The following is a 144,179-nucleotide window of genomic DNA, read 5'->3' as shown; positions in this document are numbered from 1 at the left end:
TATTTAGGCTTGTTGGCCTTGAGCATGTGCATGTGTAGCATGCCATCTTTGCATTGTTTTGGTGATTTGGGATCATTCTACATGCCATTTCAGTCCCATTTCCATGCTTGTTTGATTGCCTTGCATGCATCTTGAATGCCTCATAAGCTTGTGTAGTAATGCTCCATGTTTTGGTGTTTATGCATGCCTTTTTTTTTTGAGTCACTTAGATGCCATCTAAGTAGTCCTTTAGCTTTGTTTTAACATGCTAAACCTCTGATTTTGGTCCTTCTTTTCATGCCATGTTTGGTCATGTTAAGTGTAGTTCAATGCTCCTTTGATTTGCTTTGAACACTTGGACTATTTGGTGCATGCTTGGCTTGATTTGTTGCTTGGTTTGGCACCATGAATTAGCATGATTTCAAAGCTTATAATGCATGCTAATTATTCATGTTTGTCCCTTTCAAGTGTGCTCGAATGTTGCTTGATTTGTGCTTAAGTGTTGATCCTTATGTGCATGTGTGTGTGCATGCCATTTAGCCCTCACTTTTTAGCACATTGGCTACTGTTTTAGGCCTATTTTAGAGCTGCCTAATTCATGTATAAGACCACCTTTCCATCTATTTGCATTGCCATATGTATGCTTGTATGCTTGCATAAGTGCCTTGCCATGCCATGTTGCATCCTTAGCTTGTATGCCTAGGTTGCATTGCATCTTGCATGCATTCCTTGTCCCTTGACTTGGGTGATAGGGATTGGGAGTTTTGTTTGGTTGGTTTGCATACATTTGACATCAAAGTTGCATACTTGGTTCTTTGGGCCATCATGCATGGAAATGCGTGATTGGTGGTCCGAGAACCGAGGCACATGTCCCTTTGAGTCATTACAATGATAAGGGATATGGTTGATGCATACATGCCTTGAATTGTGCTGCCATGCCTTGTTTTGCCCTCTGTTGCTGTGAGTTGCAGGTCCAGCAGACTTTCTTTGCCGACCGGCAGTGTAAGGTGCCGGCCGGCAACCTTTTCTCTGCCGACAGATTCAATTTTGTGCCGATGGACATATACTAGTGTCGGTGGTGATTCCACTCAGCCGGTGGTACTCCCCAGTGCCTAGGGATGCAACCCTGAGGTTTTGACAGCCTCCAGAGGAGTGAAAGAAGGAAAACAGAGGCAGCTTGCGCATGGCGGCACGCTTCCCGAGGCGTTTTCCTGTTTTAATTAGTCTATTTAATTTGTTAATTAAATTAGGCAATTTGTAATATTAATTAGCTGGTGTAGTTAATTAATTTGTAATATTTATTCGGTCCTTCCGAGCAAGGGCAAATCTGTAATAAGTGTGTGTGGGTGGTGTGTATGTCTTCCAACCTCACTTCTTTCTTCCCTTTTACTTACCCGCTTTAATGGTTAGTATTAGGGCACGTTTAATTTAGCATACCCTATGCTATGCATGTGTGCATCCATGCATTTGTATTGCATGCATTAGGCTCGGTACATCACGCTAACTGCATCAATACTTCAATTCCCAAACTGAATACGTGATAATTGTGCATTTTCACATGACATGTTTAGGATAGCCGAGCCTATTCTAGCAACATTTTGTATGCGATGCATTAGGCACTTAACATGGACTTGGATCATGCATGTTTGCTAACAAGTTCATTGTTTTGGCATGGAGTACTATGTAAGTATTTCCGCTTTAGCATATCGCATGAGTGTGAATATTGCCATGACAGCATGCTTAACATATGGCTAGATGCTTATGTGTTAAACTGTTTGAAATGCCTGTGGGTGAAGGTTGGATTGTTTGAGTTGGAAAAACTCATTAAAATCCGTGTTTTAGCCTACTTGCGAGTAGCAAATTCCAAAGCATTTTCCAAAACAAACGGATATGCAATGTTTATTTCCAAATTAGGCAATCTAGTCTATACTTGTTTGCTGCGCGCATAACATAGTAATTCTAGGCTAATAATTGGTTTAAGAAGGCATAAAGTTTTCAAAAACGGATATCACGGTTAGTAGAGGCCGGTCTTCAGACCGGGCGAAAGGGGGTGCTCATAGCTGACCTTCCCCGATCGTACCCAAGCTCCCGAGCCGAGACAACTCCGGTGATGACGGACATGTGGCCTTCGGCACCGAGTCAGGGTTTCCTAAATTCTCCCATAAAAAATATTTAGGTGGCGACTCTGTATCTGGCAAAGCAGTCCATGTTTGGCACTACTTTTTCAAAAATCTGTTTCTCAAAACGATTTGCCGGATTTGGACTCTTTGGTTCAGATTAAGAACCGCGACACAAATCGAGAGTCCGAACTGTAGCGAGGTCCCCCCCGCGGGCTTGTTACAACACCCCTTATCATGTTTAAGGCTCAAAGGTGTGTAGTTCTCGACCCTTGGGTCACCAATCACGCATTTCGATGCATGATGGCCAAAAGAGTCAAGTGTGCAATTCAATATCGAATGACATGCACAAAACACATAAGGGACCTTAACCTCTATCATGTGTGTGGGAGCCAGAAAAATATAGGTACTAGCTTATTGGGCCTAACCCAAACAAAGCCCACAATGGGTCCAGCCCAAACAAATATCACACCCCCCCATCTATATAAAGGGGGGGCATCCCAAGTGAGAGGTATGTCTGTTCTCTCTACACAAAACACACACCCTTTCTAATAGATATATATACTACTTACTGATTCAAGGACTAACTTCATCATCGGAGTACTCCCGGCCGGCAACTCCGGTTGGATGGCACCGACTGTGTTCCTCATTGCAGATCTACAGGGGTGAAGCTCTTCTCTTCGTTGGATCTCCACACCATCCATGTGAGAGGATATTTCAAGGTCTCACAATTGGCGTTGTCTGTGGGAACGACTGAATGAGATCAACGAAGAACACAACAAACATGTTATTGTAAGTAAACACTCTACAACACTGTGTGTACTGACAAACTCCATGGAATCTCTTTTCTTTTTTCATGGTAAATCTTGATGACAAGTGTTATAATAAAATAGTGCTCTTGGATTTACTTTGGCATCTTCATTTTCTCTCTCTAAAAATGGGTTTCAGATTCTGTTATTATAAGAGCTTCTTTTCGACATTATCAAAAAGGTTGCTTAGCCAAATCCACCCCAGGATTGTTTATTTAGTTTTTGCCTCAAAGGAGTTTATTTTATGATTAATTCTTGAGATATACATATGTCTACATTAGCAATTGTTATGGAATCCACAGTTGGGTCTTTACTTTCTCTCTCTAAAAGTTTATTAATCAAGATATTCGGCACCACTATCTTCTCAGCGGGATCGAAATGAGATCGGAGTAAACTGTTAAAGCTGAAAGGCTCATTTAAATTTGGCACTTTATTTGGCTTGTCTATCAACCAACTCAGCAATAGTAACTCTTTATTGGGTTGTTTGTCAACTCTCTTGTTATTCTAAATCTCATTTTCTGAATTTATGCTTACAGAATTGGTCCACTATATATTGATGCTCATAGATTTGGTCCAAACATTTGTTTAATATCTATCTCGACATTCTGAGAAGAGTAGTCGGCACATATTATGTGGATCTGCTTTTACATTTTCAGTCACTAAAAATGGATTTCATATTTTTCTTGGTGACAACATCTTTTCGGCATTACAAATGGGACTGCACGGCCAAATTCATATGTAGTTTGCCATTTATCTATTTATTCTTTGTTTCTCAACACTTACCTTGCAGTTGATTGTTAACTTAGCTGTGTACCTATGTTAAAAACAAAATTGGTCTTCACTTTTTCACTTTTTCTTTCTCTAGACGAAACTAACATAAACAGGGTCATGAGTTATTATAAAACAATTTTTAAGGTTTTTACTTCATAATTTGTGCTAGTCTGAGGCAATCTCTCTCTCTCTCTCTCTCTCTCTCTCTCTATATATATATATATATATATTTACATAAGAATTCATTTGTCATGAACGACTCATTTTGATGCTGACCAAAATCTCGGCAAAACTAAACAAGTTGCATGCGTAAAGAAGTCTTGCCGACAGCCGGGTTGACACTAGAATCACAAGTATTCCAACAAAGGTTGTTTAGGAAACCATGTTCAGCAACTCTTCCACCTTTCTCGATATCACTACACTCCTCAAGCTGCCCATCATTGCGACACAACTCGGCATCTCTTCAACCCAGTCTAGCCGCGGCGAACCTTCATGATTACAGTGGGTCTTTATTTCATCTATTAGCAAGGTTTTTGGCCAAGTAAAGCACCAAGAAATTACCCATCAAGATCGTGCCCCTCCACTTCGTTGAATGCAACAAGTTCGGCGTTGACGGAATTATAAGGGCCGACTCATACTTCAAACCAAACCCAAATTTTCATCACCTCGACATCGAGTTTTCTAAAAATGATGGTATTATTTACTCGGTGCCACCATGGGTCCATCAACTTGCTAGTTCATCTCTGCCTTCAAAGTTCGGCGCTAGCACTCCAATTAAATTATTCGGCAACATCAAATAGCCAATCAACCACATTGCAAAAATAAAGAGACCAAAGTATTGCTAGGAATTTGTGTTGCTAGGAATTTTATTAAGCCGCCACCGTACATTCGTATGCTCTCTCTCTTTCTACTTGTATAAATTTTTACAGGTATAAAGAAATATTATTCGGCAAAGCTAAGAGGAATTACTGCTCAAGTTTTCGGCAAACCCAAATAATATTGTTGCTGACACCGAAGCGAAGAATGCCGACTAAATGTTCCAAAACATCCAAATGAACCAGCCCAGCTCAGCAACTTACTCGGCAAGAATTCAAAAGCATTACTCCGCAACATTGATTATTCGGCAACATTGCTTGTCAAACTCCGTAAATTCAGCAAATCATTCTGCTCCAAAATCTCGGCACTACTATCTCGGCATGAAACTAGCATCTCGGCTTGCCAAAATCCACATCTAACAATACCAGAGGATTCGCGTTGACTTAAGGAGCCCGAAGCCACTAACCAAAGGAGCAAAAAATTGACCGACACTTGCCGATAATTATGCAACAGCCCATAATTTCAACAAACTGCAATTTTCAGCATTCTCAAAACCTAATTTCGACCATACCAATGTGAAGTACTCTTTGAGACGAGTCCAACGCAAAAAACGGCGTCAAAATCGGACTTAAAACGAAGGAGATACAAGGCCTCAAAGTCACGAGCTCAAAACTGGAACTCTGCCTTCCACGACATGCAACATGAAGGTGATGAAATAAGAATTTATCATGCGCTTCTCGGCACAATGTGCTCTGTTGCATCTTATCGCATTCTAGTTAATCGGATGGTCCATTAATTTCGAGGACGCTTACCCTCTAGTTTTTTGCTGTGTAGAATCCATTTTTGAGGTCCAATTTTGTGAATTTTGAGTTTTAGCTTGGGATCAATCAACTGGCAAATCGGGGACGTTAAATGATAGTTCACCTGTCAAATCGTGTTCGATGAACGTGCAATTTTAATAGCAGGCTCCTCGAGTTGGTCCATGATCATCCATCTTCACCGATCACTCATCTTAACTTGAATTTCTTTTACATTTGGCTATCACAACTATGGATATACGGAAACCAACAAACCAACTTATATCCACAATTAATTCGGCAACTTACTAACTTAATTGGCTCATTACCTACTCTGCCACAAGACTACTCAGCCGCCCATACGTCACCGCATCGGACAATCCCGCCCTATTATCTACGTTATTCGGCTCACAACGTTATATGTCAACTTATTCGGCAATAGAATTTATCAGCATTATGAACGCTGCTTTCATATGATCAACTCGGCTCATAACTTATTCGGCAAAAATTACACTCATAACATTTATTATTCGGCACATTATTTTGGCGCTTGGTACGGACATGTTACTCGGCAATACTGAGAACTCATAGGCAATTGCTCGGCAAAGCTCCAAAGCTACTTTGGTGATTTATTTGGCTTATATATTCAACATCAACAACTGCAAATTCACAACTTCTTCGGCACAAACATCTCGAAAAATCGGCTAACATTATTCGGCTCATTGATTACTCGGCAAGACTACTTGGCCACATGCGGTAACATGCTCCATAGCATTGGACATCCTCGGCACAAAACTACAATTATTAACCGTTATTAACTTGCCTACCTTTTCAACAAAAATCCCATGCTTATTATCTCGGCATAGAACTAGCATCTCGGCTTGCCGAAATCAACATCTGAATATACAAAAGGATTCGCGTCAAATCAAGGAGTCCAAACCCACCAACCCAAGCAGCCAAGAAGTAACCAAAGTTCACTGAAAATTGCGATACGGCTCACATTTTCCGACAACTAAATTGTCAAAGCTATCAAACTCAAGTTTTGCCCATACTAACGTGAAGTACTCATTGAGACGAGTCCAACGCAACAAACCGCGTCAAAATCGGAGCTCAAACGAAGCCGTACGGGCCGCTCAAAGTTTGCCCAGAAAATGATTTCTTTCTCTGAGGAAGACGATCCAGCAAGATATAAAGAAATGATCATGTGCTTCGCGGTTGCATTACACCTTGTTAATTTGAGCCGTTAGATCCATTTTGGCTATAATTACGCCATCAGGAGTCTGATCACAGTGATCCAATAGTCCTTTCCAGCTATCTGACGCATTCTGGGTCCATCCGTACAATCAGAATTTGCAAATTCTGCTCAAAATAAATATGAATATATATATATTAAATAAATAAATAAATAAATAAAAATAAAAATAAATTGCAGATTTGATTCCGATATCACCAAGCACCCTACTTTGTCTCGGCTTCATAATGATTTTGCCACGGTACCGAACAGGGTCACGGCTTCATAATGTCTCGGCTTCTTGGCCCAAATCAATTTTATTCCTTCCGAATAACAAATCTTATTCAAAAGCAATGGGGCAAATATACCTTGGACAAGAAGCTCAACTTCATTAAGTTGGGAACCACTGCCAACCAAGTTCTTAGCAAACCTAACTCCGAAGGAATGCCAACACACCGCCGACCAAATGATACACCGATGTTTTGACACTAGTTACTCAGCAGTGCAACAACTTTACCCGGCAAGATTATTCGACCATTATTAATGCAACATTATGCATGATCATTATTCGGCCATGCATCAACTCTATTCGGCTAAGCAACATTATTTGTCAACCTTATGCATTGTCAAACTTTATGCAGCAACATTGCCCACAATATTCGGCAACTTTATTCGCCTAACAACATTATTTGGCAAAACATTTGCCCACTGGGACATCAGTCAATTTTCCGCTTTCCAATTGGGGCACATCAGCTTATCATCTTCTCGGCACCTTTGATATGCATGCATACTCGGCCAACTTCGTACAAACATTACAACGGCGTTTACTTGAGTTACAAACTTCCGCTCATTTTCACACAGCTTCAAGCAAGCGCCCGTTTTAGGGCAATACATCACACACTTGGCAGTCAGCAGTTTGTATATTTTTGCGTGCCGTCATTTTACCAAAGCCGAATCTTCCCTGCAACATAGGGCAATGGGAATCTACATTCCTTCCGACTAACACCTGGCATTCGAAAGCAATGGGGCAAGTCTACCTTGGACTAAACGCAAACTGAGCAACTCGGCAATTAAATAGTTGGCCCAATATCTACTTGGCAATTCCATACAAGCGGAGCAATATTATTGGTGATTAACACGTCCACCTTATTCGGTACAGGATACATTATTCAAAGTCCTTGCCATATTGGCACTTAGTTGCCACTTAAAATCAACAAAAGTCTCCGAGTACAGCGCAACTTTCGCACTCAGCACAAAGCGCCGTTAGCAAAGGCCTACACCCTTGACCAGGGTTATAATACCGCAGGTCTACACCTTCACCCGGGGGTAATAATACCGTGGTCCAATTTTTGACTGATATATCTACCTTATTTAATCTATCTTATTTGGTTCAGGTAATCATTTCCGTGTTCAACTTATAGAAATATTTCTAGCTCGGCATGAAAGTCCATATTTGGAAGCAATCTTTGCACTTGACAAAATACGACACCCATGCCCGGGGGTTAGAATACCGCGGCCTATCGTTATAATTTATTTGTATTCCTTTTTGGGTTTTAGCTCACCCCCCCTCATCTTATGATTGACTTACATACATTTATACATACATTCAAGACATACATACATTTATACATACATTCAAGACATACGTATATTTACACATACATTTAAGCATACATCCAGTGATTCATTCATACATTTTATTCATTTATCAAATGTATTCTTTGTCAAATGACCTAACATCTATTTGAACAGTATAACTCGGCAATAAAAACTCTCATTCCTTCTACCGAAGACAATGAAAGTTTTGGGGCAATTCTGGGAGCCAGAAAAATATAGGTACTAGCTTATTGGGCCTAACCCAAGCAAAGCCCACAAATGGGTCCAACCCAAGCAAATATCACACCCTCCGTCTATATAAAGGGGGGGGGGCATCCCAAGTGAGAGGTATGTCTGTTCTCTCTACACAAAACACACACCCCTTCTAATAGATATATATACTATTTATTGATTCAAGGACTAACTTCATCATCGGAGTACTCCCGGCCGGCAACCCCGTTTGGGTGGCACCGACTGTGTTCCTCATTGCAGATCTACAGGGGTGAAGCTCTTCTCTTCGTTGGATCTCCACACCATCCATGTGAGAGGATATTTCATGGTCTCACAATGTGTGATCAAGAGGCAAGGCAATGCACACACAATGCTATGCAAACTAAGCATGCAAGAAGCATGCAATGGAACTAATATGCAACAACATATAATGTACTAAATATGTAACAAGCATGCGACAACATGCAAAGCAAGACGGATGAGCATGCAACAACATGTCAATTAGCAAGCGTGTAAGCATGATGTGAAGTAGCAACTTTGAACAACATGGTAAATGGACTTAAACTAAAGATGGATAGACCTCAGCCATGCCCAAAATCAGTGGCAATTAACATCAAAACTAAGGCACCAAAAGGTAAGACATGCATGCACACATATTGGTCCATAAGCTAGGCAACAATGCATAACCCTTAGAGGCACTCAAAGGGTGAAAGAAGTGGGAGCTTGGCAAGTCTATATGCTCTGAAATGTCACGGTAAATGATGCCAAATCATGTACATGTCACAAATGAAACATGCTATGGTGCTCAAAACTCAAAGCTAGCAAGGCCAATTGCACTATAGCTATGCAATATAAGAACCATATGGCCAATACAACCCAAAACAGTCCTAGAGCATTCCAAAACAATGACAAAACATGCATGGAGCAAAGTCAAAACAAGCTAGTGCATGGAAATGAAACATGCTCTGAAATATCATTCCAAATGATGCTAAATCATGCAAATAGCCCAAGCAATGCATGCTAGTAGCTTGGAAACTCAAGGCTAGTGAGCTAAAATGCACTATGGCTATACAAAGCATGGCATGCATGACAAAAGCAACATAAATCAGACCTAGAGCATGATAAAAGATGACCAAAAGTTTCTCAGAGTTAAGCCAAAATCATGCTATAATGATGGTCTAAAGCATGATGCATGTTAGGCTAGTGTGCAAGTTTACACTACAAGTGTATGGAGCATGCAAGGGGTGATCAAACTAGCCCAAAACAGAGTTATGGCACGTCTAAGAAGTCACAAAAATGAGCCTAAACAAAGCCATAAAGAAGTAAAAACACATAGTCATTTGGTTCGCCATCAACACTAGCAAGCAAGACAAGAGGAGAGGGGATCACCCTCTCCTATTTGGGCCCTCAAAATAGGGTTTTTACCACTGAAAATCCTCTGCATTTTAGTGGTTTAAAGGCCACAAAAAGTTATTTTGAAAGGCCTTAGAAGATGGCTCAAAAGCTATGCAAGCTAAGGAACAAAAGGAAGAAACAACCCCCTAACACAAAATAGGCCTAAACCATCATTTTGAGGATTGAAAAATAGAGTTTTCTTCAGTTCAAAACCAAGCCAAAAATATTTTAAAATGGTGGCAAAACAAGCATGCAAAGTTGGCCAAGATAGTGTACAAAATGAGGTTAAAACAGAGAGAGGCTTACCCTTGAAGCACAGCTGCAAAACAGGTCCAAAATCTGAGCCAAAACCAGTTTTTGGAGCTCAAAATGATCCTTAAAGAACCTCAGCCCAATGGTGGTTGAGTTTGATCAAGGATGCCTGGGCAAAGGTGAGGTATATCTTCAAGTATACCTCTTACATGCACACAAGGTCAAGAGGGAGAGCAAGCTTGAGTGAAAAGCTGAACTTTTGCTCTAAAATTTCTAGAGAGAGAGAACTTTTCTAGAGAGAGAGGCTCCTAAAACTTGTTCAAGAAGTTCCCCATTGCAAAATGGGAGATATATCATCATATATAGCAAAAGCAAGACTCAAGGTCGAAAATATCTGATTTGGGACAACTGGAGCAAGTTGGAAACAGCTGGAGGAGAAATATCTGCAAAAAATCTAAGTTTTGGACATTTTTGGCCGACCGGCCAACATTTGTGGCCGATAAGGTTCACTTTTGGCCGACCTATGGCCAATGAGGTCCAATTGTGGCCGATGTAGTGCCATAGAGGCCGATGGAAAAAATCAGTCCTAGTCCCTGACTTGAAGCAAGCCTAATTCCTTCATCTGGACTCTTTTTCAGATCATTCTTGAGCCTAAAATGTAGCCCCGGAAGTCTTCTTTCCAAATTTGGTAGCCTCACCTCAAAATTCCATGTGTACTAAGAGATATACCTCTTTTAGTGAAGGTTGCTATGTTTCAGTCCAACCGGAATGATGCCCAACTTCAACCAGTCATATCTCCCCCATACGGACACGGCTTTAGGAGATTCTTAAGAGAAAAATGAAGCCCCGGAAGTAAGCTTTCCAACGGTGGTAGCCTCATAGTTGAAATCCATGTATTCAAAAGGATAGGTCTGATTTAGTGAGGGCTACTCAACTCTCTTTTAGCAATTCATACCCAACTTCTTCCTCAACTTGGTTTCTTCCCTCTTCTCCTATTTTCTTCAACTCCAAACCCCTAAGCAAGGTGTTTTGAAATATTTTTCATAGATTTCACCTCCCTTTCATTCATTTCCACTTTGTTCTTGCTCGGTTTACCAAAAAGCGCAACATTTAACAAAATGCGAGCGTCGGAACATCGTAGGAACTTTATTTCAAAAATATTTTGAAAGAGAGGGTTTTAAGGTCTAAAAACCATTCAGAATATCTTTGGTCCAAAATGGTGTGTGAGGTTAGGATTTGACTCTCCTCTTGCCGAAGAAATCGAACTTTCTTTCACTGCACATCTTTCACCACCAAGTAAACCATCAGTAATGCCCAAGTCTTAAGGGCGGTCAAAAATGGGGTGTCTACAACATGCAATGTTTTGTTCCAACTTAGGCAATCTAGTCTATACTTGTATGCTGCACGCATCACATAGTAATTCTAGGTTAATAACATGAGTAAGAACACGTATGTTTTCAAAAACAACATATCATGCTTAGTAAAGGCTGATCTTTTGATCGGGTGAGCGGGGGTGCTCATTGCATGACCTTTCCCTCTCGTACCCAAGTTCCCGAGCCGAGGCAACTTTGGTGATGACAGACACGTGGCCTTAGGCACGAGTTAGAGTTTCCTAAATTTCCCAAAAATAAAACATTTAGGTGGCGACTGTGTATCTGGCAAAGCAGCCCATATTTGACACTTCTATATTAAAATCAGTTTTCCAAAACGATTTGCCAGATTTTGAACTCTTTGATGATTTATCGGTCTCACATTGCACCTTGTGAGATTAAATTCAGAATCGTGACACAAGTTCGAACTGTAGTAGCTAAAAACAAAACGATTCGTGCCCTCGCGGCACGGAGAGCGAAGTTCTTCAGGCGGTCTACAGTTTCTGGCGACTCTGCTGGAGACTTAGAGAATTTGACTCAAACTCATGATATCTTGTTTTGTTTACACTTATGTGTTTCTTTGCATTGCATTTGCATTGGTGCACCTAGGACACCGTGTTCGCCGTCTATTATTCCTGAACGATTAGTCAGAGGCTGCGTGCCATAAGGTTGACTGCTTACGGGCTCTGCCACGATGGGAACACAAACCTCGGTTTTTGCCGAGGCACCATTTTTTACCATTCGACCTAGTGCATATCGGAATCCGTAGTGACCATTCCAAGCTAGGACAGGTTGCTTACCCGATTGTAGGTTGTTTAAAACTGCTGCATGCGTAGTGAAACCCTAGCTCCTGACAAAATAGGACAGGTAAACCCTACCCCAACATAGGGGTGTTTTGGCTCTCATTTACTTGCTATGTGCTTTTAGAGTGTGCCTCTACAGGGAATGCATGTATCAGTTTGCAAGTCTGGGTATCAGGCCTGAGGGCATCAGTGTTTGAAATCAGTTTTACCTGAGGGTATCAGATTTGGGGCAGCAATTTGGGCACAGTAAATAGTGTTTGAGAACAGTGTATTCAGCTTACAAGTGCCAACTGTGTGTTGTCATGTCAACTGCGTATTGTCTTTATTTAAGCCGTTATGTTGTCCGTTTTTCTGTTCATTGTTTCCTTATTATGCTTTATTTATCTTTTTGCAAGGTAGTTTAGCACAATTGCATCCGACCAGGCAGATATTCCCCGAGCACTCTGGGTTAGAGGTCGAAGACTTAATCGATCCGAGGATTTGATAGACGGACAAGCAGTGTTCCCTTTTTTTACCCCCGGTTACTAGACGGAGGTCAGTAAGACGCAGTGTATCAGTACAGCGGTTGCTAGATCAGTGGTCCTTGAGTAATCGGGCTGAGATTTCTGAGTCTACTGCAGAGATAGATATACCGGTTATTTAGTTAGATCAGCACAATATGGTAGGTATGGAAGAGATGATGCGTCAGCTCCAGGAAAGTATGCAAGCCATGCAGTGGGATGCTGCCCGCCAGGCAGAAGTGGCTACACATCAAGCAGAAGTAGTGGCCCAATAGGTAGAGTTAATTGTCAGGCTATAGCAGCAAACCGGAGCATCTGCTTCGCACCCACTTCCTCCCCCACCTAGAGTCCCAACACTAGGGGAGACAGCAAACATCCAGGAAAATACGGACGTTTCAACGGGGCCAGCTCCTTCCCCAATCCTACCCCAACTGTCAAAAGCGCCCACCAATCTAGTGGATTCACCGTTTGAGTTTGAGATGGATCCAACAGCGCTAAAAGTGAGCAAGCTAGAAAATCTATTCAAGAAGTCTCAAGGCGTGAAATCCATTCCGGATATAGAGGATGGATATAGCGATTCGGCCGTGACCCTGCCGGACCGATTTAAGATGCCACATATTGACCGCTTCGACGGTTCTGGAGATCCTATGGTGCACCTATGGCTGTTTTCGGATATCTTAAGGCCGATGGGCCTCTCCAGATTGCAGAAGCTTTCCTTGTTTGGCTGGACCCTGTCGGGTGTAGCAGCTATTTGGTATGCAAAACTGGAGGACTCTGTTAAGAGAAGCTGGGAGGAGATGGCCGAGGCCTTTATAGCTCAATACTCCTACAACATGCAGATCGAGGTCACAACTCGTTATCTCGAGACAACCAGGCAAATGCCAAAGGAGAGCTTCTCAGATTTTGTGACCCGTTGGAGGGCTAAGGCCTCGACGATGACCATCAGGCCGGTTGACAAAGATCAGATACCGATGGTTATGCGCAACCTCCAACCTAAGCTCATGCAAAAGATGATCGTCCTCCCCTTACCCACCTTTGCAAATTTACATGAGATCGGGGTGCAGATAGAGGACGCCATGAAACAGGGTCTGATTGACCATGAGAGAGCAGCCCAAGAGGGCATTCAACCGCAATATGAATGCAGGCACCAGTAATGCTACAGCTGCCAGAACTTCAGACGTGGGCATGGTCACCACCACCACTCAAAAAACCCTTGCAGCTACACCCTTTATCGGTGCATCCGGAAGTAGCTTGCAAACAGCCAGATATGCACCCCGAGGCCAAAGAACCTTCACCCTATTATACATGTCTTTGTCCAAGGCTTTGGGGGTTTTGATCAAGAAAGGGCACCTGAAGCCCCTAGAGCCGCGACCATTACCAGAAAGGCTTCCTCCCTCCCATAACCCGGCGAAGTACTGTGCCTATCACCAACAGCATGGTCATGAAACCGACCAGTGCTTTTGATTGTGTGATGAGATTCAAGATCTCATTGACAACAAGGTAATCGTGCCTCCGGAGAAGCCGAATGTCACCACCAACCCTCTCCCACCACATAACCAAGCTCCACCTCCCAAACGCATTAACCAAATCCAAACTGGGGTTGTGTCATATGACCCTAGCATATATATCACACCCTCCCACCTGCCTAAGCCAGAGGTGTTCATTCCTGACAGCACGGATTTGTGCATGTTGAGCACCTTCCAAATCCAACCTGAACCGGTGGTGGTGACTATCGAAGATATAACAGGGATCACTTTGGAGGCAGAGAGGAACGTGGATTCAGAGGCTGAGGGGTCTGTGAGACTTGTGTACAACCCGAGCGGTTAAATCACACCAACGGATCAGCCTAAGCCAAGGGTGGAATTGCCAGTGGGGGCAGAGATCAGTGTAGTACAGGAGGATGGACCTAATCAAGGGTTAGATGACCTAGCTGAGCTAGAAGAGGACATTGCCAACCTTCAATTTTTCAACGAACAGGATCTAGGGGACGTGACTATCAACTGGTTCGATTTGGAAGGGTCAGCAGAAGCTACTGGGTGGCTCAGCGACGAGCCAGATGTTGTTGAGCAGCCTCGGCCAGAACAGGGTTCGTCAGAGATAGGGACATCAGCAGTGGCCGAAATGACCGAGAATCAGAGTGGATCACCGGAAAGCACTGGTGTTACGAATGTTGCTCGGGAACTAGGCAGTTTAAGTACGAAAGATACCGAATAGCAGACTGTACTGAAGCAGTTTGAGCGGGAAAAGGTCGAAGATCTTGAGAGGGCCAGGAAGGCCAAAGCCCCTACAGGGACGGAACATGCTATGAGCATAGGAACGGAGTGTGCCGTGCATACAGAAACAGTTATAACAGAACCAGACAGGTGTCTGTCAGTTGTCGACGGTATGTGGTGGGAAGACGATGACCTATGTCTTGCCCCCACAAACAAAGATTGCGGACAGAACCAATCGGATGATACCTGGTATGTTGGGGAGGTTGACCACATGACCATGAGTGGGCGGTATTTCAAGCCTCCACACTTAGATCAACCAGAGGCGTCTAGGAAGGACAAGGAGGCGGAGAGGTAGAAAGAACAATTGCTCAAAGAGGAGGCTGTACTGAAATAGCTCAAGAAAATCCAAGTAGACATCTCCATCTGGGGACTGCTTATGGCCTCAAGAGTTCATAGACAAGTTGTCCTTTCTGCAATGGACAGGGCCAAACTTTCAATCGATACCACGCCCGAATAGCTGGTAGGGCTTATTTTTCCGGGAGGAGCTTTCTCGACGTTGACTGTCACTGACGAGGAGCTGTCGCCTGAGGGCTCAAACAACAACAAACCGCTCTAGATCTCTGTTGAGTGTAGAAAAAAATGGATACTAGTGGTCCTTGTTGACACAGGATTTGCTATTAACGTGTGTCCATCGAGGACAACATATGCTATCGGGTTGAAGCCAGCTGATTTTGTGCCAATCGCCCAGGTGATACGGGCGTATTACAATACTAGCAGAGAGGTGATGAGGAGTGTACAAATTCAAACTCAGGTCAGTCCAGGGCAACAAGATATTGACTTTCATGTCTTGGATGTTCCCACAACCTTCAATCTACTCCTAGGGCGGCTGTGGCTACACCAAGTGAAGGCAGTCTCTTCTACCCTGCACTAGATGTTGAAGTATCCCCACGGGAAAGGGGTGTCCATAGTTTTTGGGAATTCTTTAATCCATCCACCACTAGAGCTTTCTACGCTAGTTCTGGAGATTGAGCATGGCACGGAGGATGTGTTTCTGTCAAGGTTCACCGTAGCTGAGGCCCGGGTTGTACAAAGCATCTTAGCTGTTGATGAGGGGTTATATGTCAGCACACAGTCTGTCTACCTTATGAACAAGCTCTAGCACATCCCCGGGATGGGATTAGGGAGAAGTGGCCAGAAAGGCATTCCAACGTCGGCCGAAGTGCCGCATAACCCACATACCTTTGGCCTAGGTTATCTGCCTACCAAGGAGGATTGGGTGAGGAAAGGAAAAGAGATGGCCGGAAGGGCCAGAGCAAAGAAAATCGGGAAACCTTATGAGTTGGTGCATCGGCCCATCCAAGGCACCCTGAACGGATGCTTTCTCCGGGAGGGGAAGACTTTCCATTCTACGGCTTCCCAGAGCAATGGCTAAATGCAGAGAGGCGGCGGTTACCGGGGTTTGAAATTTTCTTTGACTTGCAATTGTCTGGGGATGATATTCCCGAAGAGCAGACAGACCCACCAGCTGAGGGTGAGCAGTTCAAGGAGGATTCCGAGAATACAAAGATTGAAATGGGGGTAGCACTGGCTTGTCTACTCTCAGATCCTCAGATCGTGCAGGAGTGCTTGGGGGATAACTTCTCAGTGTCTATGATCGGGAATGAAGAGGTTGTGCGCCCATCTTCAAACATTCTGGATGCGTCCATCGCACCCTCTCTGGTCTGGCAATACGAGAAAGGGCTTCTTATCGAGTAGCACTGGGTTAGGTAGTGAGCCGGAATCTGATTCCACTGAGTTTGTGGAGTCGGAATCAGGTTCCAGCTCGTCTGAGTCTGAGTCTGGTATTCTTGGGGGTGACAACCCGGATGCCACAGTCCTGTCTAGGTCGTCTTTTTCTTTTCCTTTGAGTCTGTTGTAATAGAGGAATCTGGCGATTTGGAAGTGATTAATGAGAATGGTACAGCTGTTGCTTCCGAGTACTTTTTCGTGCCCTTAATTTATTGCATTAATCAAGACTTTCAAAATTTTGATGAAAACGACGAGGAAGAAATTCCTCTTATTTTGAAATATTTGCTTGATCAAGAGCAGGAGAGGTTTGTAAAACCCTTGGTTGATGAAATCACCATAATTAATGTTAGTACTGAGAAGGACCCGCGGCTGGTCCAGATCGGGGCCACGTTGTCTTCAGAGAAGCGCGAGCGCTTAGTCGCTTTGTTAAAAAATTTTAAAGATATTTTCGCGTGGTCCTAAGAAGACATGCCTGGAATCGATCCTGAGATTGTACAGCACCAGATCCCTCTTGACCCAGAGGCTCGACCTGTTAAGCAGAAGCTCAGAAGGATCCGCCCGGATTGGGCTCTCAAGATCAAAGAAGAGGTCACCAAGCAAATTGACGCAGGGTTCCTGCTGGTATCTGAATACCCAACTTGGTTGGCCAATATAGTTCCGGTGCCGAAGAAGGATAACAGAATTCGGGTATGTGTGGACTTCAGGGATTTGAACAAAGCCAGTCCGAAGGACGACTTTCTTCTGTCGCATATTGACGAATTAGTGGACTTCACTGCTGGGCATGCGTTGCTCTCAATCATGGATTGGTTTTCTGGCTACAATCAATTTTTGATGGCACTCGAAGACCAGGAGAAGACTGTTTTAACCACCCCGTGGGGAACCTATTGTTATAGGGTGATGCCGTTTGGGTTGAAGAATACTGGGGCTACATGTCAACGGGCTACGACCATTATTTTGCACGACATGATCCATAAAGAGGTTGAGGTGTACGTGGACGACATGATTGTCAAGTCCAAGGAAAGAGAGGGCCACTACACCGCCTTGCAGAAATTCTTCCAACGAATCAGAGAGTTTCGGTTGCGGCTGAATCCTCAGAAGTGTACATTTGGTGTTATAGCAGGGAAAATGCTGGGGTTCTTGATCACACAAAGGGGCATCAAGGTCGACCCTTCCAAAATCAAGGCCATCTTAGAAATACCACCACCGAGGACTAAAAAGGAGGTGCGAGGCTTTTTGGGTAAAGTGCAATTCATAAGATGGTTTATTGCAAAATTAACCTTGACTTGTGAACCACTCTTTGGTCTCCTAAAGAAAGGAAAGAAGTTCCAATGGGACGGTCGATGCCAAGCTGTTTTCGAACAGATCAAACAATATTTACAAAACCCACCTGTATTGTCTTCGCTTGAGCCGGGAAAATCGTTGATTCTGTATCTTTCAGTGACTGAAAGTACAATGGGCTACATGCATGCACAGGAGTTTGAGGACAAAGTGGAAAGAGTTATCTTCTACCTGAGCAAGAAAATGCTGGATTACGAGACCGGCTACACTCCGTTGGAGAAGGCTTGTCTAGCCTTGGTATGGGTTACTAGGAAGCTGCGACACTACCTGTTAGCTCACTCTGTAATACTGGTTTCGAGATTAGATCCCATCAAATATCTCTTTGAGAAATTGGCACTTACGGGTAGGCTAGCCCTTTGGTCGCTTTTGCTTTCCGAATTTGATTTGAAGTATATGACGCGTAAGTCAGTGAAAGGGAGAGCGGTAGCGGAGTTCCTAGCTGATCACCCAGTTGAAGGGGATGAAGTAGTTGAGTATCTGTTTCCAGACGATGCCATTCTACATGTCGAAGAAGAGACTTGGATGATGTACTTTGACGGAGCGTCAAACCAGTACGAGTATGGGATAGGGCTATTGCTGATAGCGCCCGACAATTCCCGCATACCCTTAGCATTCAAACTCCGGTTCAAAGTATCGAACAATGAGGCAGAGTATGAGGCATGTATTGCTAGACTAGAAACTGCCCTAGAACTAGGGGCAAAACGATTGGATGTCATCGGGGACTCGAACCTTGTTGTATCTCAAGCTAAAGGAGATTGGAAAGTTAAAGAAAAAAAGATGAGAATCTATCACCAGACCATGGACGTGATGATTCCTCGATTTGAGAAACTGAATTTCGCTCATCTATTAAGAGAGAACAACAGGTTCATTGATTCATTAGCAACTCTATCTTCTATGATAGACATCCTTTTCGGAGTCCAGTTACGTCCAATCATCATCGAACAGAAATTCGTGCCGGCCTACGAGCTGATTGCTGCCATAGATGAGGTACAAGATGAGAATCCCTGGTATTACGACGTCTGGAACTTCTTGGAAAAGGAAGCGTATCCACCAGGGGCAAGTGCCAAAGATAAAAGGGCAATTCGAAGAATGGCTGCTCAGTTCATCGTCTGCGGGGGTAAACTGTACAAGAGGGGTCATCTCAGGATGCATAAACTGTGTGTTGATGCTGAAGAATCCAAGCACCTGATGGAGGCCATCCATGGAGGAGAGTGCGGAGCGCACATGAATGGGATGATGCTAACTCGGAAGATCCTTAGACAGTGTTATTACTAGTCCACCATGGATGAGGATTGTATTGGCTTTAGCCCTGTTTGGTAGGACTTATTTTCAGCTTATTTAAGCTTTTAGCTTAATTTTAAGCTATTTTGATATGTTTGGTTCAGCTTAACAATACAGCTTATAGCTTTTTGTAAGTAAAAAATCAACTTATTTTTTTAGTGGGGGAGGAGAAACTTAATTTATAAGTCAAAAATCAACTTATGTTCACAGTTATAAGCTATAAGCTGTTAAGTTATAAGTTATAATCACTTTCCCATAGTTCTACCAAACGGGCCATTTGTTCGGCGATGCCACAAGTGTCAAATCCATGCAAACCGCATGAATATTCCGCCGTCGAAGCTGTGCAACATGACTTCGCCATGGCCGTTTTCAGTCCGGGGGATTGATGTGATTGGGGCTGTCACTCCGAAGGGGTCCAACGGGCATGAGTACATTTTGGTAGCGATAGACTACTTCACGAAGTGGGTTGAGGCCCAATCTTACGCGGTGTTGAAGGCATCACATGTTGCTAAGTTCATCAGGAACAACATCATCTGTTGCTACGGGGTCCCGAATGAGATTATTTCGGATAATGGTTCCCACTTCAAAAAGGAGGTAATCTATTTGTTAGAGAAGTACAACGTAGCTTTTCATAAGTCATCTACATATCGGCCGCAAACCAACGGAGCAGTTGAAGCCGCCAACAAGAACATCAAGCACATCCTACAGAAGATGGTGGAAACCTACTGGGACTGGCTAGATAAGCTGCCATTTGCTCTGTGGGGCTGCTGGACTTCAATTCGAACTTCTACTGGAGCAACTCCGTATTCCTTGGTTTATGAGATGTAGGCTGTTCTGCCTATCGAAGTTGAGGTTTCGTCATTACGGGTATTGGCTGAGTGTCAGATAGCTGAGGCAGATTGGCAGCAAAGCAGGTTCGAAGAACTTATGCTCTTTAATGAAAGAAGGCTAAAAGCACTGTATCATGCCCAGGGTTATCAACGAAGAATTGCCAGGGCTTTCAACAAGAAGGTTAAGTACAAGAATTTGAAGGAAGGGGATCTTGTGCTCAAAGACAACCGAGCTCCCATCCACGACCCTAGGGGCAAGTTCAGACCCAATTGGACTAGCCTTTACCTCATCAAGTGTATCTGGTTGGGTGGAGCTGTCGTTCTGATAGACCTAGATGGCCTAGAGTTCTCCCAGCCGATCAACACGGACAAGTTGAAGAAATACTTTCCCTGAGTGGCTCGCTAGGCCGAAAACCCGAAAGGGCGACCTAGGTAAAAGTTAGAGCATGAAAAATTTGAAATAATAAAAACTGAGCTCGCAAGGTTAAAAACCCAGAAAGGGCGACCTTGGCAAAAGTTAGAACGCAAAAGGAGAGTGTAAATACCCAAGTGAACCAGAGCCGAACTATGTAAGGCTTGATTTCCATCTTCGGGATACCTAGGCAACTTCATTCTGAAGTCCAGCCATAAACACTTCCAAATCAACTTTGTCCATGTGATCATGTTGGGTCATCTTTGTCTATTTTGCATTCAAGAGCTCGGTTGTGATCTCCAATGTAGTGCTATTCAGACTAGGGGCAACTTTCCAGTTGTTGGGATCTGGGGTTGTACATCTTAGTGATAGATCTCGGGCGTGTCCAGTTTTGATCCATATCGAAAATGGTTTTGAAAAGTTTTAATAAAAGTTGATTTTTGCTCAAATTAATCTTTTTATGACTTAGAACATTTTTGAACCAAACGGAAAATTTTCAGTACCCACAACCTTCAATTACATGGATTTCAGCACAGAGTTCTCCTACTCTTGAATACAAATTGAAGTTGCTTTTTATGACATTCATAAAGAAAACTTGAAAGTACTGATCAAAGCAAATAAACTCGGGGCATAGTTAGGTGTTCCTGCCTCCCCTCCCAAAGCTTGTGGAAGCCTCTGATGCCGGAGAAGGCCTAATATGCGCCTCTTCATCAATCCAAGCTATGCACTCATCAGAGAGGGTGCAACTAAAGGTGGGAGCGGGGGCTAGAAGCTCTCTCGTCCTCCATGCTGTGGCATACCGAGCTAGCTGTGTGCCTCGAACTGGAAATGCAGCAGGGCACTCTATCCCCTCTGTTGGGCAAGTCTGATCATGTCCGAACTGGCGCCAGAATCAGAACGGGAAATAGAATACACAGTGAGTTAGTCCGATCTACTGAATCCTGGGCTGGCGAGACATGCTGTAACTCATCGCCGACGGATTGAGCCAAGGGCACCGCCAAGCAATGCTGGTAGCAGATAGACTGCACATCCATTCGCACCACTATTCCTCATGAGGGGCATCGACCAGACATCGCCGGAAGAAATGGCTGCGAGCTGAATACGTTGGGCATGAGTCCATAACCTTCAACTTATCCATTAACCATATCTGGGGGGGGATAAAAAATGAGAGATTAAAGAAAAGAGAGGTGTACGTTGAGAGAAAAGTGAGAAAAGGGTTTTGAGAGAAAAACCGAGCCTGAGGGCCGAGTGATGTGAGAAATTTATGTGAGATAGGGTGGGAAACATTACCTGCAGTAGTAGTGGACTCCCCGCGAATCTAGTTGTCTCTCGGCGATGGAAGGCATCCAAACCCATCAATGTCTCAACCAGTGTCAAGGCAATACAGCTCTTGCCCTTTTTTAAGCCTTGGGCAACCTCAATCAAATGGACACTAGATCGTCCGGAGCCTGAGGCAAGCAAGAAATGGGACAGCATGCACAAGCAAAGCGCATGTCGCCGAAAACCCTGCCAGTGATGGTCGCCGTGGTCACCGGCATTAGAAAACCGATAAACCAAGCTCGGGATGTCCAATTCTCTATCGCGGATCAAAGACCGAGCACCATGCATAGTGAGCCCGCACATCCGTCCTAAGGCTTAGATGTGGCCAAAGCGGAATTGCGGCAAAATCTCTTCCTCGCGCTCGGACTCCATCAAAGCTTGGAAGTCTTCGAAAGTGGGACATATCTCTTGTCCGCCAAAGCTAAAGACGTGTGTTACTGGATTCTAAAACCTTGCCGCGGCATGAAAGAACGAAAAACGCAGCGGGGTACAACCCAGCGTGAGTAGTGCATTTATGCCGAAGCCCCAGAAATACAACTTTTCCGAGCCATCCAAGGTAGCAAACCAATTTGTGAGATTTTTGACAAGAAATGTCTCCATTTTGGTGCAAAACTAAGTTAGAATGAGGGAACCATGAAGCTGGAACCTTTATGGAGGATAAGGCACTATTTAGAGGACAAGTGTCAGAAAACTGGAGGTCCCCAGGCAAAGTGGTCGGCCGACCATTTTTTCTGGTCGGCCAACCAATTTTTTTGGTTGACCAGCTACTTCTCCTGGTCTGCAGAACAAAAAACTGGTCGGCAAGCTCCTTTACTGGTCGGCCATGATCAAAAAGTGGTCTGCAGCCTTTTTCTTGTCTCCGGAAGAGAGTCTCTAGCTTTCCCGTGTGGTGAGATTGTTCAAGGTCTGAGTTTACCTTTATTTCAGATGTGTTCTGTCGCTTCGTTTGTCCAAAATGCATTTGCTTATTGAGTTGTTATGTTTTGGTTATCGAGTTGTTGCTCTTTGATTATCGAGTTGTTGTTCTTTGTTTATCGAGTTGTTGCTCGTTGCTTATCGAGTTGTAAACTTATTAAGGTTATGTTGTTTCTTAGTGAGTTAAGTTGTTTAGTTTGTTATGTTGGTTCACTACCTGACTTCGCAATACGCGATGTTCAATTTCCATTAAATCTCATTTTTATGCAAAATGATGCGATGCGATGCGATGCTTAGAATACAAATGCAGTACTTTTTGAACAAAAGTCATTTTCATTCCATCATAGCTTCTTTTTTACAACATTTTACAACAGGGTACAAGTTTTGAAGAAAATAAAACTGCCTAAAGCTGTACAATGTGCTACAACTACATGTAAAAAGAAAAATAAAGCAGGAACATCTGCATCAGTGCTATCAAGCTCAAGATCGAGAGGCCCTCTTCACGCTCTTCAGCTGAGCAGCCTCTGCACCACCACCGCCGGCAAATCATCTGAATCAGAGCCATCATCCTCGGAATCCTCCTCGGCGTCACCTCCGCCCTCAGAACCGGAATCGGAGTTGTCATCCCTATCTACATATGTCTCTGATTGTGGATGTGCTGACTCCTCTTCCTCGCTGGACTCCTCATCATGTCTGACAGGTGCTCTACGTCTCCCCCGGCTGCGGGTCGAGACCCCTCTCCCAGCTGATCGAGAGGGCCTGGATTGCCCGGCCTGCAGTAGTGCGACCTGAAAAGGCAGTTTTGAATACATTAGCTAGAGTATGTATATCAGATGCAGATGCAAGAATGCTACATAGAGTGTGTGCATGCAGATATAGTATGTGAGTGTGATGTGTCAGATGTGCTCTACACATGCAGTGAAACAATATAGTCAAATGTTCAGTTTCAATATGTCATCAGAAGTATGATAAATGCAAGGAAAATGAAAAGTACTGGAATGCCGGAGGCATACAAAAGCGTCTCCCTCCGCAAGACCATGCTCTCAAGTGAAGCCACCACTCCGAGCAACCCCTCAGCATACTCTCTGGGAGGCTGCAGATGCAAGTTCAAGTCATCAGTGAATGAATGAATGTCTAAATATCTGAGTGATAAATGAAAACTGTGGAGCATACTGGTGGTGAGCCAGGGTCACTGACGTACCGATGATCAGGTAATGGAGGCTCCAGTGGAATCGAGTAAGATGTGCCATACTGCCAGCTTGTCAGCTCGGTCGAAAGATCTAGCCACCCAACATACCGGCAAGTCGAGGGCATCCTTTTAGCCCCACCCCTCGATGTGCTAGCCCTGCTAGCAGAAGGGATGTCTACAGCTTGAGCGCAACTCAATGATGGCATATCAGCAGCTCTCCTCGTAGGAGTACGAACACCTGTCAGTGGAGTCATCATGTATGTATGGCGGCATGTCGCGTACTCCCCCTCCTCCAGGAAAAGAACTGTGTCGACACCTAGCATAAGGTCGTCAACCTCTCGGGGAGTGAGGCTCTCTGTGGACCGTATGTCCAGTGGAGGTGCTGAGGAGACTCTTGAGCAGGATTACCCATCGTCTGGCGTATGAAGCGATCCCCAAGAAACCAGGCTCTGCCAACTGGTCCCTCAAACAAAACCTTGAATCGGGAGGCACTCCATGCCCCAGCGAACTGGAATCGAGAATACCCCAGCATTGCCAGCTAAGGCTGCCAAGTGATCTGCGGATAGTAAGTGCATAACCTAATTAGATGTCACAAATATGCAAGATGAATCAAAACTAAAAGCATGAAGAACTGAGAGTTCTGGTTTACCTCGATCACCCACACAGTGTGGAAATACTACCGGAGATATGGCAGAGTCTCCCGGGGCCTGGGCTCGCACCGGCCCTCGAATCTGAGTGAGTACGGTATCTCAAGCAGTGCCTCGACCTCAAGCTCGGGGCAAGCGTCGGGAAGTAGGCATAAACTCACAACTGTGAAAGGCAAGACAGTGGTAATGAGAAAACAGAATGTACAGAAAATGCAGAACGTTGAGTGCAGAATGCAGGGTACAGAATGTAATGTGTGCAATGTGTGTAGTGTGCAATATACAGATAATGAAAAGCAGAAATGTAAATCAAGAGGGCAGAATGTACCTCCTAGGCCCGCCAGTAGCCACCTACTATGGTCCCCTGCTCCCGGGAGGTCACGCTCATGTAGTAGTAAAGGGTAGCGAGGCTAGCGCTGCCCCAATCATAGTGCCAGACCTGTGATAGGTCTACTAGAGCACTCAGCAGATATAGTCTAACTGTGTTCTCCCTGTCGGAGAACAGAGTGGTCCCGAGAAGGAACATCAAAAATCCCCGGGCATACTGCTCTATGGCCTCAAAAGTCTCGGGCGTAGTCCTCCTATATTGCTCTACAAACCAGGTGTACCTGACCATGCTCGGTGATCTGCAGGCCAGCGGATGAGCTCCAAGAAGATAGGTCTAGGCGGCCTTCCACTCACCCATATCGGTATTGTTTGGGATCGGCCGACCTGCCACGTCGAGGCCCGTCAGTATGGAAAAGTCATACGAGGTCATCGTCATGTCCCCGGTGGCAGAAAAATGGAAAGAGTTGGTGGTGTCCCACCATCTCTCCACAAGTGCGCCCAAAAGGGTCCTGCCCGCCGGATGACACGACAACCCCATACAAAATGGGCCAAACCCTACCTCATCCACAATATGTCAAACAGCATCTAGGAGCTCTATGCACCACTCCCTCGCAATGATCGATCCGAAACCCCGTGTGAAATAGGAAGATACCTGCAGGTAGAATGAATAGATGTATTCAGTTTCAAAATAAACAGTGTACTGTGCTATGAGCTGTGTGTTCAGAATGAGTAGTGTGCTATGTTATGAGCTGCATGCAAATAAACCAAATACTGTGTTATGAGCTGCGTGTTCAGATTGAGCAGTGTGCTATGTTATGAGATGTGTGCCAATTAAAGCGAATATTGTGTTATGAACTGTGTGTTCAGATCGAACAGTGTGCTATGTTATGAGCTGTGTGCAAATAAAGCGAATACTGTGTTATGAATTGTGTGTTCAAATTGAACAGTGTGCTATGTTATGAGCTGCGTACAAATAAACTGAATACTGCGTTATGAACTGTGTGTTCAAATTGAGCAAATACTGCGTTATGAACTGCGTGTTCAGATTGAGCAAATACTGCGTTATGAACTGTGTGTTCAGATTGAACAAAATACTGCGCTATGAACTGTGTGTTCAGATTGAGCAAAATATTGCGTTATGAACTCTGTGTTCAGATTGAGCAAATTCTACGTTATGAATTGTGTGTTCAAATTGAGCAAATACTGCGTTGTGAACTGTGTGTTCAGATTGAGCAAAATACTGCGCTATGAACTGCGTGTTCAGATTGAGCAAATACTACATTATGAACTGCGTGTTCAAATTGAACAAATACTGCATTATGAACCGCGTGTTCAGATTGAGCAAAATACTGCGTTATGAACTGTGTGTTCAGATTGAGCAAATAATGTATTATGAACTGCGTGTTCAGATTGAGCAAATACTGCGTTATGAACTATGTGTTCAGATTGAGCAAATACTACGTTATGAACTGTGTGTTTAGATTGAGCAAAATACTGCGCTATGAACTGGGTGTTCAGATTGTGCAAAATACTGCGTTATGAATTGTGTGTTCAGATTGAGCAAAATACTGTGTTATGAACTGTGTGTTCAGATTGAGCAAAATACTACATTATGAACTGTGTGTTCAGATTGAACAAAATACTGTGTTATGAGCTGCGTGTTTAGGTTGAGCAAAATACCGCGTTATGAACTCTGTGTTCAGATTGACCAAAATGCTACATTATGAACTATGCATTCAGATTGAGTAGAATACTGTGTTATGAACTGCGTGTTCAGATTGAACAGTGTGCTATGTTGTGAGCTGCGTGCCAAGTGAACAGACTACTGTGTTATGAGCTGTGTGTTTAGAATGAGCAAAATACTGTATTATGAGCTATGTGCCCGAATAGGTTGCGTGCCAAATGAACAAACGAGCTGTGTGCCCAGAATGAGTTGGGTGCCCAAAACATACTGTGTGCCCAGAATGTGCTATGTGCCCAAAACATGTTGTGTGCCCAAAATGAGCTGTGTTCCCAAACGAGCTGTGTGCCCAAATGAATAGAATACTGTGTATGAGCTGTGTGCCGAATGAGCAGAAATGATGTGTATGTGAATGTGTTCAGAACAAGCAGATATAATGCATAGCGAAACATGAAATTTGCAAGAAATGCAAAGTACTTCGCAGAAAATGTAAAAAGTGAAGTACGCACCTCGTGCGCATGATGAGATAGATGAAACTCCATCTCTTGTAGTAGCAGGTCTGCGGGCACCCGTCTTGCAAAGTCTGTAAAATGGTGGCAGGTGCTCAGAGGAAGGATGTGCTCCTGAGGATGGTATGTCGCAGGATCGAAAGGCCATATCCTTAGTGGCAACGGTATAATGTCGGGCTCATCCTCTACTCTCGAGGAACCTCCGCCATATGGAATATCGTTAGCCATTTGAAAAAGATGCAAAAATGAGCAAAATGGGCCAAAATTGCAAAAAGTCAACATAAGTCAACTCTCAAGAAGAGAAAAAGTCAACAAAAGTCAACGCCTGGGAAAAGGTGCTAAACTTCGAGACAAACATACCTCAATTGGTGCAAATGGAGAAAGAAGCTCCGAAAACAAATTCTAATCGGTTCAAAATGAAGAGAATCGAAAGTTTTCGCGAAACAACTTCGCGTGGGGCGTTGGAAAACGCGTACAAAGTGCAGATCTGAGAGAAAAAAGGGTCTAGGGAGGAAGAGAAATGTATTTTGGCCTTGGAGGTGTGATGAAAAGTGGTTTGGAATTGTCCACTTAAAGATCCGGCCTTAAAAAGACCAAGCTGCCCCTGTTTTGATAAACTGGTCGGCCAACCAGTTTTTCTAGTCGGCCGACCACTTAGGTGGTCAACAACTGGTCGGCCACTGATCTAACTGGTCGGCCACTGATCTAACTGGTCGGCCAGCCTCCTGGATGATCTTCAGGGCTCCATTGTTCTCCCTATGTGTTTGGGTGATGATTGGAGTCCTCGGCTCTCGAGAAAGTACAAGAAAAGTACACTTTTCGGCTCAAGTATGTCCTCGCGGGAACTTCAATTCAAGTCTTCGATGCGTAGTTCATCGTCACTCGTCAAGAGCAAGGTGTATCCTTTTTAAGTATGTTGTGACTCCTCTGAGAGGTAAATTGGAGGTTACGGTTTACTTCACCTCGTTAAGGCTTGTATCTCCTTTCTTAGTATTTTGCTGTAAGCATGCTGTTGAAGTCTCGCCTCATCCGCATTGTTATGCGCACACTTAGGTTGCATTGTCATGCACCCCTCCATCCGCATTGTTATGCGCACACTTTGGTTGCATTGTCATGCACCCCTTTATCCGCATTGTTATGCGCACACTTAGGTTGCATTGTCATGCACCCCTCCATCCGCATTGTTATGAACACACTTTGGTTGCATTGTCATGCACCCCTCCACCCGTGTTGTCGCATATACTTAGGTTGCATTGTCATGCACCTCTTCACCCGCGTTGTCATGCACCATTTCACTTGCATTGTTATGCACCTCTCCACTTGCATTGTTATGCACTCCACTTGCGTTGTTACGCACTTTTCACTTGCATTGCTATGCACTTTTCCATCGGCATCGTATGCATGAGTTTATCTCATATTGGAATTGTACCTTGATGTAACGCGGAGCATGTGTTTCTAACTATATTGTACCTGTTGAGTTTCTTTCTTTTGCAGGCACGATATTGTATGTACAGTTCATTTGAAGCTGGCGCGACCAGGCGATATTGTATGTACGGTTCATTCAAGAGAAGTTATGACGCAGTGAGCATTGTATAATTTTCTTGCATCCTTTTTGCATGAGATGTAGTTTGGTTCATATTCGTTTGCTTAAACTGTTGCATTTATTTGCATATTTTCTTCATTACAACTTTATTTGCATGATCATAAGTTATGTTTGGCATTGTGCATGTCATTTGCATTTTGTCCCTGCCTGCGGGCGCATCCCTTTGATATCTTGCCTGTTTGTCTAAGTCTTCGGCCTTGTCAAAAATGGGTCGTCTCTGGGCTTTGACATTCACTTCCGTCACTTCTTGACTTCCGAGTTCTGTCAAAGAGGGGCAACTGTAGACACCCCATTTTTTTACCAACCTTAAGACTCAGACATCATCGATTGAGTGCTCGGTGATTGTGCATGTTGTGCTCGTTTCGAGTTTCCGGAGTTTTCGGTTGAGTGCCTTGACTCCGGGCCTCTGAACTCTTTGCGCTTTGGCTCGATTTGTGGGCCAAGCCTTGTTTCCCTCCCCTGGAGGGAGGGAGAGGTCTTGTAGACCACTTTTCCTGCTTGGAGACTAGATTTCAATTTTTGGAGCCTTCGGTCGGGCGTCTTGTCTCGGGACCATTTAACATTCTCTGCTTGGCTTGGTTTTTGAACCATGCCTTGTTGCCTCTGCCTAGAGGGACACTGTGGTCCGAGAGACCACTTTTTGTGGTCGTAGACCACTTTTGATGCCCGTAGACCACTTTTCGAGGCTCCCGGCCGCGCGCCTTGCCTCCCGCACTTTCGTCTTGCATCCTTTTTGGTTTGTTTTTGGTACAAACCTTGTTTTCCTTGCTTGGAAGGTGGTATAAGGGTGAGAGACTAGTTCTTCCCCTTGGAGACCACTTTCCTTCCTGCCAGCCAGTTTTCTGGTCTTCCAACTGGTTTTCTTGGTCTTTGGACCACCAATAGTGGTCGGCCACCACACCATTGCCTTGCTTTCATGCTGCAGACCATCTCCCCCCCATGGCTGACCACTTTCTTCCCTGGCTGACCACTTCCACTGGTTAGTCGACCAGTGTAAGTAGCTGGCCGACCACTTCAAGTGGTCGGCAACTTTCCATTACCTTTTGGAGATATTTCCAACCAGCTGTAACAGCTGGAGGGCACAGAAGTGATCCTCCATGGCTTGAGGCCTAAGCTTGTCCAACAAGCTTACACTTTGGTTCTCTATATAATAGAAGTTCCCCCCTCCTCCTCCAGGTTTAGAATTTGGAGCTTGAGAGATATAGATACACATTTGTTTCTATCTTGCTCTTTGCTTCTCATTTGTGCTTCAAAAGTGTAGTTTTTCCATACTATTCCACACAAACACACACTCAAACACCATACTCTTGTTGCTGAGGCTCTTTGAGGTTGGTTTTGGAATCTTTGGATTGGTTCTGGTTCAAAAAGAGTGCTGGAGTTGCAGCTTTAAAGGTGTTCTTCAAGGGTAAGCTTCTAACCCTTTAAACCCTTGTTTTGGTTTAAGCTTTTGAACCTATTTGCATGCTGTTTTTGGCTTGACTTTCTAGTGAAAAAAGTTTTGATTTTCAAGGCTTAACATGTTTGTTTGAGGTCTCTTTTGTATTGGGGGTAGTCTACCCCCTCTTGTGCCTTGTTAGGCCTTGTTTTAAGCCTTCCTTTTAAGCTATTAGGACCACCTTGTTTTGGCCTTCTCAGCACTGAAAATCAGAGGAATTTTAGTGGTGGAAATGTTGTTTTGAGGTTCCAAATAAAAGAGGGTCATCCCCTCTCCTTGTGTCTTGTATGCTTGCTTTGAATGCCTCATGTTTGAGCATGTTTGTTAAGCTTATGTTGGCCATATCTTAGCATGTATTTGGGGTTATTTTGACATGGCATACCATTGTTTTGGCTTGGTTTTGTCATTCCTTGCATGCCTTATACACTTGTAGTGTAAATTTTACAAACTAGTCTGGCATGCCTCATGAAGTAGCATGTCTTTCTAGCTTGTTTTGGGGCCATCTCAGTAGGTTTTTGGTGTTGTTTTAACATGCCTTAGATCTGTTTTGGGTTGGTTTGATAGCCCCTTGCATGCTCCATGCACTTGTAGTGCAATTCCATGAACTAGCCTAATGTGTATCATGCTTTAGACTATCATTCTAACATGATTTTGGCTTAACTCTAAGAAGATTTTGACCATGTTTTAGCATGCTCTAGTTCTGATTTGTGTTGTTTTGGTCATGCATGCCATGCTTTGTATAGCTGTAATGCATTCTAGCTTGTTAGCTTTGTGTATCAAGTCCACTAGCATGCCTTGCTGGGACTATTTTCATGATTTGGCATCATTTTAAATATGATTTCAGTACATGTAATGTTTCCATACACTTGCATTTGCCACTCTTTCCATGCTTTGGAAGGGTTGGTCCTTTATGCCTTAAACATGAGCCATTGTGTATGCCTTCATGCCTAAGCTTGCGAGCTATCATTTCAATGTGTTTTAGGGGCTATTTTGCCATAATATAACTCTGATTTTTGTTGGTTAAGCCATCTCATGCTTGGTCTTGATAGGTGTAGTGTAATCCTTCCTTTTTTGCCTTGTATGCACCATGCCTTATGCCCTTCATGCTAGCTTGTTTTGGCTTCCTCACATGCATGTTTTAGACTCATTTTGACATGTTCTAGGACTTTTTTGGGTTTTGTCGACCTTATGCTTCATGTTTTGTATAGCTATAGTGCAAGTGCCTATGCTAGCTTTGAGTTTTGAGCACCATAGCATGCTTCATTTGCATCATGTATATGATTTGGCATCATTTATCATGATATTTCAGAGCTTATAGCATTTCTATGTTCCCACTTCTTTCATGCTTTGAATGCCTTTAAGGGTTATACTTTGTTGCCTAGCTTATGGCCTAGCTTGAATGCTTGCATGCCGAGACTTTTAAGCTCTCATCTTAGCATATTTTGGTCTGTGTTTAGACCTGTTTGAGCTCTGTCCATGCTTGGTTCATGCATTTGTGCCATGCATTGCATGTCTCTAGAGTAGTCCTCTTTGGTAGCTTTATGCTTTAAGGACCCTAGCATGCTATACTTGTATTGTTTGAATGATTTGGCATCATTTCATACCTTATTTCAATGCACTTCGTGTTGTTACACTTCCATGCTTGTCACTCTTCGAGCACTCTTGAGAGTTGTGCTCTTATGCCTAGTTGATGGGCTATTGTATTGAGCATATTTATCTTGATCTTCATGCCTTAGTTTCATCATTTTGGCCACTGTTTTGGGCATGACTGAGGTCTATCCATATTTGGTTTGATAGCCCCTTGCATGCTCCATGCACTTGTAGTGCAATTCCATGAACTAGCCTAATGTGTATCATGCTTTAGACTATCATTCTAACATGATTTTGGCTTAACTCTAAGAAGATTTTGACCATGTTTTAGCATGCTCTAGTTCTGATTTGTGTTGTTTTGATCATGCATGCCATGCTTTGTATAGCTGTAATGCATTCTAGCTTGTTAGCTTTGTGTATCAAGTCCACTAGCATGCCTTGCTGGGACTATTTTCATGATTTGGCATCATTTTAAATATGATTTCAGTACATGTAATGTTTCCATACACTTGCATTTGCCACTCTTTCCATGCTTTGGAAGGGTTGGTCCTTTATGCCTTAAACATGAGCCATTGTGTATGCCTTCATGCCTAAGCTTGCGAGCTATCATTTCAATGTGTTTTAGGGGCTATTTTGCCATAATATAACTCTGATTTTTGTTGGTTAAGCCATCTCATGCTTGGTCTTGATAGGTGTAGTGTAATCCTTCCTTTTTTGCCTTGTATGCACCATGCCTTATGTCCTTCATGCTAGCTTGTTTTGGCTTCCGCACATGCATGTTTTAGACTCATTTTGACATGTTCTAGGACTTTTTTGGGTTTTGTCGACCTTATGCTTCATGTTTTGTATAGCTATAGTGCAAGTGCCTATGCTAGCTTTGAGTTTTGAGCACCATAGCATGCTTCATTTGCATCATGTATATGATTTGGCATCATTTATCATGATATTTCAGAGCTTATAGCATTTCTATGTTCCCACTTCTTTCATGCTTTGAATGCCTTTAAGGGTTATACTTTGTTGCCTAGTTTATGGCCTAGCTTGAATGCTTGCATGCTGAGACTTTTAAGCTCTCATCTTAGCATATTTTGGTCTGTGTTTAGACCTGTTTGAGCTCTGTCCATGCTTGGTTCATGCATTTGTGCCATGCATTGCATGTCTCTAGAGTAGTCCTCTTTGGTAGCTTTATGCTTTAAGGACCCTAGCATGCTATACTTGTATTGTTTGAATGATTTGGCATCATTTCATACCTTATTTCAATGCACTTCGTGTTGTTACACTTCCATGCTTGTCACTCTTCGAGCACTCTTGAGAGTTGTGCTCTTATGCCTAGTTGATGGGCTATTGTATTGAGCATATTTATCTTGATCTTCATGCCTTAGTTTCATCATTTTGGCCACTGTTTTGGGCATGACTGAGGTCTATCCATATTCGGTTTAAGTCCATTGAGGATGTTTGTTTACATGTTATTTGCATTGTGCATGCTTATGTTATATTGCATTGTGTATGCTATGTTGTTGTTTGCATTGTGTATGCCATGTTACATTGCATTGAGTATGCCATGTTGGTGCATTGCATTGTGTAAGCATGCCTTACATTGTGTTTGCATGCTTGAGTTGCATTGCATTTGTTTGGATTAGGTGTTGGTCCAAACACGAGGAACGAGGGACGTTTCATACTTGAAGTGATGAAACGTGCTTCAATTCTCGGTCACCGACCCTCTTGATCAAGCATGATAGAGGTCAAGGGCTTATGTGTTTATTTGTGCATTCATTTTACATTGAAATGTGCAATCTTGCCTCTTTGGCCATCATGCATCGAGATGCATGGTTGGTGGTCCAAGGATCGAGAACTACACTCCCTTGAGGTCATGAAATGATAGGGAGAGTAGTTATGCACACATATCTTGAAAATACATTGCCATGCCCTGTCTTGCTCTCTGTTGTAGCAAACTGGAGAAATGCAGCAACAACTGGTCGGTCGACTAGAAAAACTAGCTGGCCGACTACTTTTTCTACTCTGCAGCAATGGAAAGTGGTCGGCCAGTGGCTGGCAACACCCCTAGGTGGTTGACAGCCCTCCCACAGGTCCCCAAGGTGAGTTAGAAGCTTTCTGGAGCTTGGTGCAAGGTTCTGAGAACAGTTGCAAACAGAGGCAAATCGGGGCATCGCGTTGGATTTTTGAACGAGGCAACTGGGCATGCATGCACTCCTCTTCCCGAGGACCTCTCTTTACGGCTTTCCTTAACTAGTTTATGCTTTGGTTCTGTACCTAATTAGTTAATGTGTTTAACTATTAATTTGTGTTGTAATAACTAGTTAGTTAACTTGTTAGTTAATTAGCTTTGTTTTGTACTTAATTAGATAACTTGTTAGTTAATTAGTTTTGCGATGTAATAATTAGCTTAATTAGCTTAGATTAGTTAGTTAGCTCATTATTTGGACCCTCCTATGAGAGGGCTAACTTTTGCAATAAGTGTGCGTGTGTGATGCATGTCTTCCAACCCCTATTTCTTTCTCCCTTTTACTTAACCGCTTACGATGGTTAGTTTTAGGGCATATTTCGATTAGCATCCTTATGCTTCACATGCGTGCATTCATTCATCTGTATTGCATGCACTGGGCTCGGTGCATCATACTAACTGCATTGTATTTTCAATACATTTACTTGAATACGTGTTCAACAGCATGTTATCAAGTTGCATTTCATATGACATCTTAGAATAGCCAAGCCTATTTTAACTGCATTTTTGCATGTGTTGCATTAGCCATCTTAATATGAACTAGGATCATGCATGATTTCTAACTAGTTCTCTGTTTTGGCTCGGAGTACACTGTGAGTGTTTACGCTTTAGCATATTGCATGAGATGTATATGTTGCCATGTTAGCATGCTTGCCATGAGGCTAACTGCTTAACTGATATAACTGCATGAATGCCTGTGGATGAAGGTTGGATTGGTTGAATTGGAACAATTCATCAAAATCATGTTTTCTAAGCCCACTTGAGGGTGGCAAAACCATAACTTAGCCTACTTGCGAGTAGCAAACTTCAAAATCATTTTCACAAATGAACATGCAATGTTTTGTTCCAACTTAGGCAATGTAGTCTATACTTGTATGTTGCGCGCATCACATAGTAATTCTAGGTTAATAACAGGAATAAGAACACATGTGTTTTCAAAAACAACATATCATGCTTAGCAAAGGCCGATCTTTTGATCGGGCGAGCGGGGGTGCTCATTGCATGACCTTCCCCTCTCGTACCCAAGTTCCCAAGCCGAGGCAACTTTGGTGATGATGGACACGTGGCCTTAGGCACGAGTCAGGGTTTCCTAAATTTCACAAAAATAAAACATTTAGGTTGCGACTCTGTATCTGGCAAAGCAGTCCATGTTTGGCATTTCTTTATTAAAATCAGTTTTCCAAAACGATTTGCCGGATTTTGGACTCTTTGGTGATTTATCGGTCTCACATTACACCTTGTGAGATTAGATTCAGAACCGTGACAGGAGTCCGAACAGTATTAGCTAATAACAAAACGATTCATGCTCTCGCGGCGTGGAGAGTGGAGTTCTCCGGGCGGTCTACAACATGTTATTTCAGATCATATGCCGCTGCTATATGTAAACACCCCATTTTTGACCGACCTTAAGACTCAGACGTCACCGTTTGAGCACACGATGATCGCGCATATTTGTGCTCGTTTCGAGTTTCTGTAGTTTTCAATTGAGTGCCTTTCCTCCGGGCCTCTGAACTCTTTGTGTTTTGGCTTGGTTTGTGGACCATGCCTTGTTGACCTTGCCTGGAGGGGGAGAGAGGTCCGTAGACCACTTTTTGTGGTGATAGACTACTTTTCCCTTTTGGAGACTAGTTTTCGGTTTCCGGAGCCTTCGGCCGAGCGCCTTGTCTTTGGACCGCTTAATGTTCTCCTCTTGGCCCGATTTTCAAACCATGCCTTATTGCCTTTGCCTAGAGGGACACAGAGGTCTTCTAGACCACTTTGCCTAGTTGTAGACTACTTTTTCCTCTCGTAGACCACTTTTGGTGCCCGTAGACCAGTTTTCGAGGTTTTCGGCTGCGTGCCTTGACTTGCGGGCTCTTGTCTTCCATCCTTTTTGGTTTGTTTTTGGCACAAACCTTGTATTCCTTGCTTGGAGGGTGGAATAGGTGTTGTAGACCAGTTTCTCTCCCTGAAAACCACTTTTCCTTCCTGCCAACTAGTTTTCTGGTCGGCCAGCTGGTCTTGGTGGTCTTTGGACCACCAAAAGTGGTCGACAGCCATGCCACCACCTTGCTTTCTTGGTGCAGACCACCTCTCCCCCCTTGCTGACCACTTGGTCTCCTTGCAGACCACTTTCACTGGTCGGCCGACCAGTGCAAGTAGCTGGCCGACCACTTCAACTGGTCGGCAGCTTTCCTGCAGTTTTCTGCAGATATTTTCTTACCAGCTGTGCCAGCTGTTGGGCACAGAATCCATTCTCCATACACGTGTGTGGAGGGATTGCGTCTAGCTTTAAGCTTCTTCAACAAGCTTGAGGCTTGGTTTTCTATATAAAGGAGGCCCAGGTTCAGAAAAAGTTGCTTGGAGCTATACATGCACTTTTATCTCTATATTGCTCCCTTTGTCTCATATTTGTGCTTGAAAGTGCTTTTTCTTCACACTTTTGCACACAAACACATTGTGAAACACCACACTCTTGGAGCTGAGGCACCTAGAAGCTGGTTTTGGTGTTTTTGGATTGGTTTGAGCTCAGAAAAGTTGCTGGAGTTACAGCTTTGAAGTTATTCTACAAGGGTGAGGTTCTAACCCCTTAAAGCTTTGTTTTGGTTTAAGTCTTTGGCCCTATTTGCATGCTGATTTAGGCCTAACTTTCTACTGCAAAAATCTCTGATTTTAAGTGTTTAAGATGTTGGTTTGAGACCTCTTTGGTGTTGGGGGTGGTCTACCCCCTTTTGTGCCTTGTTAGGCTTTGTTTTGTACCATCCTTTTAAGCTATTGGGACCACCTCTTTTTGACCTTCTCACCACTGTAACTCAGAGGAATTTCAGTGGTAAAAAGGGTGTTTTGAGGTCCCAAATAGGAGAGGGTCATCCCCTCTCCTTGTATCTTGGTTGCTTGCCTTGTTGGCCTCATGTTTGAGCATGTTTATCTAGCATATGTTGGCCCCATCTCATCATATTTTTTGCCTTATTTCAGTATGGCATACCTCTGTTTTGGCTTAGTTTAGGCCACCCTTGCATGCTTTATACACTTGTAGTGTAATCCTTGCAAACTAGCCTTGTATGCCTCATGTTTTAGCATGTCTTGCTAGCCCATTTTGGCTCTATCTCAGCATGGTTTTGGTGTTGTTTTAGCATGTCTTAGCTCTATTTTAGGTTGGTTTGATAGCATCTTGCACGCTCCTCGCACTTGTAATGCATTTCCATTCACTAGCCTAACATGCATTATGTTTTGGACTATCATCCTTGCATGCTTTTGGCTCTACTCAAAGAAACTTTTGTTCATGTTTTACCATGCTTGAGCTCTGTCTTATGTTGTTTTGGTCATGCATGCCTTGGTTTGTATAGCCATAGTGCATTCTAGCTCACTAGCTTTGAGTTTCCAAGTCACTAGCATGCATTGCTTGGGCTATTTGTATGATTTGGCATCATTTCATACATGATCTCAGTGCTTATAGTGTGGCTACACTCTTACATTTGTCACTCCTTGAGCACTTTTGAGAGTTGTGCTCTTATGCTTAATCGGTAAGTCAATGCATGAGCATGCATTTTCTAGCCTTTCATGTCATCTTTTAAGAGTGTTTTGGCCATTGTCTTGGCATGCATGAAGTCTATTTGGGGTTAGTTGAGTCCATTGTGCATTGCATTGTATAGCCTTAGTGTTGTGCGCCTCAATGCTTAATGACTTTGTTTTTGCATGCTTGTTGTTTGCTTTGTGTTTGGCATGCTAGAGTTGCATGGCATTGTGTTTGGATAAGGTGTTAATCCAAACACGAGAAACGAGGGACGTTTCATATATGAAAGGATGAAACGTGCCTCATTTCTCGGTCGCCGGCCCTCTTGATCATGCATGATAGAGGTTAAGGCCTTATGTGTTATTTGTGCATTCATCAACATTGAATTGCGCAATCTTGGCTTCTCGGCCATCGTGCATTGCGATGCTCGGTTGGTGGCCCGAGAGTCGAGAACCGCACTCCCTTGAGCTTAAGAAATGATAGGGAGGGTGGTTGTGCACACATACCTTGCAAATACATTGTTGTGCCCCTTCTTGTTCTCTGTTGCAGCAAAATGGAGTTGTGCAGAATTTTCTGGTTGGCAGAGCAGTAAAAGTGGCTGGCCGACCACTTTTTCTAGTCTGCAGCAAATGTAAGTGGTCAGTAGGTGGTTTACACCACCAATAAGTGGTTGGCAATGCTCCTGGAGGTTCCCATGGTGGAGTAGAAGCTATCTGGAGGCTTGTGCAGTGTTCTGAGAACAAATGCAAACAAAGGCAAGTTGAGGCACAGTGATGGATTTTCGAACGAGGCGACCAAGCATGCATGCGCTTCTCGCCCTGAGAACCTCTTCTTACTGCTTCACTTAGCTGCTTTGCTTAGTTAGCTATTTGGTTCTGTACTTAAGTAGTTAACGCACTTAGCTTCTCATTTATGTTGTAATTAGTTAACTTGTTAGTTAATTAGCCTTGTTTTGTAATAATTAGTTTAATTAGCTTAGATTAGCTAGTTAGCTTATTATTCGGACCCTCCGTCGAGAGGGCCAATTTTGTAATAAGTGTGCGTGTGTGTGATGCACGTCTTCCCACCCTTATTTCTTTCTCCCTTTTACTTTACCAGCTTTTGGTGGTTAGTTTTAAGGCATATTTCAATTAGCATACCTTATGCTTGCATGCGTGCATCCATTCATTCGTATTGCATGCATTGGGCTCGGCGTATCACTCAAATTGCATTGTATTTCAATACTTCTTTGAATACATGTGTTAAATTGTCGCATTCATATGCCATCCTAGATAGTCGAGCCTATCTCATTGCATTTTGCATGTGTTGCATTAGGCATTGATAACATAGTTAGGATCATGCATTGATTACTAACTAGCTTCTTTTTTGGCTTAGAGTAAACTGTGAGTATTTATGCTTTAGCATACTTGCATGAGTGTGAGTACTGCCATGTTAGCATGCTTGCCATGAGGCTATTTTCTTAACTGATATAACTGTATGAATGCCTGTGGATGAAGGTTGGATCACTTGAATTGGAACAATTCATCAAAATGCGAGTTTTAAGCCCACTTGAAGTGGCAAATCATGTTGTTTTCTAAGCCCACTTAAGGGTGCCAAAATCCACGACTTAGCCTACTTGCGAGTAGCACTTTCGAACCATTTTCAAAAACAAACATCGAATTGTTTTGTTCCAATTCAGGCGATCTAGTCTATACTTGTATGTTGTGCGCATCACACAGTATGTCTACCTAATAACTGGAATAAGAACACATGTGTTTTCAAAAATAACATATCATGTTAGTAGAGGCCGATCTTTGATCAGGCGAGCGGGGGTGCTCATTGCATGACCTTCCCCTCTCGTACCCAAGTTCCTGAGCCGAGGCAACTTTGGTGATAACGGACACGTGGCGTTAGGCACGAGTTAGGGTTTCCTAAATTTTCCCAAAATAAAATATTTAGGTGGCGACTCTGAAATCTGGCAAAACAGTCCATGTTTTGCGCTTTTTGATTAAAATCGATTTTCCAAAACGATTTGCTAGATTTGGACTCTTTAGTCATTTATCAGTCTTACATTGCACTTTGTGAGATTAGATACAGAACTGCGACATGAGTTCGAACTATAGTAGCTAAGAACAACAATTCGTGCCCTTGCGCGCGGAGCGGTGTTCCGAGCGGTCTACACCATATTCTTGCATTTATCGCCCTTTTGTTATGCTTTAGGGTTAAGCCTTATGCTTCACTTATAACCCTATATATATGCATGCTTGCCTAAGCTTTGGGGCTACCATCTCAGCATGTTTTTGGTGTTACTTTTCCACGTTACAACTCTGATTTTTGTTGGTAGAGTCACCTCTTACTTGGTTTTGGTATGTGTAGTGTAATCTCACTCATTAGTCTTGCATGCATCATGCTTTATGCCTCCCATTCTAGCTTATTTTGGCTACACTTCATCATGTTTCTGGCATTGTTTTGGCCTGCCTTAAGACTGTTTTGAGTGATCTTAGTCCTTCGGGGCTTGCTTGATATGGCTATGGTGCAAGTACCTTAGCTAGGCTTGAGTTTTGAGCACCGTAGTATGCTATGTTTGTGATAATTGCATGTTTGGGCATCGTTCAACATGTTATTTCAGAGCGTATACATATGTCATGTTCTTACTTCTTTCATTCCTTGATGGCTTTGAGAGTTGTGCCTTTATGCCTTGTTTATGGGCCAATACATGAGTATGCATTTCTTGCTATTTGAGCTTCAATTCTAGCATGTTGTAGCCTCTGATTTAGCGTGATTAAGCTCTATCCAGAGCTGGTTTAGTTGTTTGTGCATTGTATTGCATGCCTCTTGTGTAAAGCCCTTGACTAGCTTTGAGTTCTAAGGACCCTAACATTCTATACTTGTGTTGTTTGCATGATACGGCATCATTTGGCATGTGAATTCAGAGCCTATATCATTGTCTCACTCTCACACATATCACTCTTTCATTGTGTTTGAGAGTTGAGCTTTGTGCCTTGCTTGCGAGCCATAAGTTGGGCATGCTTTTCTTGCTTCTTATGCTTGAGTTTCAGCACATTTTGGCCACTGTTTTGGCATGCATGAGGTCTGTTTGGAGTTGGTTTAGTCCATTGAACATTATATTGCATGTCTCTAGTGTTGTGTCCTTCACTAGTTTCATCATTTTAGTCCCTTAACATGTTATGCATGCGTTGTTTACATGTTAGAGTCTTGTGTTTCATGCCAAGTGTAGCATGTTGTTTGCATTACACGATGTTCAATCGGATGTTATGTTGAACATAAGGTGGATTGGCCCACTTCATACTTGAAGTGATGAAAGTGAGCCCATCCCCTTTGTCCCTGTTGTCTTTGATCATCCATAAGGAGGTAATGGATTTAGAGTCTTGTTTGCATTGCATTTATTGAATGTGTGCAAGTTGGATCTTTGGCCATCATGCATTGAGATGCTTGATTGATTGTCTTGGATCCAATGGTGCCTCTCCCTTGATGTTTTGAGATGACATGGAGGGGCATAGTACACACATGTTCTTGGGAGACCCTCAATTTCCTCTATTTTGTGCTCTGCTGCAGTTTGGTGTCACAACACACCAGTGGCCGGCACCCTCTCATTGTTGGCCGGCACCCCTTCATCCTTGGCCGACAAGAGGGTTGGTAGTCACCATTCATGGCCGGCAGGCCACTGGTGCACTCCTCAGCACTGTTTTGGTGAGATCCAGCAGCAAGTTCTTGAAGACACCCTGCAAACAGAGCCTCAAGAGAGCATCCGGAGAGCTTTTCAGGGCGCAACCGAGCATGCATCCTCTTCTCTTCGAACAGAGCTGGAGCAGCTTAGTTTAATGCTTACTTGGTAGTTAGCATCAATTTTTAATTTAATTAATTAGTTGCTAATTGATTAAGTGTTGTAATAATTAGTAAGTAGTTTGCTAGTTATTTCATTGGTTTGTAATAATTAGTCCAATTAGTTTAATTAGATTAGTTAGTTAGCTTAGCTTAGCGTAGCTTAGCTAAATTCATTTGGACCCTTCGTCGAAAGGGCAAATGCTGTAATAAGTGTGCGTGTGTGTGTGTGTGAATGTCTTCCAACCCCACGTCTTTCTCTCTTTTATTTACCAGGTTTTGATGGTTAGTTTTAGGGCATGTTTCAATTAGCATACTTATGTTTACATGCGTGCATCATTCATTTTGTCTTGCATGCACTGGGCTTGGCGCATCATTCAAACTGCATTGTATTTCAATACACTTTCTTGAATGCGTGTTTCAGAGCATGTTATCAAGTGTTGCATTCATATGCCATTCTATATAGCCGAGCCTATTTTAGTTGGATTTTTGCATGTGTTGCATTAGACATCTTAACATAGCTAGGATCATGCATGATTTCTAACTAGCTTCTGTTTTGGCTCGGAGTACACTGTGAGTGTTTACGCTTTAGCATCCTTGCATGTGTGCAAGTGACTACCATGATAGCATGCTTGCCATGAGGCTATGTACTTAAGTGATTGACTACATGAATGCCTGTGGATAAAGGCTTTATTACTTGAATTGGAACAATTCATAAAAATGTTAGTTTTAAGCCCACTTGGAGTGGCAAATCATCATGTTTTAAGTCCACCTTGTTTGGTGGCAAATCCGCATTTCTAAGCCAACCTGAGGATGGCAAATTCAAACCATTTTCAAAATCAAACATGAGATGTTTTGTTCCAATTCTTGCGATTGAGTCTATACTTATATGTTGTGCGCATCACATAGTAAGTTAGCCAATAAACTAGAATAAGAACGCATGTGTTTTCAAAAACAACATATCAAGTTAGTGAAGGCCAATCTTTAATCGGGCGAGTGGGGTTGCTCATTTCAGGACCTTCCCCTCTCGTACCCAAGTTCCCGAGCCGAGGGTTTCCTAAATTTCCCAAAACAAAATATTTAGGTGGCGACTCAGAAATCGGGCAAAGCAGTCCATGTTTGGCGCTTTTTGATTCAAAATTGACTTTTTAAAACAAATTGCCAGATTTGGACTCTTTGGTGATTTATCAGTCTTACATTGCATTTTGTGAGATTAGATTCAGAACCGTGACAGGAGTCCGAACTGTAGTAGCTAGAACTACAATTCGCGCCCTCTCCGAAAGGGGGGCGCGTAGAGCGAGTTCAGGCGGTCTACAGTTTCTGGCGACTCTGCTGGGGATTTAGAGAACTTGACTCGAACATCATGATATGTTGTTTTATTTACACTTATGTGTTTCTTTGCATTGCATATGCGTTGGTGCGCCTAGGACACCGTGTTTGCCGTCTGCTATTCCTGAACGGTTTTCCGGAGGGTTGCTTGGAAAAGCATGCCATAAGGCTGATCGGTTATGGGCTCTGCCACGATGGGAACACAAACCTCATTTTTTACCAAGGCACCCTTTTTGACCATTCGACCTAGTGCATATCGGAAGCTGTAAAACCATTCCAAGCTAGGACAGGTTGCTCACCCGATTGTAGGTTGTTTGAAACTGCTGCATGCATAGTGAAACACTAGCTCCTGATAAGATAGGACAGGGAAACCCTACCCCTCCTTAGGGGTGTTTTGGCTCTCACTTGCTTGCTATGTGCTTTTAGAGTGTGTCCCTACAAGAATGCATATATAGTTTGCAAATCTGAGTATCAGTCTGAGGACATCAGTATTTGGGGGTATCAAATTTGAGGCAGTGATTTGGGGGCAGTGATCAGTGTTTGAGAACAGTTCTTTCAGCTTGTGATTATCAACTGTGTGTTGTGTTTATTTAAGCTGAAATGCTGTCCATTTTTCTGCTTTATTTATCTTTTTGCAAGGTATTATAGCATCATTGCTTCCGAAGAGGCAGTTTCCCCCAAAGCACTCTGGGTTAGAGGTAGAAGGCTTCATCGATCCGAGGATCTAGTTGACGGACAAGCAGTGTTCTTTTCATTACCCCGGTTACAAGATGGAGGGCAGTGAGGTAGAGAGTATCGATACAGTAGTCGTTGGTTTGGAGATCATTGTCCACCCCACCAGTGAGTAGTCGGGCTGAGGTTTCCGTTTCTACCACAAAGAGATATACCTGTTCAGCTAGATCAGCACTTTGTGGCAAGTATAGAGGACATGATGCGTCAGCTCCAAGAGACCATGCAAGCCATGCAGCGGGATGCTGCCCGCCAGGCAGAGGTTGCCATGTGTCAAGCAGAGGTTGTGGCTTAACAGGCAGAACTGATTGCCAGGCTCCAGCAACAGCAGCAATCGTAACAAGCCAGAGCATCTGCTTCGCATCCACCCCTGCCCCCACCTAGAGTTCCAACACTCGGGGATACTACAAACTTCCAGGAAGTTACAGACGCTCCAACAGGGCCAGTCCCACCACCAGTTCTACCACAGACTTCAAAGACACCGACCTTCTCAACAGATACACTGTTTGAATCTGAGATGGACCCAACCGCTCTGAAGATGAGTAAGCTTGAAAAGCTGTTTAAACAGGCCCAGGGAGTCAACTTGATACCAGATATAGAGGATGGTTACACTGATTCGGCGTTAACATTACCGGACAGATTCAAGATGCCCCATATATACCCTTTTGACAGCTCGGGCGACCTATGGTTCATCTGAGGCTGTTCTCGGATATTTTGCGCCCGATGGGCTTGACGAGACTCAAGAAACTTTCACTCTTTGGCTGAACCCTGTCAGGTGTTGTGGCTATCTGGTACGCTAAGTTGGAGGACTTAGTGAAAAAAAGTTGGGAGGACATGGCCAAGGTCTTCGTCGCACAATATTTATACAACACCCAGATCGAGGTCACAACCCATGATCTTGAGGCGACCAAGCAAGAGCCGAAAGAAGGCTTTTCTGACTTTGTCACTCGATGGAGGGCCAAGGCCTCCATGATGACAACTCGGCCATTGGAGAAGGATCCGATAAGGATGGTTGTGCGCAACCTTCAACCCAAGCTGATGCAAAAAATGATCGTCTTACCCCTTCCCACCTTTGCGAATTTACACGAGATTAGGGTACAGATTGAGGACGCTATGAAGCAGGGTCTGATCGACCAAGACAAGGAACAGCCCAAGAGGGCATTTACAAGTAGTTCGAATGCAGGCATGAGTAGTGCTGTAGCTGCCAGAACTTCTAATGTGGGCATGGTCACCACGACTACCCCAAAAACAGCTACAGCTACACCCTTCACCGGTGCGTCCGGTACCAGCTCACAAACAGCCAAATATCCACCCCGAGGCCAGAGGACTTTTACCCCGTTGTATATGCCTTTGTCCAAAGCTCTCGGGGTTCTAATTAGAAAGGGGCATTTGAAGCCTCTAGAACGGCGCCCACTACCAAATAGCCTCCCACCAATCCATAACCCAACCAAATATTGTGCCTTTCACCAACAGCACGGTCACGACACCGACCAGTGCTTCAGACTGTGTCATGAGATTCAATATCTCATTGACAACAAGGTGATTACACCTCCTAACAAACCAAATGTCACCACCAACCCATTCCCACCACATAACCAAGCTCCACCACCCAAGCACATCAACCTGATCCAAGCCACGGCCATTCCGCTTGACCCAAGCATATACATCACGCCCTTCCACCTACCCAAGCCTGACGTGTTCATCCCAGACAGCATGAACTTGTGTATGTTGAGCATCTTCCAAACCCAACCTGGTGATTGTCGAAGACAGAATCGGGATGACTTTGGAGGCAGATGGGAATGTTGATTCAAAACTTGAGGGATCTAGGAGCTTTACCGAGGGAGCATACAACCTGAGTGGGTATATCGTATCGTCGGATCAGGTCAAGCTGAGGGTAGAGTTGCCAGTTGGGGCAGAAATCAACGTGGTCCGAGAGGATAGACCTGGTCGAGGGCTAGATGACCTAGCAGAGTTGGAAGAGGACATTGCAAATATGCGGTTCTTTGAAAAGCAGGACTCAGGGGCTGTGAACGTCAACTGGTTCAACTTGGATGGATCGGCAAAGAATACGAGGTGGCTTAGTGACCAGCCAGATGTTGTTAAAGAATCTCAGCCAGAACAGGGACTGTCAGGAACGAGAACATCAGCAGTGGCTAGAATGGCCGAGAATCAGGAAGAATCACCGGAGAGCACCGGTGCGAAGAATTTTGCTCGGGATTCAGGCAGTTTGAGTACAGTAAACACTGAACAAGAGGCTGCACTGAAGCGGCTTGAGCAGGAAAAGATCAAGAATCTTGAAAGGGCTAGAAAAGCCAAGGCCTCTACAGGCACAAAATGTGCTGTGAGCATAGAAACAGTTGCAACAAAACTGGACAGCTGTCTATTGGTTGTCGACGGGATGTGGTGGAAAGATGACGACCTACGTCTTGCCCACACTGACGAAGATTGGGGACAGAACCAACCAAATGACACCTGGTATGTTGAGGAGGTTGACCATATGACTAGGAGTGGGTGGTATTTCAAACCCCCACACTTGAACCAGCCAGAGGCGTCCGGGAAGGACAAAGAAGCAGAGAGGCAGAAAGAAAAGCTGCTAGAGGAGGAAGTTGTGCTGAAGCAACTTAAGAAAATCCAAGCAGACATCTCCATCTGGGGACTGCTTATGGCCTCGAGAGTTCACAGACAAGCTGTCCTTTCTGCCATGGGCAAGGCAAAACTTTCAATTGATACCACACTCGAACAGTTGGTAGTGCTTGTTTTCCCTGGGGGAGCTTCCCCAACCTTGACCTTCACTGACAAAGAATTACCGCCCGAGGGCTTAGATCATAACAAACCACTCTACATCTCTGTGGAGTGTAGAGAGAAATGGATACCGGTGGTCCTGGTCGACACGGGGTCCGCAATCAATGTATGTCCGTCGAGAACGATGTATGCTATTGGGTTAAAGCCTGCAGATTTCGTGCCTATGGCCCAGGTGATTTGAGCCTATGATAATACCATCCGGGAGGTGATGGAGGCCGCACAGATTAAGACTCAGGTTGGTCCAGGGCAGTAGGACATTGAGTTTCATGTCCTGGATGTTCCCGCAACCTTCAATCTACTCCTTGAGCGGCCATGGCTGCACCAGGTGAAAGCTGTCTCTTTCACTTTACATCAAATGCTGAAGTACCCCCACGGGAAGAGGGTGGCAATTGTTTTTGGAAATTCTTTGATATATCCGCTGCCAGAGGCTTCTACACCAATTCTGGAGATTGATCATGGTGCAGAAGATGTATTTTTGTCAGGATTCACCCTAGTTGAGGCCTATGTTGTACAGGATATGCTACCTGTTGATGAGGGGCTATACGTCAGTGCACAGTCTGTCTACCTTATGAACAAGCTTCAACACATCCTCGGGATGGGATTAGGGCGAAGTGGTCGGAAGGGCATCGCAGCTTTGGCCGAAGTGCCGCATAACCCATATACCTTTGGATTAGGTTATTTGCCTACCAAAGAGGATTGGGCGAGGAAAGGAAGAGAGATGGCCGGAAGAGCCAAGGCAAAGCAAGCCGGGAAGCACTACGAGTTAGTGCATAGGCCTATCTAGGGGACTCTGAACAGATGCTTTGTTCGGGAGGGGGAAGACTTCCCGTTTGTGGCTTTCCGGAGCCCTGGTCGAATTAAGAGAAGCGGCGTTTGGCTAGCTTTGAAATCTTTTTTTATCTGCAGTTGTCTGGGGATGAAATTGCCGAAGAGCAGACAGACCCACCAGCTAAGGCTGAGCAGTGCAAGGAGGAGGATTCCGAGAGCACAAAAATTGAGATGGGGGTAGCGCTGGCTTGTCTCCTCTGAGATCGTTAGATCGTACCGGAGTGCTTAGGGGATAACTTCTCAGTTTCCATGATCGGGGATGAAATGGCTGTGGGCCCATCTTCAGGCCTTCTCGATGCATCCATCGTACCCTCCCTCGTCTGGCAATACGAGGAGGGCTTTTTATCGAACAGTTCCAGGTCAGGTAGTGAGCCGAAATCTGATTCCACTGAGTCTGTGGAGTCGGAATTAGATTCCAGCTCTTCTGAGTCTGAGTCTGGTATTCCTGGGGGTGATAACCCGGATGCCACTTTCCTGTCCAGGTCGTCCTTTTCATTTTCCTTTGAGTCTGTTGTAACCGAAGGATCAGACGGACTAGATGCTATTAATGAGAATGGTACGACTGTGGCTTCCAAGTACTTTTTTATGCCTTTAATTTATTGCATTAATCAAGACTTTCAAAATTTTGATAAAAACGACGAGGAAGAAATTCCTCCGATTTTGAAATATTTACTTGATCAAAAGCAGGAGAGGTTTGTAAAACCTTTGGTTGATGAAATCATCACAATTAATGTTGGTACTGAGAAGGACTCGCGGCTAGTCCAGATCAGGTCCATGTTGTCTTCGAAGGAGTGCGAGCGCTTGGTTGCTTTATTAAAAGATTTCAAAGATGTTTTTGCGTGGTCCTACGAAGACATGCCTGGAATCCATCCTAAGATTGTATAGCACCGAATCCCTCTTGACCTAGAGGCCCGACCTGTGAAGTAGAAGCTCTGAAGGATTTGCCCGAACTGGGCCCTGAAAATCAAAGAAGAGGTCACCAAACAGATTGACGCAAGGTTCCTATTAGTATCGGAGTATCCAACTTGGTTGGCCAACATTGTGCCGGTGCCGAAGAAAGATGGCAGGATTCGAGTATGTGTGGACTTCAGGGATTTGAACAAAGCCAACCCAAAGGATGACCGCATATCGACGAATTAGTAGACTTCACTGCTGGGCATGCGCTGCTCTCATTCATGGATGGGTTTTCAGGCTAGAATCAGATTGTGATGGCACCAAAGGCAGGGAGAAAACTACTTTCACTACCCTGTGGGGGACCTACTGTTATAGGATGATGCTGTTCGGTTTGAAGAATTCAGGGGCTACATAGCAACGAGCTACCACCACGATCCTACATGATGTGATCCATAAAAAGGTTGAGGTGTACGTGGACGACATGATTGTCAAGTCCAAGGAAAGAGAGGGCCACTACACCGCCTTGCATAAGTTTTTCCTACGGATCAGAGAGTATCAGTTGCGGCTGAATCCTCAAAAATGTACAGTCGGCGTTACAGGAGGGAAAATGCTGGGGCTCTTGATCACACAGAGAGGCATCGAGGTCGATCCTTCCAAAATCAAGGCCATCTTAGAAATGCCACCACCGAGGACTGAAAAGGAGTTGCGAGGCTTTCTGGGTAAAGTGCAATTCATAAGACAGTTTATTGCAAAATTAACCTTGACTTGTGAACCACTGTTTGGTCTCCTGAAGAAGGGAAAGAAGTTCCAATGGGACGGCCGATGCCAAGTTGCTTTCGAGCAGATCAAGCAATATCTACAGAACCCACTTGTGCTGTCACCGCTTGAGCCGGGGAAACCGTTGATTCTATACCTATTAGTGACCTAAACGACAATGGGTTGCATGCTTGTACAGGAGTCTGAGGACAAAATGGAGAAGGCTATCTACTACCTGAGCAAGAATATACTAGATTATGAGACCCGCTACACTCCGTTGGAGAAGGCTTGTCTGGCCTTGGTATGGGATACCAGGAAGTTGAGGCACTACCTGTTAGCTCACTTTGTAATACTGGTTTCGAGACTTGATCCCATCAAATATCTCTTCGAGAAACCTGCACTTATTGGTAGGCTAGCCCGTTGGTTGCTTCTGCTTTTCGAATTTGATCTGAAGTACATGACGCGCAAGTCAGTGAAAGGGAGAGCGGTAGCGGAGTTCCTAGCCGACCACCCAGTTGAACGGGATGAAGCAGTAGAATATCTGTTCCTAGATGAGGCCATTCTGCATGTCGAAGAAGAGACTTGGACGATGTACTTTGATGGAGCGTCAAACTAATACGGGTATGGGATAGGGGTGTTACTGATAGCACCCGACAATTCCCGTATACCTTTAGCATTTAAACTTTGGTTCAAAGTGTCGAACAATGAGGCAGAATATGAGGCATGTATTGCTGGACTAGAAGTTGCCCTGGAACTAGAGGCCAAACGGTTGGATGTCATCGGGGACTCAAACCTTGTTGTATCTCAAACTAAAGGAGACTGGAAAGTTAAAGAAGAAAATATGAGAATTTATCACCAGACCTTGGACATTCTGATTCCTCGGTTTGAGAAACTGAATTTCGCCCATCTGTTAAGAGAGAATAATAGGTTTGCCAATTCATTAGCAACTCTATCTTCTTATAGACATCCCTTTCGGAGTTTGGATGTGTCCGATCATCATTGAACAGAAATTCGTGTCAGCCTACGAGCTGATTGCTGCCATAGATGAGGTACAAGATCAGAACCCTTGGTATTACAACATCTGGAACTTCTGGGAAAAGGAAACTTATCCACCAGGGACAAATGCCAAAGATAAAAGGGCAATTCAAAGAATAGCTGCTCAGTTCATCGTCTGCGGGGGTAAACTGTACAAGAGGGGTCATCTCAGGATGCATAAGCTATGTGTTGATGCTGAAGAATCCAAGCGCCTGATGGAGGCCATCCATGGAGGAGAGTGCGAAGCACACATGAGTGGGGTGATGCTAGCTCGGAAGATCCTTAGGCAGGGTTATTACTGGTCAACTATGGAGGAGGATTGTATTGGCTTTATCTGGTGATGCCACATGTGGCAGATCCATGCAAACCGCATGAACATTTCGCCATCGAAGCTATACAATATGACTTCGCCATGGCCTTTTTCAGTCTAGGGGATTGATGTGATTGGGGTTGTCACTCCGAAGGGGTCCAACGGGCATGAGTATATTCTGGTAGCAATAGACTACTTTATGAAGTGGGTTGAGGCCCAATCTTACGTGGTGTTGAAGGCATCGTATGTTGCTAAGTTCATCAGAAACAACATTATTTGTCGCTACGGGGTCCTGAATGAGATTATCTTGGATAATGGTTCCCACTTCAAGAAGGAGGTAATCGACGTGTTGGAGAAGTACAATGTGGCTTTTCATAAGTCATCTACATACCAGCCGTAAACCAATAGAGCTGTTGAGGCCACCAACAAGAATATTAAGCACATTCTGCAGAAGATGATGGAAACCTACAGGGACTGGCCAGATAAGCTACAATTTGCTATTTGGGGCTACCGGACTTCAATTTGAACTTGTACTAGGGCAACTCCGTATTCCTTGGTTTATGGGATGGAGGCTGTTTTGCCTATCGAAGTTGAGGTTCCGTCAATATGGGTATTGGCTGAGTGTCAGATAGCTGAGGCAGATTGGCAGCAAAGCAGGTTCGAAGAACTCATGCTCTTTGATGAAAGAAGGCTGAAAGCACTGTATCACGTCCAGGGTTATCAACGAAGAATTGCCAGGGCTTTCAACAAGAAGGTTAAGTCCAGGAATTTGAAAGTGCGGGATCTAGTGCTCAAAGACAACCGAGCTCCCATCCACGACCCTAGGGGCATGTTCAGACCCAATTGGACTGGCCTTTACATCATCAAGTCTATCTGGTCGGGTGGAGCTATCGTTCTGATGGATTTAGATGGCCTTGAGTTCTCTCAGCCGATCAATATGGACAAGTTGAAGAAATATTATCCCTGAGTGGCTCGTTAGGCCGAAAACCCGAAAGGGCGACCTAGGCAAAAGTTAGAGCATGAAAAATTTTAAATAATACAAACTGAGCTCGCAAGGTTGAAAACTCAGAAAGGGTGGCCTTGGCAAAAGTTAGAGCGCAAAAGGAGAGTGTTAATACATGAGTGAACCTTAACCGAACTACGTAAGGTTTGATTCTCGTCTTTGGGATACGTAGATAACTTCATTCTAAAGTCCAGCCATAAACACTTCCAAATCAACTTTGTCCATGTGATCATGTTGGTCATCTTAGTCTATTCTGTATTCAAAAGCTCGGTTATGATCTCCAGTGCAGTGCTATTCAGACTAGGGACAACTTTCCAGTTGCTGGGATCCAGGGTTGTACATCTCAATGATAGATCTCGGGCGTGTCCAGTTTTGATCCATATCGAAAATGGTTTTGAAAAGTTTTAATAAAAGTTGATTTTGTTCAAATTAATCTTTTTACGACTTAGACCATTTTTGGACCAAACGGAAAATTTTCAGTACCCACAACTTTCAATTAAATTGATTTCAGTACAGAGTTCTCTTACTCTTGAATACAAATTGAAGTTGCTTTTTGTTACATTCATAAGAAAACTTGAAAGTACTGATTAAAGTAAATAAACTTGGGGCATAGTCAGGTGTTCCTACGTCCCCTCCCAGAGCTTGTGGAAGCCTCTGATGCCAAAGTAGGCCCAACCTGTACCTCTTCATCGAGCCAAGCTATGCACTCATCAGAGAGGGTGCAACTGAAAGTGGGAGCGGGGCCAGAAGCTCTCTCGTCCTCCATGCTGTGGCATACCAAGCTAGATGTGAGCCTCGGACTGGAAATGCAGTAGGGTACTCTATCCCTTCTTCAGGGCAAGTCTGATCATGCCCAAATTGGCACCGGAATAGAAATGGGAAGTTAAAGACACATTGTGTCAGGCCAATCAGCTGAATGCCCGGTTGCCGGGACATGCTGTAACTCATCGCCGGCAGATTAAGCCAGGGGCAGCGCCAAGCAATGTTGACAACGGACAGACTGCATATTCATTCGCACCACCACCCCTCGTTTGGGGCATCAACTAGACGTTGCCAAAAGAAATAGCCGCGAGCTAAATATGTTGGGCATAAGTCCACCGCCCTCAACTTGTCCATCAACCATATCTGGAGGGGGATGAAAAATGAGAGATTAAATAATAGAGAGATGTACAAGGAGAGAAAAGAGAGCAAGAGTTTTTGAGGGAAAAACAGAGCCTGAGGGCCGAGTGATGTGACAAATACATATGTACGTAACGAGGGAAACATTACCTGCAGCAGCAGTGGACTCCCCACGAATCTAGTCGTCTCCCGGCGATAGAAAGCATCCAAACCCATCAGTGTCTTAGCTAGTGTCATGGCAATACAGCTCTTGCCCTCTTTTAAACCTTGGGCAACCTCAATCAAATGGACACTAGACCCTTCGGAGGCTGGGGCAAGCAAGAAATGAGACAACATGCACAGACAGAGGGTGTGTCATCGAAAACCCTGCAAGTGATGATCGTCGCGATCACCGGCATCAGAAAACTGATTAATCAAGCTGGGGATGTCCAGTTCTCCGTCACAAATCAAAGATCGAGCATCATGCAAATTAAGTCCACACATCCGTCCCAAAGCTTGGATATGGCCAAAACAGAATTGGGGCAAGATCTCTTCCTCGTGTCGAGACTCCATCAAAGCTTGAAAATCTTCAAAAGTGGGACACATCTCTTGTCCGCCAAAGCTAGAAACATGGGTTGCCAGATTCCAATGCTTAGCTGCGGCGTGGAGGAATAGAAAACGCAGCGGGGTGTGGCTCAACGTGAATAGTGCGTTTATTCCGAAACCCCAAAAATTTAACTTTTCCGAGCCATCCAAGCTTGCAATCCAATTTGTGAGGTTTTGGGCAAGAAATGCTTCCATTTGAGGCAAAAATGGAGTTAAAATGAAGGCACCACAAAGCTGAAACCTTTATAGAAGATAAGGCAGTGAGTGGAGGACAGGTGTCGACGTTTCGGAGAGTTTGCCATTGATGGCCGGCACTTGCTTATTGATGGCCGGCAGTGGCTCATCAGTGGCTAGCAGTGGCATACTGATGGTCGGCAGGCCATACACCATGGCCGGCAGCCTCTCCGTCAGACTCCCTGACCTCCTCGATGAAGATCCAATTGTTTGTTGCAGTGGAGTCCTGTTATTTATGCCTTTTAAGGTCTTGTTTTTGTCCTGTCGGACTCTGTTGTGTTTCGTTTAAGACGTATTAGTCTTCGTTTTGTTTATTGAGTTGTAATCATCTTCCTCTTATTTATTGAGTTGTTGTGATTTGCTTATCGAGTTGTAAACTTGTTAAGGTCTTGTTGCTTATTGAGTTGTTTTGTTTATTTCAGTTGTTAGTCGGTTCACTGCCTGATTCAGACAAATGCATGCACAATTTTCAAACAAAGATCAATCTCGTTTTCTTGTTGTGCGATGTTATGCGATGTTCAAAATACAAAATATAACACCTTTTGATCAAAAAGCTATTTTCATTCTATCATGGATTCTTTTACAAAAGAGCACAAGTTTTAAAGAAAATAAAATTGCCTGAGGCCGTACAATGTGCTAAAACTACCTGTAAAAAGAGAATAAAACAAAAACATCTGAATCAGTGCTATCTAGCTCAAGATCAAGAAGCCCTCTTCATCGGTTGAGCAGACCATGCACCATCGTCGTCGGCACCGCTGTCTGACCTGGATCTGTCGTCGTCTCCTTCCTCGGATGACTCGGACTGTCGACTCATTGCCTTGGCCTCCTCACTCATCTCGTCATCATCATCACTCGGCACGAACTCTGAAGGGCCACTCTCGCTGTGAGTGCCTCTACCTCTACCTCAGCCGTGTGTATGAGCTTGTCTCCCTCTCCTCTCTGCTGATGGAGGAGGTGCTGAAGGACCCACCTCTGCTCCTGCTGGGACATCTGATGGGCTTGGCATCAGGAAGGAAATCTGAAAAAGGCAATTCACCAAAATGCATTAGTAATGAAATGTATCAGATGCAAAGAATAATGTGCAGTGAGCAGTAAGTGATCTACAATGTATATATGCCATAAGCAGTGTATAGGAGCAATATATCAGATCAGTGTAGTGTGGAACTGTACAAATGCTAGTGTGTCCAGAGAAGACTTTGTGGCATGAAGTGCAGTTTGAAAGAACTCACTAGGATCTTGTAGAGGCTGAGCAAATCCAGACTCGTCTCCATCATCTCTGTCAAGAAGGCCACTAGATCAATGGCCTGCCTTGTCTACTCTATGGGCGCTTGCGAGTGCATCGAAAAGATAAGTATCCGATGAAGTACAATTGAAATGAAGTAAATATGCAAAATGTGGAGTTTAGTACATACCGGCGCAAAGATAAGTATCCGATGAAGTACAATCGAAAAGATAAGTATCCGAGTGCACGCCCAGCTCATGCAGGCGCAATGGGGATCTGATAAGTCTCCCCAGAACGTCTCTGATAAGTCAATGAAGTAGGCAGCTCTGGCCATCCAGTCTCCTGCCTCTCCTCAGGGTCTCTTTTCCTATAAGATCTAGTCGCTCTGCCTCTCCCTCTCGCAGCTGGAGCTCTCACCCCCCCACCTCCATGAATGCCGATCAGAGACAGCATCAGATGCGTCTGAATGAAGGTCGCGTAGTTGCCCTCCATGCAACAATAGTTCGCATCCAGTCCTACCATGAACTGAATCACCTGGTCGGCAGACAGCCTGTGTGTCTCTTTCATAGACGCAGAATGTGCCATCGGTATAAACTGGGCAGGTGATCTCAAGGTCTGGCGTACGAAGCGCTCACTCAAAAACCAAGCGTGACAAATCGAGCCCTCGAAGAAGATGTGGTAGAGGGAGACAATCCGGGCAACGTTGTATTGATCTCGGAGTCCTGACGATATCGCATCCCATGACTGCCACGTGATCTGAGGAAAAGAGAATGAACAAGATAATCAGACATCAAATAACTAATGTGGGTGCATCAAGTTAATTGAAATAATTTCATTGCGAAATTACCTCGCGCGCCGTGACGGAGTCGAAGTACTGCCGGAAGAACAAAAAGCTCTCTCGGGTCTTACCACGGAGCTGGCCGTCGTATACATCAGAGAATGGGGCTGTCGCTGGTGTGTCCTCCACAGGCTTTGGAGCAAGTGTCGAGAAGTATGCGTACACTCACAGCTATAAGGAAGATGTGATCAATACAGTGTATGAACAGAGTATAGAGCATGCAGAAAGCAGAACGCAGTACAATGCATAAGGAGTGCAGGTCTAGTGCAGAGATTAGACTTTTTGTGTGCAGTGTATGGTATGTAGTGTGCAGTAGGTATGGTGTACAAAAAATGCAAAGCAGAAAGCATACAGTGCAAGAGCCGCTACAGAGAATGCAGAAACTATAAGTGTTGAACAAAGTGAAAGTAGAAAATGCTAAGCAAATAATGAAAAGGGGAAACTAAGCTGTGTACCTCCCAAGCTTGCCAGTACCCGCCGATCAGGGTCCTGCACATCCAAGAGGTCAAGCTCTTGTATCCAAACAAAGTGGTAAGGCCAGCTGCGCCCCAATTATAGAAATGGACCCGCTAAAGCACCACCAGGGCACTCAGGAAGTATAAACCCACGGTATTCCACTTGTTCGAAAACAAGGTGGTACCGAAAAGGAATAGGAGAAAGCCCCTGGCGTACTGCTCCACCTCCTCATCAGTTTCGGGATTCTCCCCTCTGTAGTGCTCCTCAAACCAAGTATATCTAACCATACCTGCTTGAAGTATCGGTGGACGCGTTCCAAGTAGTGTATCCCATGCGGCCACCCACTCTCCCATGTCAGGATCGAGAGGAATCGGGTCACCTCCTACTCCCAGGCCAGTGATCATGGCAAAGTCGAATGGAGTCATCGTCATCGTCATCTCTCCCGTCGAGGAGAAGTGGAAAGAGTTGGTGGTGTCCCACCACCTCTCCACAAGAGCCCCTAAGAGAGGGCGACTCGCTATGACCTGTGTCAAGCTAGAGCAGAATAGGCCGAAGCTGGTCCCGTCTATGATCTGGGGGACCCTCACAGGAAGCTCGTCATACCAATCCCGAGGTTTCGTCGCACCATAACCTCTGATGGAGTGGGATTCGTCCTGTGGCAGTGCGTGTGATGTAATCAGATGAAGCGACAAAAATATAGTTGAAAGTACAGTTAAAAGTACAGTTGAATGCAGATCAGTGATGTATTGAAAATACAGTTCAATTCAGAACAATGATGTATTGAAAACACTGATGAATTCAGAGCAATGATGTATTGAAAATACAGTTGAATTCAGAGCAGTGATGTATTAAAGATACAATTGAATTCAGAGCAGTGATGCATGAGGTACAGTCGCATACAGTACATGCAGAGCAGTGATGTGTGAAGTACAATTGAATGCAGATCAACAATGTATGAAATACAATCAGATCAAGGCATGTGACGCAATCAAATCAAAATAGTGCAAGAAATGCAAATGGTTGAAAGTACTACTGCAGAAAAGTAGATTTGGTACCTCCACAGCAATGGCCGACAAATGAAACATGGGCTCTCTCAACAGGAGGTCATCTGGCGCTGTAGACACGCCCCGAGGGGCTCATGCTACAGTTCGGACTCAAATGTCACGGTTCTTAATCTGATCTCACAATGTGCAATGTGAGATTGATAAATCACCAAAGAGTCCAAATCCGGCAAATCACTTTTGGAAAACTAATTTTTAACAAAGAAGTGCCAAACATGGACTGCTTTGCCAGATACAGAGTCGCCACCTAAATATTTCATTTTGGGAGATTTAGGAAACCCTGACTCGTGCCTAAGGCCATGTGTCCGTCATCACCAAAGTTGCCTCGACTCAGCAACTTGGGTACGATTGGGGAAGGTAATCTATGAGCACCCCCGCTCACCCAATCAAAGATTGGCCTGTACTAAGCATGATATTTTGTTTTTGAAAACACACATGTTCTTTTTCCGATTATTAGCTAGAATTACTATGTGATGCGCACAACACACAAGTATAGACTAGATCGCCTAAATTGGAACAAAGCATCGCATATCCGTTTGTTTGAAAATGGTTTGAAGGTGCTACTCGCAAGTAGGCTAAGACGTGGATTTGCCACCCTAAAGTGGGCTTAAGAAAACATGATTTTGCCACTCCGCAAAGTGGGCTTAAAACACACATTTTGATGAATTGTTCCAATTTAAGTGATCTAACCTTCATCCACAGGCATTCATGCAGTTAATCACTTAAGCAGTTAGCCTCATGGCAAGCATGCTATCATGGCAACAATCACACACATGCAAGATGCTAAAGCATAAGCACTTACTGTGTACTCCGAGCCAAAACATAAAACTAGTTAGAAATCATGTATGATCCTAGTTCATGTTTAGCAATGGCTAATGCAACACACGCAGAATGCAATTAGAATAGGTTCGGCTAATCTAAGAATGTCATGTGAAATGCGACAACTTGATACATGTATTCAAGTAGAAATTGAAATACAATGCAGTTAGCATGATGCGTCGAGCCCGGTGCATGCAATACAGATGAATGACGCAAACATGCAGCATAAGGTATGCTAAATCAAATATGTCCTACAACTAACCATCATAAACAGTTAAGTGAAAGGCAGAAAGACGTGGGGTTGGAAGACATGGGGTTGGAAGACATGCATCACACACACGCACGCTTATTACAACAATTGGCCCTCTCTCGGAGGGTCCGAAAGAATAATACAAATTAACTAACTAACAAAGCTAATTGTAGACGTCCCCGAACGTCCCGGGAAAAAATCCTGTTTTATTCATTGGGCTCATTGCAGCTCGGACTCAAATGTCACAGTTTTGAATCTAATTTCACAAAATGCAATGCAAGATCGATAAATCACCAAAGAGTCCAAATCCGGCAAATCGTTTTTGAAAAACTGATATTTAGAAAGAAGTGCCGAACATGGACTGCTTTGCCAGATACAAAGTCACCACCTAAATATTTTATTTTCGGTGGATTTAGGAAACCCCAACTCGTGCCTAAGGCCACGTGTCCGTCCTCACCAAAGTTGCCTCAGCACGGGAACTTGGGTACGATTGGGGAAGGTCATTTCATGAGCACCCCCACTCGCCCGATCAAAGATCGGCCACTACTAAGCATAATATCTTGTTTTTGAAAACACGTGCACTTATTCCGGTTATTAACCTAGAATTACTATGTGATGCACACAGCATACAAGTATAGAATAGATTGCCTGAGTTGGAACAAAGCATCGCATATCCGTTTGTTTTGAAAATGGATTGAAGTTTGCTACTCGCAAATAGGTTAAAACACGGGTTTCGACGAATTATTCCAATTCAAGCAACCCAACCTTCACCCACAGGCATTCATGCAGTTATATCACATAAGCACATAGCCTTATAGTAAGCATGCTATCATGGCAGTCACTCACACGCATGCAAGGATGCTAAAGCATAAACACTTACCGAGTACTCCGAGCCAAAGAAAGAAGCTAATTAGAAAACATGCATGAATCCTAACTATGCTGAGATGCCTAATACAACACATGCAAGAATACAACTAAGATAGGCTTGGCTATTCTGAGATGACATATGAGATGCTACAGGTAACATGTATTCAACTTGGAATTGAAATACGATGCAGTTAGTATGATACGCCGAGCCCGGTGCATGCAAAATAGATGAATGGATGCAAACATACGAGCATAAGGATGCTAATTGAAACATGCCCTAAAACTAAACATCATAAGCTGGTAAATAAAAGGGAGAAAGACGTGGGGTTAGAAGACATACATCACGCACACGCACACTTATTACAACATTGCCCTCTCTCAGAGGGTCTGAATAAATAATACAGAATCGAATTAACTGATTATTACACAACACTAGCTAATTAACAAATTAACTAAACTAGCATGCAAACTATGTAAAATGGGTTGCCTCAGCTCTGCTTTGGAATGATAAAGGATGCATGCATGCTCGAGTCGCCTTGTTGGGAAATCCATCGCGATGCCTCGACTCGCCTTGGTTTGTAATTGATTTCAGAAAATTGCACGAGGCTCTAGAGAGATGAAACTCCACCCAGGGAAGCTGTGGGAAGGCTGCCGACCAGCTATGGGCAAGGGAGACCACCTGCCGACCACCCTTGGTGGTGAAGACTAGGAAAGGTGGTCGGCCTGCCAGAAAACCTGGTCGGTCGACCAGTTCATTCTCCTGGCTTTTGTTTTTTCTGCAACAAAGGCAAAAGAGAGAGAAGGCAAGGTATTTTCAACATATGTGTGCCCGACCATTCTCCCCACCATTACATAAGCTCTAGGAAGTGTAGTCCTCGATCCTCATGCCATCAATCACGCATCCCGATGCATGATGGTCGAGGAGTCGACTTGCACGACTCAATGTGAAATGAATGCACATGTAAACACCTAAAGCCAATAACTCTATCATGGATAGTCAAGAGTGTCGGTGACCAAGAATCGAGGCACGTTTCATCACTTTGAGTATGAAACGTCCCTCGTTTCCCGTGTTTGGACTAAACCCTACTCCAGACACAATGCAACAAACAATGTATGGACAAATGCAACTCTAGCATGCGATCTAAATGCAATGCAACTAAGTGATACGAAGATGCACGGAATGACATGCAAGCATGCAAATGGCATACACAATGTTATGAACTAGTCAATGGCATACTCAATGCATATGGATTATATGGCATGCATACACAATGCACGAACATATGCGATGTTATGAACGAGGCATACGCAATGCAATGATGAAACATGCGATAACATGGACTATAGAGCATACACAATGCAAGATGGACTTAAACCAAAATGGATGGGCCTCAGCCACACCCAAATTAGTGGCCAATATGATGAAAATGAGGCAACAAGGTACATGCAAACATGCACAAATGCAAGGGACCAAACCTAAGGAACAAAGTGCAATTCTACCAAAACATGACAAGGATGAAATATGCCATGCAATGACACATGTTCCAGCTCTGAAATGACATACAAGATGGTCCCGAATCATGCAAACAACTCACCCGATGCATGTTGGATGACACAATTATTGAAACTAATGAAATGCATTACACTAGAGGTATGCAAAGCGATGCCCAAATGACCAAACCAATCCCAAACAGTCCCTATGCAGACCCAAAACAATGGAAAAATGGACTAAAATGATGGCTTGTAATGCACAAAAATGAAGCTCATGCAATAGCCCAAAAATGAGGCATACAAGCGCAACTTTCAAACGCATTTAAAGAGTAGAAAACATGGGAATATGGCACAAGTATAAGCTCTAAAATAACATGTTCAATGATGCCAAAACATGAAAACAACTCAAGTTAAGCATGTAAGAGGCTTCAAAACTCGAAGCTAGGCAAGGGTATTACACTACAAGCATGCATGGCAAGCATCATTCGACCATGGGACCTCAAAACATAGCTAAGGCATCCCAAATCATGAATAAAATCAATTTAGAACATGGCCAAAATATACTAGAATCAAGGGCCAAAACAACATGCAATGTGAGCTAGTGAACATGGATTACACTACAAGCATATGAAGCATTCAAGAGGCCACTAAACCAGCAAAATTCAGAGACATGACATGCCAAATAAAGCCCAAAAACCCACTGAAACATGATCAATGCATGCAAGAATGCCATGCTCCTTTGATAGGCTATAAGAGGGGTTATTCTACACATGCAAGAGACACATCCAAGGTGACAAAACCAGCTCTAGACAGAGCCTAGGCAGGCCCTAAAAGTCACTAAAAAGGGCCTGAAACAAGGCTTGGAGTTGTGCAAATGAAGGCTCCTTTGATAGGCCAAAATGTAAGCAAACAAGATCAAAAAGAGAGAGGGTCACCCCTCTCTGATTTAGGACCTCAAAACCACATGCCAACCACTAAAAATCTGCTAGATTTCAGTGGCTAAAAGGCCAAGCAAAGACTAGCTCAAAGGCCCTATGGCATGGCACAAAACAAGGCCAAATGAGGCATGCAAGAGGGTAGAAGACCCTCAACACCAAAAGGGCCTTAAACAAACACCAAAAGGACCTCAAAACAAGACTTTTTTCAGTTGACAATGAAGCTCAAATATACATGCAAATAAAGCTAAGAGATGGATCAAAACAAAGCTTAAAAGAGGGAAAAAGTGTGTTACCATTGAAGCTCAGCAAGACAGCAACTTCTGGACCCAAAACCCAACTCCTTAACCTTTGAAAATGACCTCCGAGAAGCTCCAAGCAATGGTGGAAGGGTTAGGCTATGAGGTGGTGTGCAAAGGTGCAAGAACAATACACTTTTTGAGCCAAAATAGAGAGATATAGAGGGAGATGTATTGTATGCCTTCAACCAACTTCTGAACCCTCATAAAGGAGGGAGAGGCCCACCTTTATAGCCAAAAGGGACCAAAGCTTCTCAAAGAAGCTAAAAACCAAGGTTGAAGATCCTCCATACACGTGTATGGAGGATCCAGTCTATGTCTTCCAGTTGGCACAGCTGGCAACAACTCACAGAGACAAAACTGGGGGAGGCAGGCCGACCAGTTCAGGTGGTCGGCCGACCACTTCCCCTGGTCGGCCGACCAGTTCAAAAGTTTCAACTCAATGAAAGGTGGTCGGCAGCCCCATTTGATGGTCTCCACATTGAATGCAAGCTAGTGGTATGGTAAGAGACCAGTAAATGTGGCTCAAACACCAAGGAGACCAACTTCCTAACAAAAAAATCGGCTGGCGGGAGAAAAGTGGTCTCCAACGAGAAAAGGTGGTCTCTCACCCTTGTACCACCTCCCAAACAATGAAAACAAGGTCCATGCCAAAAATGAACCAAGACGGATGCAAAACGAGGGTTCGGGGGTCAAAACGCGCAGTCGGGTGCCCCGAAAATAGGCTGTTAAGCATCGAAAGTGGCGCCCAACCACAAAGGTGGTCTCTCGGGTCGCAGTGTCCCTCTAGATAGAAAAAACAAGGTGTGTGCCCAAAACTGTGCCAAACGGAGAATGTTAAGCAGTCCCGAACCGAGGTGCGCGGCCGACGGCTCCGAAAACCGAAAACTGGTCTCCAAACGAGAACAGTGGCCTGCGACCACGAAAAGTAGCCTACGGCCACTGAGAGATGGTCTACAAGACCTCTCCCTCCCTCCGAGAAGAGAAAACAAAACTTGGTCTGCGGATCGAGTCAAAGTACAAAGGGTCCCGAGGTCCGGAAACGAGGCTCTCAGCCAAGGACTCCGAAACCTCGAAACGAGCACAACATGAGCAATCACCGAGCGCTGAATCAATGACGTTTGAGTCTTAAGGTTGGTCAAAAATGGGGTGTCTACACTACTTAATTATTACAAAACCACTTAACTAATTAAGCAAATCAACTAAGCTAGTAAAGCAGTAAAGCAGCCTCGGGAAGAAGGATGCATGCATGCTCGGACGGCTTTGCTCGGAAATCCATCGCCCTGCTCATGCTACCTCTGTTTACACTGCTCTACACCTCTGGACACTGCACAAGTCTCAAGGATGCTCTTGAACCACTCCCTGATCACTTCGGGAGTTCACCGGCCAAGATATGAAGTCACCGGCCATGGGAACATGATCATCGACCAAAAGTGGAGCTCTTGGCCAGGTTAAATTAGCCGGCCGGCACTGAAGATGGCCGACCGACCATCTATTCCTGCAGAATCCTGTTTTTGCTGCAACAGAGGACAGACAGAGCATGGCAATGCATTTTCAAGGAGATGTTTGCACAACTACCCTCCTTATCATGTTTAAAGCTCAAAGGAGTATGGTCTTCAGCTCTCAGGCCATCAATCACGCATTTCAATGCATGATGGCCCAAAGAGGCCAAGTGTGCAATTACTATGAAATGAAATGCGCAAAAACATACAATGGGCCCTCAACGTCCATCATAGCTGATCAAGAGGCAACGGAATGCACACTCAATTCAATACAACCTAAACGTACAAGCAAGCATGCAAAGAACCCAAGCATGCAACAACATGTGGGGCAAGCATACAACTAATATGCAATAGGCATACAACCTAAACATGTAAGCTAGCATGGCATGCAACAAAATGCAATGGGGTTAGCATGCAACAACATGCAATACACGAACATGTTACAACGTGCAAGGTACTAAATATGCCACAAGCATGCGACAATATACAAGGCAAGCATGCAACAACATGCGAGGATGGGCTTAAACCAAGATAGACAACTCTCAAATAGGCCCAAATCAATGGCCAATAGTCATGAATTGGGAGCATGGAAATGCAAAACAAACATGCACATGCAAATGGTCCGACACTTAGGCAACGATGCACAATTTTCAAGCATGAGCAAGATGTGGGAAACATGAGAATATGGCAATGCATTAAGCTTTGAAATCATGTGAGGAGTGATGCCAAATCAACCAAACAAAACGAGTGTAGTGTGCAAGGAGGCCTAAAGCTTAAGGCTAGTGAAGGGGCTTGAACCAAAGATACACAAAACAAAAGGGGTATGGCAAGCATGACCCAAAACAGTCCTAAAGCATGGAACAGTAAGCCTAAAACATGGAATGACCAAAGCTAAAACAAGCTAAATCAAAGGGGCAAAAGCATGAGACATGCAAGGCTATCAAGGAGGTGTTACTGTCACGACCCGAACCCGCCCCTATGGGTTATGGCCATAACTGGCCAGTAATCACGAGATTACCTACGGCCTCAAACCAAATAAGACAAAACTCATCAAAGTAAAGGGGCCAAACGGAAGCAAATTTAAAACTTTGACCATAGAGTCGTGCTTATATGCACATCATAACCCTCCAAACATACATACGTTAATAACTCACAACAGAAAGTATAGTAACATAAAGTTCTACACAGACAGGATCATTCAAATCTAAGTCAGCCAAAACAAAGCCATATACAAACGTACACCAAGGTCCTCGCCAACATGACAAAATAACATAGAATGGCAGAAGGGCGAAGACGTGTCTCGTGCGTGAGACGCAAGGGCTGACTCTTCAAAACCTTAGTTGTTCCATACAGACTTCACTGGGGCTGGGTTTGGACTTCTCTTGGCTCACCTACAAACACATGAATGAGCGTGAGCGATGGCCCAGTGAATAATATCAAATAAACGAGTTATACGAACGGTATGTAGAACAACATGCTTCAAACGGCCTTAGGCCCAATTCATATTTCTATTTAACATATAAATATATATATACACAATTTAAGTCAAGTGACTGTGGTTCCAAACATTTATCTTTCATTTTCCAAAGTGGCCTTTGGCCCATTCAACTTTCATTCATGTCAAACTGGCCTCTGGCCCATTCATTCATATCAAACTGGCCATTAGGCCTTTCAAACTTTCATATCAAACTGGCCATTACGCCTTTCAAACTTTCATATCAAACTGGCCCTTAGCCTAAACACTTGTATCAATCGGCCTTCGGCCGAATCATTTAAGTCAATCGTCGTCCACCATTCAAATTAATGAACTTACAAAACTTACATAGAGTAAACGATTGGACAACAACATATTTCAAATATCTCATTAAGATATTACTCACAGTGATCGGCTTGTGGATTTGCCCTGGAGCTTGACCCTATACATCATATAACACATATGGGTCACAAATAATTCAATCCGTTTTTTAATTCACATATTCCTCTTTAAGCTTCATTCTTATCTCTTTAACTCAATTACAATGCTCAATATATGCCTAAGAGTGCTTAGAAGTGAAAGGGAACGGAAAACGAAACACAGAATGTCTTTTCATAATTTCAGAAAACAGGGTCCCTGCTCGAGCGTGGACTTCCCCGCTCGAGCGGACCCAAGAGGCCTGCAAAAGTACTGGCTATGCCAAATTTACGCTCGAGCATGCATTCTGACGCTCGAGCGAAAGGCCTCTCTACATGGTTCCCCGCTCGAGCGTGAACTTCCCCACTCGAGCAGACAGCATGTCTGCAAAAAGTGCTGGGAGCACGAAATTCACACTCGAGTGGCGGTTTCGCCACTCGAGCGGACATCAAACTTTCTGAAAATTCCAGAACTGTTCTTGGAGTTCAATTTTGATGTTCAAGGGTCTCAACTCATGATTTCAGTCCCAAAAACATATAAACACATTATATTACAAGGGTACACAAACAATATGAAGCTAGTTCCTCAAAATCATGGTTCAATTCTCCAAAATCAATCAACATTCTTGTATAATCATGGTTTATGCTTTCAAATCCCATATGAGCTTCATATCTTCAAAAATCAAACATGCATGCAATCTTTTAACTCCAATTCCATTTCAAATAGGTCAAATGATGCTTAAACACATGAAATTCATCCAAATCATGCTTGCATGTAAATTCTAGCTTCATTTCTATTACGAATGGTACAAATGATGCTCCAAATCATGAAGCTACACAAAGCTACTTATGCATGTGAGATTTGGTGCTCTATTCTTCATTTTTAACATGCTACATGCTAGAACACCCAAAATTGTAATAATTATGCACATGCATGCATTCCATGACTTCAAATACAACAAAATCAACTCAATTTCCTTATAATGAATTTAATCCATGTTCTTGACCATTATCCAAACTTGAATTCACAAGATGATAACTTAAAATTCATGAATTCACTTACCTAGAGGCTTCAACACCCAACTCTAGCCAATTCTTGAGTTTAATCTTCAAATTCCCAAACCTTGAGCCAAGATTACACAATGCTCTCCTTTCTCTCTCTATATCCGGCCCTCTCTCTCTCTCTCACGGCACAAAATCTGATTCTTGAGCTCAAGTATAGGAACTAAGTGTATAGTGCCCTTCTACATAAATTCCCACTAGTCACAATTATTTAATATTAAATAATTTGAGCACTACACCACTAATTAATCTAATTAATCTGATCTAAATCAATTTCTAATTAAATTTCACCGTAGGCTCTAAAAATTATGCCAATCACAATGGCGTAATCAATTTCAAGTTCTGTGGCCGAGAAGGCCTTCAATTTAATTCCCAAAGCAGATAAGCAAACCTATATTCCTACGGCGAATAGATAGAAATTCAAAATCACACATTTTCACATAATGGCACACAAAATCATATTAGACATATAATCAAACTCATAATAAGGACCAATTAGCTAATTACGGAACAGGGTTATCATAGTTACACTACACCTAATGCAACCAAACATGGCCAGGTTTAAGCGACCAAAATCAGAGTTATGGCATGCCAAAATGAGCCCAAAAACCCAGTTAGATGGCATCCCAAAGATTAATGCATGGTGGCATACGCAATGACACATTCATGAGGCATAAGAGGCCAACTCTTTAAGACATTAAAGGGGTGATAAGTGTGAGTGTACAAGCATGAAACATGGACTGAAATAACATTATAAGTGATGTCAAACCACTGAAACGATCCAAATAAGGCATGCTAATGGCTTGAACACTCAAAGCTAACGAGCCAGATTACATGGTAGCTATACGAAACAAGTCATGGACAACCAAAACAACCAAAATTAGAGCTTTATCATGTTAAAACAAAGCTAGAAGCTTCATGAAGTTGAGCCAAAATCAGGCTAAAAAGACATGTTACAACATGGTGTATGTTAAGGCAAATCATGGGATTACAAGACAAATACACGAAGCATGCATGACATGTCTAAACCAAGTCAAAACAGTGCTATATCATGGCAAAACAATCACAGATACCAGCTAAGACATGGTCAACATGAGCTTAACAAAGGTGCTCACATATGAGGCAAATATGACCAGTATTGAAGACAACAAGGAGAGGGGATGGCCCTCTCCTTCTTAGGACCTCAAAACACCATCCCCACGATTTCAGTGGTGAGAAGGCCAATACAAGGTGGTCCCGGAGCTCACAAAAAAAGGCACAAAGTGTGGCCAAACAAGGCCTAAGAGAGGGTAAACAACCCCAAACACCAAAGTGATCTTAAACAACTATTTTAAGAACTTAAAAACAGAACTTTTATCAGTTATAAGTTAAGCTTAAAAATAGATACAAGATAGGCTAAAAGCTTAAACAAAAAAAAGGGGTATCTAAAGGTAAGAAGCTCACCCTTGTAGAACCTCTTCAAGAACAAGGCTCCAACAAGTTTCTCTGATCAAGAACAGCTCAAGAACCCTAATAACAACCCTCTAATACCTCAGTAACCCAAGAATGGTGTAATGCTAGGTGTTCAAGTGCAAAAGTAAGACAAAAACTCACTTTTGAAGCACAAAAATGGAGAAACAAGTCAAGATAGATACAAGGCTATATCTATCTTTTCTAAGGCATATTTCTGAACCCTTGAGGAGGGAGGAGGAGCTCCCTCTTTATAGAAGTTCAATAACAAAGCTTCCAAAGCAAGCTAAATCAAGAGGCAAATCCCTCCATACAATGGAGGGGAGCAAATGTGCATGCCAGCTAATCCAGCTGGCATAAAATATCTGCATAAAGCAAATGAACAGGGTTCGACCAGCAAAAATGGCCGATCGACCAACATAATGGCTGGCCGACCAAACATAGTGTCGATCGACTAATACATTTGGCCGGTGGCAAGAAAACAAGGCCGGTGGCCTCAAGCCTTGGCCGGTGGGCTGAGGGCATGGCAAACAAGCCGCCCTCTTCCCTTAGGAGCAAAATAACAAGTGTTTGGTTCTCAACCAAGCACAAAGCAGACAAGTTGAGAGATCTTGAGTCAAGGCGCGTAGCCGAGACCTCCGAGAACTCAAAACGAACACGAACAGGGATGATCATCAAGTGTTCAAACGATGACGTCCAAGTCTCGAGGACGGTCAAAAATGGGGTGTCTACAGGCGCATCCTCATCGAAATCAGTGAAGGCATGGATACCTCCCGCCACTAGTACAATATGAGTCTCCGGGTGATACCTCGTGGGGTCAAAGGGGTGTAAGCTTGGTGGTAAAGGCTAAGGCTCGACCCCCGGCTCAGCCGCAAAGTTCGCAGCAAGCTCTACCGGAGGGAGTGCGAGTGTGAAGCCCCTAAAAATGTATTTGCTTTAAAAAAAAATAATGTTTAAATCATTGCTTAAAGCCCCTCAGTTACTAGAATTATTTCGAATCTTGTCGATTAGCATTTTTTTTTATCGAAACAGGAATATCCTAACTTGACTATTCAATTCCAACTAGTGGTCCATTAAATTTTCCAAATAATGGTCCATTAAATTCCAACTAGTGTCTATTCATTTTCCAACTAGTGGTCCATTAAATTTTCCAAATAATGGTCCATTCAATTCCAACTAGTGTCCATTCATTTTCCAACTAGTGATCCATTCAATTCCAACTAGTGGGCTTTAATGACAAGTAAATCCTAACTTCTCCTTTCAATTCCAACCAATGGGCTTTTATGCCATGTTACACCAAATTTGCCTATAAATATCACCACTCCCTAGCATGGCAAACACTAGCAACACTCTCTCACACACACATTCGACTAAAGGAGAGAAAGGAGAACAAGAGAGAAATCCTGATAGGAAGAGGAAGGGAGAAGAGAGCCATCTTGTTCAAAGCTTAGCAAGTAAGCGACAACACAACCTTCTCTTTCATTTTCCATTTTTCAAATACATGATAAGGAAAAAAAAAATTCTTTTGTGATGAAACCATGCTAACTAACATATATTAACCTAGAAATGAGGGAAACCACAAGAGAGGGAAAGTCATGGTTCAACTTTTATCATTCTTAACACAAGTAACTCATCAATAACACATCTGAAAATATTATTTAGAACCCTTAAGAACATGTATTTGAAAAAGGAAAAATGAAAGAGAAGGTTGTGTTGTGGCTTACTTGCTAAGCTTTGAACAAGATGGCTCTCTTCTCCCTTCCTCTTTCTCTCAAGATTTCTCTCTTGTTCTCCTTTCTCTCCTTTAGTCGAATGTGTGTGTGTGAGAGTGTTGCTAGTGTTTGCCATGCTAGGGAGTGGTGATATTTATAGGCAAATTTGGTGTAACATGGCATAAATGCCCATTGGTTGGAATTGAAAGGACAAGTTAGGATTTACTTGTCATTAAAGCCCACTAGTTGGAATTGAATGGATCACTAGTTGGAAAATGAATGCACACTAGTTGGAATTGAATGGACCATTATTTGAAAAATTTAATGGACCACTAGTTGGAAAATTAATAGACACTAGTTGGAAAATGAAAGAGAAGGTTGTGTTGTGGCTTACTTGCTATGCTTTGAACAAGATGGCTCTCTTCTCCCTTCCTCTTCCTCTCAAGATTTCTCTTTTGTTCTCCTTCCTCTCCTTTAGTCGAATGTGTGTGTGTGAGAGTGTTGCTAGTGTTTTCCATGATGTATTTATAGGCAAATTTGGTGTAACATGGCTTAAAAGCCCACTGGTTGGAATTGAAAGGACAAGTTAGGATTTACTTGTCATTAAAGCCCACTAGTTGGAATTGAATGGATCACTAGTTGGAAAATGAATGGACACTAGTTGGAATTGAATGGACCATTATTTGGAAAATTTAATGGACCACTAGTTGGAAAATGAATGGACACTAGTTGGAATTGAATGGACCATTATTTGGAAAATTTAATGGACCACTAGTTGGAATTGAATGGTCAAGTTAGGATATTCCTGTTTCAATAAAAAAAAAATGCTAATCAACAAGATTTGAAATAATTCTAGTAACTGAGGGGCTTTAAGCAATAATTTAAACATTATTTTTTTTTAAAGCGAATACATTTTCAGGGGCTTCACAGCGGGGAAGCCCCCATCGTATGGGATATTGTCAGCCATCTGAGATAGATACAAAAATGAGCAAAAATGAGAAAAGATGAACAAAATGACGAAACTTTGAACAAATCAAACCCTAAGAGAGAAAAGTCAAAGAAAATCAAAAACCCGAGAAAAGTGAACTAACCTTGAGAGAAACTCGGGGAAATGATTCTTGAATGGGGGAAATGACGAAAGAGGCCTCAGAATCAAATTCTAATCGGTTCAAATCAAAGAGAACAAAAGGGTTTTTAACGATTCAAGGTTGTTTAGGGTGTTGGGAAATGCATAGAACGTGTGGATCTAGAGAAATGTCAGCCTTATGGCATGCTTTTCCAAGCAAGCCTCCGGCAAACCGTTCAGAAATAGCAGATGGCAAACACTTTGACTTAGGCGCACTTATGCAAATCCAATGCAAAGAAACACATAAGTGTAGACAAAACAACATATCATGAGTTCGAGTCAAGTTCTCTAAATCCCCAGCAGAGTCGCCAGAAACTGTAGACCACCCGAACTCACTTCGCGCGCCCCCCTTTCGGAGAGGGCGCGGATTTGGGGTCTAGCTACTACAGTTCGGACTCCTGTCACGGTTCTATATCTAGTCTCACAAAGTGCAATCTAAGACTGATAAATCACCAAAGATTCCAAATCTGGCAAATCATTTTGGAAAATCGATTTTAATCAAGAAGTGCCAAACATGGACTGTTTTGCCAAATTACAGAGTCGCCACCTAAATATATATTTTTTTAGAAATTTAGGAAACCTTGACTTGTGCCGAAGGCCACGTGTCTGTCATCACCAAAGTTGCCTCGGCTTAGGAACTTGGGTACAAGGGGGGAAGGTCATGGAATGAGCACCGCCGCTCGCCCGATCAAAGTATCGGCCTATACTAACATGATATGTTTTTTTTGAAAACACGTGTGTTCTTATTCCAGTTATTTAGCTAGCTTACTATGTGATGCGCAGAGCATACAAGTATAGACTAAATCACTCAATTTGGAACAAAACATCTCATGCTTGTTTGTTTGAAAATGGTTTGAAGGTGTTACTCGCAAGTAGGCTAAAACGCAGATTTGAAACCAAACAAGGTGAGCTTAAAACATGATGATTTGCCACTTCAAGTGGGCTTAAAACTCACATTTTGATGAATTATCACAATTCAAGCAATAAAGCCTTCATCCACAGGCATTCATGCCGTTATAGCAGTTAAGTAAATAGCCTCATGGCAAGCATGCTATCATGGCAATCACTTACACACATGCAAGGATGCTAAAGCATAAACACTCACCGAGTACTCCGAGCCAAAACAGAAGCTAGTTAGTAATCATGCATGATCCTAGCTATGTCAACAATGTCTAATGCAACACATGCCAAATGCAACTAAGTAGGCTCAGTTATCTACGATGGCATATGATTGCAACAATTGATACATGTATTCAAATAGGAATTGAAATACAACATAGTTTGAATGATGCGCCGAGCCCGGTGCATGTAAGACAGATGAATGATGCACGCATGCAAGCATAAGGATGCTAATTGAAATATGTCCTAAAACTAATCATCAAAAGCTAATAAGTAAAAGAGAGAAAGAAATGGGGTTGGAAGACATGCACACACTCACGCACACTTATTACAACATTGTGCCCTCTCGACGGATGGCCTGAATGGAAGAGAGCTAACTAGCTACACTAATTAAGCTAACTATTACAAGCCAACTAATTAACTAACTATTCTAGCTAATTAATTATTACAAACCAAAATGAATTGAATAATCAGATAATCTAAGCTAATTAACTATTACAACACAGATTAAACTAATTAATTACAAAACATGTAATTAACTACAACTAGCTAGTAAAGTGGTAAAATGGCCTCGCAGGCGAGGGAGGCATGCATGCTCAGTCGGCTTCCTCCCGGAAATCCACTACAGTGCCTCATGATACCTCTGTTTGCACTTTTTTGGACTTTTGAAAATTGTACCAACTTCCAGATTGCTTCTTACTGATCTCAGGAATATGCTGAGGGATGATCGGCCATAGATGGAGGCCATTGGCCAAAGTTGATGGCCATCGACCACTTTTGATAGCCAATCGGCAGCCTTGGTTGCCGGTCGACAGCTTTGATGGCCGGTCGGCCACTGCTTCCTGCAATTTCTCCTTTTGCTTCAATAGAGCACAAACAGGGGCATAGTAGTGTATTTACAAGGGAATGTGTGTGCAACCACACTCCTTATCATGTCTCAAGCTCAAAGGAGTGTAGTGCTCGGCTCTCGAGCCACCAATCACGCATCTCAACTCATGATGGCCAAAGACTCAAGCTTGCACAATGTTGATGAATGCACAAGTAACACACAAGACTCGAGAGGCCTCCACCCTATCATGCACAATCAAGGGGGACGGCGACTAAGAAATGAGGCACGTTTCATCACTTTAAGTATGAAACGTCCCTCATTTCTTGTGTTTGGATTAACGTTCGATCCAAACACATGCAATGCATCACACATGTAAATAACTTGCTATCTATCAATGCTAGAGTGGCACTCATGAGGTTCCATCATACAAGCAATGCATGCATGGCATGCTTGGAGGCTAAAGCATCAAAGCAAGTAAAGAGCATCATACAAGAGGCATGCAATACAATGCTCAATGGACTTAAACCAACCCCAAACAAACCTCATGCATGCCCAAACAATGGCCAAAATGTGCTGAAACTTAAACACAAGAAGCAAGAAAAGCATGCTCAACTCATGGCTCACAAGCAAGGTACAAAGCTCAACCCTCAAACGCATTGAAAGAGTGATAAACATGAGAGTATAACAAGGCTATATGCTCTGAAATTATGTGTCAAATGATGCCATATCACTCAACCAATAGAAGTATAGCATGCAAGAGGCCCTAAAGCACAAGGCTAGTAAAGAGCAATACACAAGGAGCATGCAATAATAAGCTTAAACAACTAAACCAGCTTTGGAAAGAGCTCAACCATGCCAAAACAAAGGCCAAAACATGCTGAAAAGGGAGCCCAAAAGCTTATACAAGCATGCATACACATTGGCTCAAAAACAAGGCATGAAGACACAACTCTCAAACACATTGAAGGAGTGGAAAATGTGAGAGTGTGGCAGTGAAATATGCTCTGAAATTACATACCAAATGAAGCCATATCATGCACACATCACAAATATAGCATGCTAGTGGTCTTAAAACTCAAGACTAGTGAAGGCACTTGCACTATAGCTATACAAAGCATGGCTCATATGACCAAGATCACTCAAAACAGTCCTAAAGCATGTCAAAACATTATCAAAAATGTGCTGGAATAGAGCCAATACATGCTAAAATAATAGGCTACAACATCAAGCCTGTTAAGCTAGTAAGCATGATTTGCACAACAAGTACAAACTGCAAGCAAGAAGTGACCAAACCAGCCAAAATCAGAGTTAAAGCATGCCCAAAAAGTCACAAAAACATGCTCAAACTAAGCCTCAAGAAGGGAGAAATACATGCTCATTTGATAGGCCAGCAACACATGCTAACAAGACAAGAGGAGGGGGACCACCCCCTCCTATTTTGAGCCTCAAAACAAGTTTTCTACCACTGAAATTCCTTTGGAATTCAGTGGTTTTAAGGCCCAAAAGAAGTTGTTTGAAAAGCTTGAAAGATAGCTCAAAAGGCCTTACAAGCTAAGGAGCAAAAGGAAGGAAACACCCCCTAGCCAAACAAGGCTTGAACCAACATTTTTAGGACTGAAAATCAGACCTTTTTGTAGCTCAGCACCACCCCAAAAAACATCCCAAAACAATGGAAAAAGGATGGTGAAGAAAGTGTGCAAAACAAATACAAAAGAAGAGAGTTATACCTCTTGATGCACAGCAGCAAAATAGCCTTTTTCTTGGCTTTAATGACCGTTCAATAGCCCAAAATAAGTCCCATGAGGCCTTAGCTCCAAGGTGGTTCAATTTGGTTAACGGCTTGTATGCAAATGTATGGTGTATCTAAGCTTTCTTGCGCAAGAGAGAGTGAACTCTAAAGAGAGAGGCAGAGATTTAGCTCTGAAAATTTTCTAGAGAGAAAGGATTTTTTTAGAGAGAGAGGCTCCCACCATTGCTTTTTTGTTCTTTTCTTGAATATATGAGATATAACTTCATATATAGCAAAAAGAGAGCATTTGGTCAAAAATATCTGAATATGGGACAGCTGGAGGTTGTGTGGAATAGCTGGAGGGAAAAGATCTTCAAAAAATCTGAGTTTGGGTCATTTCTGGCCGACCGGCCATCGATTTGGCTGACCTGCTACTAATGATGGCCGACCGGCCACTTCTATGGCCGACTGCAAATTCTGTTCTGCAGGTCCAACTTCAAATGGGCATAACTCCTTCATCTAGACTCCTTTGCAGGTCGTTCTTGTGTCTAAAATAAATCCCCAGAAGTAATCTTTCCAATGGTGGCAGCCTCATCTCAAAATTCCAAGTGTTCTAAGAGATATCTCTCTTTTAGTGAAGACTGCTCATTTCCAGCTCAATCGGATTGATGCCTAACTTCAACGGACCATATCTTCCCCATCCGGACTCGCCTTTAGGAGACTCTTGAGTGTAAAATGAAGCCCCGGAAGTCTTCTTTCCAATGGTGGTGACCTGATAGCTGAAATCCAAGTGTGCAAATGGATAAGCCTGATTTACCAAGGGCTGCCCGGCTCTCTCTTAACGATTCATGCCCAACTCCTCTCCCCAACTGGGTTTCTTCTCTCATCTCCTCTTTTCTTCAACACCAAACCCCTAAACATGGTGTTTTGAAAGATTTTTCAAAGATTTCATCTCTCTTTCATTCATTTCCACTTTGTCCTTGCTTGGTTTGCCAAAAAGCACAACATTTAACAAAATGTGAGCGTTGGAACATCGTAAGAACTATATTTCAAAAATATTTTGAAAGAGAGGGTTTTAAGGTCTAAAAACTGTTCAAAATAGCTTTGGTCCAAAATGGGGTGTAAGGTTGGGATTTGACTCTCCTCTTGCTGAAGAAATCGAACCTTTGCACTGCACAACTTTCACCACCAAGTAAAGCATCAATAGCGCCCAAGTCTTAAGGTCGGTAAAAAATGGGGTGTCTACACCTACGGGCACATCTCTCTATTATTATGTTGAATGTTTTCCTGAGTCTTCGGCTTTGTCAAAAATGAGTCGTCTCTAGGCTTTGACATTCACTCCCATCATTTCATGACTTCTGAGTTCTGTCAAAGAGGGGCAACTATAGACACCCCATCTTTTGAGCTAGCTGTTTTTCACTAAGCCATCCTCCATACACGTACGGAGGGATGGAGGCCATTTCAAGCTTGTCAAGCAAGCTTTGAATTGCTTTGCTCTATATAAGGGGAGGCTCTTTCCCCTTTCCAGAGGTTGACATTTTTTAGAGACAAGATATCTCTCTCTCTCTGGAATTGTCACTCTCTCTCTATATTATGCTTAATAGTATCTTAAAGTGTATTTTCTATTCACTTTTGCACTATAACACCTAGTAAAGCACCATCACTTTGTTGCTGAGGTACTTGAGGGTCTTGTTTGGGCTCAAAAGGCTGGTTTTGGCTCAGAGGAAGGCCTTCTTCGCTGCTATTCTTCAAGGGCGAGTGTGTTCCCCTTTTAAGCTTATCTTTGTATTCCATCTTAGCCACCTTTGCATGCTATTTTAGGCTTGACTTTTAACTATAAAAAGATTTTTTTTAAGTGTTTAAAATGTTTGTTTGAGGCCTTGTGGGAGTTGGGGGTGTTTCACTCCCTTGTATGCTTTATTTGTTAAGCTTTGGAGCCATTCCTTGAAGCTTTTGTAGTGGCCTTTGCATGGCCTTTCTACCACTAAAACTCAGAGGAATTTTAGTGGTGGAAAGGTGTTTTTGAGGTCCGAAATGAGAGGGGGTGGTCCCCTTTCCTCTTGTCTTGCTTGCTTGCATTGTTGGCTTCATACTCGAGCATGCTTTTCTACTTTTTTTAAGCTAAGCCCAAGCATGTTTTTGTGACTTTTTGGACCTGTCATAACTCTATTTTCGGTTGATTTGGTCATTGGTTGCTTGCTTTTGGTACTTGTAGTGCAATCATGCTCTTTGGCCTAATATGCTTCATGCTTTGGTTCATCATTCTAGCATGTGTTACCTTTGCTCCAACACATTTTTGGCTTTGATTTAACATGCTTTAGGTCTAATTTGAGTGGTTTTGGTCATGCATGCCTTGCTTTGTATGGCTTTAGTGTGATTGGCCTTGCTAGCCTTAAGCTTTGAGACCTCTAGCATGTCATATTTGAGCTTTTTGCATGGCATGGCATCATTTGGCATGTTATTTCAGATCATATACCACTACCATATTCTTACATTTATCGCCCTTTTGTTATGCTTTAGGGTTGAGCCTTATGCTTCACTTATAAGCCTATATGTATGCATGCTTGCCTAAGCTTTGGGGCTACCATCTCAGCATGTTTTTGGTGTTACTTTGCCATGTTACAACTCTGATTTTTGTTGGTAGAGTCAACTCTTACTTGGTTTTGGAATGTGCAGTGTAATCCCACTCATTGGCCTTGCATGTGAATTCAGAGCATATATCATTGTCTCACTCTCACACATATCACTCTTTCATTATGTTTGAGAGTTGAGCTTTGTGCCTTGCTTGCGAGCCATAAGTTGGGCATGCTTTTCTTGCTTCTTGTGCTTGAGTTTCAGCACATTTTGGCCACTGTTTTGGCATGCATGAGGTCTGTTTGGGGTTGGTTTAGTCCATTGAACATTATATTGCATGTCTGTAGTGTTGTGTCCTTCACTAGTTTCATCATTTTAGTCCCTTAACATGTTATGCATGCGTTGTTTACATGTTAGAGTCTTGTGTTTCATGCTAAGCATAGCATGTTATTTCCATTGCATGATGTTCAACCGGACGTTATGTTGAACACAAGGTGGATTGGCCCACTTCATACTTGAAATGATGAAAATGAGCCAATCCCCTTTGTCTCCGTTACCTTTGATCATCCATGAGGAGGTAATGGATTTAGAGTCTTGTTTGCATTGCATTTATTGAATTTGTGCAAGTTGGATCTTTGGCCATCATGCATTGAGATGCTTGATTGATGGTCTTGGATCCAATGGTGCCTCTCCCTTGATATTTTGAGATGATATGGAGGGGCATAGTACACACATGTTCTTGGGAGACCCTCACTTTTCTCTGTTTTATGCTCTATTGCAGTTTGGTGTCACAACACACCAGTGGCCGGCACCCTCTCATTGTTGGCCGGCACCCCTTTATCGTTGGCTGGCAGAAGGATCGGCAGTCACCATTCATGGCTGGCAGGCCACTAGTGCACTCCTCAGTACTGTTTTGGTGAGATCCAGCAGCAAGTTCTTGAAGCCACCCTGCAAACAAAGCCTCAAGAAAGCAACCAGAGAGCTTTTTGAGGCAGCAACTGAGCATGCATCCTCTTCTTCTTCGAACAGAGCTGGAGCAGCTTAGTTTAATACTTACTTGTTAGTTAGCATCAATTTTTAATTTAATTAATTAGTTGCTAATTGATTAAGTGTTGTAATAATTAGTAAGTAGTTAGCTAGTTAGTTCATTGGTTTGTAATAATTAGTCTAATTAGTTTAATTAGATTAGTTAGTTAGCTTAGCTTAGTGCAGCTTAGCTAAATTCATTTGGACCCTCCGTCGAGAGGGAAAATGCTGTAATAAGTGTGCGTGTGTGTGTGAATGTCTTCCAACCCCACGTCTTTCTCCATTTGATTTACCAGCTTTTGATGGTTAGTTTTAGGGCATGTTTCAATTAGCATACTTATGTTTGCATGTGTGCATCATTCATTTTGTCTTGCATGCACCAGGCTCGGTGCATCATTCAAACTGCATTGTATTTTAGTACACTTTCTTGAATGCGTATTTCAGAGCATATTATAAAGTGTTTCATTCATATGCCATTCTAGATAGCCGAGCCTATTTTAGTTGCATTTTTGCATGTGTTGCATTAGGCATCTTAACATAGCTAGGATCAAGCATGATTTCTAACTAGCTTCTATTTTGGCTCGGAGTACACTGCGTGTGTTTATGCTTTAGCATCCTTGCATGTGTGTAAGTGACTGCCATGATAGCACGCTTGGCATGAGGCTATGTGCTTAAGTGATTGACTGCATGAATGCCTATGGATGAATGCTTTATTACTTGAATTGGAACAATTCATCAAAATGTGAGTTTTAAGCCCACTTGGAGTGGCAAATCATCATGTTTTAAGCCACCTTGTTTGGTGGCAAATCCGCATTTCTAAGCCCACTTGAGGGTGGCAAATTCAAACCATTTTCGAAAATAAACATGAGATGTTTTGTTCTAATTCTTGCGATTGAGTCTATACTTGTATGCTATGTGCATCACATAGTAAGTTAGCAAATAAACCAGAATAAGAACGCATGTGTTTTCAAAAACAACAAATCATGTTAGTAGAGGCCGGTCTTTGATCGGGCGAGCAGGGGTGCTCATTTTAAGACCTTCCCCTTTCGTACCCAAGTTCCCAAGCCGAGGAAACTTTGGTGATGACGGACACGTGGCCTTTGGCACGAGTCAGGGTTTCCTAAATTTCCCAAAACAAAATATTTAGGTGGCGACTCTGAAATCTGGCAAAGCAGTCCATGTTTGGCACTTTTTGATTCAAAATTGATTTTTCAAAACCAATTGCCAGATTTTGACTCTTTGGTGATTTATCAGTCTTACATTGCACTTTGTGAGATTAGATTCAGAACCATGATAGGAGTCTGAACTGTAGTAGCTAGAACTACAATTCACGCCCTCTCCGAAAGGGGGGCGCGTGGAGCGAGTTCGGGTGGTCTACAGGCGTGTTTGGTTTCGAACTTGAAAAGTCAAAAATTTGGCGGTTAACCTCATCCCAACGTGTGTCAGAACGCGCACGTTTTTTGGTCATCATTACAAATTCCCGCCTCTTCGTACGCGTCCTCCATTTAATGTGATTTAAAACTCTGTCTCTTCGAATGTATACTCTGAATATTCAAAGTTTTTGGCTCGCCATCTAGTTCAACTTCTTCACTTCGCGACCTCTGTAATTTCCTCCTGTCTCTCATTATACCTTCTGCTTCCTGTAAGTTTTCTTCTCCTTTACTCCCAACGTTGTTTCCTTGTTTACTTTCAGTTTTGCATAACCCTTAGGCTGGCCGTGATGGTAAAAAATTTGAAAGAGCTCCTTTCTGCGGATCGAATTTCCGGCTTTCGACGCCATTATTCCATCCCCGAAGATGTCTATCTGTCACTTGTGGCAGACAGCACCACTAATATGGAGAGGACTGATGAGAGTACAATCATCTTTCCTCTCCTATCGATTGCTGAGGGCGGAATCCGTTTTCCCCTTCACCCATTTTTAAGAGCCGTCCTTCAACAATTAGGTCTAATTCCTTCCTAGCCTAGTGTGAATTTTTTCCGTATCATAATGGGGATTACAGAGTTGAATCGTTGTCTTAGGATTAACTTAGGCATACCTGCAATTCGGCATTGTTATGCCTTGGCCAAGTCTACTGGCCGGCTGGGACGCTATTTTCTCAGGGCCAAAGATACCGAGCATCATCTAGTAACAATGCTTGCTAGCTCTGGCAAGCGTGTTGACGACGTGATGGTCGTTGTCCGAGGCAACTAGGAATTCAGCGATGGTGAAGATTGCCTAGATCCCGTGCCTAGGAAAAAAGGCGAACTAGGTGGCCGTATAGCTTACTCTAGTTTCTCTGACTACCTTATTTGTATTCGGCTTTCCTTCCATGTGTTGACCGTTTTGTTTTTCCAAGTAGCAATTTGAAGAAAGTGTTGGTTTCATCCAATGACGCCGTACTTACGGACATTAAAGTCGCTCTGCAGTTCGTTGGCTGTCCAAACTTCTAGAAACAATGGAGGGTAGCCCATATTCTTTTGTGATATGCGCCATCTTACTCTACGTTTTCGGCAATAGAACACATCCCAATTCCGAGTGGTGAAGATCATCTTACTGCCCTTATCTTCCCCAGCTTCAAAAACATAAAGGAGGTTGGTTTAGAATCCTCTGAATCGAAACAAAAGGAAGAACAAGCAGCCGATCCAGTCACCGAGAACTTGAACCAGTCGGAAGCCGAGATAGAAGAAGCACTTAATTCGGCTTTTGAGGAAGCCGGATTGAATTCGTCTGACCCTCTGTCTACCTCAGGCCAAGGGGACTTTTTTGAAGACATTTTTACAAACTTAGGGGACTTGCCCGGCTCTTACCTTGACAACATGGCCGGCAAGTCGCTCACTCAAATGGCCAAATGGAGGAACGCGGAGAGGATGGCCGCCCGAAGAAGGGCCGAAGCCGAGCGAAACCAACCTCTGCCCCTCCACCTGACACTAGGGAAGAAACTCCACCCATTCCTGTTGACGAGGTGGCTCAAAATGAAATGGCCAAAATGGAAACAATTGTCGATCAATAGGAGGGTGAATTGACGGAGTTCAGGGGTGAAAAGCGCCCAACCGATCACGATACCGTTCATTCGAAAGATCCAGTGGACAAACGGCCACGCTTGGAAGAATCAGACTTGGTTGTGCCGATCATAGTGCGACCAAAAATAAGAAACATGCCGGTTAGCTCCGATTCATCGGCTATAAGGGACCCGGCTATGGCCTTGAGCCTAGCTTCCTCCATTTCTCTGTCGGTTGACAGAGCGACTTTTAGCACAGAGGTCGATCTGCTGGCTATTGCGTTAGCTGCTCAATCAGACATATTGGTATGTAATTCTTTACAGCTCTGCAAGGCTAAACAGGAGTTTCTATATTAGCTCGCTGCTCCTTTCTTTTGCAGGTGGCGGGGAGAATAGTCGAGATTAGACGTCGCCAACACAACGCAATCGAACAGATTGGCTTCCTCACAGTCGAATTAGAAAATGAGAAGGGTAGATCAGTAAAGGCCTCTTTTTGAGTCGAGTCTGAGGTCGCAAAAGCGGTGGAAAAGAGAATTAGGGCCGATGCTGGAGCAAATAAGGCCAGGACTGCTGTCGCACTAAAAATGGCCGCTGAGGACAGGGTGAAAGCAAATGAAGAAGCGCTCAGTCTGGCCAACGAAATGATTGCAAAGCTGAAGGCCGACTTGGAAAAGTCTAGGCAGGTGAAGACGAACGCCGAGTCTGCGCTTTTCGAGTTATTCCAGGCTGGCAAGAATGCGGCCTTGGCGGACTATGTCGAAGAAGTGTCAAAATTTGAAATAGGGGGTTCAAACATGGTTGGCTCAAGGTCTTGGCTGCCGCTAACGTGACATCAGAATAGTCGATTCCATACGAGCAGGTAGACATTGAGCCGTTGGAGTCTGACCCTGAAGATACCGAAGACAGTTGAATTATTTCCCATTTTGCTTTGGTATTAAGCGTATGTAGATTTTGCTGCATATATTAGGTTTTTGTTTTTGATTGTTCATTTTTGGGAGAAGCCGATATAGGGTAGTTTTCATTTGTAAAATGAAATCTATTTGTGCTCAATTTACGAATGAAAATTATTTTTGCTATTTGCGCGCAGCTTATGAATGGAAATTATTTTCGCCTGTCGTGGTCAATGAATGTGCTTGTTAGTCACCAAGTAAGATGTAAAATCATGAAACGAATGAAACAAGCTATCGAATTAAAAATAACTGTAAAGTGTTGCAGCTTAGCTGAATGAATATATTAGTGAATATGCCCTTGCTGCAATAGGTTAATGAACCAGTCAGACTAATGAAACAAGACAAGCTGAAAATGGCAGTTCAGTAATTTGCTGGAGCACACTGGAGATTCGACTGAGCTCTGATAGTTATGCCGAATAGATTGATTAATCTGCACTTGCCTCAGCGAGTTAATGAACCAAGACAGACTGAAGACGGCAGTTCAGTAACTTGTTTGGGCACAATGGAGATTCGGTTGAGCTCTGATAGTTATGCCGAATAGATTGATTAATCTGCCCTTGCTCCAGCGAGTTAATGAACCAAGACAGATTGAAGACGGCAGTTCAATAATTTGCTGGGGCACAATGGAAATTCGGCTAAGCTCTAATAGTTATGCCGAATAGATTGATTAATCTGTCCTTGCCCTAGCGAGTTAATGAACCAAGATAGATTGAAGACGGTAGTTCTGTAATTTGCTGGGGCACAATGGAAACTCGGCTGAGCTCTGATAGTTATGCCAAATAGATTGATTAATTTTCCCTTGCCCCAGCGAGTTAATGAACCAAGACAGATTGAAGACGGCAGTTCAGTAATTTGCTGTGGCACAATGGAAATTCGGTTGAGCTCTGATAGTTATGTCGAATAGATTGATTAATATGCCCTTGCCCCAGCGAGTTAATGAACCAATATAGATTGAAGACAGCAGTTCTATAATTTGCTGGGGCACAATGGAAATTCGGCTGAGCTCTGATAGTTATACCGAATAGATTGATTAATTTGCCCTTGCCCCAGCCAGTTAATGAACCAAGACAGATTGAAGACGACAGTTCAGTAATTTGCTGGGGCACAATAGAAATTCGGTTGAGCTCTGATAGTTATGCCAAATAGATTGATTAATTTGCCCTTGCCCTAGTGAGTTAATGAACCAAGACAGATTGAAGACGGCAATTCTGTAATTTGCTAGGGCACAATGGAAATTCGGCTGAGCTCTGATAGTTATGCCGAATAGATTGATTAATTTGCCCTTGCCCCAGCTAGCACTTCAACTGGGATGCCGAAAACAGTTAGTTCGTGGCGTGAGGCTTTTGAAGTTTAGCATTAATGATATCACCTCGAGGGTGCTGCCCTCATAAGGAATAAATAGGATGAGCGCTTCGTGCACGTAGGTCCTATTAATGTGTTCAGACTCAACATCTCAGTCCTGTTCATTGGGGAAGGTTAGACAAGTGCGAATGTCAAATAGATTGTTCTTCAACAGCAGAGGAGAGGGGAGGACGTTAGCTGAGCTGGAAGAGACGCCAGTCCCCTTGTCGCCAAAGTAGGTCGCCTAGGAGGGAAAAGTAGCAACGGGGTAGATCCCCTCAACCCTGCTCCGGAAGAGAACCCGATGCGACACTGCGCCCGTTGAGTTTTGCGGTCTTTGTGGGGAATAGACCAATGACAGAAGCAGATTCAATCCTTTGTGACCCAAATGTGGCAGTCGAGTTCGCTCGACAGATTTTGCCACTTGAAGTCCAGTAGTCGATGGTAGGTCGACAGGATTTTGAAGTGTTTCGGGAAGGCGTTCATGGGGCGGTGAAGGGGCTGTACACCGCCTATGAAATCGGCATGCGTCTTCGTGCCGCACGGTGGGATATAGAGCAGAGAGACGAATGCATTCGAAGCTTAGAATCTCGCACGGAGAAGGCTGAGCGTGAACTAAGAAAGGTCAAGACTACCAAGTCACAATTGGCTGGCCATCCTAACCCGGTCGTAGAGGAAAGGGTGACTCAGTGACTAATAAGTCATGCGATTGCCGATCGGGATACGGCTAGCATGTTTGCAATTGAGACTACCAAGTCCAAGGCCTATGAAAAAGGCTTTCATGACGGCCGGAAGGTCGGGTTAGACAAGACCAAGGAAAAACTTGCCGAGGAGGCCTGCCGATGTGAAAATCGTGGATTTAAACACGGCTGGATCATGGCACTTCAAGCTGCGGACGCTCTCCGAGCAGCAGGTGTTAATTCGGCGTCGCCGCTATATCAAGTTCATCATTTTCATTTTTTAGCTTTCGAAGCCTAGGGCAAGCAAGAAATGAGATAACATGCATAAGCAGAGGGCGTGTCACCGAAAACTCTGCCAAAGATGGTCGCCGCGGTCGCCGACGTCAGAAAACCGATGAACCAAGCTCAGAATATCCAGTTCTCCATCGTGAATCAAAGACCGAGTGTCATGCAAAGTAAGCCCACACATCCGTCCTAAGGCTTGGATATGGCCAAAACGGAATTGGGGCAAGATCTCTTCATCGCGCCGGGATTCCATCAAAGCTTGGAAATCTTCAAAAGTGGGACACATCTCTTGTCTGCCAAAGCTAAAAACATGAGTTATCGAATTCCAACACCTAGCCGCAGCATGGAGGAACGAAAAACGCAGCGGAGTGCGGCTCAATGTGAATAGTGCATTTATTCCGAAACTCTGAAAATTCAACTTTTTCGAGCCATCCAAAGCTGCAAGCCAGTCGAAGAGGTTTTGGGCAAGAAATGCTTCCATTTGGGGCAAAAACAGTGTTGAAATGGAGAAACTACGAAGCTGGAGCTTTTGTAGAAGATAAAGTGTTGAGTGGAAGACATGTGGCAACAATCTGGAGACTTTCTACATTTATGGCCGACCGGCCAAGTTTGATGGCCAACCGACCATTTTTATAGCCGATCGGCTAGTGATGGTGGCCGATAGCCCTCTATGGTGGCTGGTGGCGTCCTACTTTGGCCAATGGCCTCTCCTTTTGCTCTCTGAGTTGTCTATATGTTGGAAGTGTTGAGAACTTGTGTCTTGTTCCACTTTGGATGCATTTTTGTGACGATTTTGCGAAGTCGTACCTGTGTTGTTTCAATTTGTTTATCAAGTTGTTGCAATTTTGTTTATTGAGTTGTATTTGCGTTGATTATTAAGTTCTTGTCTTGCTTATCAAGTTGTATTCACATTTGAGTAGCATGTCAAGTCCTAGTTTTGTTTGTCGAGTTGTTTTGTTCTTTCAGTTGTCGGTCGGTTCACCACCTGATTAAGACAATGCAATTTGAATATGTAATTCTCAAACAAAGTTCAATCCCATTTTCATGTTGTGCGATGTTATGCGATGCTTTGAATGCAAAATGTAACACTTTTTAAACGGAAGTTGTTTTCATTCGACCATGGTTTTTTTTTTTTTTGCAAAAGAGTACAAGTTTTAAAGAAAATAAAACTGCCTAAGGCTATACAATGTACTAATACTACTAGCAAAAAGAGAAAACTAAAAGCAAAAAGCAACTAAATCAGTGTCAGTCGCCTCAAGAACGGAACGCCCTCTTCGTCGTCTTCCTCGGCATGGGCCCAGAACTATCGCCGTCAGCACCGCTGCCCAAGTCTGAACCCGAGCCATCTCCAGCCTCATCTCCGTCCTGAGATGCCTCTGACTGCGGACTCACTAGCTCCTCGTCAAACTCATCATCATCCTGGGCAGGCTGCCATGAACTACTCCCAGTGTGAGTACGCCTAGCTCTGCTTTGGCTGTGCGCTGACATCCCTCGTCCCTCTCTCCCTACTGCTCGGGGAGGCACTCAAGGTCCCGCTGGGGCGCCCGCTGTGGCTGACATCTGGAATGGGACCTGAAAAGAACAATTTGGCAAATGCATCAGTTATGATATGCGAAGCTAAGTATGGTATTAAATGCAGTGTATGAATGTTGTGAGCAGTATATGAGTGCAGTGTATTAATATAGTATGGTTAAATACATCAAATCAGTGTGGAGCAGATTGCAGAGAGTTTTGGGGTATAGGTTGAAAGAACTTACTGGAATACTGTAAATGCTGAGCAGGTCCATGCTCGTCTGTATCATCCCCATCAGAGAAGCCAACAGCTCTGGAGCCTGCCCGGTGTACTCTATGAAAGCCTGCAAAAGTGTTGAGGTGATTAGTAATTTACGGGGTATAAATTGAAATGAAATGAATGTACAGAATGTAAAGTATGGTACATACCAGGGTCGGGCCTCGAACTTCGACGAGCTCGTGATCAGCTGGGGCAGGAGCGATAGGAATCTAATAAGTCTCTCCAGCACGTCCTTGGCATGTCATAGTAGTGGGCAGGTCTGGCCACCCCGCCCTCTGTCTCCTCTAGGAACCTCTCCTACCATGGGCCTGAGTCGCCTTGGATCCTCCCACTCCTCCTCTTGTGGGCTACAGGTCTGTCTCTCTCACCTCGGTGAACACTGGCCAGAGGCTGCATGAGATATGTCTAGATGAAGACGGTATAGTCGCCATCGAGCCTGGAGAAGTCGGCATCCCTGCCTCTGGTGAAGTCGATCATCTTCTACTCAGTGTACCTCTCTGTGATCCTCGTATAGGTGAGAGGTGGCATCGGGGCTATCTGCTTAGGAAAACCGAGGCTCTGTCGCAAGAAGAACTCTCCCAAGTACCATGCCCGTCAGACCGGACCCTCGAGCAAGAGCCAGAATCGGGAAGCCTCCAGAGCGCCCACAAACTGATCTCTAACCATGTCAGGCAGCACTACCCAGGGTTGCTAGGTAATTTGCAAGTGATGGATATACATGTTGTTATTTTCTATTGAAAGTGCAATATGAAGCAAAGCTCAAATAAACTGTAAGGTTTGAAATACCTCCGCTGCGGCTACAGTGTCAAAATATCAGCGAAAGAATAAGAAAGACTCTCAGGGCCTTCGCTCGCACCTCACATTGTATTTGTGTGAATACGGGACCATGGGAGGTGTCTCTACCTCCGGCTCTAGGGCAAGCCTTGGGAAGTAGGCATATACCCACACCTACGGAATGTGAAAGGGTAATAATGAGTATGTTTATCAGATGTAAAATAGTATGCAGATAAAACAGAAATTAGAGAGTGATATGCAGTGTCTTGTGCAGTGTACAAGTAATGTAAAGCGGATTGTGTGTTGTGCAATGTGTGTGGTGTACAGATAATGTAAAGCAGGAAGCAAAAGGGAAAGATGTACCTCCCAGGCTCTCCAGTAGCCTCCTAGAAGGTGCCTACTCCAGCAAGATGAAGAACTCATGTATCCATATAGTGTGGCCAAGCTTGCGCCGCCCCAGTCGTAAAGACGGACGCAAGACAGGTCCACTAGTGCACTTAAGAGGTAGAGGCCAACGGTGTTCTCCTGGTCAGTGAAAAGAGTGGTGCCAAGCAAGAACATGAGGAACCGCCAAGCATACTGCTCGATCTCCTCGTGGGTCGTCGGCATCCCCCCCTGAAGTGGTCGGCAAACCACGAATATCGCACCATCCTTGGTCGAGAGAGAGGTAGGTGAGTCCCTAGCAAAATGATCTGAGCAGCATCCCACTCTCCCATATCAGTTTCGTAAAGGATCGGATCATCCCCTACTCCTATGTCGGTGAGCATGGAGAAGTTGAAGGGAGTCATCGTCATCTCCCCTGTTGTAGAGAGATGGAAGGAATCGGTGGTGTCCCACCACCTCTCCACTAAGGTGCCTAGAAGAGGCCGACTCACAGTGAGGCGCGAGAGTCCCATACAGAATGCACCAAAACCAGCCTCATCAACGATGTGGCGAATAGCATCGGGCAGCTCCATGTACCAGTCTCGTGCGATGGTGTTCCCATAGCCCGGAAGGCATGAGAATCTCTCTGTGTCAAAGTTAAACAGATACAAGGTAGTGTCAGAAATACAATGTATGCATGTGTTCAGAATTGATAGAAATTCAGTGTATGCATGTGTTCAAAATTGACAAAAGTGCCATGTATGAATGTGCTCAGAATGAACAAGGCATATGGTGTACAAGTATGTTTGGGATAATCAGATGAAGAGCAGTGTGGGCCATCCAAGACATTTGATGTACATTGCAAAAAGCAAAGAGGAAGAGTATACCTCAGAGTTGCCACGGGATAAGTGTGACTCCGGCTCGTGTAGTAAGAGATCCTCTGGTGCACCTCGTGCAAACCTCCTAAACTGACGGATGCCGACGAGGGGTAATACATGTACCTCTAGCTTATATTTCGCTGGGTCAAAAGGCCGAATGCCTAACGATAAAGGCTCGAACTCGGGATCCATCTCCATCCATGGAAGAGCTCTACCCTGTGGAACGTCGTCTGCCATCTGAAAAGAATTTGAAAAATGAGCAAAATGTGCGAAAAATGCCAAAAGTCAACAAAAGTCAACTCTCGGGAAGAGAAAAAAAAGGTCAAAAAGTCAACCTGGGAAAAGGGTGCCAAACTCAAGGCAAACTTGTGGAAAACATACCTCAAACGGTGAAAATTGAGGAAAAGGCTCCAAAAATAACTTTTGTTCGGTTCAAAGTGAAGGAAATCGAAAAATCTTAGCGAATCAACTTCGCGGGAGGCGTTGGAAAATGCGTGTAAAACACGGATCTAAGGAGAAAAAGGGTCTAGGAAGGAAGGTGGATGTTTTTCGGACTTAAAGGTGTGAGGATTTGTGATTTGAGGTTGTGTTTTTAAAGCCATCCATGTGGAAAGACTGAACTGCCCCGAATCTGCTACTTCTGGCCGACTGGCCAAATTGTTGGCTGACCGACCACTTTGTTGGCCAATGGACTGGTCTCAAGGCCGATGGCTTCCCAGAGTGGCCGATGGGCCTCCAGTACTCTCCTTGGTTGTTGTTTGTGTTCTTACATGCCCCCATCTCTCTAGAAAGCATAAGAAAGTACACTTTTTGGAGCTTAGACGGCCTCTGCGGTAGCCCCGAATTATGTTCTCAATGTGTGGCGCTCAATATGCACAAAATGTGTCCTTTTCGTATCCTTTTGTATGTTACAAGGTTTGAAAATTGCTTTTGAATACGTTGCAATTACGATGTTTTTGCCATGTTGGCAAGGTTTGCATTTGTTATATGCCTTTTCCATTGAACATGCCTTGTCTTGTTTTGAAATTGTATCTCAACATAGCAGGGAACACGCCTTTACCTTGCCTGTATTGAACATGTGCAACTCCATGCCGTTGCATGGAACACGCGTTTCGCATCGTCGCCTAGAATATGCGTCGTTCCGCTTGGATATGCATACTGTATTACATATGTATCCATGATTACATTGCATAGAGTATGCAGGTTGCTTTGAACATGCATTATTGTTGTTTTTCATAGAGTTTGCTCTCGTTCACATTTGCATAGAATATGCATTTTACCCTCTTGTTTAGAATTTGCATCGTAATATTGAATGGAACACGCATTTGCCACATTTGCATGGAATATGCATTTCTCTCTCGCATAGAATTTGCACTTCTCGCATTCGCATGGAACATGCATTTGGCATTTAACATAACGCATGACATCGGTCTTGCATAGAATATGCATTATATTGCATTATACCTGTAAGGTTTCTTTCTTATGCAAGCACGATATTGTATGAACAGTTCATTCAATGCTAATGCAACCAGACGGTATTGTATGTACGGTTCATTTAGAGGAATTCTGGGTAAAAACATTTCTCTCCTTCATTTCGTTGGTTAGAAACACCCAGGTACGCCTGGTGTTTACACTAACACCTTGTTAGAAGCATTGGGACGAACTCCAATGTTTATACCTTTTTCAGTGTTTGCTTTGCTTGCCTTACCCTCTCTCATGTGTGATACGCTAAAAGGTGTTTCTCCTTCCCTCTCTCGTGTGTGATACGCTGAGAGGTGTTTTTCCTTCCCTCTCTCACATGTGATACGCTGAGAGGTATTACCCTTCCCTCTCTCGCGTATGATACGTTGAGAGGTGTTTTTTTGTTTCCCTCTCTCGCGTGTGATACGCTGAAAGGTGTTGCCTTTCCCTCTCTTGTGTGTGATACGCTGAGAGGTGCTTTTTGTTTCCCTCTCTCGCGTGTGATACGCTGAGAGGTGCTTTCTGTTTCCCTCTCTCGCATGTGATACGCTAAGAGGTGTTCCCTTTCCCCTCTCGCGCGTGATACGCTGAGAGGTATCTTGTTTGAGACTCCGGGTATTCCTGACAGTCGCTTTGCCCTTCCCGCGTGAGGTGCAATGAAGATTGCATAATTTTCTTACATCCTTTCTGTTGAAATGTCTGAGATTGCTGTGACTTGTCGATTTGTTTAAAAGGTTGCATTTATTTTGCATAAATGTTTCATTATGGCCCTCTTTATATAATCATAAGTTATGCTTTTGCATTGTGCATGTCACTTGCATTTTGCCTCTGCCTGTGGGCGCATCTGTTTTGTTATCTTGTATGTTTGTCGAAGTCTTCGGCCTTGTCAAAAATGGGTCGTCTCTGAACTTTGACATTCACTTTCGTAATTTCATGACTTCCGAGTTCTGTCAAAGAGGGGCAACTGTAGACACCCCATTTTTGACCATCCTCAAGACTTAGACGTCATTGTTTGAACATTCGATGATCATCCATGCTTGGGTTCGTTTAGAGCGCCTGATGTTCTTGGTGGAGTGCCTTGCCTTCGGACCTCTCGACTTGTCTGTTTTGTGCATGGTTGTGCACCAAGAACTTGTATCATTGCCTCTGGAGGAAGAGGGTGGCCTGCTGGCCAGCCCTACAAGCCATTGGCTAGGCCTTGCTTCCATCGGACATCAGTGGTGGCTGGTCGGCCTTGCTGATAGCTGGTCAGCCTCATTAATGGCCGGTCGGCCACAAGTTTTGGCCGAGGACCATTTTTCTGCTTTTATAGATATTTTTGGTGCCAGTTGTTCCAACTGTTGAACACTGAGCTCATCCTCCATACACGTGTATGGAAGGACGAAACAAGCTTTTTGCTTGCATTTGCTATATAAGGGGAGCTCCCTCCCCCTATTTGAGGGTTACAAAATTTCAGAGCAGAAATTTCCCTCTCTCTCTCTCTCTCTCTCTCTCTCTCTCTCTTTTTCTATATTGTGCTATATTGAGCTTGAAGTGTCTTTTCTTCACATATTTGCACTAAGACACCTAGTCAAACACCTTTGCCTTAGACTTGAGGTTCTTGGAGGTCTTGTTGAAGCTCCTTAGAGTGATTTTGTCTCAGAAGTTGGTTGTTTGCTTACTATTTTAAAGTTGTGCTTCAAGGGTGAAAATCTACCTCTTTAAGCTTTGTTTTTGTACATTGGTTTGGCCACCCTTGCATGTTGTTTTTGGCCTAGCTTTCAACTAAAAATCTTTTTTTTTTTTTTAAGTGTTAAGAATGGTTGTTTGAGGCCCTGTGGGAGTTAGGGGTGTTTCACCTCCTTGTGTGCCTTATTTGCTTAAGCCTTATGCCATCACTTAAGGCTCTTGAGGCACCCTTTGTTTGGCCTTTCTACCACTGAAACTCAGAGAAATTTCAGTGCTAAAAACCATGTTTTGAGGTCCAAAGTAGGAGGGGGTGGCCTCCCCTCTTTGCTTCTTGGTTGCATGTCTTGTTGCCCTACTTGTTGATCATGTATTTCTACCATCACTTGACTTGATCTCAGCCTATTTTTGACCTTATTTCAGCATGTTGTAACTCTTTTTTGGCCCGGTTGAGTCACCTCATGCATGCTTCTTACACTTGTAGTGTAATCTTGCTAATTAGCCTTGTATGCTTGATGCTTTAGCCCATCATTCTAGCTCATTTTGGCTACACTCCAGCATGCTTTTATCTATGGTTTAGCATGCCATAATTTTGTTTTGAGTGGTTTAAGTCATATGAGGATTGCTTTGTATAGCTATAATGTAAAGGCCCTTGACTAGCTTTGAGCTTCAAAGTCTCTAGCATGCTTTGCTTGAGTTGTTTGTATGCCTTAGCCTCATTTCTCACAAGATTTCAGTGTATATAGTGTAGTCACACTGTCGCATGTTCTACTCTTTCAATGCTTTTGGGAATTGTGCCTTGTGCCTTGCTCGAAAGCCAATTTGTATGCATGTTTGTCTAACCTTTTGGGCTACTATTTCAGCATGTTTAGGCTATTATTTTGGCATGATTGAGCTATGTCCAGAGCTGGTTTGTTTGTTTAGGCTATGTATTGCATGTCTCTTTTATGATGCTCTTTACTAGCTTTGATGTTTTTGGCCCTCAAAATGTTATGCTTGTACTGCTTGCATGCTTTAAGGTCTTTAGCATGCCATCTCAGCACTAAAGCAGCTGCAACCTCCCCCATCTCTTCATTTTTCAATTTGATTTGAGGGTTATGTGGCCATAAGCTTGTGTTTAAGCATAAAGTAGGGTTTGTGCCCAAATGGCTTTTAACCCTCTTTTGAAGGTTCCTCCTAGTCAAAGGGCATAATCCCTCTCATGTCCTAAGCCATTCTTTTGGTTGGCCTCCTCTCCTTAGAGGATTTGCACAATGGACTAAATCAATTAAGAAATGGTTCGGTAATGTAAATGTGTAAACAAGAATCAAGCAAAGTAAAACATGCCAAGATAACATATGTGTGTTGCATTGAATGTGTTTGGATTGGACGTTAATCCAAACACTAGAAATGTGACACGTTTCATACTCAAAGTGATGAATCGTATTGCGTTTCTTGGTCGTTGTCACTCTTGATCATGCATGATAAGGTGACGACACTTAGAGTCTTATGTGTGCATTCACTAACATTATGCAAGCTTGACTCTTTGGCCATCATGCATTAAGATGCGTGGTTGGTGGCTTGAGAGCTGAGTACTACGCTCCTTTGAGCTTGAGATATGACAGGGAGGGTAGTTGCACACACATTTCCTTGCAAATACACTGTCATGCCTCTGTTTGTGTTCTGTTACAACAGAAGAAGAAATTTCAGGAATTAGTGGCCGACCGGCCACATGCCCTAGCCGACCGGCCACCCAAGCCAGCCGACTGGCCACCAATACTGGCCGATGGCCATCACTTCTAGCCGATCAGTTCATCAGCATGTTCCTGGGATCAAATAGAAGTAGTCTGGAAGTTGGCGTTATTTTTAGAGATCTAGGGATGTGCAAACAGAGGCATCTAGAGGCAAGGTATTGGATTTTCGGGAGGATGCAACCAAGCATGCATGCCTCCCTCTCTCGCAAGGCCATATTTATCGCTTTATTAGCTAGTTGTAGTTAATTACATGTGCTGTAATTAATTTAACTTAATTCATTTTGTAATATTTTAATTAGCTTAGATTAGCTAGTTATTCAATTGTGTTGTAATTAATTAGCTAAGTTAGTTAATTAGTTGGTTTGTAATAAGTAGCTTAGCTTAGTGTAGCTTAGCTTATTTATTCGGACCCTCCTCCGAGAGGGCATAATGTTGTAATAAGGGTGCGTGTGTGTGTGCATGTCTTCCAAACCCCTCTTCTTTCTCCCTTTTACTTATCAGCTTTTGATGGTTGGATTAGGGCATATCTCAATTAGCATGCCTTATGCTTGCATGCGTGCATCATTCATCCATCTTGCATGCACCGGGCTCGACGCATCATTCAAACTGCATCATATTTCAATACTCATTTGAATACATGTATCAAACTGTTGCATTCATATGCCATCTTAGATAACCGAGCCTATTTTAGTTGCATTATTGCATGCGTTACATTAGGCATTCTGCATAGTTAGGATCATGCATGATTTTCTAACTAGCTTTTGTTTTGGCTCGGAGTACACTTTGAGTGTTTACGCTTTAGCATCCTTGCATGAGTGTGAGTGTTGCCATGACAGCATGCTTGCCATGAGGCTATTTGCTTAAATGCTTAACTGCTTGAATGCCTGTGGATGGAGGCTTTATTGCCTGAATTGGAATAACTCGATGACTGTGAGTTTTAAGCCCACTTTGTGAAGTGGCGAAATCATGTTTTCAAGCTCACTTGAGGGTGGCAAATCCACGCTTTAGCATACTTGCGAGTAGCACTTTCAAACCATTTTCGAAAACAAACATGAGTTGTTTTGTTCCAATTCTCATGATTAAGTCTATACTTGTATGCTGCGCACATCACATAGTAAGTTAGCCAATAACCGGATAAGAACACATGACGTTTTTAAAACAACGTATCATACTTAGTAGAGGTCGATCCGTCGATCGGGCGAGCGGGGTTGCTCATTTCAGGACCTTCCCTTCTCTTACCCATGTTCCCGAGCCAAGGCAACTTTGGTGATGACAAACACGTGGCCTTTGGCACGAGTCAGGGTTTCCTAAATTTCCCAAAATAAAATTTTTAGGACCTTGGCTCATTTCAGGACCTTCCCCTCTCTTACCCATGTTCCCGAGCCAAGGCAACTTTGGTAATGACAAACACGTGGCCTTTGGCACGAGTCAGGGTTTCCTAAATTTCCCAAAATAAAATTTTTAGGTGGCGACTCTATAATTTGGCAAAGCAGTCCATGTTTGGCGCTTTTTCATTCAAAATCTATTTTCCAAAACGATTTGCCAAATTTGGACTCTTTGGTGTTTATTAGTCTCATAGTGCACTTTGTAAGATTAGATTCAGAACCATGACAGGAGTCTGAACTGTAGTAAGACCAATTCGCGTCTCTCCGAAAGGGGGCGTGCAGAGAAAGTCTAGTCTACACCAAGCTTTTTTCAAGCTTTCCAAAGAAAAACAAGGAAGGTTTTGTAAACACCTAAAAATTAAACTATACATTTTAAAAACCATTTTGAAAATTCCCCAACATAAATTTCATTTTGTGAGAAATTTGAAATGAAAGTAAGACTCTAAAACATGTAAATCTCATAGCTAAACCAGGTAAGGCTAGCTCAATTAGCTAGAGTCTGTTCAAATCTTGCCAATAGCAAGATTCTCCCTTCCCCAAGCCACTATCTGTAATGTATCAAAAATAAAAAATAAAAATCTGGTGGCTAAATCAATCCTGCAAATTTGACTCTAGCATGTGTTAGAAATTTAGAATTAAAACACGTGAAACAATCTTGCAGAAAAAATGCACTGCTGAGACAAAAAAATAAAAGTGTTGAAGTAAGACAAACATCTTATTGTCCATTTTAGAATAAAAGAAAACGTAGTCATCGCAAGCATAACCAAACCAAGTTTTGTGTCCCAATCAAATTGGGGTTTTGCGTTTCCAATAGTCATAAGCATTAAATAAAAAAAATTAAAAAAACAACTTTAAATGTTAAAAATACCCCATAATGACATGGTCAACACCCTGATAATAGAGGAAAGCAAACCAACTACAATCTACACCATTTGAAATTTTGGAAGAGAGAGACCAGTTGTATTTTAACTATGCCTAACATGCCACTCAAGAACGTGTTAGTGTGCATGTAGTGGTTGAATATTTACACAAACTTCATGATTACATGATAACAATTTCAGACTTCACAAGGTCCACAAAGTAGATATAGCTCGACTTTTTGCGCCCCCCTTTTCGGAAGTTTGAAAGAAAGTTCTACAGTTCGGGCTTCTGCGGTTTTGAATCTAATCCCACAAGTGCAATGTGAAATTGATAAACACCAAAGAGTCCAAATTCAAAAAATCATTTGGAAAATTGATTTTGAATCAAAAATGCCAAAATTAGACTGCTTTGCCAGATACAAAGTCGTTACCTAAATATTTTTGAAAAATTTAGGAAACTCATGACTCGTGCCAAAGGCCACTCGTCCGTCATCACCAAAGTTGCCTCAGCTTGGGAACTTGGGTACAAGAGGGGAAGGTCACAAATACATTTGAGCACCCCTGCTCGCCCGATTAAAGATCGACCTCTACTAATCATGATATGATTCTTATTTACATTATATGCTCTTGTTCTGATTTATTAGGCTAGCATTTACTATGTGATGTGCACACAAAAAGTATAGACTAGTTTGCCCGAATTGGAACAATTCAATTTCATGTTTGTTTTTCGAAAAGGGTTTGATTTTGCCACTTAACAAACTAGACTTAAAGCTTGCAAATTTGCCACTTGACAAAGTGGGCTCAAACGTACATTTATTGAATCATTCCAATTCAAGCAACAAGCCTTTATCCACAGGCACTCAAACAATTATCGCAAGTAAGCACTTAGCCTCATGGCAAGCATGCTAGTCATGGCAATCATGCTAGTCATGGCAATCACTCACACTCATGCAAGTATGCTAAAACACTAAAAACGCACTTAGTACTCCAAGCCAAGAAAAGAGAAACTAGTTAGAAAAATACATGATTCCTAACTATACAGAATGTCTAATGCAACACATGCGATATGCAACTAAAATAGGCTTGGCTACTTAACATGTTATTTGCAATTATTTCATAGCATGCGTTTAAACACGTATTCAACAAGGTATTGAAATGACGATGCAGTTAGAATAATGAACCGAGCCTCGGTGCATGCAAAACAAATGAATGTGTGCAAACATGTGATATGCCAATTAAAACATGATGCCCCTAATCTAACTATCAAAAGGGTATAAATAAAAGGGAGAAAGACGCGGGGTTGGAAGACATACACGTTATTACATTACGCTCTCACGAAGGAGAGTTTGAACGAATAAACTAAGCTGACTAGAAACTAATTAAGCTAAGGCTAACTAAGCTAACTATTACAAGCCAGAATGAATAACTAGCTAAACTAATTAACTAATTATTATAACACTTGAATTAATAATTAAACTATGTAATTAATCACTCCGCCTTGGGAAACGAAGGATGTGCATGCGCATGCTCGGATTCCACCCGAAAAGACCAATGCTTGGCTTCCGAAAGCCTCTGTTTGCATAGTTGAACATTTCCAGAACAACTTTGCTCCATCTTTCCAACACTCTGTTGCATTTTGCATTAGTGGCCAACTGGCCATCGATAAAGCTTGCCGGCCACTTGCCGACCATGAAAGTGGCCTACCGGCCATCAAAGGTGGTTTCCCGGCCACCTATTGGCCATGAAAAGTGGCTGGTCGACCACTGATGCACAGGTTCATCTTGCTGCAACAGAGGACAAACAGAGCATATATAGGGTATTTTCAAGGATTGTTTCCACAACTCACCTCTCTTTTTCATGAGCAAATCCAAGGAGTGGTGAACTTAAGCCACAAACCACCAACTCAAGCAATTTCATTGCATGATGGCTTGTTATTCAAGATGTGCAAGCTCAATAAATGCAAAACAAGACACAAACCTCCTCATTTTCATGAAAGATCAAGAGAAGAAGTTGACCTTGGAGACTTGAATCATTTCATCACTAACAAATATGAAATGGTCCAAGCTTCCGTGTGTTCAATTAACGTCCGATTGAATACAACCAAATTATTATCTTGCACACTTTTAGTCCCAAGTTTTAGTTACTCATTTTAACTTACAAACCATTCTTTAATCCAATTAAGTCCATAGGGTGTATTAAAGTCCTCTAATGGAAAGAGGGCTCAAAACACAAGTTGCTTTTGGTGTGAAAGAAGCATCATACTGTTGGTAATAAACCCCCTAAGGGATTAAACCATTAAGTATGAAACCTCAATTTTACACTTATGCAAGCAAGTGACTTGAAACCACTTTCAAAGAAAAATTAAAAGCCAAGAAATAAGGGAGGTTATTAGTGCTGAAATTAAGTGTGAAAAGCACTAAAACAATGCAATCAACTCAAACAAGTGGTGTCTAATGGCCTAAAATACCAGGCTTGTGAGGACTATTACACTAGAAGCATGCAAAACAAGACTCAAATAACTTAACCAACCCAAAACATAGTTAAAACAATCTAAATCAGAGGCTAAAATATGCTGGAATTAAGCTAAAACAAGCTAGAAAAATAAACTAACACATAGAGCTATCTAGGCTAGCAAACAAGACACAAAGAGGGGAGGCTAACCCCTCCAAATTTGGACTTCAAAACATGATTTTGGCCACTGAAAAAGCTCTAAAAATCAGTGTTTAAAAGCTTGGAAAAAGATAGTAAAGGGTGGGAAACACAAGAGCAAAGACCTCCAAAACAAGGTATAGAGAAGGGTTATTAACCCCTCAACCTTTAATGGCCTTAAACCCAAACTTGAGCCCAAAAAACACAGAATTTTGACAGCCCAAAACAATGGAAAAATAGTAGAAATAAAAGCAAAATAAGCAAGCAAATAGGTAGGGCTTTATACCTCTTGAAGAGAAGAAGCAATTATAGGCAACAATTCAAGCCAAAACAAACTTCAAGAGCTCCAAGAAGACTTCAAAGAATCTCATCTCAAAGATGATCAACTTTGATCAAGGAGGTATAGGCAAAGGTTGAAGAATTGTAGGCTAAAGTGTAGAGAAGTTGTAGAGCGAGAAAAAATTTTATTTCAAAATTTTCTAACATTGTTACAAGAGAGAGGGGGTCTCTATATATAGAGAACATGAAATTCCCTCAAGGAGATCCAGCCCTACACGTGCGGGCAGATGAATGCATCTGTGCAAACAGCTGGCACAACTGGCATAAAATATCTGCAGAAAACACTGGTGCTTGACAAGCCACATCAGTGGCCGGCATCCCAAAAACGATGACCGGCAGCCTCAAAAAGTGGCTGGCAGGCTGCCTAAAGCTGCAGACTGGAAAGACTAAGGCATGATCCAAAAATGAGACAAAAACAATGTAGGGTTTGAAAGGCTCAAAGTTGTGGCGTTCCGCTGAGGACTTCGAGCACTTGGCGAGCAAACAGACCCATCAACAGGTGTGCATGCAAGGACATCCAAGTTATAAGGGTCGTCAAAAATGGGGTGTCTACAGTAGATTCAGCAATGTCATATATCAACTTGTTCTATTACAAATCCCACACAAAAAACTACATAAGACAGTTTATCATAGTTACATACCAGCACATACAAGGCAAGAGGTTGGGAGTTTTAGTTCTGCCATTGATCCTCATGAAGGGATTTATGTGGCTTCTTATGACGGGATTTTTCCAGTGTATAAGGAAAATCCATGCTGTGAAATTGTTGGTTCATTAACAGAGGAGAAGAGGCTTTAACAGCAGGGAATGTACATTCAAGGAAGTTAGTTTCCACAACAGATAGCTCTAGATTTTCTGTCACTAGCAAAGAATCCACCTCATCCTCCTTAAACCTAAATGCAAGTCCCATCTTAATCATCTTGCACAAATCATCCACAGGACCAGTAGCATCCGGTAGGACTGCCTCAGAGATTGCTTGAGAAAAATTAGTAATGAGCTCCATATCTTTCTGTCCACCCTTCTAGATTGGTTTATAGACAAGCAGTCTCTGTAAGTTGTGGTCCCACAGCACAAGATTTCTTATTTCAATATGCAAACTCTTCTTTAAGGATAACAAGTGCAACAAATATGTGACTATCATCGGCCTGTCTATCCCAAATATTGTGATATTAATTAGAGATTTTGTTATTCTGTCTTTCTTCCACTGGCATATTAATCAGAGGATTTGCAAGGAAGGCCAATATAATTTTGATCGATGGCTTACCGATCAAGCGGTCTTCCAAACCCAGCTTTTCAAATTCACAATTCATAGAGAACTGGACAGATTCATATTTTTTTTTACTCCAAAACTTCTGTATATTTCATACAATTTAGTAAGGATGATAAGCCTCTCTAGGGAAACCAGACATACAGTCGCTTCCCACAAGCTTCTCTAAAGAACTTTTTCAGTTGCAAACCATCAGGGATAAATATTTCTTCTTTTTCAACCAGAGATGTTGGTTGCAGGTAGCATGGTTATACCTTTTTTCATGGTCTTCTCAGTACAAGGGGTCTAATTTTCTGATACGTATCAACAAAATGAGTCCAACTTTATAGAAGACACATGGTAGTTACATCTCTCCTTGTTCTTGAGGTGAACATATCTAGACAGGGTTGGAAATGTGTCAACTCCAAAAGTTGTGGAGATAAAAAATAAAAATTCCTTCTCATAATATTTATCAAGAATATGGAAAAATGAGCCAAACAAATTGTCCTTGTCGTGAAGCATGCAATCCCAATTATTAACCCATTTCCCTTTGGTTCTTCATTGATCTGGAATCCACAATTGCAAAGTACAATAACCCTATGAATCCAAACTCCACTTGCATTTGTGTAGAAACCTATAGATTCTCATTATGACACAAGTTTCATCGTGGGAGGTATGAACCTAGAAAATCGAAGTGCAAATGTCCTTGGTATCTGTTTTCACACAAATAGCTTTTAGTTCATCTTTTTCCAAAGAGTTTAAGGTCCCATAGAAACCTTGATCTATGAAAAGTCCATCATTTTCTTCTAAGTAAGAATTCCATTCTGGATTGAAAACAAGAGATTCCTCAGGGGTTTTATAGCCCATGTGGGTTTTCAGCCATTTACTTCCTTTCAGTTTGTTGAGCAAATTTTCAAGTAAAAACCGATTACCACAATGTCGTAAGGAACTGACACAATGCAGCAACGGCAAAACACAGTTTGCTATTATTGATTCTGGCTCCTTGGGTAACTCTAAACCTCTTGCAACAAAATGTGCTCCTTCATTGAAATTGGCCACAACACCTAGCATCTTTAGTTCATCCTTGAATGAAGATTTTAAGACCATAGTAGACATCGTCAATCAGAGGAAGATTAACAAACTGTGAAATTGCTCCCTATTTTAGATCAAATAAAATAGAATCAGAAGCAGATCTATAGACTTGACTGGTTTTCAAACATTTCCCCCTTGACAAGCAGCTCATTAGATGCGAAAACTGTAGAGGCATTGTATTACTTATACACTTCATACAATGCAGAATTGAGATCATAATGGCACTAGTTAAACCATTTGAAGATGAGAGCAATTTGACTTCAGTAAAAAGCATATTACATACTGTAGACGTCCCCGAACGTCCCGGGAGGGAATCCTGTTTTGTTCATTTGGGCTTACTACAGTTCAGGACTCAATGTCACGGTTCTGTATCTAATCTCGCAAAGTGCAATGCAAGACTAATGAATCATCAAAGAGTCCAAATCTAGCAAATTGTTTTGAAAAACAAATTTTTAGAAAGAAGTGTCAAACATGGACTGCTTTGCCAGATACAAAGCCGCCACCTAAATATTTTATTTTGGGGGAATTTAGGAAACCCTGACTCCTGCCTAAGGCCACGTGTCCGTCATTACCATAGTTGCCTCGGCTAGGGAACTTGGGTACGATTGGGGAAGGTCACTTCGTGTGCACCCCCGCTCGCCCAATCAAAGATCGGCCTCTACTAACCATGATATCGAGTTTTGAAAACATTTTGTGCTCTTATTCTGGTTATTAGCCTAGAATTACTATGTGATGTGCACAGCATACAAGTATAGAGTGGATTGCCTAAGTTGGAACAAAGCATCGCATATCCGTTTGTTTTGAAAATGGATTGGAGTTTGCTACTCGCGAGTAGGCTAAAACACGGGTTTCGATGAATTATTCCAATTCAAGTAGCCCAACCTTCACCCACAGGCATTCAGACAGTTATATCACATAAGCACATAGCCTCATAAGCATGCTATCATGGCAGTCACTCACACGCATGCAAGGATGCTAAAGCATAAACACTTACCGAGTACTCCGAGCCAAAAAAAGAAGCTAATTAGAAAATATGCATGAATCCTAACTATGCTGAAATGCCTAATACAACACATACAAGAATGCAACTAAGGTAGGCTCGGCTATTCTAAGATGGCATATGAGATGCTACAGGTAACATGTATTCAACTTGAAATTGAAATAAGATGCAGTTAGTATGATGCGTCGAGCCCGGTGCATGCAAAGGATGCAAACATACGAGCATAAGGATGCTAATTGAAACATGCCCTAAAACTAACCATCATAAGCTGGTAAATAAAAGGGAGAAAGACGTGGGGTTGGAAGACATACATCACACGCACGCACACTTATTACAACATTGCCCTCCTCAGAGGGTCCGAATAAATAATACACAACGAAATGAATAACTAACTACAGCTAATTATTACATAACGCTGACTAATTAACAAATTTAACTAAGCAAGCAATAAAACTATCGTGCAAGCTATATGAAATGGACTGCCTCAGCTCTGCCTTGGATGGCAATGAATGCATGCATGCTTGAATCACTTTGTCAGGAAATCCATTGCGATGCCTCGACTTGTATTTGTTTGCAATTGATTTCAGAAAGTTGCACGACGCTCCAGAGAGATGAAACTCCACCCAGGGAAGCTGTGGGAAGGCTGCCGACCAAGCTATGGACAAGGGAGACCACCTGCCGACCACCCTTGGTGGTGAAGACTAGAAAAGGTGGTCGGCCTGCCAGAAAACCTGGTCAGCCGACCAGTTCATCTTCTTAGTTTCTGCTTTTTCTGTAACAAAGGCAAGAGAGAGAGAAGGCAAGGTATTTTCAACATATATGTGCCCGGCCACTCTCTCTGTCATTGCATAAGCTCTAGGGAGTGTAGTCCTCAATCCTCGTGCCACCAATCATGCATCTCAATGCATGATGGCCGAGGAGTCGGATTGCATGACTCGATGTAAAATGAATGCACATATAAACACAACAAGGCCTAAACTCCATCATGGGTAATCTGGAGTGTCGGCGACCGAGAATCGAGGCACGTTTCATCACTTGGAGTACGAAACGTCCATCGCTTCCCGTGTTTGGACTAAACCCTACTCCAAACACAATGCAACATATATGGCATGCATGAATGCAACTCTAACATGCAACCTAAACATAATGCCACTAAATGATGCAAACATGCAAATGATGATATGCAAACATGCTACTAGCATACACAATGCTATGAAATAATCGATGGCATACGCAATGCACACATGAAGACTAACAATGAAATGATCAAGGCATACACAATGCAATGGTCAATCATGCAATAACATGGACTAAATGGCATATACAATGCAAGATAGACTTAAACCAAGATAGGTGAGCCTCAGCCACACCTAAATCAGTGGTCAAACATGATGAAATTAAAGGCAGGAACACTCATGCAAACATGCCCAATGCAAGGGACCGAACTTAAGGCATCAAATGCCACTCTACCAAAACATGGCAAGGGATGAAATATGGCGTACAATCATACATTTTTCAACTGTGAAATGACATGCAAGATGATCCCGAATCATGCAAACACCTCACACAATGCATGCTAGATGGCCCGAATACCGAAACTAGTGAAGCGCATTACACTAGAGGTACACAAAGCAATGCACAAATGGAAAAACCAGTCCCAAAAAGACCCTAGGCAGGTCCAAGATAGTGCGAAAATGGTCTAAAATGATGGCTCAAAATGCAAAGAAATGGGGCTCATGCAATGGTCCAAAAACGAGGCATACAAGCACGACTCTCAAACGCATTTAAAGAGTGGAAAACATGGGAATATGGCATACATGTAAGCTCTGAAATATGATGCACAATGGTCCCAAAACATGGAAACACCTCAACATAAGCATGCAATAAGCTCCAAAACTCAAAGCTAGACAAGGGTATTCAACTACAACCATGCATAGAAAGCATCATTCGACTATGAGGCATAAAAATAGAGCTAAGGCAGTCCAAAAAATGCACAAAATCAGTTTAAGGCACGGCCAAAAAGTGCTAGGATCAAAGGCCAAAATAGCATGCAACACAAGCTAGTGAAGAGGGTTTACACTACAAGTATATGAAGCATTCAAGAGGCCACCAAATCAAAAAAATTCAAAGGTATGACATGCAAAATAAAGCCCAAAAACCCACTGAAACATGGTCTACGCATGCAAGAATGATAGGCTCCTTTGATAGGCTATAAAGAGGGTTGTTCTGCACATGCAAGATGGACACCCAAAATGGAAAAATGGGCTCTGGAGAGAGCCTATGAAGGTCCTAAAACCCACTGAAAATGGCCTGAGACATGGCTTGGAAGCATGCAAATAAGGGCTCCTTTGTTAGGCCAAATATGCTAGTAAACAAGACAAGGGGTGAGAGGCTCACCCCTCTCTGATTTTGGTGCTCAAAACAGCATGCTAGCCACTGAAAATCCAATGGATTTTCAATGGCTATGAGACCAAACAAAGGTCAATGCAAAGGCCCTAAGGCATGGCTCAAAATAAGATGAAATGAAACATGCAAAGGGGGTAGATGACCCCCAACATAAAAATGGTCTTAAACAAACAAGTTAAGGACCTCAAAATAAGACTTTTTTCAGTTTATTACAAAGCCCAAATATGATTTCAAATAGAGCTAAGATATGAAGCAAAATAAAGACCAAAAGGGGGAATAGGGTGTTACCCTTGTAGCCAAGAACTCCAACAGCTTCTGGACCAAAAAAGTAACTCCTTAGCCTCTAAAAACAAGCGCCAAGAACCTTAGAGTGATGGTGGAGGGGTTAGGCTAGGAGGTTGTATGTAAAGGTGCAAGAACAAGAGACTTTGGAGCTTGAAATAGAGAGATAGAGAGGGGTGTATATATGTGCCTTAACCAAATTTTTTGAACCTTTTCCAATGAGGGAGAGGGTCTCTCTAATAGAGGAACAAAGGTCCAAGCTTCTTGAGGAAGCTAGAGTAAAAGGGGCCAAGCTTCTTGAGGAAGCTAGAGCCAAAGGGTCAAGCTTCTTCAAGAAGCTAAAAAAGGTTCAAACTTCTCTTAGAAGCTTATAGAAAATGGCCAAGCTTCTTTAAGAAGCCAAAACAAGGTTGCCATGGAGGATGCAGTCTGTGCCTTCCAGCTGACACAGCTGGCCCACACTCACAGAGACAGAAAAGGGGGAAGCTGGCCGACCACTCCCCCTGGTCAGCCGACCAGTTCAAAAGGTTCAAGTGAGCAAAATGTGGTCGGCAACCCTGATTGGTGGTCTCCCAAGTGAGTGCAAGCTAGTGGTGTGGTGGGAGACCAGCAATTATGGCCCAAAAGCGAAGGAGACCAGCTTCCTGACAAGAAAATCAGCTAGCGGGAGAAAGGTGGTCTCCAAGGAGAAAAGGTGGTCTCCAATCCTTGTACCACCTTCCAAACAATGAAAATAGGGTCCATGCCAAAAAAGAACCAAGACGGATGCAAAACGAGGGTTCGGGGGCCAAAACGCGCAGCCAGGGGCCCCAAAAACTAACTGTTAAGCATTGAAAGTGGCGTGCGACCACGAAGGTGGTCTCCCAGGCCACAGTGTCCCTCTAGAGAGAGGGAACAGGGTGTGTGCCAAAAATCGGAGCAAACGGAGAAAGTTAAGCGGTCCCAAACCGAGGCGCACGACCGACGGCTTTGAAAATCTAAAACTGGTCTCCAAACGGGAACAGTGGTCTGCGACAATGAAAAGTAGCCTACGGCCACTGAGAGATGGTCTACGAGACCTCTCCCTCCCTTTGGGAAGAGAAAACAGAACCTGGTTTGCAAACCGAGACAAAGCACAAAAGAGTCCCGAAGTCTGGAGGCAAGGCTCTCAGCCGAGACTCCGTAACCTCAGAACGAGCACAACATGCGCAATCACCGAGCGCTCAATCGATGACGTCTGAGTCTTAAGATTGGTCAAAAATGGGGTGTCTATACATACTTGGTCAGGATTTATAGCCACCTCAATTGCCTCTAGTTCTGCCATGTATGACCTAACCCTTTTACTATAGTATACTTCATCAATGATAGGTAATGGACCAACATTAACTAAGTGACCCCAAATGTGAATGGGAAGAAGGGATTCCGAGGGGCATTTGAAACCATAAGTAGTTTTCATCCAAGGTTGGCACACAATTTTCTTTGTTAAACCAACAGCTGCAGGCCCTAGATATCAGATTCATTCAAGTAACAGCAAAACAGCATCCTTGGTCAACCTTGACAGATCTTTAGGAAACTTGAAATGTGTTGGAATTATTTTATATACATCTTCTAGATGCACAATGATGCCAAACAACTTGAGCTCGTGCACAAAACCACGTAGTTGGCTCTCATAATGTGTATTATCAACAACCTGCAGATCTGTGATCTGTAGAATAGCTTTTCCAATACCAGATCCCAAATAAACAGCTCCACGAGGAGTAACATAACCTTGGTTTGTCTTCATCCATTTCCATTCTTCTAGGGTTTTCAGAAAGTCTACATCAAGCTTGCTATTATCATTTGTGTTAGGTTTTGTAATTGGTAATCCCGTTTGACAAAACTCCTTTCAGTTGTAATTTTATTCGCTCTTTTGTTTCAGTGAGGCTATGAGTGTTTAGATGCAAATCCAACTTGAATTGTGCCTTGCAGAGGAGTTTGTGATCTTAATTCTTTCATGTTTGCCACTTTGTTGACTATGTACAAGATCAACCCAACTGGTCAGCTCGCAGGGGTCCAAGGAGCAACGCCCCATGACGGGTCTGAGACAGCGCCCAGGCGGGGATGAGGGGCAGTGGCCCCGAAGCAAAAAGTAAAAATGCAATCGAAGTTGTTTGACTGCTTGAGCAGTTGTTTGTACGCTCGAGCGAAGAAAATGATCATCCCATACTTTTGCAGAGCGTTTGAACTTCTGGGAAGAAGTTTTACTACTTGAGCGATGAAAGTTGCGCTTGAGCGGTCAGCCTATATGTTTCGCATCGCCTTTAGTCACACCGCTCAAGCGATGAAATGTGTGCTTGAGCGGTCTTCGTGATCCAATTTATAAGAAAGTGCGCTGTTTGCTTGTTTTTGGGATTAAGTTGTCCATATTTTCAGAAAGAAGAAAAACAAAGTGTTTTATATTGGAGGGTGATTTATGAGTATTTCCTTGATGATTTAAGAGTGATCAATGAATCCATAAACTTTATATCAACATCATCAAGGGGTTGTTTATTTATTTTATTCACAAAAGAGGGAGTTGTTCTTTGGTGAATTTCGAGAAACTTGGGCCTGAAGCTTTGGTGTATTCCGGAGTGGCTCATCGTCGTGGATTTGACATCAGCGTCATGGGTTCAACGTTGGACAACACAATTCCGAGGTGAAGACGGTGGTTGAAGAGGCACATTGGGGTCGATTCAATTCGGCCGTGGATTCACTAGGTAATTGAGAGTACACTTGTGTAATTTTTTCTTGTCTTCTTAGTGGATTGTTTTGTGGCATTGGCCCATGATTTTTTTATTACAATTAGAGGCACTCCAATTGTGGTTTTTCCATGTTTAATCGTGGTGTCAATTTGACTTTGATTGTTTGATTGGGATTATTATTTATTGTTTAAAAATTGAAACATAATCACAAATCAATATCTCGGGGATTATTAGATTTTTCAATTTGAATACCTGATAAAGCTTAACAATGAAATTCCCAAGTCTCCACTCAATGCAGAGGAAACAAGAGGTTTGAGTTGATCAATTATGAGTTGGTATATATTCTCAGTCCTGATCTATACACCAATGAACATTAGCTCATCTTTGAATGATCTGATCTTGTACTTATAATACTTTTCATCTATAGTTGATAAGACCTAGAATGCTTTCCCCATTTCTAAGAGAGTAGATGACTCGACTTCATCATAAAGATAACAACAGGTTAGAGAACTAAAGCCAAAGCATGTCTTCATCCACTTCCAACATTGTATACTATCAATGAACCTCACAGGTATCTCATATTTGTTCGGACTTCCTTTATTTGTGTGGCTAGGATACTTGTTAGCCCTCATATTTTGGATCCACTCCAGAAGCAATAGAGCTTGCTCACTTGTTAGTTAAGTGAAGGCTACATCTAACCCTCTATCTTGAGGTAATATCAGGCAAATCAGTCACTTTACCATGCTTTATAAGGAAGGTCAATAGTTCATTTTCCGATGTACACTCTCCAACCTTAGCAGCTTCACCATACACCTCCCCTAATTCAATATACTTTTCGAAATTGTAAGCTTCATTTCTGATAGTATCATTCTCCTTGGCCATTTCGTTGTTTTCTAGCTCATGTTCCTCAGTAAATATTTTCCTATAACCAAATATAGACACCCCATTTTTTACCACTCCTAAGACTTAGGCACCGCCGATTGATCACCCAATGATGAATTTATACGCTTGTCCAAATGCTCAATGTCCTCAGCAGGAAACCTCAGTTTTGAGCCTCAAAAACCTACAAACCTTGTGCCTTACCAAAACAATAGTTTTTCAAGCCTGACCATCCAAAGACCTGTAGACCCACTAGTGCCCTGCTGTTCACTATTAGTGGTCGGCCACCCACTTTTAGTGGTCTGCCGGCCACTTGTATAAAAATTCAGATCTTTTTGCCAATTGTGCTAGTTGTCTCCAAAGATACGTACATTGCACCAGCTGCATCTATATGGATATTTTCGAGCTAGTCTCATATATTTTTATATATTGATGACTCCCTCTCAAAAATTTATGGAGCAAAGTCTTGAAAAATATTTCTCTCTCTAAATTTCTCTCTCTCCCTTACAACTTCTATACCCTTTGCCTAGACACTCTAAGCCAAACCTTGAGGGTTCTTTGCTAAGGTGTTTGAGCTTGCATTTTAGCTCTTGAGGGTTTGAAATTAGTGATTTGTGAACAAAAGGATCATTCCTCTTCAAGAGGTATACATCCTAGCTCTTTTGCACTACTTCTTTCCCATCTTTCCTTATTGTTTTTGGACTATTTTTTTCACCTATATTTATGGGCTAAAACTTGTGGTTTAAAGCCATTAAAAGTAGAGGGGTTGACCACCCTTCTTTGAACCTTGTCTTCTAGGCTTTTACCCTTGTGTTTCCCACCTTTTCATTATTTTTTTTTTTTTGAGCTTTTTACCATTGATTTTCAAAGGTTTTTTAGTGGCTATAATGTGGTTTTGAAGTTCCAAAAATGGAGGAGTTAGCCTTCCCTCCTTTGACTTGTTTCCTAGCTTAATTGCCCCATTATTTTATCTTGCTTTTGTAGACTTTTTACCTTAATTTAAGTGTTATTTTAGCCTATTTTAAGACAGTTTTAAGTTGTTCATGTCATTTATGCTTTGTATTGTATGCTTGTAGTGTAATAGTCCTCATAGGTTTGGTGTTTTAGGCATTAGACACCAACCTATTTAAGTTAATAGCATTTATTTCAAGATTTGCATACTTATAATCATCTCTGTACTTCTCTCATTTCTTGGCTTCTTCCTTGCTTTGAGAGTCGTTTCAAACCGATTAATTGTTTAAGCTTGAGATAGAAATCATTGTGCTTAATGGTTTAATCTCCTTGGAAGTTCATTATCAATGGCATGACATCTCTCTCATGCCCAAAACAACCCTTTGTTTGACACTTGCCTCCTTTAGTGGACTTAATGCTCATTCTGGACTAAAATGACTAATGAATGGAAAGGTAATTAAAAGGGGTAATCAATGGCTTAAAATGGAGCAAGATAATAAAATGGTTTGGGTTCAATCGGACGTTAATTGAACCCATTGAGTCTTGAGTCATTTCATACTTGTTAGTGATGAAAATAGTTCAAGAGTCGATGTCAACCACTTCCCTTGATCAATATCATGATAAGGAGGAGGTTCATGAGTCTTAAATTGTGGATTTATTGAAATTGTATCCCTTGGTTTATAAGTCATCACGCAATGAATTTGTGCTAATTGATGGCTTGCGAATCGAGCATACCCCTCCTTTGAGCTGTCTGATGATAAGGAGAGGCAGGGTGGACAAACATCCCCTGAGAATACTCTATTTGTGCTCTGTTTGTTTTCTATTGCAGCAGGAGAAACCCAACATTAGTGGCCGGCAAGCCACCTTTACTGTACAATAGGCCACTATTAGTGGGTGGCCGGCCACCACTTCTGGCCTGCCGACCACCTTTTTTAGCCAGGCAGTACCACTCTTTTTCACAGAGCAGAGCACAGGCTGAGGTGCAAAATATTGCGGAGGCATTCTCAAGGGAGAAATTCATGTGCATGCATAAACCATTTCCTTGCTCCTCGGGACCCATTAGATTTTTGTTAATAGTAGTATGTTGTTAGTGAACTTGTAATTAATTATTTAGTTAATTAATTCCGTAATGTAACTAATTAGTTAATTTGTATTAATTAATTAGAGTGTGTTGTAACTATTTAATTAGCCAGAATAGTTAGTTAACTTCTGCTTTGCAATAATTAGTTAAGTAGATTAGCTAATTCATTCACTCGGATCCTCCTGTGCGAGGGCAAATATGTAATAATTTCTGTATGTCTTCCAACCTTACGTCTTTCTTCCTTTTATTTACCCGCTTATGATGGATAGTTTAGAGCATCACATTTTGTTTAGCATTTTCCATGATTTGCATCCATGTGTCTTGCATGCATAAGGTTCGCTTCCTTATTCTAACAAGTATTGTCGTTTAAATACTTCTTTGAAAACGTGTTTAAAACTGTATGCTATCAAATTGATTCATATGCTATGCTAGTAGCTAGACTTCTAATTGCATATTGCATGTGTTGCATTATGCATATTTCATTAGTTAGGATCATGCATTTTTCTAACTATTTTCTCTCTTTTGGCTCACCTCGAGAATTAGGGTAAACTTTACTGCTTTAGCATATCGCATGAGTGTGATTGTTGCCATGTCGAGCATGATTGCCATGAGACTAAGTGCTTAAGTGCTATATCTATTTGAATGTCTGTGGACGAAGGCTAATTGCTTAAATTGGAATAATTTGAGTAATGTGCATATGAGATCACTTTTTCAAGTGGTACATATTCGAAACAATTTTTAAACAAACATGAAATCAAAGTGTTCCAACTTTTGCAAATTAGTCTATTCTTGTGTGCATCACATAGTAACAATAGTCTAATAATCGAAGCAAAAGCATATAATGTAAATAAGAATCACATCATGATTAGTAGAGGTCGATCTTTGATCGGGTGAGTGGGATGTTCAATTCATGACCTTCCCTTCTTGTACCTAAGTTCCCGAGCTGAGACACTTTGATGATGACGGATAAGTGGCCTTTGGCACGAGTCCCGAGTTTTCTAAATTTTTCAAAAATATTTAGGTGGCGACTTTGTAATCTGACAAAATAGTCCATTTTTGGCATTTTGATTCAAAATATATTTTTTAAAAGATTTGCTAGATTTGGACTCTTTTGTGTTTATCTATTTCACATTGCACTTGTGAGATCAGATTCAGAACTACGGGAATCCGAACTGTAAGGCTATCGTATTCTAAAGGAGCACGAAAAGCAAGTTATAGTTTCTGGCGACTCTGTTGAGAATGTAGAGAACTTGACTTGAAGTTCATGATGTGAAATTTTATCTACACTTATATGTTCTTTGCATTTGCATTTACATTGGTGCACTTAAGTCACTGTGTTTGCCATCTTCTATTCCTGGATGGTTTTCCGGAGGCTTACCCAAAAGCTTGCCAAAAGGCTGACTGGTCGTGAGCTCTGCCATCTTGGGAACATAACCCTTGGATCTGGACTACCGCTGTACCGTTTGATCCTCCTTTCACTTCTCGGTGTTAGGTGTGAGAGGTATATTAGGTAGTCCTGCTGAGGTACCCTTTTTGACTATTTGGCCTAGTTGCATATAGAAAAGCCATAGAGATTGTTCCAAACTAGGACAAGATGCTCACCCTAATACAGAATTGCGTAAAACCACTTGATTGAAATATTGAATCCTAGTTCATGACGAAACTAGGACAGGGTAACCTTACACCCTCATAAGGGAGTTTTGGTTCTCTCTTAACTGGTATGCGCTTTACAATGAAACTATATAGGAATGTGCATATCAGTTGCAAAGTTGGTATCTGTTTTGGGGGAAAATTCAGTTTGGAGTACAGTCCTACTGCTTTGATCATGTCTGTGTTGATAACATCTTAGCTGAGGTACTGTGTGGTTTCTGATTGCTGCTCTTTTGCTTTATTTCTTTTGCTAGGTAGTTTAAAACAGTAGCTTCAGAAAGTTCGGATATCCCCTAAGTACTCTGGACCCAAGTCAAACGACTTTGCAAGGCTGGGGATTTTGTTTGACAATAACCCGTGTTTAGCTTGCTCTCACTGGTTACAAGACGGAGGAGAATTAGACAAAATTCACTAATAAAATTCTTACAACAATCACCTCTCAACTCACCTGTGTCCAGTCCAGTCCAAGAACAGTCAACTACTTTCAGTTTAGTTCAAGAAAGGTCACCTATTCCAATGGCACAATGTGGACGCGCCCCGAGGGCCCCATGCTACTCCACAGTTCGGACTCATTTGGGTCACGGTTCTTAATCTGATCTTGCCAAGTGCAATGCAAGACTGATAAATCACCAAAGAGTCCAAGTCCGGCAAATCATTTTGGAAAACCGATTTTTAAGAAAGAAGTGTCAAACATGGACTGGTTTGCCAGATACAGAGTCGCCACCTAAATATTTTATTTTTGGGGAAATTTAGGAAACCCTGACTCGTGCCTAAGGCCACGTGTCCGTCATCACCAAAGTTGCCTCGGCTCGGGAACTTGGGTACGATTGGGGAAGGTCAGCTATGAGCACCCCCGCTCACCTGATCAAAGATCGGCCACTACTAAACATGATATTTTGTTTTGAAGATATATGTGTTCTTATTCCGGTTAATTAGCTAGAATTACTATGTGATGCGCACAACACACAAGTATAGACTAGATCGCCTAATTTGGAACAAAGCATCGCATATCCGTTTGTTTGGAAATGGTTTAGAGTTTGCTACTCGCAAGTAGGCTAAAACATGGATTTCAACGAATCATTCCAATTCAAGCAATCCAACCTTCACCCACAGGCATTCAAGTAGTTATATCACATAAGCAGATAGCCTCATGGCAAGCATGCTATCATGGCAACACTCACACTCATGCAAGATGCTAAAGCATAAAAGCTTACTTAGTACTCCGAGCCAAAACAAGAAACTAGTTAGGAATCATGCATGATCCTAATTCATGTTAAGATGGCTAATGCAACAAATGCAAAATGCAACTAAAATAGGCTCGGCTATTCTAAGAATGTCATGTGAAATGCGGCAACTCGATACAAATATTCAAGTTTGGAAGTGAAATACTATGCAATTAGTATGATGTGCCGAGCCCGGTGCATGCAATACGAATGAATGTATGCAAACATGCTAACATAAGGCATGCTAATCGAAAAACATGACCTAAAACTAACCATCAAAAGCAGGTAAGTAAAAGGGAGAAGGACATGGGGTTGGAAGACATTCACACACGCACGCACACTTATTAAAAATTTGCCCTCTCGACGAAGGGTCCGAATAAATAATACCAACTGAATAATAAATCAACTAACCTAGCTAATTAATTATTACAAACCCTTAATTAATTAACAAATTAATTACAAAACAATCTAAGCATGAAACTAAAGAGGCCGCCGCAGCTCCGCCTCGGGATGGTTGAATGATGCATGCTTGGTTGCCTCACTCAGAAACCCGTTGCCATGCCACATGTTGCCTCTGTTTGCACTGCTTTGCATTTTTGAAAATTGTGAAAATCCTTGGGAAGCTTCTGAACCACTCCTTGGGCACTGTGGGAGATCACCAGCCAAGAGATGAAACCACCGGCCGTGGGAAGATGATAATCGACCAAAAGTGGAGCTCTCGGCCAGGTTAAGTTAGCCGGCCGGCACTGAAGATGGCTGGCCGACCATCCCTTCCTGCAGAATACTGTTTTTGCTGCAGTAGAGGACAGACAGTGCATGGCAAGGCGCTTATAAGGCAATGTGTGCACGACCACCTTCCCTATCATACTATGAACTCAAGGGAGTATGGCTCTCGACCCTCGGGCCATCAATCGCACATTTCAATGTGTGATGGCCAAAGGTGCCAAGTGTGCGAATCAATATGGAATGAATGCAACAAAACAAATGAACGCCTAGAACTCTATCATGCTTGATCAAGAGCGTCGCAACCAAGGGTTGAGGCACATTTCGTCACTTTAGGTACGAACGTTCCTTGCTCCTCGTGCTTGGTTTGACACCCCAAACCAAACACAATGCAATGCAAATATGCTAAGTACAATGCAACATGGAAATGTAATGCAATGCAACATAAGCATACCAAAATGCAATGTGACTTGAACATGCAAACGCGATTGAGGTAGCAAACATGCCAAATGTAATGCAACCTAATTTAACATATGACTAGAAGTAACCTAACAAACATGCAAGGTGCAAACTAGATATACAAACATGTATGGCATGTAAAGGCGGACAAGCATGCAACATTGAACAATGTGGTGAATAGACTTAAACTAAAGATGGACAGACCTCGGTCATGCCCAAAATCAGCGGCCAAAACACCAAAACTAAGGCACCAAAAGGCAAGGCACACATGCACACATATTGGTCCACAGGCTGGGCAATAATGCACAATCCTTAAACATGAGCAAGGCATGGTAAACATGAGAATGTAACAATGTGATAAGCTCTGAAATCATATGAGAAATGATGCCAAATCGACTAAACAAGACAAGCATAGCATGCTAATGGACTTAAAGCTCAAAACTAGCCAAAGGACTTATACCATGGCCATGTCAACCAAACCCCAAAGGGCCAAGATGACCCAAAACAGTCCCAAGGCAGACCAGAACAAGGCTAGAATACGCATGGGATGAGGCCAAAACATGCTATAAAAGCGGGCACAAAAATAGGACGCGCACAAGGCCCAAAAGGGCAAATGCACTACACCTACTACAACCAATCATGGCATGAATTAGGCTAGTAAATCCAGAGTTATAATACGTCAAAATAAGCCCCAAAACCCAATGAGAAGGCCTCCCAAAGACCTAATCATGGAGGCACATACAATGGTCCAAACATGGAGCATAAGACAATAACTGTTCAAAGCATTGAAAAGATGGAAAATGCAAGCATACAAGCATGGAACATGGACTGAAATATCATGACAAGTGATGCCAAATCACAGAAATAGCCCAAATAAAGCATGCTAATGACTCACACAGCCAAAGCTAACAAGCTAGAATATATGGTGGCTATACAAAGCATGGCAAACAGGGCTAAGACAACACCAAATAGAGCTTAAGCATGATAAAACAAGGCTAAAAACTTCTCAAAGTTAAGTCAAAACATGCAAGCATGATGGTCCAAACACAAGATGCATGCTATGCAAACATGCAAGATTACTCTACGAGTATGTGAAGCATGCAAGATGCCATCAAACCAACATGTAATAGAGTTAAGGACGGTCCTAAAAACCCCTAAAAAGTGCTGAAATAGAACCAAGACATGCTAAGCAAACATGCAAACGTTATGAGCCATTTATGCTAGCAAATGAGACACAAAGGGAGAGGGGTGTCCCTCCCATATTCAAGACCTCAAAACCACTTTTCCACCACTGAAAATCCCCTGGATTCAGTGGTGAGAAGATTAAAACAAGATGATACCGAAGCTCAAAAGGAAGAGGTACAAAATGAGGCCAAACAAGGCCTAAAGGGGGGTAGACAACCCCCAACACAAAAGCGACCTTAATAAAACATCTCAAGCATGAAAATACAGAACTTTTTTATGTAAGACTCTAAGCTTAAAATAGCATGCAAGTATTGCTAAAAGCTTAAGCAAAAATAGGGAATAAAAGAGTAGTTTCTCACCTTTGAAGAACACCTCAAGAACACCAACTCCAGCACCTCCTTTTGATCAAAACCAAACCAAAAACTCTGAAAACAACTACTTAGCACCTCAGTAACTAAAGGATAGTGTAACACTAGGTGCCTCAGTGCAAAAATATGAACAAAAGCACCCTTTAGAACACTATTACACACACAAATATAGAGAGAGAGGAGGTATAAAGAGAGAGTGATATATATCTCATATATCAGATTGCTGAACCTGTGGAAAGGGAGGGGAGGCCCTCCTCTTATAGGAAATTCAATTCAAAGCTTCCAAGGGAAGCTAAGTGTATGGATGAAATCCCTCCATACACGTGTATGGAGGGCAGAGTCTATGCTCACCAGCTGGCACAGCTGGCATGCACAATGCCTGAAAAAGGCAAAGAAAAGGCCTCAGCCAGAAAATGTGGCCGATCGACCAAAACAATGGCCGGCCGACCAAATACAGTGCCAATTGACCAATACATTTGGCCGGTGGCAAGAAAACAAGGCCGGTGGCCTCAGGCCAGTGACCTCAGGCCATGGCCGATGGGTTGAGGGGCAGCCAACAAGCCACTTCCTACCCTTAAGTGCAAAAACCACAAGTCCTTGGTCTACAACCAAGCACAAAACAGTCAAGTTTAGAGATCCTAAGGCAAGGCGCACAACCGAGACTTCCGGGGACTCAAAACGAACACAAACATGGATGATCATTGAGTGTTCAAACGATGACGTCCAAGTCTTGAGGACGGTCAAAAATGGGGTGTCTACAGTTGCCCCTCTTTGACAGAACTCGAAAGTCATAACAATGACGGAAGTGAATGTCAAAGCCCAGAGAAAACCCATTTTTGACAAGGCCAAAGACTTAGGCAAAGCATACAAAATACAGATAAAGATATGCGCCCGAAGGCAGGGGCAAGATGCAAGAACAATGCACAAAGCCGAGCATAACTTATGATCATGCAAATAAAGCTGTAACGAAGCATATCATACAACAGTTTTAAGCAGGCATATACAAATCCAACTACATTACATGCAGAAAGGATGTAAGAGAAATATGCAATTATCACTACGTCTCACGTGAAGAATACAATACCGTGCGGTTCGTCTGGTCTCGCCAGCTTCAAATGAACCGTACATATAATATCATGCCTGAAAAAGAACGAAAACTTAACAGGTACAATATTGTTAGAAACAATCATAGTAATGCAAGTGAAAAGTGCGTGACAACGCAAATAAGGGGGCTGCAAGACAATACAACCTAAGTGCAACGCATAACAATGCGAGCAAGGTGGTGCATGACAATGCAAGTAAAACAAGCGTGACAATGCAAGTAAGGGGTGCATGACAATGCAACCTAAGTGTACGCATAACAATGCGAGGAGGGCATGCGCGACAATGCAAGCTGAGTGCTTCATAACAATGCAAAGTCAAGTAGTGAATAAACACATGTAAGTTGTCACGACCTGAACCCGCCCCTATGGGTTAAGGACGTAACCGGCCAGTAATCCTGAGATTACCTACGGCCTCAAACCAAAATAGACATAACCCAACAGAGTAAAGGGGCCAAACGGAAGCAATAATCAAAAACTTTGTCCATAGAGCCGTGCTTATATGCACTTCAAAACAAACCACACTCATATATGTTAATAACCCATATCAAAAGTACAGTACCATAAAATTCTTTACAGACAAGATCATCCAACTAAGTCAACCCATGACAGACTATTTACAAATATACATAAAGTCCTTGCCAACTAGACAAAATATAGTTACATAACAAAATGGCAAGGATAGGTCTCGTGCGTGAGACACAAGTCTGACTTTCTCAAAACTCATGTTGTTCTTGGCAGACTTCACTGGGGATGGGTTTGGACTTCCCTCGGCTCACCTACAAACACATGAATAAGCGTGAGCGATAGCCCAGTGAATAATATCAAATACAGAAGTCATATAAACAATATGTAGGACAACATACTCCAAACGACCTTGGGCCCAATTCATATTCCTACTTAACATATGTACATTTATACAAGGTTTAGATCAAGTGACTGTAGTTCCAAACATACTAGCCTTTGGCCCATTCATTTATGTCATAACGGCCTTCGGCCCATATATTTGTGGCAAAACGGCCTTCGGCGCACTCATTCGTGTCAAAATGGCCTTCTGCCCACTCATTCATGTCAAAACGACCTTCGGTCCATCCATACATGTCAAAACGGCCTTCGGTCCGTTCATGTACATCAAAACGACCTTCGATCCAGTCATTTCTATCAAAACGACCTCCGGTCCATTCATTACTATCAAAACGACCTTTGGTCCATTCATCTCTATCAAAACAACCTCTGGTCCATTCATTTCTATCAAAACGACCTTAAGTCCATTCATTTCTATCAAAACGACCTTAGGTCTAATTATTTTTATGTCAGACTTTTGTCCACAATCCAATCAGCAAATCATAAAGCTTATAAGGGAATAAACAATTGGACATTCACAATTATTCGAATATCGATATTACTCACAGTGATCGGCTTGTGGATTCGCCCTGGAGCTTGACCCTACACATTCCATGAACACAAAAGGGCCATTATCAATTCAACCCATTCTTTAATTCACATATTCCTCTTTAGGCTTTATCCTTATCTCATTAACTCATTTACAATGCTTAACACATGCCTAAGAGTGCTTACAAGTGAAAGAGAACGGAAAACAAAACACAGAACGAGCATATAAAATTTCAGAGAACAGGGTCCCCACTTGAGCGTCAACTTCCCCGCTCGAGCGGACCGTTAAGGCTTGCAAAAGTACTGGTTGCATGAAAAATACGCTCGGGCGTGGAATAGAGCGCTCGAGCGAAAGGCCTGTCTGCAAAACTCCCCACTCGAGCGTGAGATATCCCACTCGAGCAGACATCCAACTCTGCAAAAAGTGCTGGGAGCACGATTTCTGCGGCCCTTCCCCCGCTCGAGCGGAAGTCAAAATTCTGGAAATTCCAGATTGAGTTCTTGAGCTTCACCTCGGCTTTCAACCCACAATTTATGCATGTTATGGCTCAAAATTCACATTTACTCATGCTAACATGCTACCAATACAAAATTACAACATTAGGAAGCTCAATTTCTTATGTCAATTACATGCATGCCTCAAATTAATCCAAATTCATCACCAACATGTCAAGTTTCAACATGCAAAGCTTGCTCTTTCATGATCTACTTTTGCATGTAAGAAATACACATTATTCACAACTTATTTGGTGAAGAAGTGGTCATACCCATGGATTTCATTCAAACTTCAATATAGATTACACAGAGTAAGCTCAAACATGGAAATCTATAACAATTCTTTACATGCATGCTTCTATTAGCTTGAAATTCAACATATACAACTCAATCCCTTCACATTCAAACTAATTCATGCTCTTGGCCATCTATTAAACTTGAATTCACAAGATGATGACTAAGAATGCATGAATTACTCACCAAGGAGTTTAATCTTCTCAATCTATGGCAATTCTTGAGCCTAACCTTCAAAATTTCCAAGCTTTAAGCCAACCCTCAATCTCCTATTCTCTCTTCTTCCAACCGACCCTCTCTTCTCTTCTTTGAGTTTATTATTAGTCAAAATGAGGCTAGGGGAAGAGAGATTGAGTGCTTAAAGTGTTGACAACAAAACCCACTAAGGCCAATATTATAATAATAAAGTAGTTAGGTTCTAATTCATCAATTTAATCGGTTTAATCTAACCAAAATCAATTTTCAATTAAATTTCACCATAGGCTCTAAAAATTATGCCAATCACAATGGCGTAATCAATTTTGGGTCTTGTGGCCGATAGGGCCCTTAATTTAATTCCCAAAGCACTTTACTCAAACAGATATTCCTACAGCGAACAGATAGAATTGCAAAATCACATATATTCACAAAATGGAAAATAAAATCATGCTAAAAACATAATCATATTCAAATTAAGGACCAATTTAGCATATTACGGAATAGGGGTATCACATAAGTAAAGCATGCGTGACAACGCATACAGTGTGTGTAACAATGCGAGAAGGGTGCATAAACACATGTAAGTAAAGCATACGTGACAGCACATACAACATGTGTAACAATGCGGGAAGGGGCATAAACACATGTAAGTAAAGCATACGCGACAATGCATACAATGTGTGTAACAATGCGGGAAGGTGCATAAACACATGTAAGTAAAGCATACGCGACAACGCATAAAATGTGTGTAACAATGCGGGAAGGGTGCATAAACACATGTAAGCAAAGCATACGCGACAACGCATACAATGTGTGTAACAACACAGGAAGGGCCATAAACGCCTGTAAGTAAAGCATATGCGGCAACCCATACAATGTGTGTAACAATGCGGGAAGGGGCATAAACCCATGTAAGTAAACCATACGCGACAACGCATACAATGTGTGTAACAATGCGGGAAGGTGCATACACATATGTAAGTAAAGTATAAGCGACAAATCACACAATATGTGTAACAATGCGGGAAGGGGCATAAACACATGTAAGTAAAGCATACGCGACAACGCATACAATGTGTGCAACAATGCGGAAAGGGGCTTAAACACATGCAAGTAAAGCATACGCGACAATGCATACAATGTGCGTAACAATACGGGAAGGGGCATAAATGCATGTAAGTAAAGCATACGTGACAACGCATACAATGTTTGTAACAATGCGGGAATGGGGCATAAACGCTTGTAAGTAAAAAATACACGACAACACATACAATGTAGGTAACAATGCAGGAAGGGTGCATAAACACATGTAAGTAAAACATGTGAGACAACGCATACAATATGTGTAACAATGCAGGAAGGGGCACAAACATACGTAAGTAAAGAATACGCGACAACGCATACAATGTGTGTAACAATGCGGGAAGGGGCATAAACACATGTAAGTAAAGCATACGCGACAACGCATACAGTTTGTGTAACAATGCGGAAAGGGTGCATAAACACATGTAACTAAAGCATACGCGACAACGCATACAATGTGTGTAACAAAGCGGGAAGGGGCATAAATGCATGTAAGTAAAGCATACGCGAAAACGCATACAATGTGTGTAACAATGCGAGAAGGGGCACAAACCCATGTAAGTAAAGCAGATGAGACAACACATACAATGTGTGTAACCATGCGGGAAGGTGCATAAACACATGTATGTAAAGCATATCTGACAAGGAATACAATGTGTGTAACAATGCGGGCAGGGGCATAAACACATGTAAGTAAAGCATACGCGACAACGCATACAACGTGTGTAACATTGCGGGAAGGTGCATAAACAGATGTAAGTAAAGCATACACGACAACGCATACAATGTGTGTAACAATGCGGGAAGGTGCATAAACACATGTAAGAAAAGTAAACGCGACAACGCATACAATGCGTGTAACAATGCGGAAAGGTACACAAACACATGTAAGTAGAGCATACGCGACAACGCATACAATGTGTGTAACAATGCAGGAAAGGGCATAAACACAAGTAAAGCATACGTGACAACCCATACGGTGTGTGTAACAATGCGGGAAGGCGCATAAACACATGTAAGTAAAGCATACGCGACAACGCATACAATGTGTGTAACAATGCGGGAAGGTGGCATAAACACATGTAAGTAAAGCATACGCGACAACGCATACAATGTGTGTAACAATGCGGGAAGCGGCATAAACACATGTAAATAAAGTATACGCGACAACGCATACAATGTATGTAACAATGCGGGAAAGGGGCATAAACCTATGTAAATAAAGCATAGGCGACAATGCATACAATATGTGTAACAATGCGGGAAGGGCATAAACACATGTAAGTAAAGAACACGCGACAACGCATACGGTGTGTGTAACAATGCGGGAAGTGTGCATAAACACATGTAAGTAAAGCATACCTGACAACACATACAACATGTGTAACAATGTGGGAAGGGGCATAAACACATGTAAGTAAAGCATACGCGACAATGCACACAATGTGTGTAACAATGCGGGAAGGTGCATAAACACATGTAAGTAAAGCATACGCGACAACGCATACAATGTGTGTAACAATGCGGGAAGGGTGTATAAACACATGTAAGCAAAGCATACGCGACAACGCATACAATGTGTGTAACAACACGGGAAGGATCATAAACGCATGTAAGTAAAGCTTACGCGGCAACGCATACAATGTGTGTAACAATGCGGGATGGGGCATAAACCCATGTAAGTAAAGCATACGTGACAACGCATACAATGTGTGTAACAATGCGAGAAGGTGCATACACACATGTAAGTAAAGTATAGCGACAACTCATACAATATGTGTAACAATGCGGGAAGGGGCATAAACACATGTAAGTAAAGCATACGCGACAACGCATACAATGTGTCCAGGGCATAAACACATGTAAGCAAAACATACACGACAACACAAACAATGTGTGTAACACTACGGGAAAGGGCATAAACGCATGTAAGTAAAGCATACGTGACAACGCGTACAATGTGTGTAACAACACGGGAAGTGGCATAAACGCTTGTAAGTAAAAAATACGCGACAATGCATACAATGTGGGTAACAATGCAGGAAGGGTGCATAAACACATGTAAGTAAAACATACGAGACAACGCATACAATATGTGTAACAATGCGGGAAAGGGCATAAACATATGTAAGTAAAGCATATGCGACAACGCATACAATGTGTGTAACAATCCGGGAAGGGTCATAAATACATGTAAGTAAAGCATACGCGACAACGCATACCGTTTGTGTAACAATGCGGAAGGATGCATAAACACATGTAACTAAAGCATACGCGACAACGCATACAATGTGTGTAACAAAGCGGGAAGCGGCATAAACGCATGTAAGTAAAGCATACGCGACAATGCATACAATGTGTGTAACAATGTGGGAAGGGGCACAAACCCATGTAAGTAAAGCATATGCGACAACACATACAATGTGTGTAACCATGCTGGAAGGTGCATAAAGACATGTAGGTAAAGCACATTTGACAGGGAATACAATGTGTGTAACAATGCGGGCAGGGGCATAAACACATGTAAGTAAAGCATACGCGACAACGCATACAATGTGTGTAACAATGCGGGAAGGGGCATAAACACATGTAAGTAAAGCATACGCGACAACGCATACAATGTGTGCAACAATGCGGAAAGGGGCTTAAACACATGTAAGTAAAGCATACGCGACAATGCGTACAATGTGCGTAACAATACGGGAAGGGGCATAAACGCATGTAACTAAAGCATACGCGACAACGCATACAATGTTTGTAACAATGCGGGAAGGGGGCATAAACGCTTGTAAGTAAAAAATACACGACAACGCATACAATGTAGGTAACAAGGCAGGAAGGGTGCATAAACACATGTAAGTAAAACATATGAGACAACGCATACAGTATGTCTAACAATGCAGGAAGGGGCATAAACATACGTAAGTAAAGAATACGTGACAACGCATACAATGTGTGTAACAATGCGGGAAGGGGCATAAACACATGTAAGTAAAGCATACGCGACAACGCATACAGTTTGTGTAACAATGCGGAAAGGGTGCATAAACACATGTAACTAAAGCATACGCGACAACGCATACAATGTGTGTAACAAAGCGGGAAGGGGTATAAACGCATGTAAGTAAAGCATACGCGAAAACGTATACAATGTGTGTAACAATGCGAGAAGGGGCACAAACCCATGTAAGTAAAGCAGATGAGACAACGCATACAATGTGTGTAACCATGCGGGAAGGTGCATAAACACATGTATGTAAAGCATATCTGACAAGGAATACAATGTGTGTAACAATGCGGGCAGGGGCATATACACATGTATGTAAAGCATACGCGACAACACATACAATGTGTGTAACATTGCGGGAAGGTGCATAAACAGATGTAAGTAAAGCATACACGACAACGCATACAATGTGTGTAACAATGCGGGAAGGTGCATAAACACATGTAAGAAAAGCAAACGCGACATCGCATACAATGCGTGTAACAATGCGGAAAGGTACATAAACACATGTAAGTAAAGCATACGCGACAACGCATACAATGTGTGTAACAATGCGGGAAAGGGCATAAACACAAGTAAAGCATACGTGACAACCCATACGGTGTGTGTAACAATGCGGGAACGCGCATAAACACATGTAAGTAAAGCATACGCGACAACGCATACAATGTGTGTAACAATGCGGGAAGGTGGCATAAACACATGTAAGTAAAGCATACGCGACAACGCATACAATGTGTGTAACAATGCAGGAAGGTGGCATAAACACATGTATGTAAAGCATACGCGACAACGCATACAATGTGTGTAACAATGCGGGAAGCGGCATAAACACATGTAAGTAAAGTATACGCGACAACGCATACAATGTATGTAACAATGCGGGAAAGGGGCATAAACCTATGTAAGTAAAGCATAGGCGACAATGCATACAATATGTGTAACAATGCGGGAAGGGCATAAACACATATAAGTAAAGAACACGCGACAACGCATACAGTGTGTGTAACAATGCGGGAAGTGTGCATAAACACATGTAAGTAAAGCATACCTGACAACACATACAACATGTGTAACAATGTGGGAAGGGGCATAAACACATGTAAGTAAAGCATACGCGACAATGCACACAATGTGTGTAACAATGCGGGAAGGTGCATAAACACATGTAAGTAAAGCATATGCGACAACGCATACAATGTGTGTAACTATGCGGGAAGGGTGTATAAACACATGTAAGCAAAGCATACGCGACAACGCATACAATGTGTGTAACAACACGGGAAGGGGCATAAACGCATGTAAGTAAAGCTTACGCGGCAACGAATACAATGTGTGTAACAATGCGGGATGGGGCATAAACCCATGTAAGTAAAGCATACGCGACAACGCATACAATGTGTGTAACAATGCGGGAAGGTGCATACACACATGTAAGTAAAGTATAGCGACAACTCATACAATATGTGTAACAATGCGGGAAGGGCATAAACACATGTAAGTAAAGCATACGCGACAACGCATACAATGTGTGCAACAATGCGGAAAGGGGCATAAACACACGTAAGCAAAGCATACACGACAACACATACAATGTGTTTAACAATACGGGAAAGGGCATAAACGCATGTAAGTAAAGCATACGCGACAATGCATACAATGTTATTAACAATACGGGAAGGGTCATAAATACATGTAAGTAAAGCATACGCGACAACGCATACAGTTTGTGTAACAATGCGGAAGGATGCATAAACACATGTAACTAAAGCATACGCGACAACGCATACAATGTGTGTAACAAAGCGGGAAGGGGCATAAACGCATGTAAGTAAAGCATACGCGACAATGCATACAATGTGTGTAACAATGTGGGAAGGGGCACAAACCCATGTAATTAAAGCATATGCGACAACACAAACAATGTGTGTAACCATGCTGGAAGGTGCATAAAGACATGTAGGTAAAGCACATCTGACAGGGAATACAATGTGTGTAACAATGCGGGCAGGGGCATAAACACATGTAAGTAAAGCATACGCGACAACGCATACAATGTGTGTAACAATGCGGGAAGGTGCATAAACACATGTGTGTAAAGCATACGCGACAACGCATACAATGTGTGTAACAATGCGGGAAGGGGCATAAACACATGTAAGTAAAGCATACGCGACAACACATACAGTTTGTGTAACAATGCGGAAAGGGTGCATAAACACATGTAACTAAAACATACGTGACAGCGCATACAATGTGTGTAACAAAGCGGGAAGGGGCATAAACGCATGTAAGTAAAGCATACGCGAAAACGCATACAATGTGTGTAACAATGCGAGAAGGGGCACAAACCCATGTAAGTAAAGCAGATGCGACAATGCATACAATGTGTGTAACCATGCCGGAAGGTGCATAAACACATGTATGTAAAGCATATCTGACAAGGAATACAATGTGTGTAACAATGCGGGCAGGGGCATAAACACATGTAAGTAAAGTATACGCGACAACGCATACAATGTGTGTAACAATGCGGGAAGGTGCATAAACAGATGTAAGTAAAGCATACACGACAACGGATACAATGTGTGTAACAATGCCGGAAGGTGCATAAACACATGTAAGAAAAGCAAACGCGAGAACGCATACAGTGTGTGTAACAATGCGGAAAGGTACATAAACACATGTATGTAAAGCATACCCGACAACGCATACAATGTGTGTAACAATGCGGGAAAGGGCATAAACACAAGTAAAGCATACGTGACAACCCATACGGTGTGTGTAACAATGCAGGAAGGCGCATAAACACATGTAAGTAAAGCATACGTGACAACGCATACAATGTGTGTAACAATGAGGGAAGGTGGCATAAACACATGTAAGTAAAGCATACGCGACAACGCATACATTGTGTGTAACAATGCGGGAAGCGGCATAAACACATGTAAGTAAAGTATACGCGACAACGCATACAATGTATGTAACAATGCGGGAAAGGGGCATAAGCCTATGTAAGTAAAGCATAGGCGACAATGCATACAATATGTGTAACAATGCGGGAAGGGCATAAACACATGTAAGTAAAGAACACGTGACAACGCATACAGTGTGTGTAACAATGTGGGAAGGGTGCATAAATACAAGTAAGTAAAGCATACCTGACAACACATACAACATGTGTAACAATGTGGAAAGGGGCATAAACACATGTAAGTAAAGCATACGCGACAATGCACACAATGTGTGTAACAATGCGGGAAGGTGCATAAACACATGTAAGTAAAGCATACGCGACAACGCATACAATGTGTGTAACAATGCGGGAAGGGTGTATAAACACATGTAAGCAAAGCATACGCGACAACGCATACAATGTGTGTAACAACACGGGAAGGATCATAAACGCATGTAAGCAAAACTTACGCGGCAACGCATACAATGTGTGTAACAATGCGGGATGGGGCATAAACCCTTGTAAGTAAAGCATACGCGACAACGCATACAATGTGTGTAACAATGCGAGAAGGTGCATACACACATGTAAGTAAAGTATAAGTGACAACTCATACAATATGAGTAACAATGCGGGAAGGGGCATAAACACATGTAAGTAAAGCATACGCGACAACGCATACAATGTGTGCCACAATGCGGAAAGGGGCAAAAACACATGTAAGCAAAGCGTACACGACAACGCATACAATGTGTGTAACAATATGGGAAAGGGCATAAACGCATGTAAGTAAAGCATACGCGACAACACATACAATGTGTGTAACAATACGGGAAGTGGCATAAACGCTTGTAAGTAAAAAATACGCGACAATGCATACAATGTGGGTAACAATGCAGGAAGGGTGCATAAACACATGTAAGTAAAACATACGAGACAACGCATACAATATGTGTAACAATGCGGGAAGGGGCAAAAACATATGTAAGTAAAGCATACGCGACAACGCATACAATGTGTGTAACAATGCGGGAAGGGTCATAAACACATGTAAGTAAAGCATACGCGACAACGCATACAGTTTGTGTAACAATGCGGAAAGGATGCATAAACACATGTAAGTAAAACATACGCGACAACGCATACAATGTGTGTAACAAAGCGGGAAGGGGCATAAACGCATGTAAGTAAAGCATACGCGACAATGCATACAATGTGTGTAACAATGTGGGAAGGGGCACAAACCCATGTAAGTAAAGCATATGCGACAACACATACAATGTGCGTAACCATGCTGGAAGGTGCATAAAGACATGTAGGTAAAGCACATCTGACAGGGAATACAATGTCTGTAACAATGCGGGCAGGGGCATAAACACAGGTAAGTAAAGCATACGCGACAACGCATACAATGTGTGTAACAATGCGGGAAGGTGCATAAACACATGTAAGTAAAGCATACGCGACAACGCCTATAATGTGTGTAACAATGCGGGAATGGGCATAAACACATGTAAGTAAAGCATACGCGACAACGCATACAGTTTTTGTAACAATGCGGAAAGGGTGCATAAACACATGTAACTAAACCATACGTGACAACGCATACAATGTGTGTAACAAAGCGGGAAGGGGCATAAACGCATGTAAGTAAACCATACGCGACAACGCATACAATGTGTGTAACAATGCGGGAAGCTACATAAACACATGTAAGTAAAGCATACGCGACAACGCATACAATGTGTGTAACTGTGCGGGAAGAGGCATAAACACAAGTAAGTAAAGCATATGTGACAACACATACGGTATGTGTAACAATGCGGGAAGGGGCATAAACACATGTAAGTAAAACATACGCGACAACGCATACAATGTGTGTAACAATGCGGGAAGGTGGCATAAACACATGTAAGTAAAGCGTACGAGACAACGCATACAATGTGTGTAACAATGCGGGAAGCGGCATAAACACATGTAAGTAAAGTATACGCGACAACGCATACAATGTGTGTAACAATGCGGGAAAGGGGCATAAACCTAAGTAAGTAAAGCATAAGCGACAATGCATACAATATGTGTAACAATGCGGGAAGGGGTATAAACACAAGCAAGTAAAGAACACGCGACAACGCGTACAGTGTGTGTTACAATACGGGAAGGCGGCGTAAACACATGTAAGTAAATCATACGCGGCAACGCATACAATGTGTGTAACAAAGCGGGAAGGGGCATAAACGTATGTAAGTAAAGCATACACGACAACGCATACAATGTGTGTAACAATGCGGGAAGGGGCATAAACCCATGTAAGTAAACCATACGCGACAACGAATACAATGTGTGTAACAATGCGGGAAGGTGCATAAACACATGTAAGTAAAGCATATACGACAACGCATACAATGCGTGTAACAATGCGGGAAGGTGCATAAACACATGTAAGTAAAGCATACGCGACAATGCATACAATATGTGTAACAATGCGGGAAGGTGCATAAACACATGTAAGTAAAGCATACACGACAACGCAGACAATGTGTGTAACAATGCGGGAAGGGTGTATAAACACATCTAAGTAAAGCATACGCGACAACGCATACAATGTGTGTAACAATGCGGGAAGGTGCATAAACACATGTAAGTAAAGCATACGCGACAACGCATACAATGTGTGTTACAATGCGGGAAGGGGCATAAACACATGTAAGTAAAGCATACGCGACAACGCATACAGTTTGTGTAACAATGCGGAAAGGGTGCATAAACACATGTAACTAAAGCATACGTGACAGCGCATACAATGTGTGTAACAAAGCGGGAAGGGGCATAAACGCATGTAAGTAAAGCATACGCGAAAACGCATACAATGTGTGTAACAATGCGAGAAGGGGCACAAACCCATGTAAGTAAAGCAGATGCGATACAATGTGTGTAACCATGCGGGAAGGTGCATAAACACATGTATGTAAAGCATATCTGACAAGGAATACAATGTGTGTAACAATGCGGGCAGGGGCATAAACACATGTAAGTAAAGTATACGCGACAACGCATACAATGTGTGTAACAATGCGGGAAGGTGCATAAACAGATGTAAGTAAAGCATACACGACAACGCATACAATGTGTGTAACAATGCGGGAAGGTGCATAAACACATGTAAGAAAAGCAAACGCGAGAACGCATACAGTGTGTGTAACAATGCGGAAAGGTACATAAACACATGTATGTAAAGCATACCCGACAACGCATACAATGTGTGTAACAATGCGGGAAAGGGCATAAACACAAGTAAAGCATACGTGACAACCCATACGGTGTGTGTAACAATGCGGGAAAGGGCATAAACACATGTAAGTAAAGCATACGCGACAACGCATACAATGTGTGTAACAATGCGGGAAGCGGCATAAACACATGTAAGTAAAGCATACGCGACAACGCATACAATGTGTGTAACAATGCGGGAAGCGGCATAAACACATATAAGTAAAGTATACGCGACAACGCATACAATGTATGTAACAATGCGGGAAACGGGCATAAGCCTATGTAAGTAAAGCATAGGCGACAATGCATACAATATGTGTAACAATGCGGGAATGGCATAAACACATGTAAGTAAAGCATACACGACAACGCATACAATGTGTGTAACAATGCGGGAAGGTGCATAAACACATGTAAGAAAAGCAAACGCGACAACGCATACAGTGTGTGTAACAATGCGGAAAGGTACATAAACACATGTATGTAAAGCATACCCGACAACGCATACAATGTGTGTAACAATGCGGGAAAGGGCATAAACACAAGTAAAGCATACGTGACAACCCATACGGTGTGTGTAACAATGCGGGAAGGGTGCATAAACACAACTAAGTAATGCATACCTGACAACACATACAACATGTGTAACAATGTGGGAAGGGGCATAAACACATGTAAGTAAAGCATACGCGACAATGCACACAATGTGTGTAACAATGCGGGATGGTGCATAAACACATGTAAGTAAAGCATATGCGACAACGCATACAATGCGTGTAACAATGCGGGAAGGTGCATAAACACATGTAAGTAAAGCATACGCGACAATGCATACAATATGTGTAACAATGCGGGAAGGTGCATAAACACATGTAAGTAAAGCATACGCGACAACGCAGACAATGTGTGTAACAATGCGGGAAGGGTGTATAAACACATCTACGTAAAGCATACGCGACAACGCATACAATGTTTGTAACAATGCGGGAAGGTGCATAAACACATGTAAGTAAAGCATACGCGACAACGCATACAATGTGTGTAACAATGCGGGAAGGGGCATAAACACATGTAAGTAAAGCATACGCGACAACGCATACAGTTTGTGTAACAATGCGGAAAGTGTGCATAAACACATGTAACTAAAGCATACGTGACAGCGCATACAATGTGTGTAACAAAGCGGGAAGGGGCATAAACACATGTAAGTAAAGCATACGCGAAAACGCATACAATGTGTGTAACAATGCGAGAAGGGGCACAAACCCATGTAAGTAAAGCAGATGCGACAACGCATACAATGTGTGTAACCATGCGGGAAGGGGCATAAACACATGTATGTAAAGCATATCTGACAAGGAATACAATGTGTGTAACAATGCGGGCAGGGGCATAAACACATGCAAGTAAAGTATACGCGACAACGCATACAATGTGTGTAACAATGCGGGAAGGTGCATAAACAGATGTAATTAAAGCATACACGACAACGCATACAATGTGTGTAACAATGCGGGAAGGTGCATAAACACATGTAAGAAAAGCAAACGCGACAACGCATACAGTGTGTGTAACAATGCGGAAAGGTACATAAACACATGTATGTAAAGCATACCCGACAACGCATACAATGTGTGTAACAATCCGGGAAAGGGCATAAACACAAGTAAAGCATACGTGACAACCCATACGGTGTGTGTAACAATGCGGGAAGGGGCATAAACACATGTAAGTAAAGCATACGCGACAACGCATACAATGTGTGTAACAATGCGGGAAGGTGGCATAAACACATGTAAGTAAAGCATACGCGACAACGCATACAATGTGTGTAACAATGCGGGAAGCGGCATAAACACATGTAAGTAAAGTATACGCGACAACGCATACAATGTATGTAACAATGCGGGAAAGGGGCATAAGCCTATGTAAGTAAAGCATAGACGACAATGCATACAATATGTGTAACAATGCGGGAAGAGCATAAACACATATAAGTAAAGAACACGCGACAACGCATACAGTGTGTGTAACAAAGTGGGAAGGGTGCATAAACAGCAGTAAGTAAAGCATACCTGACAACACATACAACATGTGTAACAATGTGGGAAGGGGCATAAACACATGTAAGTAAAGCATACGCGACAATGCACACAATGTGTGTAACAATGCGGGAAGGTGCATAAACACATGTAAGTAAAGCATACGCGACAACGCATACAATGTGTGTAACAATGCGGGAAGGGTGTATAAACACATGTAAGCAAAGCATACGCGACAACGCATACAATGTGTGTAACAACACGGGAAGGGGCATAAACGCATGTAAGTAAAGCTTACGCGGCAACACATACAATGTGTGTAACAATGCGGGATGGGGCATAAACCCATGTAAGTAAAGCATACGCGACAACGCATACAATGTGTGCAACAATGCGAGAAGGTGCATACACACATGTAAGTAAAGTATAAGTGACAACTCATACAATATGAGTAACAATGCGGGAAGGGGCATAAACACATGTAAGTAAACCATACGCGACAACGCATACAATGTGTGCAACAATGCGGAAAGGGGCAAAAACACATGTAAGCAAAGCATACACGACAACGCATACAATGTGTGTAACAAAATGGGAAAGGGCATAAACGCATGTGAGTAAAGCATACGCGACAACGCATACAATGTGTGTAACAATACGGGAAGTGGCATAAACGCTTGTAAGTAAAAAATACGCGACAATGCATACAATGTGGGTAACAATGCAGGAAGGGTGCATAAACACATGTAAGTAAAACATACGAGACAACGCATACAATATGTGTAACAATGCGGGAAGGTGCATAAACATATGTAAGTAAAGCATACGCGACAACGCATACAATGTGTGTAACAATGCGGGAAGGGTCATAAACACATGTAAGTAAAGCATACGCGACAACGCATACAGTTTGTGTAACAATGCGGAAAGGATGCATAAACACATGTAAGTAAAGCATACGCGACAACGCATACAATGTATGTAACTAAGCGGGAAGGGGCATGAACGCATGTAAGTAAAGCATACGCGACAATGCATACATTGTGTGTAACAATGTGGGAAGGGGCACAAACCCATGTAAGCAAAGCATATGCGACAAAACATACAATGTGTGTAACCATGCTGGAAGGTGCATAAAGACATGTAGGTAAAGCACATCTAACAGGGAATACAATGTGTGTAACAATGCGGGCAGGAGCATAAACACAGGTAAGTAAAGCATACGCGACAACGCATACAATGTGTGTAACAATGCGAGAAGGTGCATAAACACATATAAGTAAAGCATACGCGACAACGCATATAATGTGTGTAACAATGCGGGAATGGGCATAAACACATGTAAGTAAAGCATACGCGACAACGCATACAATTTTTGTAACAATGCGGAAAGGGTGCATAAACACATGTAACTAAACCATACGTGACAACGCATACAATGTGTGTAACAAAGCGGGAAGCTACATAAACACATGTAAGTAAAGCATACGCGACAACGCATACAATGTGTGTAACTGTGCGGGAAGAGGCATAAACACAAGTAAGTAAAGCATATGTGACAACACATACGGTATGTGTACCAATGCGGGAAGGGGCATAAACACATGTAAGTAAAGCATACGCGACAACGCATACAATGTGTGTAACAATGCGAAAAGGTGGCATAAACACATGTAAGTAAAGCATACGAGACAACGCATACAATGTGTGTAACAATGCGGGAAGCGGCATAAACACATGTAAGTAAAGTGTACGCGACAACGCATACAATGTGTGTAACAATGCGGGAAAGGGGCATAAACCTAAGTAAGTAAAGCATAGGCGACAATGCATACAACATGTGTAACAATGCGGGAAGGGGTATAAACACAAGCAAGTAAAGAACACGCGACAACGCATACAGTGTGTGTAACAATACGGGAAGGCGGCATAAACACATGTAAGTAAAGCATACGCGACAACGCATACAATGTGTGTAACAAAGCGGGAAGGGGCATAAACGTATGTAAGTAAAGCATACACGACAACGCATACAATGTGTTTAACAATGCGGGAAGGGGCATAAACCCATGTAAGTACACCATACGCGACAAGGAATACAATGTGTGTTACAATGCGGGAAGGTGCATAAACACATGTAAGTAAAGCATATGTGACAACGCATACAATGCGTGTAACAATGCGGGAAGGTGCATAAACACATGTAAGTAAAGCATACGCGACAATGCATACAATATGTGTAACAATGCGGGAAGGTGCATAAACACATGTAAGTAAAGCATACGCGACAACGCAGACAATGTGTGTAACAATGCGGGAAGGGTGTATAAACACATCTAAGTAAAGCATACGCGACAACGCATACAATGTGTGTAACAATGCGTGAAGGAGCATAAACACATGTAAGTAAAGCATACGCGACAACGCATACAATGTGAGTAACAATGCGGGAAGGTGCATAAACACATGTAAGAAAAGCATACGCGACAACGCATACAATGTGTGTAACAATGCGGGAAGCTACATAAACACATGTATGTGAAGCATACGCGACAACGCATACAATGTGTATAACAATGCGGGAAGAGGCATAAACACAAGTAAGTAAAGCATATGTGACAACACATACGGTGTGTGTAATAATGGGGGAATGGGCATAAACACATGTAAGTAAAGCATACGCGACAACGCATAAAATGTGTGTAACAATGCGGGAAGGTGGCATAAACACATGTAAGTAAAGCATACGCGACAACGCATACAATGTGTGTAACAATGCGGGAAGCGGCATAAACACATGTAAGTAAAGAATACGCGACAACGCATACAATGTGTGTAACAATGCGGGAAAGGGGCATAAACCTATGTAAGTAAAGCATAGGCGACAATGCATACATTATGCGTAACAACGCTGGAAGGGGCATAAACACATGTAAGTAAAGAACACGTGACAATGCATATAGTGTGTGTAGCAATGCGGGAAGGGTGCATAAACACATGTAAGTAAAGCATACGCGACAACGCATACAATGTGTGTAACAAAGCGGGAAGGGGCATAAACGTATGTAAGTAAAGCATACACGACAACGCATACAATGTGTGTAACAATGCGGGAAGGGGCATAAACCCATGTAAGTAAACCATACGCGACAACGAATACAATGTGTGTAACAATGCGGGAAGGTGCATAAACACATGTACGTAAAGCATATGCAACAACGCATACAATGCGTGTAACAATGCAGGAAGGTGCATAAACACATGTAAGTAAAGCATACGCGACAATCCATACATTATGTGTAACAATGCGGGAAGGTGCATAAACACATGTAAGTAAAGCATACGCGACAACGTAGACAATGTGTGTAACAATGCGGGAAGGGCGTATAAACACATGTAAGTAAAGCATACGCGACAACGCATACAATGTGTGTAACAATGTGGGAAGGTGCATAAACACATGTAAGTAAAGCATACGCGACAACACATACAATGTGTGTAACAATGCGGGTTGGTGCCATAAACACATGTAAGTAAAGCATACACGACAACGCATACAATTTGGGTAACAATGCAGGAAGGGTGCGTAACCACATGTAAGTAAACCATACGAGACAACGCATACAATATGTGTAACAATGCGGGAAGGGGCATAAACACATGTAAGTAAAGCATACGCGACAACGCATACAATGTTTGTAACAATGCGGGAAGGGCATAAACACATGTAAGTACAGCAGACGCGACAATGCATACAGTGTGCGTAACAATATGGAAAGGGTGCATATACACATGTAAGTAAAGCATACGCGACAACGCATACAATGTGTGTAACAAAGCGGGAAGAGGCATAAACGCATGTAAGTAAAGGATACACGACAACGCATACAATGTGTGTAACAATGCGGGAAGGGGTATAAACCCATGTAAGTAAACCATACGCGACAGCGAATACAATGTGTGTAACAATGCGGAAACGTGCATAAACGCATGTAAATAAAGCATACACGACAAGTCATACAATGTGTGTAACAATGCGGGAAGGGGCATAAACACATATAAGTAAAGCATATGCGACAACGCATACAATGTGTGTAACAATGCGGGAATGTGCATAAACACCTGTAAGTAAATGATACGCGACAACGCATACAATTTGTGTAACAATGCGGGAAGGTGCATAAACACATATAAGTAAAGCAGACGCGACAACGCCGACAATGTGTGTAACAATGCGGGAAGGGTGCATAAACACATGTAAGTAAAGCATACGCGACAACGCGTACAATGTGTGTAACAATGCAAAAAGGTGCATAAACACAGGTAAGTAAAGCATACGAGACAACGCATACAATGTGTGTAACAATGCGGGAAGGTGGCTTAAACACGTGTAAGTAAAGCATACGCGACAACTCAAACAATGTGTGTAACAATGCGGGAAGCGGCATAAACTCATGTAAGTAAATCATACGCGACAACGCATACAATGTGTGTAACAATGCGGGAAGGTACATTAACACATGTAAGTAAAGCATACGCTACAACGCATACAATGTATGTAACAATGCGGGAAGGGGTATAAATACATGTAAGTAAAGCATATGTGACAACGCATACAGTGTGTGTAACAATGCGGGAAGCGGCATAAACACATGTAAGTAAAGCATACGCGACAACGCATACAATGTGTGTAACAATGCGGGAAGGGGCATAAACACATGTAAGTAAAGCATACGCGACAACGCATACAATGTGTATAACAATGCGGGAAGGTGCATAAACACATGTAAGTAAAGCATACGCGACAACGCATACAATGTGTGTAACAATGCGGGAAGCGGCATAAACACATGTAAGTAAAGTACACGCGACAACGCATACAATCTGTGTAACAATGCGGGAAAGGGGCATAAACCTATATAAGTAAAGCATATGCGACAATGCATACAATATGTGTAACAATGCGGGAAGGGGCATAAACACATGTAAGTAAAGCAATACGACAACGCATATAATGTGGGTAACAATGCGGGAAGGTGCATAAACGAATGTAAGTAAAGCATACGCGACAACGTATACAATGTGTGTAATAATGCGGGAAGGGTGCATAAACACATGTAAGTAAAGCATAGGCGACAACGCATACAATGTATGTAACAATGCGGGAAGTGGCAGAAACGCATGTAAGTAAAGCATACGCGACAATGCATACAATGTGTGTAACAATGCCGGAAGGGTGCATAAACACATGTAAGTAAAGCATACGCGACAACGCATATAATGTGTAAAATAAGAGAAACTTTAACACAAAGTAAGAAGAAGGATTTAAATGCAAGAACGAAACAAAGTATAACCACTACGCGCTTATTAAAAACATGACAATACATTGTAATGGAGCACATTTAAAGCATTTTGCAAAACTCACAAGATACAAAAGGATACGAAAAAGGATACACCTTGCGTGTTTTCGAGCATCGCACACAGAAGGCACGGTCCGAGGTGAAAACGGAAGCCGGTTAAGCTTCAAAAAATGCATTTTCTTGCACTGTCTTGAGGAATGGAGGTCCCAAACATCGCATTTGACCCAAAAAAGGGTTGTATGGGTTGCACCGGCCACAAGGAGAGGCCACCGGCCATACAGCAGCCATAAAATAAGACAATCCGCCAAATATTTAGCCGTCCGGCCAACAATTTGGCCGACCAGCCAAAAATGGCTGTGTCGGGGCAGTTTTGACATTTTGCTTCGGGTCTTTAAATGCAGGGCCTCAAACCCTATATTTTCACTTCCTCTTAGTTCGAAAATCCCTCTTCTCTCTCTCTAGGTGATTTCCCAACCTTTGATCCGAGTTTTTGCAGCGTTTTCGAGCCTTTTTCGTCGTTCGCTTCGCGAAACCCTTCCCGTTTCGCACACTTTAAACCGAACACAACTCGATTTTCGGTGTTTCTTTCTCGATTTCCACTACTTGGGGCTTGTTTCCCGCGAGTTTACCTCGTCCTTTGTGTTTTTTTCCACACTCTGACTTTTCTCCCATTTTCCACCCTCTCGGGGTTGACTTTTCAGTTAACTTTTCGCATTCTCGCCCATTTTACACATCTTCGGCCATTTTTGCACTCTTTCTAAGATGGCTGACGACATTCCATAGGGTGGGACTCCCCCAGAGATGGACATGGACCCCGAGGTCGAGCTCCTACCTCTTCGCATCCGACCCTTCAACCCGACGACCTACAGGGCAACGGTACATGTGCTTCCTCCTGACAGCCTCCGTCATTTCAGGAGCTATGCACGAGGCGCGCCACTGGAGCTTCTGCTGCGCGAGCCAAAGTCACATCTGTCCTACGGCGCTTCTGAGGTACACCCTTCTTTGTTTTATTTTTTGCAATGTAGAACACATAACTACAGTAGTCGATTCTGTTCTTTAACTGCTTGGCTCGGATACACCGATATATCACACGCTGTAGTCCCCTGTGAGCACGCTCACACCCGATATCTGTTTAAACTAGAACATATGCACGAACACTGCATTTTCATCGATCCTGAGCGTAAACACAAGCGCACACACACTGCATTTTCCCAAATTCTGAAGGTATTTAGACACATGCATACACACTGCATTTTCCTAGGTTCTGAGGGCATTCAGACACATGTACACACACTGTATCTTATCAATTTTGCACGTTTCCAAACATTGTATTTCTAACATTGCTTCGCAACTGTTTGTTATTTTTGTTTTTTTTTTTTCGATCACAGGGAGATTCCTATGCCTTCCGAGGGTATGGGAACATCATAGCCCGAGGATGGTATATGGAGCTGCCCGACGCAGTCGGCCAGATTGTCGACCAGGCTGGCTTTGGGACCTTCTGCATGGGGCTCTCGCGCCTCACTACGAGCAGGCCCCTTCTTGCTGCTCTGGTGGAGAGGTGGTGGGACACCACTGACTCCTTCCACCTTTCTGCTACCGGGGAGACGACGATAACTCCCTTTGACTTCTCCATGCTTACAGGCATCGGGGTAGGGGTTGATCCGATCCCCTTCGACAGAGATATGGATGAGTGGGACGCCGCTCAGCTATACTTGCTCGGCGATCGGCCACCTTTTGCTCGGTCGGGGTTTGTGAGGTATTCATGATTCGAGAACCACTTCCAAATCCAGGCGCCTACTACCCGGGAGGAGGAGGAGCAGTACGCCAGTGGTTTTATCATGTTTCTGCTAGGGACCACGCTTTTCGCTGACCGGGCGAACACCGTTGCCCTCTATCTGCTGAGTGTGCTTGTAGATGTGACGCGGATCCGCCTTTATGACTGGGGTGGTGCCGGCTTGGCCATTCTCTACGGTTATATGAGCTCGTCGTCCCGCCGCAGCGGGCAGTTGCTTAGAGGCTATTGGCGAGCCTGGGCGGTACACATCCCCTTTTTGCCTTTTCAATTCTGCTTTTCATTATCTGTACACCATACACACTGCGTGCACGCAACTTGCTTCACGCTAGCTGTATACTGCACACGCTACATAACACACTACACACATTACACAATACACTGCACCCTGTCCCCTGACTTCTGCTTCATTCTGCATACTGCTTTATCTGATAAGCCTACTCATGTTTGCTCTGTTACACTCTGCAGCTGTGGGTGTACGCCTACTTTCCTAGGCTTGCCCTAGTACCAGATGAGGAGATGCCCCCCATGGTCCCATTTTCCCACCACTTTGACGTGAGATGCAAGTTGAGACCGCAGAAGTCTTTCATGTTCTTCCGTCGCTACTTTGACACCATCACCGCAGCCAAGGTATGTTAGACTTTACAGTTCATTTAAGTTTCGCCTTACAATGTACTTTCAATGACAGATAACAAACTGTATATCCTGTCATTTGCAGATCACCTGGCAGTTGTGGGCAGTGTGGCTCGATATGGTGAGGGATCGATATGCGGGCGCTCAGGAGACTGCCCGATTCAGGATTCTACTGGAGGGCCCGGTCTGCCGTGTTTGGTACTTCGGGGAGCGCTTCTTGCGACAGACCTTGGGCGTGCCAGAGCAGCCAGTTCCAGCGCCTCTTCCTACCTACACGAGGTACACCGAGAGGTATACCTTAGCGGAGATAGTGAGTTACACTATCGGCTGGGGCCATGAGCGCTTTGTAGATGAGGGCGACTATACGGAGTACATCCAAATGTATATTATGCGGCCTCTGACCGATGCCGGCCGAGTTGAGAGAGAGACCAGCAGTGCCCGCAGTGAGAGCAGGAGCATCGCGGGCACCTCAGGCCCGAGGCAGGAGTGGGTCTCGGAGAGGGCATGGAGCTGGGTGGCCCAAACTACATGCCATGATGACATGCCGAGGGCAGGGTGGGGAGACTTACCAGATCCCCATCGCTCCCCCTCCGGCTGATCACGAGCTAGTCGGATTCTACCGCTTGCCCCCAGTATGTACTACTATGTTTTGCATCCCGTACAGTCATTTCATTTCATTTCTCTTGATGTTCCACAGAATACTGATGCTTCTAACACTCTTGCAGGCTTCCGCCGAGTACACTCACCAATCTCTGGAGTTGACTACCTCTGTGATGGGGATGCTACAGCGGAGCCTCAACCTGCTGGCTATTTACAGTATCCCGGTGAGCTCTTTCAACCACAATCTCAAACCCTACATAATCTGATGCATCGCACTATCAACATAGCACTTGATACACGACCCTCACGGCATTGATACACTGTAACCCACAGACTGCTCACAATGTTGTTCACGGTATTCATACACTGTACTCATACACTACATTCTGTACTGATATACTGCTCACAACATTCATATACTGTTTTGCGTAGCATGACTGATGCATTTGCTATTTGTCCTTTTCAGGCCCCATTACAGATTCCGGCCGCAGGAGGTGCTCTAGCTGGACCATCTGTTCCTGCTCGAGGATGAGGGGGAGCCAGGCGGAGGATGACTATCCACAGCCGAGGTCGGCATAGGCGCGCCCCTGCTAAGGGCAGTCCATGAGAGCCCACTCGAGATGACAATGAGTCAGATGAGGAGGTAGAGTCGTCTCAGGGCGAGGCTGGGGATAGCACAGACTCAGATTTCGACGGCAGAGCTGGCGACGACGATCCTGGACCTTTGTCCAGGAAGAGGACCAGGACAGATTCCTGCGCTCGAGATGATTGATACTGATCCTGACAGTTGTTGCTTTTCTTCTTTTTGCCTTGTTCAGACATTTTGTTGCTTCTCTCCTCTTTTTGTTTCGCTTTATTTTCCTTTTTACAGGTAGTTTGAGCACATTGTACTACCTCAGGCAAGTTTTACTTTCTCAAAACTATGCACTTTTTGCAAAAGACATGATGAAATGAAACAACCGTTTTGTTCAAAAATTGTTACATTTGTACATTTTATGCATCACATCGCATCGCATTACATAACAATACAAATGGGATTTGAACTTTTGAAAATAAAGCATTTGCACCGTAATAATCAGGTAGTGAACCGAGTAATCGACAAAAACAACTCGATAATCAAAATAAAGGACTAGATAAGCTAACCAAGTGTACATACAACTCGATAAGCAAAGCAAAGACTTAAAGAATGTGAAATAAAAATCAATAAGCAAATGTACAAGTTCTCAGCATGTTCCATACATAATCAGCTCAGGGGACAAGAAGGAAGGTCATCGGCCACAGGGAAAGCCCACCGGCCATTTCTTATGGCCATCGGCCACAACTTTTAGCCGATCGACCAAAAGGGATGGTCGGTCGGCACTAATTTTGGCCGATCGACCAAAAATGGCAAACACCTCCAGAATGTTGACACCTGTCTTCCACTCACCGCCTTATCTTCTACAAAAGCCTCAGATTCGTAGTTTTCCTCATTTCAACACTGTTTTCCATCAAAATGGAGGCATTTCTCATTCAGAATCTCACAACTTGGATTGCCACCTTAGATGGCTCGGAAAAGTTAAACTTCCGAGGCTTCGGCATTAATGCACTATTCACGCTGAGTCGCACTCCGCTGCACCTTCCATTTCTCCATGCCACGGCAAGGTTTTGGAATCCGATAACACAAGTCTTTAGTTTTGGCGGGCAAGAGATGTGTCCTACCTTTGAAGACTTCCAAGCTTTGATGGAATCCGAGCGCGACGAAGAAGTCTTGCCCCAACTTCACTTCGGCCACCCCCAAGCCTTAGGACGAATGTGTGGGCTTACCATGCACGCCGCTTGGTCATTGATTTGTGACGGAATGCTGGACATTCCGAGTTTGATTCGTCGGTTCTCCGATGCCGGTGACCGTGGTGACCATCTTTGGCAGGGCTTTCGGCGACATGCGCTTTGCTTGTGCATGCTGTCCCATTTCTTGCTCGCCCCAGGCTCGGGAGGGTTTAGCGCTCATTTGATCGAAGTCACCCAAGGCTTAAAACAGGGCAAGAGCTGCACTGCCATGACACTGGCCAAGACATTGATGGGTTTGGACGCTTTCCACCGTCGGGAGACGACCAGATTCGCAGGGAGTCCACTACTGCTGCAAGTAATGTTTCCCACCCTGTCTCATATATATATTTCTCACATCACTCGGCCCTTGGGCTCGATTTTTCTCTCAACACCCTTTTCTTACTTTTCTCTCATCGTACATCTCTCTTTCTTCATCCCTCCCCAAGTGTGGTTAATGGATAAGTTGCAGGTTGTGGACTCATGCCCAGCGTATTCAGCTCGCGGCTATTTCTTCCAACGGCGTTTGGTTGATGCCCTTGATAAGGGATAGTGGTTCGACTGGATGTGCAGTTTGTCCGCAGACCGTATTACTTGGTGTTGTCCTTGGCTCAATCTACCGGTAATAAGCTACAGCATGTCCCGGCAGACCGGGATTCAGTTGATTGGCCTGACACACTGCGTGTTCTACTTTCCTTTCCGATTCTAGCGCCAGTTCGGCCATGATCAGATTTGCTCAGTAGAGGGGATAGAGTACCCTGCTGCATTTTTGGTCCGAGGCACACAGCTAGCTCGGCATGCCGCGGCATGGAAGACGAGAGTGCTTCTGGCCCCCACTCCCACTTTCAGTTACACCTTTTCTGATGAGTGCATAGATTGGCTCAATGAAGAGGCACAGGTAGGGCCCACTTTGGCATTAGAAGCTTCGACCAGCTCTGGGAGGGGACGCAGGAACACCTGACTATGCCCCGGATTTATTTGCTTTAATCAGAACTTTCAAGTTTTCTTTATGAATGTAATGAAAAGCAACTTCAATTTTGTATGCAAGAGCAGGAGAACTCTGTATTGAAATCAATAAAATTGAAGGTTGTGGGTACTAAAAATTTTCCGTTTGGTCCAAAAATGGTCCAAGTTGTAAAAAGATTAATTTGAGCAAAATCAACTTTTATTAAAACTTTTTAAAACCATTTTCGATATGGATCAGAACTGGACACGCTTGAGATTTGTCAATGAGATGAACAACCCCGGATCCCAACAACTGGAAAGTTGCCCCTAGTCTGAGTAGCATTGCACTAGAGATTACAACTGAGCCCTTGATCGCAGAATAGACAAAGAAGACCAAACATGATCACAAGGACAAAGTTGATCGGGGAATTTTTGTGGCTGGACTTCAGGATGAAGTTGCCTACGTATCCCAAAGATGGGAATCAAGCCTTACGTAGTTCGGCTTAGGTTCACTCGTGCATTAACACTCTCCTTTTACGCTCTAACTTTTGCCAAGTCCGCCCTTTGTGGGTTTTCAACCTTGCGAGCTCAATTTTCATAATTTCAAATTTTCTATGCTAACTTTTGCCTAGGTCGCCCTTTCAGGTTTTCGGCCTAGTGAGCCTCTCAGGGAAAATATTTCTTCAACTTGTCCATGTTAATCGGTTGGGAGAACACTAGGCCATCTAGGTCCATCAGAACGACAGCTCCACCAGACCAATAGACTTGATGACGTAGGGACCAGTCCAATTGGGTCTGAACTTGCCCCTGGGGTCATGGATGGGAGCTCGGTTGTCTTTGAGCACCAAATCTCCTTCCTTCAAATTCCTGGACTTAACTTTCTTGTTGAAAGCCCTGGCAATTCGTCATTGATAACCTTGAACATGGTACAGTGCTTTCAGCCGTCTTTCATCAAAGAGCATGAGTTCCTCGAACCTACTCTGTTGCCAATCTACCTCAACTATCTAACACTCAGCCAGTACTGGTAATGACAGAACTTCAATTTCGATAGGTAGAACGACCTCCATCCCATAAACCAATGAATACGGAGTTGCTCCAGTAGAAGTTCTAATTGACGTCCGGTAACCCCACTGAGCAAATGGCAGCTTATCTGGCCAGTCTCGGTTTTGTAAAATGTGTTTGATGTTCTTGTTGGCGGCCTCGACTGCTCCATTGGTCTACGGCCGATATGTGGATGACTTATGAAAAGCCACGTTGTATTTTTCCAACAAGTCAATCACTTCCTTATTGAAGTGGGAACCGTTATCTGAGATAATCTTGTTTGGGACCCCATAGCGACAGATGATGTTGTTCCTGATAAACTTTGCAACGTGTGACGCCTTCAACACCGCATAAGATTGGGCCTCAACCCACTTTTTGAAATAGTCTATTACGACCAGAATGAACTCATGCCCATTGGACCCCTCCGAAGTGACAGCCCTGATCACATCGATTCCTCACACTGAAAAAGGCCATAGCGAAGTCATATTGTACAGCTTCAACGGCGGGATGTTCATGCGGTTTGCATGGATCTGACATTTGTGGCATCGCCGAACAAAGCCGATACAATCCTCCTCCATGGTGGACCAGTAGTAACCCTGTCTAAGGATTTTTCGGGCTAGTATCACCCCGTTCATGTGCGCTCTGCACTTTCCTCCAAGGATGGCTTCCATTAGGTGCTTCGACTCTTCAGCCTCAACACACAGCTTATGCATTCCCAGATAACCTCTCTTGTACTGTTTTCCCCCGCAGATGATGAACTGAGCAGCCATTCTTCGGATTGCCCTCTTGTCTTTGGCATTTGCCCCTGGTGGATACGCCCCTTTTTCCAAGAAGTTCCAAACGTCATAATACCAGGGGTTCTCATCTTGAACCTCTTCTATGGCAGCAATCGACTCGTAGGCCGGTGCAAACTTCTGGTCAATGATGATCAAACGCATCCGGACTCCAAAAGGGATGTCTATCATAGAAGATAGAGTTGCTAATGAATCTGCGAACCTGTTGTTCTCTCTTAATAGATGCGTGAAGTTCAGCTTCTCAAGCCGAGGAATCAGCAAGTCCAAGGTCTGGTTGTAGATCCTCATATTTTCTTCTTTAACTTTCCAATCTCCTTTTGCTTGAGACACAACAAGGTTCGAGTCCCCGATGACGTCCAACCGTTTTGCCCCGAGTTCTAGGGCGGCTTCTAGACCAGCAATGCATGCTTCATACTCTGCTTCGTTGTTCGAGACTTTGAATCGGAGTTTAAATACTAGAGGGATACGAGAATTGTCGGGTGCTATCAGCAACACCCCTATCCCATACCCGTACTGGTTTGACGCTCCGTCAAAGTACATCATCCAAAACTCATCTTCGACATGGAGAATGGCCTCGTTTGGGAATAGGTACTCAACTGCTTCATCCCCTTCCACCGGGTGATCGGCTAGGAACTCCACTACCACTCTCCCCTTTACTGACTTGCGCGTCACATACTTTAGATCGAATTTGGAAAGTAGAAGCAACCAACGAGCTAGCCTACCCGTAAGTACCGGTTTCTCGAAGAGATATTTGATGGGATCTAATCTTGAAACCAACATTACAGAGTAAGCTAACAGGTAGTGCCGCAGCTTCCTGGCA

This window comes from Camellia sinensis, chromosome 1 (genome assembly GCF_055761805.1).
Source record: "Camellia sinensis isolate YWXY chromosome 1, ASM5576180v1, whole genome shotgun sequence".
Taxonomy (NCBI): Eukaryota; Viridiplantae; Streptophyta; class Magnoliopsida; order Ericales; family Theaceae; genus Camellia; species Camellia sinensis.
The sequence above is the reverse complement of the archived record's forward strand: the minus strand, read 5'-3'. Positions refer to the sequence as shown.